At 44.7% G+C, this 129,579-nt stretch overlaps 8 protein-coding genes across 8 annotated transcripts; 3 read left to right on the top strand and 5 right to left on the bottom strand.

The window, feature by feature from the left end:
- Window positions 1-3,743: 3,743 nt before the first annotated feature.
- On the bottom strand, window positions 3,744-6,665 carry LOC131294147 (dynein light chain Tctex-type protein 2B). The gene is made up of 2 exons (XM_058322192.1): window positions 6,202-6,665; window positions 3,744-3,912 (listed from the first exon to the last, which is right to left on the bottom strand). Exons 1-2 carry the CDS (start codon window positions 6,663-6,665, stop codon window positions 3,744-3,746), a joined length of 633 nt encoding a protein of 210 aa, XP_058178175.1.
- Window positions 6,666-20,364: 13,699 nt separating this feature from the next.
- LOC131286594 (PX domain-containing protein kinase-like protein) lies at window positions 20,365-24,680 on the bottom strand. The gene is made up of 6 exons (XM_058315575.1): window positions 24,432-24,680; window positions 23,963-24,104; window positions 22,413-22,556; window positions 21,466-22,326; window positions 21,073-21,386; window positions 20,365-20,925 (listed from the first exon to the last, which is right to left on the bottom strand). Exons 1-6 carry the CDS (start codon window positions 24,534-24,536, stop codon window positions 20,449-20,451), a joined length of 2,043 nt encoding a protein of 680 aa, XP_058171558.1. The 5' UTR covers window positions 24,537-24,680; the 3' UTR covers window positions 20,365-20,448.
- A 1,643-nt stretch (window positions 24,681-26,323) lies between these two features.
- Window positions 26,324-27,816, bottom strand: LOC131282572 (nucleoporin seh1). Its single transcript, XM_058312080.1, has 4 exons — window positions 27,636-27,816; window positions 26,874-27,526; window positions 26,661-26,806; window positions 26,324-26,591 (listed from the first exon to the last, which is right to left on the bottom strand). The coding sequence occupies exons 1-4, from the start codon at window positions 27,744-27,746 to the stop codon at window positions 26,422-26,424; spliced, it is 1,080 nt and encodes a 359-aa protein (XP_058168063.1). The 5' UTR covers window positions 27,747-27,816; the 3' UTR covers window positions 26,324-26,421.
- Window positions 27,817-29,218: 1,402 nt separating this feature from the next.
- LOC131282713 (acetyl-CoA carboxylase) lies at window positions 29,219-53,450 on the bottom strand. Its single transcript, XM_058312245.1, has 11 exons — window positions 53,180-53,450; window positions 45,658-46,213; window positions 38,999-39,116; window positions 34,469-37,668; window positions 34,138-34,391; window positions 33,578-33,740; window positions 31,389-33,508; window positions 31,047-31,321; window positions 30,636-30,977; window positions 30,418-30,552; window positions 29,219-30,337 (listed from the first exon to the last, which is right to left on the bottom strand). The coding sequence occupies exons 1-11, from the start codon at window positions 53,187-53,189 to the stop codon at window positions 30,206-30,208; spliced, it is 7,305 nt and encodes a 2,434-aa protein (XP_058168228.1). The 5' UTR covers window positions 53,190-53,450; the 3' UTR covers window positions 29,219-30,205.
- A 786-nt stretch (window positions 53,451-54,236) lies between these two features.
- LOC131282163 (cell division control protein 6 homolog) lies at window positions 54,237-55,879 on the top strand. Its single transcript, XM_058311567.1, has 2 exons — window positions 54,237-54,663; window positions 54,733-55,879. The coding sequence occupies exons 1-2, from the start codon at window positions 54,293-54,295 to the stop codon at window positions 55,778-55,780; spliced, it is 1,419 nt and encodes a 472-aa protein (XP_058167550.1). The 5' UTR covers window positions 54,237-54,292; the 3' UTR covers window positions 55,781-55,879.
- Window positions 55,880-56,046: 167 nt separating this feature from the next.
- On the top strand, window positions 56,047-57,317 carry LOC131294146 (intraflagellar transport protein 46 homolog). The gene is made up of 4 exons (XM_058322191.1): window positions 56,047-56,229; window positions 56,294-56,366; window positions 56,457-56,809; window positions 56,889-57,317. The coding sequence occupies exons 1-4, from the start codon at window positions 56,047-56,049 to the stop codon at window positions 57,315-57,317; spliced, it is 1,038 nt and encodes a 345-aa protein (XP_058178174.1).
- Window positions 57,318-57,861: 544 nt separating this feature from the next.
- Window positions 57,862-63,345, bottom strand: LOC131294145 (uncharacterized). The gene is made up of 7 exons (XM_058322190.1): window positions 63,240-63,345; window positions 62,593-63,018; window positions 59,219-59,330; window positions 58,912-59,118; window positions 58,706-58,831; window positions 58,438-58,548; window positions 57,862-58,362 (listed from the first exon to the last, which is right to left on the bottom strand). Exons 1-7 carry the CDS (start codon window positions 63,343-63,345, stop codon window positions 57,906-57,908), a joined length of 1,545 nt encoding a protein of 514 aa, XP_058178173.1. The 3' UTR covers window positions 57,862-57,905.
- A 5,422-nt stretch (window positions 63,346-68,767) lies between these two features.
- Window positions 68,768-72,882, top strand: LOC131294143 (nose resistant to fluoxetine protein 6-like). The gene is made up of 11 exons (XM_058322188.1): window positions 68,768-68,903; window positions 68,977-69,119; window positions 69,200-69,349; window positions 70,464-70,629; window positions 70,774-70,908; window positions 70,994-71,190; window positions 71,248-71,417; window positions 71,481-71,843; window positions 71,993-72,143; window positions 72,208-72,540; window positions 72,604-72,882. The coding sequence occupies exons 1-11, from the start codon at window positions 68,768-68,770 to the stop codon at window positions 72,880-72,882; spliced, it is 2,223 nt and encodes a 740-aa protein (XP_058178171.1).
- Window positions 72,883-129,579: the final 56,697 nt, after the last annotated feature.

Here is a 129,579-nt window from a genome sequence, read left to right as displayed (position 1 = left end):
AAATGGAAAAATGGCACGAAAAACCGTTTGCTTCCAGGTCCAATTGCACACGTGCTCCAGTTTATTGTCGTTCACGAGTTTGTTTGTGTTTTCGTTCCCCGCGAAACGCTGTTCTATCCACGTTGAGCACGCGCGATTAGGAGCGGATAAAAATAAACTTTTGCTATTGGACGCGTTGTGCACGTTGTTCTTAACCACGGCCCAAGCGACGCACAGTCGGCTCCCGGGACGTCAACAATGTGCTTAGTTTGAATGTTTTCCTTACGGTGGCCTAGAAAAACACAAACGAAAAATATTGTATCCCTGCCTGTAGCGCATACTTCTGTTGCCATTAGATCTTTCGATACGAAACACCGAAACGAGCAGTCAATTAAGGTCACCGGTTTGTTCTAGTAGGGTTTTCATACAGGTTCTTTCGTCCTTGTGTTAGTCCTGGATTGACCATTTGATTTCGGGTACATTTCTAATCGGAATGGCCTCTGGACACGCAACAAGCTGAGGACCTTCGAAAACTATTTGACACACATTTTATCAAGAAGAATGCTTTACTTTTATTAGTATTTTTTGCACTCATAATTTGCATTAGATTTAGTAAAAGTATTTGTTCGATTTGCGACACGTGGATGAAAGCAAAAAGATTAAAACCATCCCTCGAACGAAAATGATTCGAATATTTGCCCGACTTTCAAACGTATCATGTGTTGGTTCAACATCATGAGAGGAATTGGTTTTATTGTAAAATTTCGCTAAATCACTGGCTAAATAAAATTGCCTCCACTATCACACTGTATTAACACATACGCAAACACACTAATAATAATTTGCAAAAACGGAAGCTGGGACATTATAGCGGCCAAACGGGATGGAGCCGCTTTCTTCATGACGCGGTGTCACGTTCGATCGGTCACACTCGATCGCGCACACACATCTCTCGAAACCGACGGCGTCAGGTGTGTGCCACATCTGCATCTCCATTTTGCAGCGTAAGCAAAAAAACGTTGCAGCCACTTTGTTTCTTTTTTTATTTCTGCAGTGCGAAGAACACTGCCGGGACGTCGAGATTTTGACTGTCTACGGTCGACACAACTTCCATGAATTCCTCCGCCACGAGAAATGAAGCACACACGTCAGCATTCCAACAACATCCCCGATTGGGATGGTTTTGGAAGTTTTCTAAGTTTGCAACGTATACAATCTCAGTTGGACAACGATCGAGTACGAAACTATTTTATTTGATTCGAAGAAGATGGATCAATGTGGCGAAATGAACTTACACGGCACAATAACAGAAGTAAACGAAAAAAGTCACACAGCGATAGCAAAAGGAAAACGATACCGCGGCGATCACTTGGGCCACGGATTTCCCTCTCGATCGGAACGGAATCACACTCAAAGTCGCGAGCTTTCTTCAGCGACAGAGACCTCCCCAGGTGCGATAGGATTGACGTACACGGACACACGTACGGTCTCCAGAGCTCCACCGTTCAGACTGAGCGCATGAAGTCCGATCGCAAGTGAACCAACCGGTCGAAGCGCGTCGGATGGGTCTCGCGGGCGCGGCATGTGGCGCTTGAGGGATGGCGTGCGGGCCGCAGCGAGATCATCCGCCGACGGCGTGGGCACCAATACACCGTTAAGTGCGCACGCAACCACGAAGGGCCCTAGCGACGGCGGGTACACCGTTATCGAGTTATTGGACGGATGGTGGGCAAAACCCATTCCCATACCTCAGACGAGCGCACAGTCGCACACACTTGCTCATCTACGTGTGCGACCGTTGCCCCGGGAGATATCGAAACAGGTTTCCCCTTTCTGCGGAGTGCGCTGCAGTGAAGTGAAGGAGACTCGCAAGACAGCCGACCGTCAAGCGCGAGCCCGCGAAAGAATGTCCGGAATGGACCCCTCGAGTAATGCATGGAACCAAACAAACACTTGTTTGAGCGCAGGGCATGAAAAACCTGTTTGGGCATCAGGTTTGCTATGGCAACGCGGGCGCGCGTAAGTGTGGTTATCCCACTCCACCGAGTGAACCGCGATCGCGTGTTCATTCCACGAAACCGCGAGAGCAGGCGTTTTTGTTTAGTTTCCATGGCGCCCCCATTGTTCATCGCAGATCTCCCCGCGATACGAGCGCTCTCTGGAGGCAAGTGACCGAACGAATTTCCTACCAGAGGTGTTTTCAAAATATCAGTTAAACATCCTTTTTCAGGAAACCTCGTCACGATACCGCAACAGGGCCAAGCAATGTTATCCTACCGAACTCAAACGATCAGAGCTGGTGACGTTGGCTGTAATTCGTTATTAATTAATTTTAGTATTCTTCATTAATCGATTACCTTTGTGATGGGGAGTGGAAATTTTGCGCTTATCAAATGATGTCATAATTACTTCATTCCAGTTTGAAACTCTATTTGATTGATTCGTTGTCGCGTCCTACCGACGCAGTTCGGACAGACACTTTGCTCGATACAACCAAACAAAATGTGTCTTGGTAATGAATGGAATAGTACCTGACAATGGCGTAGAGAAACGATGCAAAAAGTGGCAGCCGGCACTAATTTCGCTATCATGATCAGGGAGAGATAAGCAAGCGTCATGACCGGAACAGCACATCAGTGATAACATTAAACAGACGTCGAGACTTTAAATGCCTCGTTAAGCCATCACAGCGTAGAAACAGCCTATTACGCATTCAGATGATATTATATTTTATTCAATCGCATTCTACCATTGTTCATTCATATGTAAGATCGAAAGGATTACTTCCTATTTATTATCTTATGGTTGGAATCTCTCTTTCAAACTATTTATTTTATTTATACAAAACTTAACAAGCTGAAACAGGTTTTTTAAATACTTTCTAAACTTTAACTACACTTTCTGCCGCACTAATGCTATTCAACATCTTATTTTTAAAGTTAACCACATCAAACTCCTTTATTATAAATTTCTTGTTTCTTAAGAGGTTCTACTAAATAGAAACTGACCGCATGCTGGAAAGCAGAATAAATTTAAAATGACAGTTTAAATTACACATCTCCCTGAACGAGATCGCACATTCGTTGAACATTGTGCGTCAACAAATGACTCATCAATGGCAGACAATTATTGTCAGCCCATCAACAGCTGATGCTAAGCTTTATCCGTTGTCAGTTACATCATGTCGGACACTTGAAAATGTTTTGATCTGAGCGTGATAACGGAACCTACCCACCAGGAACACGACTAGGTCAATGAAATCCCTTTTTCGAGAGCAAAATGATTCACTTCAAAATAGATCACCGCGGGAATACTTTAATCACAAAAAGCCCATATGGTGTTGTCATCGTAAATTAAGCCCCGAATCATTGCCAATCAGTGAGCCGGAAGGAACACAAACCAAACGCCGTTACAATGACAGATCGTCGGAGGGTTGTCGTGAATGGGGTGTGCACCCGTTGGTGCAATTATTTAACGTACCACTGCACCGAGCCGTTCTGCTGGCTAATCGATGCCAGTTGCAATTATGTCTCCACACTCCGCACAGGATGACACAGGATGATTATTAGGTGGCGATGGTGGCCAGGTGGTACGCGATGGATCCTTCTCACTCACCGTTCATTGCACACCGTCGGTAATGTCGGTGTGTTCGGTATCCGTGGGGGACCGTCCCTGTCACTGTCTCGCTGGTTGGTGCCACCTGTCCGCTTGCGGTGCATTCACCTGTGCATGTCCTTCCGGCCGGTGCCGACTCCCGGGGCTAGCTAATCGAAATAGATGGCGTAAATGGTTCCGACAGCAACGAGACTCGGCGAGGCATCGTAGACGTGCGTGGCGTAGCTGTCCTTCTCCGGGTCCCACAGGAACTGGGAGATTGCTTTCAGTCCCTGCATGTACCGCTCGCCGATGGTGACAGTGACGATTATTTTGTACCTACGAAGGGGAAACGGACGATGGAGCAAAGCATAAGAGCAGAAAGGAGAGAACATCCACACGGAGTGGAGAGAAGATGGCCCATACTGGATGATGTTATCAATCACACCAACCAGGTTTGTTCCTGCACCATTCCCCGGGGTCTTATTTGTACGCAAAATGAATATTACTTTTCCGTCGTCGGTGCCGTAACGCCGGGGAGGTTAGAGAGAAACATCCTGGCGGAGTTTACCTTTATTACCCAGCCCGTTAGCACATGATAGGGGACGGTCTGGCGGAATTATTTAGCATACCACAGGGAACGTCACCGGGCGAGATCTTTACAATCGTACGCCGGAGAACACTTCTCCATTCAACGGGAATCGTCTGCCGGTTCTCATCCACACAAGCGACTGCAGCGATCTCAAAGAGGGAGGGGGCAGGAGAGTGTTTCTGTGTTTTCATTTGCGTTCATATTGCCAATGTTTTACAGTGTGCCTGACTCACCCACTCGCTTCATCGGGACGTGGAGAAGTGATTTACATTAGATTTTCCCCCTAATTTGATTTATCGGAAACGCTTAACCGAATTGCGAAGAGAGTTTAAATGATTAAATGTCATTTCCATCCGTCCAGTTGGAGATGATTCGACTCCCTGAGACAAGACTCGATCTACAAAAAGCAGTATTTGTAAATCGAATTAAAAATATTGAAAAACCCATGCAACTTTTTAAACTTTGAAACGCTCTGTTTCAAAGTTGCCGTTATATGTTTTATGCGTTTAAAGATCAACAAACATTTACGTAAAATATTAAAGTAAATAGAATACGTATACAGCTTACGAAAATAAAGGAAATCATTTTTTCAGAAGGTTTACATCGAATCCTACACAGATTCTCCCTTCAAACCTAGTGTCAAAACAAAAGAATTTTGTAACAAAAAGTGCCTTGAAAAAGTTGTATAAATTTACTAAAAATAACTGGTAATATTACTCGTTCATTTAAATAATTAATTATGGTTTCAAGGAGTAACATTACTCGTTCATTTAAAAAATCCATAAATAGTAACCTTTATTTTTGGTCACAAGTTCAACTGTTCTTTGAATGGCCCTTTATCTTACAGCTCTCATTGCCTTTAAATATTCATATTGATTTCAACAGAACCTTATCTGTAAACTAAATTGTAGCACAAATCTTCTCTGGCAATGTCACATAGAACATGTTTTCGTAAAATCTATGACCAACGTACCAAAGATGTCAACTTGTTTCACCATTTCTATTGGCCGTGTTTTTTGCTGAGGAATGAAATTAATCTCGTCACAACACATAGGCCCACTCGAGCATCTTAGTGACACCCAACGGAACCGCAAAGGACCTGTAGGAGAAAAACAGGGAATACAAAGCTTGACTCACGCACAGCAAGGCCCAATGGAATGGTTTTGTATTTATCGAAACATAAAAGGGTACTCCAGAAATTTCTGGACCATAGAGTCGCATTGCTGTCTCGCACGGGAAGTAATCAACACATCCCTAGGACCAGGGAAAACCTACCCCATATAGACTCAATTCACATTGGGTACGTTGGGGGAAAACAAAAAAGCATTATGTGACTATAAATTACGGAGCCCGCTATGAGTGGGATCGGGAATGTGTAAGCAAATTTTAATTAAAAATCTCCCAACATTCACGTGTCCATCCACACCTCTCCCTACCCTGGAAATACCTGCTGAAAGCTTCGTCACGGAATGGAGATGCCAAAGTTGCCTCTTTTTCCGTACATTGCTTTTCCTTCACCGTTGTGGCCGGGAAATTCTAACCACGCTTGCAACGCGAAACGCCGTGGTTGTCAATGAAAACGAATGATGAACAGGAAGTGTCACTCATGTTGCTTTAGTTTATGAGTCCCGGCGTTGCAACAAGCACACCGTGGTAGATTGTTTCTGTTTACTGTCTCTTCGAAACAAAAATTGCCGCGTACTGTCGCGTTGGTGGTGGAAAAACCACTTCACAACTACACGGAAAATCCTAACGCGCACCAAATTAGCGAATATTTTCCACTTTGTTTCAATACTAGTGCAACTTTTTAAAGCATGTCAACAACGTGCCCACTTTAAATTTCCTTTCCATAGGATGCGATTGCGTTTGTTCAACCCATAAATGAGGTTTCCGGTGGATAGATGATTTCAATGGTTTCTCATTTTTGCTGAATCCAGTAATGTAGAGAGTGGTACAATGTGTTTTCCCCCTTTCACTGAAACTAAACAAGGTGATCAAAAGAACATTCCAACCCGGTCACCCGACCCCCTACACACCTGTCAAACTTGAGCTCCTTGACGCGCGCTTTTATGTCCTCGCAGATCTGCTGGCAGATCGAGGGCGCAAAGTACGAGCTGTACTCGACGCCGTGCAGCGACTTGTCCATGGCTTCACGCAAAATCGCCTCGCAGGCCTCGCGATTGAATGGATTGCGCGAGCAGAGCCGATACGACGGTAGGAACTTGCAGACCGGCGGCACGTCCGAGGCCAGCATCGCACTGATCGGCGGCGGTAGCGGTACGTTCTGGATCACCTTCAGGTTCGTTATGGCGAGGCTCACCTTGCTCAGGCTGCTGCTGTTCGCCCGATAGCGGTTGGTAATGTTGAGCGCCGAGCCGAGAAATTTCCCCGCCTTTTTGCGACTCGATGGTGGCGCGGACGGGGCCGGGCCCGGAGTGGTGGAGGCCGCCGGGGGCCCTCCCGCGGGTGCAGGTCCACCCGGCGGACCAGCGGCTGACATCTGTGCGGACTGTTGCTGCTTCTTCGGGGGGCAGGGAATGAGTTAATTAAGTCGCCAGCGTCAGAAAACGCAAACACGAAGGGAAAACAGTAGGAAAAAAAACAGGGAAAAAGTCGACGCAAAAGGATACGGGGCGAAGATGACGTGACGTGAAAGTTTGGCCGCGGCGATGTCGTGCAAGTCACCATCAATGGGCCCGCAACTCGAACAATGGGGACGCCAAACCATGAAAGGAGAAAAGTTTTAATCAGTGTCAGTTAAAGCACACGGAAGCAATCGGTTGGATTAGAGCAAGAGAGACATTAAGCATGAGGCAACGAAGGAAGCGAGTCCTCCGCGGAAGGTACCGAAATAATAACCTTCGGCAAGCTGCAGTCAAACACAAACACACAAACGCACACACACACACAATTGCCGGAAAACGGACGCGAAATGAGTCACCTCCGCCGAGACATTTCGTGGTCGTGTCCTATCAAGCAACTATCACCAGAACGAATTACCTCCATTATCAAACCGGGAGTGGCTGCCCCCTCGGCTGGAGCGGCTCGAGCAGATCCGGCAGCCAACGAAGCGAACGACACCACGGCACCGAATGGCCGCTGCCGTTCTGCCCCAAAACTGCGGGCGCTGGTTCGGTCCGATGTTACACGACCATAGCACCGGTTCGCCCTCCCCGCTCGAGGAAGCTATTACGCCCGGGTGGGAGGGGGGCAGGGCAGCACCCGGGAGCACAAGGAGCTCGATCCGACCCCAGCGGAGAATCCGTGCTTGGCTGCACGCTTTTAGAACGCTCGTTAGTTCCGACTGAAGGACGCGATTTACTTTTGATGGAAGAGAGTTTGTTTTGTCCCTCGCGCTCCTTCCGCCCCGGTTCCACTGTTTACCGATCCGATGGATGGGTATCGTTTTTAGTTCGACTTACCCGCCATCTCCGGGGGTCGAGGGACCGGAGGACTGGGGGTAGAAAGCTTTCTGTCCTGGCTGGAATCCATGCTTGCTTCTCCTTCAGCCGTCTTCCTTTAGTTTACTGGATGGAGGAGTTCGAGGCCGTGGGGTGGAAGGAAGCAGAAAAGTTACCGGGAAAACTAGTGCACGACAAATGTATGTCAGGCGGAGTTTGAATTGGCATTATTGGCAAAGTTAAACCCGGCCAAATGTCGATCGGTCGCACTGTTGGGAAGAGATGCAATTTTTCGTGGTAAAAATTCGTACTACTTTAAATAAAAAAATATTTTATTATTTGCTTTTAGCCAAAATAAATGTTAAATTGAATTATATTTCTTTTCTATTCAGCTTCAGTCGTTGCTGGACAAACTAACATTAAAAGAATGAACTAATTTATTGTGGTGAATAATAATTCATTAGAATAAAGTGATAATTCGTAGTTTTCCATCACTTCTTATTATGATTTTCTTGACAAACAACCAGTGAAGAGTCGCTGGGATTTATTTAAAAACAAGGCTTTGTTATAAAAACGTCTCTTAAAATGTTTCCATAGGAAATCCTAAATGATATAAATCCATTTTATGTCAATATGACTATGAAAAACATTTGTTCGATACACAATTAAAATCACTAACACGCATTATGTTATTATGAATTACTCTTTCATTTTGTTCTATGCAGGTCACATTTTTTTGTTGTTTCAATCTGTTGAGAGTTTAATTTTAATAGTTCCGATTGCCGCAATTCTAAGCTAATTTAATCGCACAGCATTTTCTTACCAACTGCTATGCGCTTGTTTGAATTGTCTCCCCCGAGTTAATTATCCTTTAAAACCATTTCAAACAGCGTGTCTACTCCCCTCGTATTAAAGGCTTCGGTTCAATAGGCTGCCAAAACGGCACTCATTTTACAATGCACAAAAGGCTGCAAAAGAACTGTCAAATAATGGGCCACTTTTTCCTCCCCTGTAAGCAATTTAACTGCACGGTTTAACCATAGCGTCGTACTCTTTCCATTAAAACCTTCCGCTGGTAAGCGTAAAGTTATGACATTCAGCGCACCACACGGCGACACACTGTCACCGGCGACCTTGAAGTGCGATGGCGAGGATGATGGGGGAACAAAAATCTCCCCCAAACCATATCCACCCTCACCCCAATTTTTCGGCTCAGAAAATGTTTTTCGCCTTCCCCCTTGTCCCTTTTTTCCCCGGGAAGACCGTATCCTTCCCTGGCTAAACAAACGAAAACTCATTTACGTTAAAGACGCACAGATAAAAGTACGACATTTCGAACAAGTCATGTACATAACGCAAAACATGCAGAGGAGTGCTCTGAAATTGGTGGAAATCTCCTTTACTGTGCCACCCACACAGGTACACCTTCCCCCCTCCACCCTCCTTATGAATACGGCCAGAAGGGCAGACATCGAAATTATGGGTACAACTTACTTAATCGTTCCTACTGCCACGTTCTCGTACGTTCTCCAGTGCCGAAGCGGAGAAAGTTCCACCGTTGGATGTTCCAATTAATCGAGCGATCGTGGTTGTTCCATCCCCCCCCCCCCCTCCACCCATCCTTTTCCATCGCAACGCTAGCGTAAGCCAGGAGGAACGGTAGGACACGAAGAAGACCTCATTTACTGTCATTCTCAATCTCCCTTCCTGGCGGCGCGGGAATGTTTTTCCAACGCGGGTGGCATTTCCCGTCGCGCATAAGTGGTCCCGGAGGCGGCGGAGAGTGGAGACCGACCGAGCATACCGCCAAAAGAAAACTCATTTGCAAGCTGCTTTTCCCGGGCGTCGTCGCAGTTCGTTCGAGCGGCCTGGATGGCGCATCCGAAAATAAACAACACATGTTTGGTCAATAAACGGAGCTGGCAGGAGTCTCTTACGTTTATGTTTATCTGCCCTGTGTGTGTGTGGGTAGCCATGTGTGAGTGTGCATGGGGCCGCACGCCATCGTGGAAGCTTAAAGCCGAAACGATAGTTACACCCCAGGTTCAGTTTGCGAACAGTTTTTAGGACAACAAGAGCCGTATCAAGAGCAGTAGCACCTTCACAGGTGGCGTGCGTGTCTTCAGTAAATGAAGTGAACTCTTTTGTAGAATAAGCTGTTATTTCTTGCGAGAGCTGCCAACTGTTTCGCTACTCAAAAAACAAAAGTTAATCATTTTAGCAGCAGAACGTTTTATTTATGGCGAGAACGTTTTTGTTACATCCAAATTGGATGAAAAGTCAAAACAAGATTTTTTAAATTTCATTCTACAAGAAAAAAGTTAAACTCCACTACACGCTGATATAGTGCGATGGTTTTTTATCATATCTTTAATTTTGTGCTTGTTTTATCAATCATATAATGTTGATGAATTGTGGCCTTACTTTTGAAACCTAGAAATTACATTGAAGCCGTTTTGCCACTGAGCCACAATAATTAATTTTCAGATAAATCATCAAACCTCATAATTGCATTCATAAGATCTCTTTTGACTATTTTATCTGTTCGCTGTACATACATTGTAATCGGTATGAATCATTTTCCCAGGTTGAACAAAAAGTGTCCGTCGAATGTTGCACAGTTTAATGGAGACGCCCAGTACTTTTCAGTTTCATTATGGCTGTCAACAGCCATTGGGTTTCAACCCATTTAATATTTGCCATATTACATAAAATAGTATTACCAAAAAAGCAAAACACCACTTTGAAATAATGTGCTTCCGAAGCGTTCAAACTAAAGTCCATTTTAAATTGCCATCCTTTCAACAAAGAGGAACTTCAATAATTGAACTAAAATATTTTTCTTTCATATCAAGCACATCCGGTTAAAAAGCAGTCCAATCCGATTACCGTTCAAATAAGAATGCATTCCACCGAAGGTTCACGACAATTTTCCCTCGCCATTAATGGCAAAATGAGTGGCACAGGCACACACATTCTTCGGATGCTTTCATTTCTCATTACATCTTTTCTCTTTCCAGTAAGGATAAAGCATTTTATTTAACAAAAAAAAACAAAACTCCGGAGACTGCTGTCACTCACGGTTATGAATATTACCAAGGGCTTTGTTCTCGGTTCCCTTCCCATTGCACTGTGGTCGGTAAAGGGAAAAGGGGAGAGAGAAAATAAAAGTTACACGAACCAAACGAGGATCATTTTCCACCGACGAATTGCCGACGGGTTCGTCGCACAAACCCCGTGTCGGGAGCGTGGGAACACTGGTGGAAGAAAAACAAAACCATTGTTCAACTTTCCATCGACTCTCGAAGCGCCCGAACCGATGCGGTGGCATTAAAACAAAATTAAATCCCCTCTTACCGTACCGTGCCGTGTCATTTGGTGTTTGATCAAAAATGAATTTTTTCTCCTCTATCCCCTCCCCACCATACTCCCTACCTTTTCCCGCTCCGGTAGTGATCACTTACCGCTCACCCTAATCTGTTCGTCCCTTAAATGATGCGGTTTTCCGAAAAAGGACGAACAGCCGTCGCCGGCAGACTCCATTAGATATTCATCGCTGCGAAATAACGGAGTAGTGGTCCCGTCCGGTCGTAGATGAACCGAAAGCCGACCGGACGGACGGACGGATAATTTACTGCTCCATACAGAAGAACTTTCGACGCTTTCGGCAGTGTTGTCGGTCGAGGATGGCACCGGACGGCAACAGACGGTCGTACGTTTCCGAGGAAGCTTCAAAGGATAGCTACAGTTTGTGGAAGGGGGGGTAAAAAAGGACCTCCACCAAAAAACCATTGTGCCGTCCATTCATGAATGGTCCTCCATCGAGTACTGCCTCGACAAAAACAAATAGGCAGCATAATAACCGCTCTAAACTCTAATGAGCGCCACGCGGAATCCTGTGCAACGAGGGGACGGAGTAAAACGTGAATCTCGGACGACCCGTCACTCAGTGTCGTCGGGCAAATTCGTCAAATAAACCCAACCCATGCAGTGAAAATTCTGCCCCGTTTGCGACAGCTACGAAAGAGGAGTTCACAGAGTTGCTAAATAGCTCGGAAACGAAGGAGGGTTTTTTCTTGCAAAAACGATACGTTTGACAACGGATGAAAATAAAATGGAAATCCAAGTTATTAGTGTGGCTTCGTACGTGTCCTCAACGGAACAGTTTTTAAAATTCCCCTTCTGTTATTTACTATAGGTATCTTTTGCCTACTCGGTGCGAAGGGTTTTATATGAGCCGTTTATTGGATGCACCAGTTAAGCAAGGCTTAACGAAGAAATGAACGCTAGCATTGTAGTAAATTACATCAAAAACATCCCAAATAATCAGTTTGCAGGGAGGTGTTTTCTTCACGGTATTATTAAACCCATGAATATTGGAAACTTTAATAATTGTATCATCTTGATCAGTATACTCAATAGATTACAGAGCAGATAAAAGATTGCAAGACAGCTTATCATTACAAATTGAAATAATTTAAGCGTATTATAATCTTCATTGAGATGCTTTCAATGGAGGTTTGAAAATTAAAAAGAAAAATTAAATTAAATCATTTAATTTTAAAACAAAATCTTGATCAGGAAAAACATAAGAAGTGGAAGAATTAAGTTGTTTGAAACATCAATTATTTTCATAAAAACTGATAAAATTTGTTACTTTCTGTAAACTGTAACTGTGCGATAAGATGAAATTTAACGAATAAGAGGAATAGTAAAGCCGAAAAAGCTTGTATTTGATACAGAATCTATATACAAATTGTTATAATACAAAATTCTATAAGTTTATCAGTACAGTGACACTATCAACTTAACAAAAAATTAAGCAAACCAAATTTTCCATGCACGAGATACTCTCAACGTTATACTTAAGCACCGGTATACAGTATTTAACCTCGCTTGAGATATAACCAGGTTAATGCGGAGCACGACAAATATTATGGTTTCAGATTACAGGGCGTCTCGTCCCGACTGAACCCAGTTAAGCGCGAGGTCCATCCGAGGATCAACTCATTAGCCATCGTGTAATGCGTCCTATTATAGCTTTCCCAAGTACCAGCTCCAAGTGCATGGAAAACGAAAGCATATATTACGGGCGAACGCCAAAATTCTCACCATTCCGCTGTTGATCCTTTCATAAATAACTAGCAGACCACACCAAAAACGAAACTCATTATCCATTTCCCTTTTTCCGCTTTCACCGAAGGGTGGATATTTTGTTCGCTCCTTCTGTACATACACGTGTATGTACTGGGTGGGATGGGGGGGAGGTGTTTTTTTAAATCTTCTTTTGCTTGTCTATGCTACGGTCATCGTGCCACAGGGTTTGCTTTAACCCATTCGCCGTTCGACAGTTCGGTGCAAAATTTTCCCTGATCCGCTAGTAACAAGTTCCGTTTGTTTTTACCTCCTCGAATTCCCAATTCAATTTAACGACCCCGAGCGATACGGGAGCACGTGTTTGCCGGATGAAAAAAAAGCCGCTTCCGGGCAGCGGATGATGATGTTGCGTCCAACGGCGTGTTTTTAACCAGCGTTACGCGGTACAGGGAAAATAATGAAATATTTAAAAATTGGTCATTTAGACCCCTTCCCGTGGAGTGTTTCTTTTCATCTCATTTTCAACCCGCTCGTCGGGCGTCTCATAACAGCAACAACACGGCGGCTTCCATACCATGAAAAACGGGTGGCCCTGGAACGGAAGCATCCACCGTCGAGCCATCATCTTTATGCTATCAGGCTTTATGAGCATGCAAACATTCGTGGTCGGTGGTTTTTCCGGTGTTTCACTTTCCGTTCCGCTTTTCGCATGCTCGTATGCATGCAAATGGGCACAAGGACACGCTGCCCTTGATGTCGTCGAAAAGGGGTGGAAGGAAAAATTATCCAAAGCCACCGAAGGGTCAAACGAAGGGATGTGGCCAACGAGCGTTACCCATCGGCGTTCAGCCCAAAAGCGCTGTAATAAGTAATCACGACGGGGTTAATGAATTTGTTTATTGTTTGTCCAGATGCAGATGTCGTTGAAAAGTCGACCGCCGGCTCGCGGCGATGTTGAACGACGGTCGGCAAATTTTAGCGCTCCGGCCCCTTTTGTCGAGTGGCGACAAGCATTACAACGACAAAGGGTTCCACCCGGCTCGGACAGCACGGAAAGCGACCGTCCAGTGGCGCCCACCGGCCACGAACCCTTTTTGTCCGTCGTTTGTTTCAAGTGCGTTAGGCGTTCGGAAGCAACCGACCGACAACCGAGAATATCACAAAAACCAACGCCTCGACGTGACGAACTCCGGTTGGTTGGGCTATTGAAATGAATAAAGACATTAATGGGCCATGGTCAGAGGTGGAGAGGGTCTGGGTGTGGGGGGAGGGGGGGTTTGGGGGGTGTTTGTGTTTGTCCAGGGTGCGACAATGACGACGATGATGATGGCGATGATGAAGGGAAAGTTTATCTTAAATTGATTTCCATCCACCAACGATAATGATATTGTACTGGAGGACGGTTGGGTCAGCGGACAATGGCGGGAAGTTAGGATTCTCGCAGCCTTTGACATAATTGTTATGCTAGAACAACCGGACCCAGACTGCCGACCGTCATCAAGAGCTTTATGGTACGCTTGAGCAAATACAAATAGCTGACCGAAATATGATCAATAATTGGAAAACTTTTTGCTGGGAAAAGCGACATGCAGGAATATATTGCAACAGATCTGATAAATCAACCTACAGTATACTCCCGATTATGCACGGCTAAAGGCTTTCAAAATGTTCAAAACACCAACAAAAAAATTCGAAGCACCACTTCAAGTAATAATATAAAGTTACAAAGTTGCTTTTCGAGCCTTTAGTTTTGATGTGTTGTTGTTGAATTGTTTTCTCAAACAAAAGGTGATTGATCATGGTTAAGAGGAAATGCAAATTGAAATTTGTTACTTCTTCTTCTTCTTGGCGTAACGACCTCTTGGTCATGCCTGCCCGTTAAGGGCTTACGAGACTTGTTTCCCTGTTGTACGTGGATAGTCAGTCCTCTCGTACAGGGGAGGGTCCGGTCTCAGTTGGGATTCGAACCCACGCCGTCGAGGTGGTGAGCCCCGGCGCTCATGGGCCGATTTTCTAACCGGCGCTACCGCTCGGCTGTCGCGGACCCCCAAATTTTGTTAAGACGCCGAAATTTGTTAAGACGCCGTATTATTTTTAAACAATCACCGAAATCTTTAAACAAAGTGTAGCAAACATCAGTGTGTAAGAATCTCTATACAGTATGTCCCATAAAAAAATGCGAAAATCAATACCTAAGATTCTAATTTTTTTTTTCATACAAAATGAAAAAAATATAATTTTAGTTAGGCAATTATTTTTTAAGTCTTTTATGATTACATTTCTCAATAAATCTACCATTTTTCTCGATCGCCTTCTCCAAACGGGGACAGAATCGAGAGGATATCTTCTCAATGTGTGAGTCAGTCTTGGCAATTGAAGCTGTCTAAGATCCAAAAAGGGGGCTAGAACTTTCTCAGACCTTAACCTGAACATATGCTCAAATATCCTTTTTGAGGTCCGTCATGATGCTTTGTACTGCTAGAAAATGACGTGGTTTTGTGCTTCAAAGTTGGATTTTCTCCATGGTACACCGTGGTCCTTCAAAATTTTAATATTAACTTCGGTATTAAATTTTAATTCAGCTTTCATAAATGCTGGCTATTGAGAACAATGTTTGGTTGAAAACTTGATTTTCAGGTTCTCTGGAACATCCTCAATCTTCTTCGGCGATATAAACTTGTCTATACGTGTGTTAGACGCGCGATCGACGATAAACATTTTTTCATCGGGGAATACGATGACGGTATTCTTTTATTTCAATGTTTACACCAAACGTTTCGAGAACTCCAGCCGTAGTTGCTTGAGTCGGTCTGGTGCAAGATGACGGTTTACTCGGACTCTGGACGAACATTTCAAGTCATGTTTGATCAACCGATCCATGGTAGGTTTTGAAACATCGAATTCCTTACGATTAATACGATTACGAGGGGGTCCGCGACAGCCGAGCGGTAGCGCCGGTTAGAAAATCGGCCCATGAGCGCCGGGGCTCACCACCTTGACGGCGTGGGTTCGAATCCCAACCGAGACCGGACCCTCCCCTGTACGAGAGGACTGACTATCCACGTACACATAGGGTAAAAGTCTCGTGAGCCCTTAACGGGCCGGCATGACCAACAAGGTCGTTACGCCAAGAAGAAGTAATACGATTTTGCCGCACTTAACCTTTCAGTGATCTGATGACCTTCGGCGTGCGATTACACCTTGGATAACCACTTGCTGGCTTTCGGAGACGTGGTCCACTCGAAAACCACTGTTTTCTGTTTCGATGACTTCATATCAAAGTTTACTACCAGATGATTGCACACACATACACATGACCACGGTAAAAATAATGTTTAAAGGTACCCAAAAATAAGCATTGAAAAGTCTCGCATTTTTTTTTGGAACATACTGTAAATTATTTTAAGGAAACATACTGTGTCCATTTTATTTTCATACTAAATCAAACAAAAATTATTTCATAACACTAAGTCTAACTTACGTCAGGTCAAGACAGCTCAGCGGTTGTAAGTAAGTAGGCCGAATAGTCTTAGTCTTTTATAATTGAAAGCTATATTTTTGTAGTCCAAATACTGTATATATTTTAGAATAATACCGCCACTTGGTAAGTTAACTAAAGCATAAAAGGATGCGAAAGAAGCATGTCCACATCCACATCGATTACGCCAATTAAGACAGGTTCTTTATTATACTGTTTTGATTTTTGTATTACAAAGTTGTTAATGAGACGTTGAAGAACTCTCTTCCTTAGCTGTGGTTGCAACGCATAGAGTGAACTTACAGTAGGTAGAAATAGGTCGCATTGGTACACCCCAGTTACTTTTCCTCTGTACCTGTTGGACCCAATTTATGGGCATCACACATAAGTTTGTTTTTACTTCTTTTGATCTGCCACGTTAGGAAGGAAGTTTGGTTACTACGACAATGTATAACTATTAGGAAGAGTGCAGAAATTTCCATTATGACCGGGTGTTTGTGTATTCGTATGATTTATGTCCTTCTTGATTGATTGCTGTTATTATTTCTTTTTATCTCCTATTTACCGTTGTTTAACTTTAGTGTTGTGGATCGTACAATGTTCTACCTCGCCAGTTTGGGCTGCTCTGAATACGGCCTGATAGGGCTGATAAATGTTTGATTGTGGGCCGGTAGCGAAAATGGCAAACGCCCTGACACGGGAGAAAAAAAGTTAAAACATTCGTAAAACCCGCTAGCCCGGTGAGTCGACTTCTTGTAAGAAAAGATTGTAAGTTTCCGTGCACATTCACGGTAGGGATATCAATGACAAGAAACCACCTATGGAACTGAAAATATCGCTCTGATTACACTTCAAACAGGAATGTTTTTAAGCGCAATAAAAGGATACTATCGGATGCCATTGTTTGTTTTGTAAACCGATTTTAATGTGTGTATAATTTTCTATAAAAAAAAATAATGTAGTCAAAAACTAAAACCAAACACATTTGATAATTTGAACAACATACATTTTATACTCGCTTGGACAATAATTACATGAACATGTAATAATTACAAAAAAAATAACAAAAAGGTAAGATGAACCTTGTTTTTTAAATATTGAAATAAACTAGGAGCATGTATCGCACCGTGGTTAAAAGTTTTTCGAAGACAGTTTGCACAATACGGATTAACGTATTAAATATGGAAATAATAAAACCCAACTTCAAGTCACATTTCTCATACTCTCAACATTCCCGTTTCGCTATCACGCATCTAGGATTTGATAACTTTTTTTTATAGTTTGGTTTAAAGAGTGTTTACACATTCATTTTATGATTCTTCTTTTAGATAAGCATAATTTGTTTACTTATGACACAGTTAATATGAATACTTTTGTTCTTTACAGTTATCTGTTTTTGGTACTAAATTTATTAAATATCTGCTACTTTCTGCCCCGGGTCAAACTGGCCATAGCCAGTGTCGGAGCACGGCGGTCATTATATACCTCGGGCCATCATATTAATGCGTGTATAATGTCATTATATAAAAGGGAGATATATCAGGATACTTTGTTATTCCACATAAATCACAATGATAATAAGAAATAGCTTGGTTTATCGTACGTTATCTGCTATTCGGTTAATTTTCTTGCTAATCCCCTTCAGCTACACTGTTGATAAATATGTATATAATAACGTGTAGAAGAATCCCTCCTCTTTCTCCCATTATTCCTCCAATGTCTGAATAGTAAAATACTTCCACAGCGACCGTATGGATTGATATCAGTTTCTAGATTTTTATTCATCATGCCCGGTTATATTAACCATTGCACTGTGACTTCCCAACGTGCCTCTAGCGAATCTACAATAATATATTCTTATATTATCGAACTGTTGCTCCCACGGTCGGATTCCATGTTTATGTTGTTCTGCATTTGCGTAATATCTTTGATCTTTGTTATAGCTTTGATATTAGCATAAATAGTATGGCACTAAAAATATGCTTCCGGTTCCCCCCGGGTAGCTTAGAGTAAACCGAGCTAAACTCATCGTTCAAACGAGCTTTAGTAGTGTGTGCTTTGTATAAATGCTCTAGATAGTTTGATTTAATTAAAGTTGCACCGTTTAACCTTGCTTCATCATCCGTTACATGCACAATATTTTTTCAACGTTCTTTAATAGTACTATTCATCAGAAAACCAAAGACGCAAAGCTGTTGCAAGATGCCTGTCAAGGACCTTCAGTTCCCGAGCTCGATTCCAGCGGCAAAATGTATCTAGGACTTGTGTGAACCACTAAAGTTCACTATCGATCACATCTGAATGGGCAGATTATTATGCAAATTGGTTACCACACCTCAATGGTGACCGGCATAATTGGATCATTTTTAAAACATATCTTTAGTAATAGTTTTGGTTATGATTTTTTCCCCTTTTTCATAATGTAATGTTAGTTATCTTTTCCTTTGCGCTCATAAGATCATTTTCTTCAGAGAATGAATTTTGCTGGCCCACCCGAACGGGTGATAATAAAACATCTGTTGCATATATTTTTTTCTTCTCGCGCGATTACGTTAACTGACAGGAGACGCTCGCAAACACGCAATCATATCCAATTGTTATAGTTTACCGTGCTTCAATCGTCCGTCAAACCTAACACCTACCACGACCATCGGTCAATGCACATTAAACGAATTATACCTCAGACAATGAAATCAGATCACAAGCAAGCGATAGATACACGACATTTGAACGTACACCACGTGGCATTAAACCCGGTTCATCTTTCAGCGACGTACGCTACATTTATCACAAACATATATATTCAATACCAAACAATCAATTATCTTAAGGAGACGAAGGATCACGCAGAAAGATCGGAAATCAATTGTATATCTATAACTTCACTGATTGTTACTTACGCCATGTTGAGCGCAGGACTACTAAACTCCTGCCTCGCTACATCGGTCTATACCGTCTGCAACGCCCAAAGAAAAGCACCTAATATTGATATTGTACATCTAATGATTCTAATCCGAACTGATTCGAACCTCACCCGGCCACAACCAGACACCTATATTTTAAAATATCATTTTCAAGACTTTAGACACTCATATAAACTAGTATTAATACGCCCCTTCTTCTCAAGCCCTCAAGGGTTCGCTAACCAACCCATTTCCATGTCGGCGAATCGTACTTGAATCCTGTCTGTTAGGGTTTATTCTTAAAGCCGTTATGTTTCTTCATTTTACGGCAATCTTTGTTGACTTGATGTTGCATTTCAATCTTTCTTATAAGTTTTGACTTGTCTATTGTGCAATGGTACTATAAATGATAAATAACAACTAAAACCAGTTCATAAAACCAAAATGTACCAACAAAACCAACAGAAAAAATCAACAGTTTATACATCGATTAGGATCGCTTTCATTTAACTAAAAAATGTTTAAGCTTAATTAAGCCCATTACTAAATCCATCCCTTCACTTTTCACTTTCATAAAACATCAATTTTTTTAATCCCTTTTCGTTATCTTGGAATCGTTGCTTTAAAAATACTTACGTTGGGTAAATGTTATGGACAAACTTTGAGAATAAACTTTGAAAACATCAACAGTAAAATAAAAAACTTTTCTCTACTGAAAAAAACATCAATCATTAAATCAAATATTCTGAAGTTGTAAAATAATCGTTTGTTTCACTTAACACTAGAACTACTTGCTATCGAACGGCGTGTCAATTGTATTCACTTGTCTTTTATAACCTTTTTTGCCTAACCATGTGCTAGCTTTTGGACGTGTTAATTTAGTCCATTTAGGATTTATATGCACTCTATTTTCTAACTTTCGTTTCATTTCTAGAGGCTTAAAAATGTTTTCAATCCCTTCAATTTGATTGGAACACTCATTGATTTAGTGTCTTGCGTGCCCATTTAGATTTGTTTAGTTTAACATTGTATTTGATTTTGCTATTTATTATGAGAAATTGGTCCAAAAATCGATCCCCCCCTGATGATGTGTATGCGTTCTTCACTAATATGAGTACTCTTTGTGTGAGTGTATTTCCCTTTTAACAGATCATCTTTCCCTTCAGTCGATAGTAACACTTTCGTGTTCCATGTTTCTGTGCCCATTTTTTCAGAACAACAGAAATGTACGCTGAGATAAATATCTGTTTCAATTCATACACTACCTTCGTACACTGGTGGTTTGCTTTGTTTGTAGTATTTTTTTTGTTTTTGGTTTGTTTTTAGCCTCCTCGGATCCCTTCCTTCATGTTGAAATGTTTGGCCTTTTATTGAATTTGATGGGACACATGCAACCGACCTCCTCTACTTCCCTGATCCAGAGTTGATTTTTTTGAGACCACTCTTATTAAAGTTACAGATCGAATCAAGCAACGCGCTACGATTCCCCTCATTGCCGCCCGTATCGTCACCAGAAATGGATCTCGCCAGCTTACCTGTTGTTGCCGAGGATGATGTGGCGTTGGCTGGAAACGACAGCGGCAACGATGCCGGTGGTGCCGGAACTGGTGGTGCCGATGGCGGTGGCTGTGGAGACGTACTCCCACCACTGTCCGTCGCGTGCGGAGGCGGTGACATCAGCGCTTCCTGGGGTGAGGTAATACTGTTCGCACTGTTCGATTTCACGATACCACCAGTTGAGCTGGACAGGTGTACCGTAGATGCCATTCCACCGCCATTGCCTCCACTACTACCACTACCCGACGGTCCGGTCAACGGTGGTCCGTTATTCAGCTGGAGCGAATTTTGTGCGCGCAACTTGGCCTGCTTCTGTTCATGTTTCTATCGTCAGCGGGAGGAAGCAGGGGGAGGAGACGTCAATTAAGACAAAAAAAGGAGAAACAGGACAAGAGAAATCCCACAGGACACAGTACATGATTAAAACAGTTTCATCGACAGCGCAATGCGCACACCGCAAGCGTTACTTACAGCTTTCTGTTTGATTTTTTTCTTCTCCTCCTCGGACGTCATCATTTCCTGCACCCGGACGAGCCGCTTTTGATTCTTCACCGAACGCTGCTCGTCCCGGACGCGATTCTCAGTCTTTTGGACCGCCAGCTTTAGCTGCTCCTTGGCGCTGGTCGAGAACTTTAGGTGCGGTTTCTGGACGGCGATTGCCGTCGCGTACTGCTCGTTAAACTGGCCGGCATACTCGCCGAAGAATGGATGCGTCGTCAGTTGATCCAGCGTAGGCAGGGCCGACTTGCAGGCCTCCTTCGAGAGGATCGATTCCAGCAGAGATTCTTAAAAACGAGAAACCGGAATGAGGTGTGCTATTTTTGTAATGCTTAAGGCAGGTAGCAATATTTACTAGATACTTACTCAAACTATCGGGACAGTCGGTGATCTGCCGTGCATACGAGTCCTGCAGTGGATATCCCATGCACATCTCATACAGCAGATGGCCGAATCCGTACACGTCGATTGCTTCGCACGTGTTAATTTTGCTGTGCTGAACGAAGAACGGCCGATAGAACGATGGCACGCCGAACATGAAGTTCTCCACGTCCATCAGCTTGGCCACACCGTCCACCACAATCACGTTGCCACAGTGCACGTGGCCACAGGCGACGCCCTTCGAGTGAAGGAACCGTATCGCTTCCAGGATCTGCCGCGCGTACAAAGCTAGCTCTTTGAGGGGCAGCGGTGCACGACCCTTCGGGCTGCCGTACTTCGATAGGAACGGATTGCAAGGGCTAGCCGAGCAGAGCACATCCTTCAAGCTGCCCTGCTTGTAGAACTTTCGTATCACTAGCGCTCCGCAGTCGTTCGACGCAATGTGCTCGATCGGTACAATGTACGGATGCTGCACGCCACCAAAGTTCTTCAACACCGTATGGATCTCCTTCTCGTCGATGTACCGGTCCGGGCCGAACTCGGTCCAGCTGAGGATGAGATCATCCCGGCCACTCGAGCCATCTTTGCTCGAGTTGTTGTAGTCTTTCTCCGTCGACGTGGTCACGCATACCTGCGTAGTGTGTGCCTTGCCGTGCGACTGTGAGCTCGACTTGATCAGATGGTGCTTGGTGGTCGAGTGGCCTGGCGAGTGTTTGTTGCCCTGCGGTCTGTGAACCACCTTAAAGTAGTGCTTCCGCAGCCGCCACCCGATCGGACCGAGCGATTGCCCCAGCGTGTAAAGGCCATCCGTACGCAAGCTCATCGACGCATACTGGAGGGCTAGATCTGTATAGATAAAACGAAAAAAGAGCTGCATGAAGAACGGAACCCAGAAGTGCTAAACGGTAACGCGTGACTCGCGGCACACTTACCATGGAACGGCGTCGAGTAACTATCCGGATCGATGAATTTTTTGGTCGGTAACGATGATGCCAAAATGGGATTCATTAGTACTTGATTGATATACTCCTGTAATGCGTTCAACCGTTCAGCTATAAAATCTGGGCGCATATTACCTAGTTGGGGCGGAAGTGTAAAGAAAGTACATGGGTTAAGGAAACCGTCGGGCAACAAGGAACGTGGTAACACGCAAGAGAAACGCAGGAAACACAAGAAGGAAAGATAGAAAATAAAAAGGATAGAGAAAATTTGATCCGATTAAAACCGTATCTCTAATGGAAGCAGATACGCTACCAGAGGCTTATGCTGTGCCTTTATGTGTGTGTATGTGAGTGTCTATGCGCCAGGATGATGTTTCTCGATACATTCAACGTTAATGGGTACTAATGGAGGGAGACGCACGATTGAACGCACGCGGGAAAGTAGGGGACCGTAGTGGGGGGATAGTGTGAAAATAGTGTCAACGTTCAACGTATCCTTGCTAGATCTGACTCGCCTTACATAGTCCCTCCTTCTGGTTTCCCGAAAGGCGGTGAAGCATACATACAGTCACACCTTCCTGCAAGCACACAGAAGCATGGCTATAGTAAGCATCAGCCATCGTTAACCGTAGCCAATATAGTGTGCCATGGTAAAGCACAACCTTTCGGAGAAGAAACTTAGAAGCCGATGCACAGTAGTTCGAAGAGTAGGCTTTTGGCTTTGGCGTATCGATCGATTCTTCGGTCGGAAAACCTCCAAAAACTAATGCCAAGATATCATGGACTGAATTAGCTTTCATTTCCATTAGACATGTTCTCGACCACACACTGTTAGTCTTTTCATGAAATACAAAAAATTGCAAACAGGACATTACTCCCTTGTGTTTCACAACCAACGATTGTACACCGAAATATGATTTAAAAAAAAAAGATACCCATGTTTTTGAGGTTTACCCTCTTTAAGTTGTGTCTCAGAAGATTAATACGTTTTCGGTTGGTTATTACGCACAACAAGTCCCCACAAAATGAAGAAAACATTACATACGTCCAGCAAATGGTTAACATTAAGCCACTGTGCGATGCGTGTGCCCGTCCAATACGGGTATTCTTTCAGCATGAAACAAAAGGGAGTGTAAAACTAAACAACAAAAAATAGTATCGATCGCACTGGACCGCATCACTACTCGCCGTCTTACCGGATCACCCATTTGCCTTCCTTCTAATATATCTTACTCCTTATTACAGACAACACGGATGGCGCCATGCCTTTTTAGTAGGACTACGCTGTTTTTTGGTGGGGTGGGATAAAACCGGTTAGAGGGTGTTAGACAACGGGTGGTGGTCGTTCTCGCTGTCGTTTTTCCTCTCGCCGGATGATTATTTCTAATGTAGTGGAAACTATGGCTAGTCGCTAGGTCGGGGGGGAAAAATTAAAGCTGACGTCCGCCCCCCGCGTTAGGCGTCACGCACGAAGCATGAATCGACACCAGAGCGCACCGGAAGGGGCTCTGTCGCGTGCGGGGTCCCTTCAGTACACTTACCGATAAGCTTCTTTCCGGGGAATGACAAATCAATCCCTGAAATTTGCAAACACTTGTTGAGCGAGGCGAAATCATTGTAGCGCCGCAGAATGCGCCAGCTGTTTTCCGGGTACGGTCCTCGCTGCACTCTCAGCACATACTCCTTTTGTGTAACGTGGCGGTGGCGAAAGGGAAGGTTTTTTGTATTTTACCACACATACGAGACGAAAACACGGGGGTGGTGGAGCGAACCGAAAAATAAAAACAAATTAAAAAATAGGTAAGGAAACGTAAAAACAATAGGAACACGAAGTTTTGAAATGAAATGAAAATGACGAAATCCAAACATGGTTTGGACGGATGTTTGTAGATGCTGTGCAATTGTTTTCATTGAAATTGCCAATCATTCGGGTACATGAAGGACGACACAACCCTGACCAGGAAAGGCATCACACCACAATCTCAACAAACCTGCTTACAAAATACCTACCGTATGTCCGTCAATGGTTTGTGCTGTTTCGATTGTACAGCAGCAGGCTTCGGTATCGTCAAGGTTCACTTTCTGCGTGGTTCCGGTTTGCTCAAACAGTGCCATTTGTTGGTTTCCGTATACCAATCGGACATTTTCGCCGATCCCGCAGGTGTTAAAAGAAATAGGAATGAATATGCCACGGCAGCGTCACTAAACACACTAAACGAATGACGAGCTGAAGAAGGATGTGTTTTGCACAACCATTGGTGCTTTAGTTTTTGCTTAGCTTTTCTACGCTTTCACTTTCACCGGACGGACCGAAACCGATTTGATAATACGATACGCAAACTTCTACGAAATTTCCACTTTTCTTGACATCATAGTGATCTGCTTTTAGAGATGCTTTGGATCAATTATCCGAACACTTTGCAAACTCATGCAATTTTAGACGCCTCAGGATGGACTGCGTAAGGCTGCACCACCCATCCTCTATTCCAGCAAACACACTCCGCCTTACCTTTACGTGCTAACAGCCTTAGCGAGAGGCAAAAAAACAAGTAAATATTTTATTCTTTGGCACTATTTTTACCCAATCCTACCACCAGCTGATTCATGGAACATCAGGTACTAGTTCAGAAGGACCACTCGCAGGCGGATGAAAACAAATCCAACTCGCACTGAACTTTCGGCTGGCAGCAAAGGAAAACACTTCGGAAAATTAATGCTTGCACTGCGGCACGGACCGCGACGTCGCCCTGGACATTTCTGGACGGGCACCGGAACTAAACGACGGCTGCTTTCGATTGATTTTCTGCTACGTTTTTCTTCCCTGGTACTAGTGTTGGCAGAATCAGGATTCCGAAGATTCGAAGATTCAATCACTAGACAGATTCTAAAGATTCGAATCTTATTAGACGGACCCCAAAGGTTTGATTCGATTGGGGTTCGATTCAGATTTGATTTCTTTGGAACTTGATTTGAATCGATTCTGACTTGACCCTAAACTATTTGAATCGACTCAACAAAATGTGAGTTCAATAGAACGAGTCGATCTAGAGACAATGTGATTGATTTCAGATTACTCAAATACTCAGACCGGACCATTTTTACCGGATTCTGAATAAAACTATCACTCTAAATTGATAATCTTCTTAAGACAGCGTTGAGAGGTGAAAGAAGCCACCCGGCTCAAAGCCTCTATAAACCCTACATACTACTACTTCTTAAGACAGTGTTATATACAAAAATAACTGTGCCCGATTTTCAATGCTTGCGAAGAACATCGTTTCCTTACGTGAATAGATTTTCATGATCAACAGAACTACTTACAGCGGTGAACCTCATTTTCAATGAAAGTGTGTGGCACGTTTTTATTAGGGAAAAGCGAGTTATGATTTGATGAGGACTCAAATTAGGATAAACGATTTCCAGACCGACATTTTCATTGGTTTACATCGAGACGATGTCGCGACTGTTTCTTGGATTGGGGTTCGGATTTGGGAATTAGGTTTACCCACCACTAGAATAAAGCTGCACGCCAAACTGGCATCAACAAACTTCAAAGACCTTGGTCACAACTGGAAATAATGGCTAAAATAGCTAATTTGTTAATAACTTTTTTAGCATCTCAGTCAATTTCGGTAAATGAAAGGTCTTTTGAAGATATTTACTATAACTCTGATATAACAAATGCTTGTTTAAAACTTTATGATCCTTAAACCAATTTGAGATTGTTGCCAGTTGCAAAAATTGCCTAGTGGTAGTTGATCCAACAGGAGAAACGAGTTTTGCGCAACCATCCGCCAGTCTAAAGCTGTTGTAACTTTTTTTTAATTTTTTTCAAACATTCAGAGAAACTCAACGGTGTACGAAAGGAATGTGAAAAATGACAAAAACCTAATGGGTTGAAGTTCATGCAGTATATTTTTAAATGGAACACAGTAAAGTTTAGAAAAAAGAAATGGCGCAAAAGCAACTTCATCGACCAACAGCTGAACCGAACCTTCCTTCAATGTCGTGGCACTTGCCCCGGGTGACTGATGGTGCCTCTTTTATAGTATTTAGCCGTTGCATTTACAATGCTGGATTTCAGGGACGGTGTCACCGAAACATCCGGAGCTGATTCGGAGTTTTCCGCCTTAAGAACGGCAGCACAACGCCAATTTTTTAGATAATTCACTGGAAAAGAAAAATTAAAGATTTAATTAGTTTTCAACGCACATGTTGGTCGGAAGCCTTCACACTTACTTTTCCACATTCGTACACATCCATCATCTCCCGTTGAGGCTAGCATCGTACCCGTAATGTTCCAAGTAACGCGCCATACGGTACAATAATGATCACCGAATTGAGCAGCAGTTTGAACGTCCAGTCTGGTGCCCGCCATGGGATCGCTAAAATTAGGGAAAGCAAATTTAAATAATAATCGTTCCAATTCACAGTATGCTCAGTATGACCTACAGAATGGGTTTGAGGTTAAAGATTTGAACATCCTTGCTAGCGACGGCCAAGATATGATAGCTTCTTCCAACGTTAGGCGCAAATGCGATGTCGTGGACAGGCTCGAGGATCGAGTTGATGGTTTCCGTTTTAGTCCAACGGCGGCAGTTTTCGCTGTACTCAAAAATGAACACCTTCCCTCCGGTACTCTGTGAAGAATCATCACTTCCGGCCGCTATCATCGGTGGATGCAATCGGAACATTGACGGATTCCAGGTCAGACAGCTGAGCGGAATCTTTACACTGATCTCATGAGACAGCGTCCACTGGGACAGGTTCATGATGTCCGGCGCTTCGTAGATACGTATAATTCCATCGGCGGAACAAGCCGCCAGCATCAGGCCTTGTGTTTTCGGTGCAAATTTAACATCCGTCACGCTAGTCCTCGAGTCAACCAAGTTCGTGCGTCGTACCCAACGTTTGAGCGGTGGCATGGCCGGATTTGTTTTTTCTCCCACCGTTTCTTCCCACACCGAAACGGTTCGGTCGAACGAGCTGGTAGCGAGCACTTGCCCAAACTCCGGATGGGCCCACGATAAGCGCCATACGGAACCGGAATGCGATTTCCAACTTGCAGTAACACTCCACACACCGGGTTCGTTTTGATCCCAAACCTATAAAAAGAAAAGTGGCAATTTAAACCAACAACTCTACGGTAAGCTCGGCACTTGATGCCGGTCCGGCTTGCGGATGTAAACAAATCGACCCGGCACGCGCACTTACCTTCACGTACTGATCGCTGGAGCATGTAGCCATTCGTTGGCCATAGTAATCGTAGGCTACGTCGTGTATCACATCCTTATGCTCCGTATGAATTACTGCTGAATCAAACATTTTACTGTTTCCCACAAAATATCCGTGAACACTGTAAAATGGGTTGTTTTGAGTGGATATCTCGCGGTTATGGAATGTTTGACGTTTGACAGATGTTCGGAATAATTAGTGATGTCCCATAAATCCGATCCGTCCCTTCAATTTCAGGCCGGAACAGGTGAACCCATGGGGTTCGTATTTAAGTTACATTTAAAAATGTGAATTAAAATACCCTTAAAAGATCCGTTGTCGCATAAGTTTCATTACTGTAGTCCGATATAAATATTACATTTGATAATTTGTGGTGGTTATAATCGATTATATTCACGATCATCTATTCCTAAAAAATCAAATGTAATCGATAACAACGACAATATGTTTGATCATTTAATGAATGAATGTGGTTTCATGGTTTGTCTGTTCTGATGAAATCTGATGAAATGCCCACGTATGCGAATCCGACCGGTATCACAGATCCTGGACCCTGTTGTGTGCCAGTATTTGGATCTGGTTTAAATCCGGTAGAATCCGGTTGTAATCCGGTTAAATCCAGTTGAATCCGGCTCAATCCGTTTGAATCCGGTTTATATCCGGTTTAAATCCGGTTAAATCCGGTTGAATCCAGTTTAAATCTGGTTGAATCCGGTTAAATCCGGTTCGATTCCGGTTTTAATCTGGATTAATACGGTAGAATCCGGTTGAATCCGGTAGAGTCCTGTTGAAACCAGTGGAAACCGTTTGAATCCATTTTAAATCCGGTTGAACCTAGTTAAATGCGGTAGAATCCGGTTTAAATCTGGATGAATCTAGTTGAATCTGGTAGAATCCGGTAGAATCCGGTTGAAACCAGTTGAATTCGGTTCAATCCGTTTGAATCCGGTTTAAATCTGGTTGAATCCGGTTTAAATGCGGTTGAATCCGGTTTGAAGTCGGTTGAACCCGGTTTAAAGCCGGTTGAACTCGGTTTAAATCTGGATCAATCCGGTTGAATCCGTTTGAATCTGATTTGAATCCGGTTGAATCCAGTTGAATCCGGTTGAATCCGGTTGAATCCTGTTGAATCTGGTTGAATCCGGGGTGCTTTTATCGATTATGGTGCCAATGAATGCTTCCGAGCAACACTGTTGAATGCACAACACGAACGATGCATCGAGCAAAACTAGTGAGGATAGTGATGAGGCAAAACGGAACTTGTCGAACTAATCGATTTTAGCTTGTGCATTTGCGTCCTTCTTATGAAGCGACGGGGATCTATACTAGTTGCGTACTTCGCTCAAGCTGCTGTACCAACATTAGTTTATCCTGCTACGATTCTTATTTCAACTGACAAAGTTATAATAAACATGATTGCGTTATAAAATCAACTGATACTGTTGGAATATCATGTGCAACAGTTAGAAATAATGCTGTTGCTGTTATGATATCATCTGAAAATCCCTGTAAATTCTTGATCCTTCCGCAGAAATAATATGACCCAATTTAAGTATTTAGGAGTTTTATTCAGAAGCCCTTTGATGGTTGCTGCCTGCTGAACGGAAATGCTGTACAAAACTCAACCGGTAGCTTAACAAAAAAAAACCCTTTCGTCTATTTAGTTCAATCTCCTTGTTCACCTGCGAAAAATTATCCAAAATCAACATTCGAGGCCAAAAATGTTACGAACACCTAGCGCTAGAAGAGATGAATTTCAAAGAAACTTATAAGTAACTACTCTAGCAACGATTTAAACTAACCTATCGTTCTTTATAACAACGAATGTATGGGTTAATAATATTTAGATAACTCAGTACAGTCTACAGTACAGTACGGATGCGTAGAGTCCGATTCAGACGGACTTTTAATTCATTTGTTTTTTGTTACTTTTATATGCTTTTTCAAAACCATTTTCTTTTAATTCGCGTCTTTGTCGTAACGAGTCCAAACGTGAACATTTGTGTGGGGTGTGTTTGTGTATGCTTTCATAGTGAAGAGTAACTTCGAATGCCCATCCGCCGTGGGTGTGGTATTTGATCTCTTTTTCCTGCTGTGCATCATATTCACAATTCCGAGTGTAAATCTTCGCTATGTGCGGGTGCTTATTTAAATTGAGAGCGAAAGGACGAAATGTATGAACTTGTTCGTTCGTTTCCAGGCAATAACGTTTAGATGATTTCCTAACCTTAACCACCGCCGCTGCAAACCAGCCTAAGAACTATTTAATATACCGAAGCAACGGGTCTTCCTCCTGTAGGACCAGGAGTAATGATCCCGAGGGGCTCTAGGGAAGATGAGAACTTCCCAATATTACGTTTTTGTACAGTCGTGGTTCGTGTTTTGGTAGCGAAATGCCTCGCGTTGTTTTCTTGCTGCACCTAGAATATCTCACCATACTGCAATTGTGTCTAAGGGTGCTTTGATTATGCCTAGCACCCCGCCTAAAACCCCTGAAAAGTTTATCGTTTACGCCTCGATCGCTTCCGTTATGCGCAGCCGAAACGTTGTCATCCAAGGCTGCTGTGCTCCTTGTCCGTGAACTCGAGCTGCGCTAGCGTTTTCACCACCTCACCGCGTTGCGCTGGCGAGAGGGCTTGACAGAGGCCAACCACCGCATCCAAAGCCACCTCCGGACAATCCTGTGTGAAAAAAGCATTGAAATGAGATGAGAACATTAACAACACATTCGCAGTGTTAAACATTGTCATGGCTATCTTACATTTAACGATTGCTGAATCTGTGAGATTATTGCGTCCTTCTTAACGGCGTAGATATTGCGCGAAACGGTTGAATCGACACGTTTCTGGTTCTCCAACCAATCGACCGCGGATTCGTTCGCTTCCCAAAGGTAAGCCTGGGAAAGAAAAAATAACAACACGTATGCGAGTGTGTGAAATAAGAGCATTTGCGAAGATAAAACGAAAAACAATCCCATACCTCCGTTGCACCCTTATCCTCGACAAACCATCTGCGCAACATCGACCTCGCCTGCCCAACGGAAACTCCTTCCTGCGCCTCGAGGATCTGTTTGATGAAGTGTTCCTCCAGCAGCAACCGCCTCAGCCGCCAGTAGATCCAGCGGCGCGAGTTGCGCCACGGTACGATCTCGCTAATGCAACTCTTCTCCAGCATTCGCTCGGGTGTGTCGTGCAGGTCGGCAAAGTGAACCGCCACCGGGTGGTAGATTTGCAGCAGTGCGTTCGTGCGTGCCTTGATCTTGGTTTCCACCTCAGCTACAACTGTCTTGTTGTCTCCCGCGGCTTCCAATTGATTTTTCAACTGTTGAAATGAAAAACATATTTAGATTAAATGTTTCAAAAACACACCAAATGCTTGTGGTTCACTTACATCCAGCACAACCGGGTCGATACGGTGGATCGTCTTGACGATATCCTTTTCCTTGTACTTCACCTCCACGATGCCCTCCGGCTCGAGGACACCGGCTCGCGACTCCGGATCGGCGTACGTTTCCATGTAGCGGGGGTTGATCGTGGGATCCAGTACGGCCCAAGCACCACCTCGAAGTTCCGCGTTCGGTGGCAAGTACACGATCACCGGCTGCTTATACTCCCGCAATCCGTCCACGATGTACGCACCAAACTTAACGATTTGTTCGTACATATCTGAATTAAGAAAAACAAAACAAAGTTAGATAATTCGTCGTAAAAAGGCTCGAATTAATCAACGTGCCTTTCTGACCACCGGAGAATCCACGCCAGTTGGCCAAAATGATGAGCGGTAGCTCCTCGCGCCCAAAGTCCTTTATCGCCTGGGCGGTCTTGAAGGATGAATCGGGGAACCACACCTGACCGGCCTGTTGGAATGTTTTCGCCTCCGAGTCGAGGTTGGCCGGATCGGCCGGTATGGTGACCTCGACGGTGCGCGTCTCCACGGCGATCACGCCGACCGGAATGCCACCGAGCTTCGCCCGGCCCGTCACAACCGTCTGGGCCCATGGTTCCATCACCTCACCGAACGTGCCCCGATCGAAGAAGCCCGTCTCCCAGTCGGACGGATTCGAGGGATTGTAGCGGCCCGCCAGCATCCAGCGCGGATCGTACGGTGCCTTTGTGGGCGTGAAGTCGATCACCCGCTCGATCGGATCGCTCGTCGACACGATCGGCAGGATGCCACCGCGTACGTTCGGAATGTAGGACAGCCAGTGCATCACCGTGTACACACCATCCAGGTCGAGCGCTTCCGTCTTGTGCGTGACGCCGTTGTTGTGCATAATCTGGATGCCACCGAGCTGGTTGTTCGAGGCGTACACCTTCCGCCCCAGCAGCTTGTTTAGGGCCGCGAATCCGGTCAGGATGATGTGGGAGTTTTCAATCTGAATCACACGCTGCCCCAGTCGCACCAGGTACGAACCGATGCCGATCGTACGGCACGTTACCATCGAGATGGTGACGACATCTTCGTACGCGCGAGACGTCTCTCCCGCGATCATTCCAGCGTACCGAAGGTTCTCCACACCCAACCCGTCCGTCTTGCCAATGATGTCGGTGATCTTGTAGCGCGGTTCTCCTTCATCTTCGATCAGAATCGCGCGTACCGAGTTTGTGTTTGCGATCTTACTATAATCCTCCGTCGTGAGGTAAAGATATTTAAAGCCTTTCTCCGGCTCTTCCGTATCCTCCCAGGCGACCTTAAACAGAGATTTCACCTCTTCGGCCAGCCCAATTCGGGCGCCACTGTTCACCGAAATGTAGATCCGGGGACACTTCCGTTGTCGGGACAGCTCTGAGGCCTTGTAAAACAGCATGTCCTCCTGTGGCCCGAACGACCCAATCAGATAAGTAAGATCGTTAGCGATGACGATGATTTCACGCCCCGACGGGAACTCGGGTGTCGCGAGCACAATCCGCCACGCCACCATGCCCACGTTGTTCTCGCCCGGCAACCGCTGGATCTCCTCCAATGTGTCCCCGTTCAGCACGAGCTCGTTGCACTCGAGCAGAATCTTCTCCGGGATGCGTATATCCTCGGTGGGGCGCGCCTTGGAGAACTCCTTCCACAGCCGCTCGGTCATCTGGCGGAACATGTCCGGGATGTCGTACACGTACGTTGTGCCGTTCGATTGCGCCTGGAAGCGCTTCTGCTGCAGGAAGTCTTTGGTCATGTACGCGGAAGAAATGGGCAGTCCGTGCAGCGGACCCTGCCGATTGCCGTACGCCTGGAACTTGATCACGTGCGTTTCCGGCTCGGTCACCTCGGTGTACATGGCGATGTCGAGGAAGTAGCCGGAATCGTTTGCGATGCAGAGCCGCACGGACGTTGTCGGTGACTGTGGCGTCTGGCGGATGACCATCTTCAGCTCGGCCTGTAGCACTCGCAACTTCCACAACCTTGGCCCATACCGCATCACCATCTTAGTGACCGACTCTTCGATCTTCGCCGGATCCATGATGACGGTCGGGACGAAGTTGAGGAAAATGTGATTACAATCCGTGCGCTTCGCCTGCGGATGTGAGAAGGCAACCTCCAGCTCGTCCATCGCCTCCAGCAGCACCCGTTCGCCCTCGTTCTGGAGGTACTCGAACGAAGCCTCCTTCGTGATCAGATCCGAGTGGCGGATGATCGAGCGAATGAAGAACCGGAAATCGGTTACCTCCTGACCCTTGGGGACCTTCGCACGGCCGAGATAGAGATGCATCTTTTGGTTGGCCGTCGGTAAAGCCTCGAGGTCGTACGTTTTCATACGATTAAGCTCCAGCTGGAAGGCACAGGCCGGCTCCAGATGGCGATAGATGCGATCCTCCTCAAACTGATCGCGCGCACGGTAGGTAAAGAACTTCGGGAATTGACGTCTAAGAAGGAAAGTAGAAGCGTTTAAAATGTAGATTCTACAAAAGATAAACTAACTTTCAAATACTTACTTTTTCAACGCGGCAAAAGTGATTCTTCTCACACGACGGCTTAACAGCTCCTCGCGATGTTGATTGCAGAACGAGCCAAACACTTGTTCCATCTGGTGATCATCCATATCTCCCATGTCGCGTACGGCTATGCTTAGGATGTGTATCGCTTCCGACGGTCGTGCTGCAAGAGGCAATACGAATTTAAAATAAATTATAATATGATATATTCCATATACGTATTCTTTTGGAAGCGGAGACACAACATGCAAATAAGTTAACGTTATTCAGACAAGGAATACCAATAAATTTGGAGTATGAACTAAATTGCACGAAGATCATAATTTTGCATGATCATTTAAATTTCGTGCCTTGCAAAATCTGAATGATTTTTGTTTTTTTCTGAACAGACTGAGGATTTCGAGACGAATTATTTTTTTTTTTTCGAACCGACAGAATACGAGACGACCAATAAATTAAATGGCCTCACCAATATATACGAGTTAGAATCTTTTATTGCACAAGGACTTGCGAAAAGTGTTACGAGCTGAATGAAATAGATAAATACTTACGAGCTGCACCTTCCGCCTCGACAACCCGATTCACCTGGTCGGAAATGGACACGTTGATCGAGGTGCTCATGCGCCGATCCGAGTCGCCACCGTCGACGGCTTCCAGCACCTTCGGGTTGACGAACACGGGCGACGCGTAGTCCTCCAGCAGGTCCAGTATTTCGTCCGAGTATTGATTGAAGTGTTCGAACGAATCGAACGCCGCCATGCATCCGGTGCGCATGAACGAGTCCGGGATGGCATCCGGATCGTTTCCTTCCGAGCTGTGAAAGAAAACAGTTATGTTAAAGCCGTACTTGGGATTGCTCTTCTTTCTTTCGGTTTCGGAGAAAGAACCTACTTGTATCTGTTCGGGTGTGCAGTTGGCAGGAGGAACTGGAAGTGTACCAGCGGTACCTCCCCGGACAGCTCCAGATGCTGCAGGCAGGTCAGCTCGTACGAAGTGTACGCACGGCGTACGTACACCTCCAGCGCGGCGTTACAAACGGCCCGGTTTGAGTGGTAGAAGAAATCGTGCAAAATATCGAAGATGGACGTTTCCGACTGGATCAACCGCTGCAGATTCTCCGGATGGAAATCGTGCCCGTACATATCGACCGCCGAGAGGAAGATCGATTCCATCTGATTGTGGCGCAGCTCGTAGGCCGGCTGATGGGCGGCAATGAGGACCTGGCGGGCACGCAAGGCTACCCGCGAATGTTCGGCCCGGTTGAGCGATGTCAGCTCGCTGAGCGTGGCCGCCAGCTCATCCGTAAGGCCCGGCTCGTTCGCCCACAGATGGTCGACCAGCAGCGTCACGAGCAGGTTCTTCTTCGCGACCTGACTGTGCGAAAAGATCGTACCGACCACCATGTCCATGTCGTCCTTGTATTTCTCGCGAATGGCCGCCACACACTTGTCGTAATGGCCGTGCTGGAACTGCGATTCGACGGCATAGTACTGCTTGAGTAGCTCGTGTACGGCCGCCTTCATGCGACCTCGGATGCCGTTCCGGTAGCGCTGCACCAGCTGCACGATGCCCTGCGTCGTGAGGAAGAACACATCCCTATCGGCACGCTTCTGAAGCGTTGCCGCGTGACTGTCGATCACACTCGCGATCATCTGCGAAGGGAACTGGGCCAACACGCTGGTAATATTTCGCTCATACAGTTGCATCATTTTGCGGATCTTCTTTTCCACCGAGAGCGGAATGCGGCCGGAAATGGACGCGATCACCTCCTGCAGTTCGAGCAACGGCAGCGATGGGTCACGGAGACTTTGCATGAACTTTTCAATGATTTCACGCAACCGTGGAGCATTGTATGGGTCGGGCAGGCAGTATCCGGCCAGTGTGTTCTCCAGGATGATCTTGTAGCTCGAGTGCACACGGTTGAGTTTCTCGGGGATCTGCACATTCTCAATGATCGGCCAGGGGTTCTTGTACGGTTGTGCCTTCGTCACTAACGATGGATCGTCCAGCTCGAGGTGACCGATGAGTGTACCGGCGTCCAGCACTGCTCCGGGCCGTCGCACGAACGTCACCGTACCGGCTTCGTTCGCCTTCAGTGTCATAACCATCTTCATCACTTCGATTTCAACGTACGCCTGTCCCTTGGACACGTGTGCCCCATCGTCCACCAGCAGACTGATCACCTTACCGGCCGACGGTGAGCGCAACAGTGAAGGATCGTTCTCCTTCTCGAACACGCACGTTTGATTGCCGATCACGATCCGATATCGGTCGACCTCCTCCTTCATGTACGTCGTGTAGCTGGAACCCTCGAGCGAGAGCAGCATTCCACCGTCCGAGAGCCGATGCACTTCCACCTCCTTGAACGACCCATTCATCACCAAGAAGTACGTGTTGGGGCCGCTCTTGGCCGCCTGCACCTTGTACCGTACACCTTCCGCGATCAGCTCCACGTCGATCACGTTCGTGAGCGTATTTGCCGCCTGGATCTGACCCTTCTCCATCGAACTCTTAAAGCTTGCGAACGCATCCGTTACCTTGCGGTCGGCAATGTGCAGCGCACCGCACACCACCCCCAGGATGATGTCCGGTTTGTCCGACTGCACGCGCTCGGCGATCAGTGCGTCGAGCCATGCCGTGTCGATCGTGTTGTCCAGGAAACTGTTCGTTTCGAGTAGCGTGATCAGGTACTCGACCGTCGTACGGAAATCACCGCGGATCGAAAGTTCCTTCAGCGCGATCACAAGGTTCTCGCGGGCCTGCTGTCGATTTTCACCCCACGAGAAGCAATGCCCAAACTGTGAGTCGGCGAACTCGTGCAGCCCACCCGAGGCGGCCACACTGAAGTACCCCCAGACGTTCTTGCTCGAGCGGAAGTTCAACTCCTGTACCGTGCCCGAGCTTGGCTTGAAACCCTCGTCCGGGTTCTCCGAGGTGATACGAGCCGCGATGACGTGACCCCATGGGCGGGGCTTTTGCGGTGGATTGTCAAAGTCGATCACCGTGCTGCCCCACGGGTTCTCACCGTACAGCAGCCGAATGTCCTTGATGCGGTACAGCGGGATACCCATACCGATCTGCAGCTGGCACGCCGGCAGGTTCACATCGGCCACCATCTCTGTGCACGGATGCTCCACCTGCAGACGGGGGTTGAGCTCGAGGAAGAAGTATTTGCCCTCCGCATCGTACAGATATTCCACCGTACCGGCACTCACGTACCCCACCATCTTGGCGAGCCGTACCGCCGCCTTCTCCATGTCCTCGAACACGGCCGGATCGGCGATGACGGCGGGTGCCTCTTCGATGATCTTCTGATGACGCCGCTGAATCGAACAATCGCGCCCAAACAAACTGATTGCATTGCCGTACTGATCGGCCAACAGCTGCACCTCGAGATGGCGCGCACCGCGGGCCAACTTCATCACGAAGATCGGCGAACCGGGCACTTCCGCCTGCACCTGCCGGAACAGTGCCGGAAACTCGTCCGGGCTGTCCACCCGGCGGATACCCTTACCACCACCACCCTCCGACGCTTTTATCATCACCGGGAACCCGATCTTGCCGGCCGCAATCAATCCCTGCTCGGACGTGGTCACACAACCCCGCGCGAACAGCTCACTGGAAATCTTAATCTTCTTCCCACTGTACTGAGCCTTCAGCTCCGAGCCGGACCACGGGAGGGTCGGGATTTCGGCCGTCTGCGCCACGATCGAGGAGGCGACCTTGTCACCGAGCGCCCACATGGCCCGCTCGGGTGGCCCGAGAAACACCAGCCCCTTGCGGTGCAGCAGATCGGGCAGCTTTGGATTTTCCGACGCGTGGCCCCAACCGGCCCACACCGCTTGGACCTGCGTGCGCAGCGCGATGTCCACGATCAGCTCCACGTTGGCGTAGTTGTTGTTGTTCGAACCGCCCGGAACCGGCACGTAGTGGTCGGCCATCTTGATGTACTCGGCGTTCGCTTTCAGGTCTTCCGGCGTGACCATGACCACGAAGCGTACCGCACGCTCGTTCTTAAACATTTCGTACGACCATCGGCGAATCGACCGCATACACTTGACCGCTGCGATACCATTGTTCGCGATGAGAACCTGCAAAGCGGAGCCAGAAGAGAACAAACAGGGAGCGTTAAATCATTACATTTTGTACATTACCGTCGGGGACACGCACTTAGAGTTGCGGTGGTTGCGTAACATCGCAAGATCGTTTGTCGTAACAGGCGATCATCATGACATTGCATTTAACAATCTCCGTTTGCGCAAATCGAATAACTCACGTACGGGTTTATGTATGACGGCACATCATGGGTAAATAATTCACTTGTTTGCGCCATTTGTTGATCCCGTCCGATATCGTAAGATGCGAGCGAGAAACAACTCGCGCGTTCCAGTTTTTTTTTTCTAATGACATCTTTACGCGTCGCAACAAATCAAATGAAAGGCAAACGATCAAACTCTCTATAAAACCAACCCGAGGCGAACAAATCTTCGAAGGGAAGTGGCCGTCAAAGTGACCTTCAACAAAGGATAGTAGAATGAATCAAATTAGCCATTCAATGCTCTTAGGCAACAAACTAATTTAATAAAAAATGGAAACGTAAGACCAAACGTCGATCAAATTGTTTTTGCCAAATCAGTCATTATTTTAAAATGTGTTGCTTGTTGACTTTTTTAGTATTTTCGTAAATATAACTTCGCTGTTATATAAAATCATCCTACTTTTTTCATTCTGTTTGAAAACGATGTTTATACTATCAAAATATTTTTTTCAGTTTCCACAAGCCTTCGATGCGACACTTTTCGATATTTTAACAATTCTTTGAAACAGTTTCATATTTTTAAGTGCTAAACAAAGTTCAATTTCAAATTGATGACAATTTAGATATAAGTATCAACATTTAAAACTAAATCTAATTTATTTATATATTTCCTTGTGCCTCTTTTAAAAGTAAAAAAAAATAAATGAAAAAGTTGATGCTATATGTGTGAAAAAAGGTGATTTCCTTTCATTAAGCATTGCAGGGTTCAATGAAAAATGTGCTATAAAAAAAAGAATACGTTTAATTTCTTTCTTCGGCAGTTCAGAGCCACTCCACGCACAAATTGTACCTTATTGAATAATATGGATACGATGTTGAAGGAAAAAACCAACCAGAAACCTGCTTCGGGTCTTGGGCAGTAGTAAAAAGAACTATCTACGGTTGCTAGCAGCTCAAAAGCTGGTAAACAAGTTCCGGTAGCAATTACACTCTGACATTGACCATCCTGATCGAAGCGGTCGCAATTGCGCAAAGGTAGATCGTTCCGCAGTCATGCAGACGTAGAGCAAAAGTGCATGCAACGTTCGTTGAAAGATGGCCAAGGGCAGCCTTTGCCTTCTTTTTTTGTGCGACAGCGAGAGAGGTTGAGTTTCGCTTATTACCTTATTGATCACCCGTGTGCCGTTGAACTTCTTCACAAACTCTTCCGTTGTCGAGAGGACAAAGTCACGTTCCTGGCCACGCTGAAGTCCCAGTCCCGTGCCATGGGACATACTAGGCCTGAAATGGAAGAAGAAATGCAAACAAAACTGTGAGCACCAGGTGTTACGATATCACTCGAAAAGGAATTTGTAAAAACATAACAGTTAGAGTAAATGGATGCTGAAAAACTGACCACAACCATGCTGGCTCGGTTTGTGTTTCCGAGCTTTGGGCGTTCGACGACGGGGACGACGGTGGAGGAGCATCGTGAAAGTGGAACGGAATTTGAGTTTCGTTCAGACGACCTCGGCACAGCAAAGTGTCCAACACGTTTAGCACCTTGCTGCTCGCTTTCGAATGCTTATCTTTCATGGAGGTCGTACGGAAAACAGTTGCCACAGGAAGCTAGCGCACACGACCCGCCGAAATTGGGGCCACCGGACAAACAAACCGAAACCGTTCCAACTAATTCCCTTCTATGCAAGCAGTCTTTGCAAGCATTGCAGCAAACAGCACCGTTCAACCAATGCACATCCTTATCGGGCCACCACGGGACCAAGGGCAATAAGCTGCAGTAAATCGAGGCACCACCGAAACGAACAGCACGAAGATCTGCCGAACACTGCTGACCGTTGCCAAATCGGATGGTCCGCCAACCGTCGACTTTTTCGTTTCACATACGATTGCGCTTGTAAAACGTTTTACTGCGGCCTGGTCTGGCCCGGCCCAGCCCAGCCACCTCCTTCGTCCTTCCGTTCCAAACGCGGCAGCGACGCACGTCGTGTGTGGCTCGCAAACGTAACTGAGGCCGAAAAAAGCGCTGTTACGCTAACCGCGATCGCGATTGCACAAAAGGCTGGCTCAAAAATGGCTGGCCTGGTGGAGGGAGGAGGAGGGATGCCGCCCGGAGGGGAGTCTCCGTTTGTCTCCGAAGGTCTACTCTCTTCGGATTCGGTGCAACTTTCGAGAGCCTCCCGCGCGTCGGAGCGGAGTTGAGGTCAACAAATCCGAGCTGAACCGAACACCGCGCGTACTGAGGATTTGGCTTTCCGAAAACGCTGTGAACGAACGAACATTCCGGCAATCGGGTTGCGCAAGTTTATGTCATAGGTTGAAATAAGGTAATAAAATCTGGAAAACATATTGCAAGAAGTGGCTTAAGAAGCCACCGAAGCTTCTTCTGACGAATGAGATATTGCGATTTTAAAACAAAGAAAATGTTTCAGGTGTTTGGTCAATACAGTGAAAGATACAGTTACTCAATAACGTATCGGTACATGACCAATTTTTATCATAGAATTTTTCCATTAACAGCATTTTTCAACACAAAAAATCAATCCTATAATTCGTTTACTTATTGACAAACATGGTTTTTGAAAACTGTTATAGAGAATTTTTTTTCATTTCAGCCAATAAAAATGCTCCTCCAAACAAATTTACTATCGTAACATTCCAATGAAGTTTCTGTCTGTTTACTTTCCAAATGCAAATTTTACACCGTGAAATCCTTCCGTGTACATTTGTTTCCTGAAGCTGCAGCCTTGAAGCTTCCTCGCACTTTCAATGCCAACAAAATCATTGATTAATCAGTTCTTTTAAAGTGTTAATCTTAGTTCTGATCTACACATAAAGCAGCTTAAATGTCCTTATCATAAGGTTTACTAACAAAACAATTCAACTACACGCACACAGACTTCTTTTCACAACATTTTGAAATAATTAGTCTTCTTATATGTTTCCAAACTGGCCACATCACACAAATGTTGCTGTTGGCATAAATTACACCTGTGACGTTGGGTGTCATATGCCAGCCACGACCAAGACGGTCGTTACGCCAAGAAGATGAAGACAGATTGGGTGTATAGATACTTTTTTTTGTATAAAATTTAAATTATGCTCGGATCCAAAAATATTACCAACCAACAAGTTTGTCAAAATGTGAACAATTGATTGAATAGAATAAGTTTATCATGAACATATTGTTTTAACTTTCGCCCTCGGTCATGTTTTCTCGACAACGACAAGGTTTCAAAATTACTTAAAAATAAAAGTTAAAATTGGCAACTGTACGAATACTCTCTTGAACAACTGTACACTGCGTAACATCTGAGCTTTAGACATCTTACTGAACTTTTGCCGTTGCGATCTTAAACTAAGCTTCATTAGACCCCTACCAACAGTGAAACTGAACGATACTAACTTCAGACCCCCGGACACGGACAGATGCAGATGGTTGCTGATCGGCACCTTCAACCCCTCGCCGCCACCAGCAACACCACCGGACAACACGCCATTGTTGTCCTCGCTGAAGCTACTGCTGGCGCTGGTGCTCCCGCTCGGGACAGCCGTCTCCAGGTTGATCACCGGCGGTCCCTGGTGCTGCTGCTGTTGTGCTGCCATGCTGCCGTTGCTGCTATCGACTGCCCCGGTCAGCTTGTCATTATCTTCGGTCGTATTCCAGGAGCTTTCTTCACCGGTTTCTGCCAGGACGAATCGTTTGCTCGCTCTTCTCTTCAACATTATTTCCCTCGCGAGGGCCAGCACCAGCAGGGCGAACGTGAGCACGGTTTCCGCAGGGAAGGAGTACGCCGGAAGCTCCACTAACACTACCACCACCACTAGCAGAGATATGATGTAAATTTTCACAACGGTACGCTTTCACGAAACGCTACGATTTTCCCCCTGGAGTGCGGACACAATCACAACACGGTGCGGTTCCGACGATCGTCTGAACGGATTGGTCAGTAGTACTCAGTGTAATTTAATAAAACCAAAACACTTTTCAACATCAATCAATATCTCCGGCTGCACTTTCACTTGGTTTCGTGGCACCAACAACGATACCTATTCCGTGAGACTTTTCCCGGTGACCTTGCTCCGGCCACTGGTACTACCACACAACTACAACGACTCTAGTGAAACGGAAAACACATGATAAATAACAACACGTGGACGAGTTTTTTTCTTCTCCGCTGCCCGGATGCCTCCCACCCCGTTCCGTGTAGCCCTGTTGTTGGATTGCATAAATCGATACTATCGGTTTTTGCCAGCTGGCGCAACAATTTCCACCCGTCCCAAGACCTAGTTGTTATGTTGGTGTCTACCCTTTTTTCCTTTTTTCATGATTGCTTTATTTTTTTTAAATTTTTGCAAGTTTTCATTAATCGAAAAAGATTGCTTTTTTGCATAAAATGTAGAACAACTGAAAAAAAAACCAACACCGTCTCTCATGACATTACACAAGAGCGGTAAAAAAATGGATAAAAATGATGATGATATCATTAATTCAACGTGGCACCGACATTTTCCTTTCCATCTTTCCCTCCAGCCTTTCACAGGTTTAACGCACGCGGAACGGGACCAATTAAGACGCGGAACGTTTCTCGTCTACCGTCTCGTTGAAGTCACCAGTGCGGTTTCGCGTGAAAGCGACGCGAGGACAAACGGGGAAATTAGCCCGAGAAAGTTGTTTTATCCATAACCGACCTGTAGCTGCGAAGCCTTGAATGATACTTTAAAGATTGCTCGCTGGAACTATCTTGACACGTACGTCCAGAATTTTGCCCTGTATGCGTTCGGTCGATCTTCGATTAACGACGTGATCGCATGATGCAAACCCAAGGAAAACCAGTTAGCGGGCCGAGACCCGAGACGGTGCTTGCATAATTTGTGGACGAGTTGTGGGCTTTTCTCTCATCATCTTCCCACCGATGGGCATTTTCGGCATGGAACACTATTTGTCTAAAGTCGAGCAAACAGGTAGCGTAGATGAGCGTCAAACAGTATACACACATTCACACAGGCCCTCGATATCACTTTCTTTTCCGTTCCAAATATCAACAGGAATCGTAAAACGAGACCAGGAGGGCAGACTAATACCTTTCCACATGTCTCTAGTTCATGGCCTTCCGATAGACACTTCCGTCTATGCCATGCGCCAAATAGGTCGATGACGCCATACTTGTAGAATCCACGGGTACTCGGGGTAGTCTAAAAGCACCCCCGAAAAAGGGTGTTTGCGACAAAATGAGGGCTTTCGGAATTTTTCGGAAATTTCTTTCCGTCGAGTTGCCACCTGTGCAGCAACTTTCTCCTCCGTTTTCCAACCGCGCGCGTGTATGGTTCGAATACCGTTTTGGTGCCTCCGGGCCCGTTTACCCTTCAAAGCGGCATAAGAGATGAGACCGAGACATAGCGGGTCGGATCGGGTGGCCCAAAACTGGTGTTCATTTGAAATCGATTAGTGTGGGACTTGCGGTGTCTACCCAATAAACGGTTTCACTTGGTGTTTGCCGGCGTTATCTCTTCGCCTGTCGCCTAATAAACACCCACTGTATAGCTGGCCACCAATGATGGACCATCGTATCGATTTATGCAACCCCACTGGCAGGCAACAACTCGTGGGAACGTACCCCAGGAAAGAACGTACGATATGATGACGAATATCGGGTGGAAAAGTAACACAACGCACGGAATGTCCGGGAAGCGACACACTTGCCACTTTGGCGGGAATGTCAACAAAGCACATACACACACGCTCGAGGGGTTTCGCGGGAGGAAGGGTTCGCGGAAGTGTGTGTGTGTGAGTGTGATGGTGCGCGAAGCAACACACGGGTTCACACACCAGTCCGGCGGTGGCGGCAACGGATGGCTGGCACTTCCGAGTTTGGCCACGTTTGACTCACAACTGACCGCCTGGCGGAGTGTCCGGTACAAGTGAACCCCGGACGAGCTACCCCAGACGCCCCGGGTAAGATGGTAGTGGTACTTAATGTGCTGATGTGTGCTGCGGCCAACACCGTGGAGCGCGAATTTATCCGCGATTCAAGAGAAATCAAGAGAGAACAGACGTGGTGTGGTGGGGGGAATGAATAAGCTGGAAAGGGCGCCCGCGAGAGAGAAAACGGTTCCCCGCGAAGGAACGCGCAAAACAAAGCCCCCGAGAAAAAAAAATCGGCCACAACCACGGATTGGGCCGCGACGCATCGTACGATACGAAAGATCGGATGGATGAAACAAAAAGAGCAAAGCAAACGGATCATCTCGGGAGAGGAAAATGCAGCAGCGTCTGGGAGAGGCCACTAGCAACAGGTTGCCACAACAAACAACCGTACACACGTGCAGTTGATGCGTCAGGTGCATGCCATGCACGTTGGCATCCTTCGGAACGCTACTGGCGTGCAAGTGACCATCGGACCTTTCCGGCCAATTTTCGAGGTTGTCCGAGGGTAAGTTCTGATCATGGAATGCGTGCTTCCATTGCAATCGAGGGTCAATTTGATTCAATTTCCAATAAACGTAACAAACTTAATTCAGCATTTCAATGAAGTTTATGCATAAAAGAATATGCACCGAGGCAGTTGATACACGAAACAAACAATAAAACCCATCTAAAACATTGAAGGAATTGTATAAATGTTCCATAATAATTTTATAAAATTATCCCAATGGTACAATGTCATTTTGGTTAAGTGATTAACTTGCTTAAAAAGAAATCTAAAGCCTAGTTAAAATGAGAGCAACGATCGGATAAATGATTCCAAAGATTGGTAACTTCATTCTGGGCACGTAACTCAATTCAATAATCCACTTCGATTCAACTCTGTTCAGGAATCTGTTCAGATATTTCAGTAATCTATTAAAAATAAAACAGTTAAACAATTGATTTGAACGAAATCTGCAAACTCACGTTATCGCACGGGTTGCTTTGTGTAGCTGTTAAACCCAAATTAACCAACATTCATAGTTTTGCGTTTACAATAAATAGCTGGTTCTAGTATCAAAAAGCATTAGCGGATGAATGCTATAGAAATTTGAGCTATCTTTCGATCGAATCGATCCTAGGTTGATATGATAAGGTAACATAAATGTGACAGGGGTTTAATTAATTGAACCATTACGGACGGACAAAGGTGGTGACCTTTAGACGGGATACGTACAGGAATTGAACAGAAAAAACCAAGAAATACGAGTTAAAAAAAACAACCAAAACCAATCGAACAGCACGATCATTATTAAAATAAAAATTTACAAACCACAGCAAACATTGATTTCAGAACCTTTCCGACAAAACCTTTCCAAGATGGAAAAACTACGGTAAAAAGAAAAAAATAGTATCATTCGAGTAAAAAAAAGCACCACTTTGTGTGCCAGTAGTATCCACGATTTGCGTCATTTTGAAGCCTTCAAGGTGCTGAATTTTCAGACTCACAAAAAGTGTATTTGAAAAAGACAAAAAACGATTGCCAAGGAACGGAGTCTCCTCCGGTAATACAAACAGTCAACAGACTCAGGTCGCGTCAGCGCACATTAATAGACTTGAGTTAAGAATGAGAGGGAAAAAAGGGTACGAACACACTTGCGGTTCACCCAGCGTTAACTTGTAGGCAAAGGGGCAATTGAGCCTCGCGTATCCAATTACCCAAATACTGGACACACATGAACGAAAATGGCGACGGTGACGATGACGATGGTGAAGCGAGTTAGGATAACAAATAGAAGAAAAAACAATACTCCACAGGGGTAATTTGTTAACTACGCAAACGATCGTGGACGCGATGGAGATCCGCTGCTTGAACGGTAAGGTGCCAATTCATCATGCCCTTAAAAAACGGCTTACCTCAGACGGCGCCTCTTCTCGGTCAGATTGATCTCGTACGACGAGCTGCTCCGGAGGGCACCATTTTCCATCGTTTGCGGAAACGCATCGTTCGCCTCCAGCTCGTCATCTATCGTGCTGTCCTCGCCGACGATGAAGCTGGCGCGCTCGGACTGCTGGACGGGTGGGTTGTTTTGGTCCACTGCCGGAGTAGTCCCACCGCCCACCACCGCATCGACGGACGCGATGCTGTCTGCCATTTTGATATGGTTGTCGTTCGTATCAACGGGAGCGCAAACGGACGGCTGCTGTTGCTGGTAGGCTTCCTCCCGCCGGCCGTTTATGAAGACGGTCCGCTCGGGACCGGTACGCTGTTTTTGCGGACGAGGAGTTGGTTGGCCGAGGAAGTTTGCATTGGACAGGGACACCTGCTTCAGCTGATGGCTGACCTGTGCTGTGACTGCGTCAAGGGAATCTGCTGAAGTAGATTCGGTGACGTCTGTTGTGGCGTTTCCGTTCGTCAGGACCGTGGGTACCCCGTTGTTGGGTGGCTCCGTGTCACCAGGGTTTGTATCACCTAAAAGAGAAATTTGAAAATGCGTCAATATTATGTTTCCCCCAGCAAATGAACGAAAATCAAAATGACATTTATTCAGGAATAACATCGAAAACTACCGAAATTAAGATCAAACAAGGAACAGAACTTAAACTCCACGGAAAGAAAGCAGGGAAGAAACGTAAAATATACCTTCGAAAAACAAAATCTACGTACTAGGCCTAGCGTCAGCGGGCGATCGAAGCGTTCGGTCGGATTCGCCGACTGTCGCCTCCGATGGTGCATCGCCGCCGGAAGGCTCGTTCAAGGTCACCGATCGTCTGTAGCCGGAATGGGTCCACCAGTCGTACAGGAAAATGTACGCGAACAGGATCGCCCCGGCTAGCACTAGGTGGATCATTGCATCCGGGCGGTCTCTACCGACCGTCAATCGAACAATAAATTTCCAAAACCGTTGGCCAGTGGCGCACACACACGCCACCGAACTATGCCGTCGAACAGTTTAACAGTTCACGGTGACGGGTCGGAAATCTGTAAAAATTGGAGAGAATGACGTCAAAATAAGTCACCTCTTCGCGGGTGGAGTTTGGCGTTTTTTTTGTTAACTTTTCCTACGTACTCGCACCATTGGTACATATTGCTGGTGGTTGACGCAAGACCTTATAATTCTATATGGAAACAAAGTTGTGGTTTCGCGTGTATAACCTTTTCAATTTACCCAATTCGTTTGATCAATTTATTCCCAATAAAAGAGATGATCGGAGTAAAAATACCTAACTTGTGTAAAACCAATATAACCACTGAACCGATAGTAAAATACTGGGCTAAAGTTATAAGAAAATAATATTCTTCTTGGCAAAATAGGACATACGTGAAGGAAAATGAAACATAGTAAAAATCGTTTTTTTGTTTATATTGAAAATGAACGAAAAAAGCAGATACATTTGGAGTATCTGCAATAGTTAACATTTCAATATGCACTATTGTAGGAAATTTACTTATTTATGGTAGCAGCAGGAAATAGGTATTCAAAAACCTGCTTCCGGGTCAATTCAGAATACTTCATGCTTCATATTTTTGATGACGAAATCATTAAATAGCATTACATCACGAAACAAAAATAATAAGGAAATAGAAATACTCAAAAATTTTCAAAATATTTATGCAAATCACAAAACATGCTGAACTACACCATTGCCAATCGCAAAGAAAAAAAGATCCCCTGTGATCATCTGTTGCCACTCAAAAAAGAGGCGATAAAGGTACTCATTCACCTCGGCTGCCAACGTCATACACACCAATCAGTAGCACGAGGTGATCATGATCAAGTCACTCTTCTTCAGGAACGTCAAGATCAAACGGCGATGAAAAAAAATACACATACACTGCTCCAAGAAGCAATCCTAATGATTAGACGAGGTGGCGCGGCGTATTATGTAACAATCAGTGGTGCCACCGAGATAGAGAGACGCAGAGAATTAGTTGGACAGGAAATTCTATTAACACTTATCAGCCGGACAACACACGGCAGGCACGAATCGGCACGAAGCATTTCGGCTTGATTGCGAATCAAGGGAACGCAGATAAAGATTTCGGGTCACGAAGGGTGTTATTGCACAGAAATTGTGTTGTCGAAGAATTACGTATACCTTGATGATCACTTCGTGAACGTGCTAATATATTCCTTAGCTTCGTCGTTGTCCACTGAAAGAACATCTTTTAAAAGATATCCAATCAACAAGCGATTAATTGAATGGACGTCTACGGCATACATAAGATGAATATTTACACACTCTACTCTGGGTGTATTAATCCCAACTTGATCGGTGCCCCGAGCAACGGCAACGATTCGCTGCGGCACTTACGTTTCCGTTAGACCAACCTTTGGTTTCCGCCCGGACACAACGGTAAACCACGGTTCGCTTCCACTTTCTTCACCAACCACGTTGTGCGCGACTTGTCGGTTCGGTCTGTGACCTTCCGTTCCGTTCACTTCCACGAGGAACGCTAACGATCAAAACGGACCAACGATCGACCAACCAGCCGCGCCGGAGGGTCGAGCGAAAATGATCTAGTTTAGCGAAAGTTCGAAAAGCCAACCTGACCCAAGCAGGGACACACTACAACAAATGATGACACGCAGCGAGGGACGGAGGGATGGAGGGAGAGTGAGCGAAAAAGAAATGCTTTACATCTGATACGCCTTACACACCTTGACAAAACACTGCGGATAGCGCCGACGAACGGTTGGGTGGCGTTCAATCCATGCACCAACGGCTACGATCGACGTGCCGGTTGACCTCTCCCGGGGCGCGATCGGACGGCGATTGGAAAAAGGAAAAATACTCTTTCGAAAACAAATGCACGCAGAGGTTCTCAAAGAAGAGTATCTAAAGCATTTTTTGCTGTAGTATTACAAATTGTTTCAGACAGGACAAGGTGGATGTTTGGGAAGTTATGTTAAAAATTATTCATAAACTCGCTTTAAGAACCACTGACCTAATCTAAACAAGAATAGGAAAAAGTAGCCACAAAACCATCCATCTAATCACTTGTGTTTTTACAGGGAAACCGTCCGCCTAAAGGAAGCGACCTTAATCCAGCTGAACATCATCAGCTTACGTGGTTTGTGGTGTGGCATGGAAAAAAATCCATCCCCTTGTTGATAAGACCGTCGGCATTCGATCGGTGACCGCCGTTGTAATCAATTGCTACGGACAGCGAAACACGAGCCCATACAGCCATTATGCACCCAGGCGTAGGTTTTGTGCCATGCTTTCGATCATCAGCTGCTCTGGGTCGTCCCGGACGAATCAAGGTCGCATGCGGCGGAGGGAGGGGTCCGGATCACTGAGGTAAGTTCAGTTGCATTGCCCGTAAGCTGCTCGTTCCTTGTTGACCTCCACCGGGAAGCAAACGAATCGAACGCAATCTCGTTGCGAACTGAGTTGACGAGGATCGCTTCTGGTAGATCGATTATGTAACCAGGTTCCCGATGGGTCACATTTGAATTTCTTTTTTCTCCCTACAATGTGCGTTCCCTTCGTCGTGGAAAGTGTCAAACCGGATTGATACCTCGAGGTAATAAAATGCATAATGAATTCCTGGTGCATTCCTTCGGTGGGAGTGGCCAATTAGGCAACCGAGTTTTAGGGCTTGTTCGTCTGTCTTGCTTCCACAACTCTCCCGGTGAGTATTACTTTTTCTAAAAGGAGGACAAATTTCATTCAAAGAACGCCATTTGCAGGTCAAGATTCCAACAAGTAGCGATCACACGTCACGATCAAGCATCGATCGATCGATTGTCGATTTGTTTACTGATAGGTTCGGGTGATCGATTTGCAACCGTTTTGCGCCAAATCACAACAATCTTCCACTGGTTCCCGGTAGGATGGATGGTTCGAAACACATGTTCCTTTCTGCTGTGGAGAAAAGGAGAGAGAGTGAGTTTCGAAATTGAAATACCAGCTAGAAATAACCCCGGCCGAAGGAAAAGCTCGGTCGGACCTCGAAAGGTCGTCCGGTTATGGAAATATTCAGTGACGCGCACGGTACAGTTGGTTGGCCAAGTCCCCGTTTGGATGAAGCCACAAACCGTGTACGGCTTTAAACCCTCGTAATGTTGTTGTTCCTGTTTTTCAACTTCCAACGCTCGAGCGAAGCACTTTGTGAGCCGCGTGGTCCATTTCATATTCACTGACCTCGCCGTTTATTTCGCCCTTTAACCTCCTAGCAGACACGTTTGACCGAGTAATGGAAGGAAGGGGAACCATACTGGGTGTCCACTCAAGGGAGCCACGGGGCCAGAAAAAGTTGTCAGTAAAGTGGAGTACACATTCCATCCTATGCGTGTGCGTACTTTTTGGAGAACTTGCCCAATTTGGATACTTAACAGAATAATTTCCATATGTCACTGCACTCCCGGTGCTAATGAGATGATAACTAATGCCAATCGTATCTGTCCACCAGAGGGAACTGTGGCGTGTTTTCAAGCTCATTCCTTTTTTTTCTGCTGGTGCGTATTGCGTTGTAGTACCGAAAACAAAAAATCTTCCCATCACACTTGCTTACAAAGTCTTCTTGAAAAATCCTCACGAAATTTTAATTTAGTCGAGATGTTTCGCCTTTCTTCAGTTCGGTTTCTATGTGCCGAAATAATCCGCCACAACAGGCCATCCCGCTCGGTATCTAGGAACAATCCACCCATCCTGCCCACGCCCTCCTGTTGTCTACCGATTTCGGTGCCTGCAGTCAAGTGGCCATCAGCTGATTTCGATTCCCATTCGATGATCACCTTTCACCACATTCTTCCCCCTTCACGCAGCAACGGAAAACAACCTTAACCTCCACCGCTCCTTATCAACGCTGTGGCAACAAACCGAGCCAGTTTAAGCTGGCGAAACACACACACACACACACACATGGGGCGGAACCGGAGACTGCAGACGAACGCTGTTACCGGTGGTGGCGTGATTCGTACTATCGAGATAACAGGCACCATCCGTTATCTCCTTTTCACGCGCTTCAGGCCACTTCCCAGACACACGCGTACAGACGCAACAGAGGGCACTAGACAAACCCACCGTGGATATGCTTAATCCATGGGACGTTGGGTTACAATTTTTCGACATCAAAATAGTTGAAATTATCCTTCCCTGCGGAAGCAGGATAAATGTCTTAATACAAAGGACTCCCGATATGCCACTTACACACCGTTGTCGTGACCGATCGGATGCTCACTACCAGAGCTGGTACCACGATTGGAGGTGCAGTTTTCGGTACTAAAACCGGGGCTAGAGCCGCTCCCGTTATATGCTACCTATCCGTTACTTTCCCGGACCGCAACTGAACCGGGAGTCGGTGCCGAAGTCTTGATAGTGGCCCCCGGGTTGGGTTGATTTGAAAGCTCGAAACGGCGAAAATATGTTAGAAAGAAGAGGAATAAAACGAGGTAAGCATTTCTCTATCGGATGTTTTGGAACGAGAGGCCCCTTGGGGTACAAACGTACACACAGACCATCCCAGCTTGGCACGTGTTGGTTGCAGTCGAATTCGGTTTAGTATTCGAGATCGGTTGGCTAATCTAAAGCGAGCCAGTGGTTCAGTGTGTTCTTGAAGGGATAGGGAAGCGAGGGGTAATACCCATCATCCCCGGGGCATTATGATACTATTCACTTAAATGGAGCATATTTAAAATAGTAGTATCATAATTAGTAAGCAAGGCAAGTCATTCCACCAGTAGGAATAATTAATGTTATGAACGAAAGAGAAAAACTAATGAGTGAAAATCGTTCTATGTTTCGTTAACAAATATATAAAAAGAGTTTTTATATTTAAAAACTAAAACGTTTAAAATTTTAAGGATTAAATTATACACGCACATACACGCACAAACTTCCACTTGAAGTTTCAATCTTCTAGAAGCAAAATAGACAGGAGACCCCATTATACAAGCAGTGAAGCTACAAAGTTTACCCTAAAGTTATATCCTTCCCAGTTAAAACGTATCATGGTAGGCTGTTTGTATTTCAACTAAATTGAGCTTAGCATAGAATAATGTTCCTTACCAATTGCTTAATGCGCTGCTTTACCCTACCTTTCTTAACAAAAATATTTTTAAAAAAGCCACGCGAAATGTCATTTGAAGCAAACATGAGTAATGTAAAATTATTGTTTATTTTTGGTTTGGTAGTGGGGAATGTAAAATATTGACCTACAATCTTTTCATTGATTTTGATAAGAATAATTTAAATGCCAAACAAATCATACGAACTCAAAGTGAGCTTGGCAATCGGATTCTCTAAAAATTATCGGACACTAGCGTTTTGGGGAGTGGTTAAAGCAGCATTCTGCGGCTACTACACATCGGCGCAGTGTCAACCACGTGGAAAGTCCAACGAACCAACAGCAAAGCAAGCGCGGACAGGAGCCTCCATCGTCCTGTTGCACTAACATGCACTTAGTGTCACCGGCCAGGGTGGCCGAGGGGCTGGGATGGGGGAGGATGGTAAGGTGTTTATTTTGGTTTGGTTTTTACTATTCGCAGCAAAACCGGTACTATACTCGGTGCGCCGCGTCGGTGGTGGTGGTTACGTGACCTTGAAATATACGATCCCGGGGGTGAGGCTGTGTTCGTGAACTTGAAAACTGTGTACGATGAATCGTTCGCGGGCATCGACGATCGACGACGTCATGATCGCGACTGTGTTCATTTTGGCAGGGGAAAGAAAGAAAGGGGCATCGATTGAAATAAATTTAGAATGTTTTATGTTGATACTCCCAGCGTCATAATTTAGGAGCACACGACACACTTGCAAACGCCGTGTAACCAGAAGTGAGTTGTGTCTGATGGCAAGGATTTTCTTGTCGAGTGATTTCGTTACTCGGAACAGTCGTAATCTAGGGCAAATGAGACCCGTAATGCATTAGAAAGTTAACGAATATAAACTTCTAGATGGGTAGTAATTTTGATAAATTATGCGCACAAATCAAGTAAATAATCAAGGTTAATAAAAGTGCAATCAGTCGAGAGACGAGCCCATTTTTATCCAATGAACTCCACCGTGAGGGGAAAAGTACCCGACGGCGGCAGTGGCCAGTATTTGCGGCGAAATTCCACGTTCGGCGTCAGAGAACAGAGGTGGCACTTTTGTGCGCACAAGCGCAGATGGACAAGTTCATCTGATGACGCGCTGCCAAGCATCACACCATCGTCTCTGATTGGTCGGCAAGGCTGAGCCCATATTAATTGGACAACAATGCCGTCACAAGAAGTGCGAAAGCACGCGAGATTCGGAGGCCCGCGTTTCCTGCCGCTGACCCAGGGGTTGGACTGCTGGACGCATGAAAGAGACACCAACAACGCTATCATATGGCGGCAGACGTTTTCAGGGGGGATCCATCGACAGATTTTGCAATAAAGTATCACCGCGTTATCTCTGGGTTGCGAAAATGATTAGATTTACGATGCTCTATTATAGTACGTACACTTTTCCATAGTTTTCCACTACCGGTGTTGGAGTCGCGTGCGATAATATCCTTCCGCACCGGGGGGAAAGGCTCCGCTTCCGTAATCGATTTTCCCTTCCGGCGGAACCAAACGACACACACCGCGTTGACGGGGTTTTCCTCCTGGGGTTTTCCTTTTAGCAACACTTTGGATCACACACTCAATACTGCGGGTTTGCGAACGATACCGATAATACTGTAGGCAGTGCGGTGCGCTCAACGCAACGGTATGTTCAGTGGAGCCAGAAAAGCCACATTTCCACTCGAAATCCCGTTGGAGCGCTGTGCAGCGCAACGGTGCTGACGGTAGGATATGCCGAGGAGAAATTTTATTTGTTTTCCTTTTCTTTGACGTTTTACTGGCGGTGGTAATGGTAGTGTTGTGCATAGCGCAATGGACGAATCAATCCGCGGATTTTGACGATCAATTTACTTTTTATCCTCGATTGCTCTTTTACTGACTGAGCGAATTGCTGTTTCGTGATGTAATATATACCGACACAAGCCATACAATCCATAGGACTGCATCATAATTCATACCATTCTTTGCTGACGAAGAAACATAGAGCAATGTTTGTAAACGGTTTTTGACATTTATGTACCCCAAATTAACATGCCGGACATTCAATCGTTGTTGACACAACCAGAACCATACATGCAATTTTGACCCAATCTCTGCTTAGTGGGCCAAAACTGGCACTTTAACCCTACATTTTGTGTGTGGAGTCGGATTGTTGGAATCAGATTGGACTCATCGACTAGGTTGGAGAAGTAAGTGCACTGATTATAATGAACGATTTAATAACTCTGAATATATATTCAGGCAATCAGAAAATTTGGTTCATTTTACTTATTCGACTGCTACTATGAAATATGTATTAGCGGCTTTTGGAACAAATTCGTAATTCAAATTAGAAGAAAAGTGTTGCCAGATAAAGTTCCGACAAGTCAGCAGTGTTGTCAGATAATGTTCCGACAAATCCGTTGTGTTGCCAGACGTTATGTCAAACTGTTGTTTTCAAAAAGAAGCGCGCAAAAGTTCCTGTCTCGTCGTCGTTGTCAGGAAAATTACAAAACATCAGCATCAGCATCATGCACCGAAGAACTCGCCTCAGTTTGCGGTCATCCATTGTGCACGATAAAGAAAACGAACATGAGGAACAGACTACTCCCAGGAAGCGCCGGTCAAAGCTTCCAGTCAACGTCAGCGAGCACGAAAGGGATGACGAGTTTGTTCCTTCTCCAAAGAAATCGGCTCGCAAGAGCCGTGGACGCCCATCATTGCAGCTTCCAAAGCCAGTCGTTGAGAGTGAGGATGCGGAAGAAACGGACACAAGCTGGCAAGAAGGTGGTGCATCGGAACTCGTAGGCAAATTGCCGGAACGGGAGAAGGAATACGACCAGCTGGTGACGTACGTGGAGAATGTTTTGGACAAGGGCGGTTCGGGTAGTTTGTACATCAGGTAAGTCCCGGGGGATTCGATTTATTCCTCTACCGTCCTACGTTTATTCCTCGACCGTTTTCTTCACAGTGGTCCACCGGGAACGGGAAAAACCGCAACACTGCAGCGGATCCTGAACCATGGTCCTTTCGTTGGCAAGTTGCGGCCAGTCTACATCAACTGCACCTCGATCAAAAGTGTCGGCAGTATCTACAAGAAGATCTCCGAAGCGCTAGGGTTGAAGGTGTCCGGAGGGACGGAGAAGGTCTACCAGGGCGCCATCGAGGCGTACCTCCAGCGAAAGCACAAAACCGTCATGCTCGTGCTGGACGAAATCGATCAGCTATCCAACAGTAAGCAAACGATTCTCTACTCGATCTTCGAATGGCCCTCGCGTGCCACCGCTCGCCTCATCCTCATCGGTATTGCCAACGCGCTCGATCTCACCGACCGTCTCCTGACCAGATTGAAGGCTCGATGTGATCTGAAACCGCACGTTATTCAGTTCCTGCCCTACACCAAGCAACAGATTGTGACGATCCTCAAGTCCTGCCTCGAAGCTACCGATTCCCTCGCACGTTTCCCCGAGCCCGCGCTGGCTCTGCTTGCGGCAAAGGTGGCGTCCACCTCGGGGGACATTCGGCGAGCGCTGTTCATTGCGCGTCGGCTAACCGAGGGCGTTAAGAAAGAAGATAGGAAAAATGGAACCGCAACTACCACGGCGGTCACGACGGTCAGCATGCGGCAGGTGATGGCTGTCCTGAACCAGGTGTACGGTGGAGCTCAGACGCTTAGCCAGGACCTGGACGAGGGTTTCCCGTTGCAGCAGAAAATCCTCATCTGCTCGCTGATGCTTGTGCTGAAGCACGGCAAGAACAAGGACATTACGGTGGGAAAGCTGCACGATGTGTACCGTTCGATCTGCGTCAAGCGCAACATTCACGCCGTCGATCAAACGGAATTCATAAACCTTTGCTCGCTGGTGGAAACACGGGGCATCATGCGGCTGCAAGGCAAAAAGGAGCCCCGTTTGCACCGGGTGTATCTGCAGTGGGATGAGGAGGAAGTGAGTGCGGCACTGAACGATAAGCAGCTCATCAATAGTATCATGGACGATGTGTCTTGTTTGGGAAAGTAGCACTTTTTTAACGGTTATTTATTATCTTAGGAGTCAATTTATAAAAGTGTGAAAATATTTTTTATAACGATTTATGAATAAAAATAACGATTTTGATTGTGAAACATTACCAATGGTTTAATACGTTCCAAAGCGGCAAAACACCGAGTGGTATACGCGTCAAACTTTCGGTTCCCATGGTAACGAAACCGATTCCAAACAACCTCCTTGCGGTGTTTTTAATTCTTCAGTTGGCTTTCGTCCTTTCTGCCACAAGTACACTCAACATGGCGGCATCACGGCGTAGTTTGGATATGTACGATGAAATGTACGAAATAAAAAATGGTCGAGAGATTGACGATAGTCCTCCACCGGACTTGGATGTTTCCGGGTCGCTACGGTTCATCAACCAGGAGGAGGAGGACGAGGAGGATGATGAGGATCACCCGGAAGAACGGGAACAGCGAAAGGTAGGTGACTAGTTCAAACATACAGCCACAAGGGATGTGAAAATGAGTTTTACGGACTCCGCAGGAAAGCTTTAACGAAAGCCACCCATTGGCACTGGTCGATGAGGGAGGGAAAAAGGCAGCCCGAGGTACAGCAGGTATGACCACGTGGAGGCTCTCAGTTCTGGTGTGTTGCTTTGTTGGATGATGAGTTGTGTCCTTTCTTGTCCCCGTTGTCCGCGTGCTAGACTTGAGCCAGAAGCGCGAGACACTTCGCAAGAACGATTCCCTTACAGACAGCAGTGGCAGTGTGTCGGACGACGAGAAGGAACCGGCCAAGAAGCTGGTCGAGGAGAAGGAGTTCAATCCGAAGCTGTACGAAAACATTGACGCACCGGGCGAGGTGAAGGACCTGTTCCAGTACATTTCACGCTACACGCCGCAGCGCGTTGCGATCGATTACAAGCTAAAAATTTTCATCCCCGAGTTTATACCGGCCGTGGGCGATATCGATGCGTTCCTGAAGGTGGTTCCACCGGGGCCGGTGAGCGAGAACAAGAGCAAGAAGCTAACCGGTCACATACAGAATCTTGGTTTGATGGTAAGGGGGTTGGTAAAACATATTTCGCCGGATGATCGGGTTTGTTATCCAACATTTATTCTTTTGAATATTGTCACAGATCCTGGACGAACCTTGTGGTGATCAGAGCGACAGTGTGCTGCTACAGATGAAGCTACGGTCGATTTTTACCAAACCGATCGAAACACCGTCGGCGATAGTGAAGAGTGCGCGTGACATCGACCGATGGATAACGGAAATACAATCGCTTCGAGCGAACCAGTCCATCCAGAGTGCGAACGCACAGAAACAACCGAACGTGAACATCGACAGCTTGATGTCCGAGTGGCCGGAAGAGGTCGAGCGGACGCTCGATGCGGTCGGTTTCCCTTCGGCCAAGCTGGACTGCAGTTTGGCGAACTACATTAAAATTGTCTGTAACATTTTTGACATTCCGCTGCCACCCGGCGAAAGCCAGGCGGATTATATCTACGCATTGTACAATCTTTTCAACCTTTTCCTGGCAATCAAGCAGCAGAACAGTTTGTAGATGCGGGTTACGTAGACAAACTGAATAATATTTAACAATTGTATTTTATGCAAACGCAAGTAATATCAATATGAACGGTCAGTTAATAAAATAAATAAAATGAGCAAAAAAAAACAGGGTCCACAATTTTGATAATACGTATCTCCGTTTTTGATTGACGAGTAGCGTTCGAGTTTCAATTGATAAGCGTTGGTGTTGTTACGCGGACACCTTATCTCGATTAATGTCTTCGTTATCAACGGTGCATCGATGCATTTGAATTATTAAAAAAAGATTTAGTGGTGTCTAATCAGTGGTTCTTATATTTTAATTTATATCGTTTCTTGCAGAGGAGATATGATACGCACATGAGAACGTGTAATACTGAAAATAATATTGCTTTAGCGAATTGCTTCTTTTTACCACAAAACAACGTAATTGCCATTCATTTTATTTGAAAAACTTTTTCCCTCACGAAAGCTTAGCTTTGTTTGATTGCTGAAATCGTAGTAAAATACTGAAATAGATCGTTCGATTGTTAAGAAACTGCTAGTCAATGCACAGGTCAGACTACCAAATTTGTACTTACGAGGGTAGACACAATTTTGGTCACTTTAAAATACGCACGTACGCATCCTCAATGCCATACTGGTGAATCGCCAGAAAGGGAAAGTGCGTGATGAGGAATCGTGACATAATCATTTGCCTGTTGAAATACCACCGGAAAATGGCCAAATTCATCAACACCGATAGAATGTACGATATAGCGAAGAGCACGAAACGGGCGTATCGGGTAAGCTGCTCGTAGTGGCTTTTGTGATGCGCCTTGGCGGGCGCTTCCTCGTCCCAGTAGTGATAACCGGGAATGTTGTTTAGACGCATCGTGAGAAACAGGAAGCTATCGTAATAAACGAACGGATTGAAACACCAGAGGCCCTCGATGAGTGCTCGGCCCATTTTTTCGAACTCGGACGTGCGGTTGAGTAGAGCCGGTTGAAGAATTTCGCTTGCTATCAGTGACATGCGTTTCTCGGTGGTTTCGAAGCTATCGGAACAAGCGTTGAATCTTTGAAGAGAAACAACAAAAAGATCTATGATAGCGAAGATCAAGAGTAAACGTTGGTTCAGGGCCGAAACGAACCTATCTTCTATTCCCATCATGTACCCGATGACGCGCCAGAAATGTACGAAAGCATCCCAATCGCCCGGTCCATACTGTATGCCAAGTTTACGATGGCTAATGATAATGTAGCTGCAAAGAAACGAAAAAAAAAAATCCTTGAACAAAATTCAGGGCAGAGTAATTATCTTTTTTTTTGCATAAGGTGTAATTATGTGTGATGCCGAATTATGGTACTTTTTTGCCAGTGACGCTAATGGCTGTCTCGTGCCATTTTCTTGTTTCTTACCCAATGAAACCAAATTGTGTAATTGCCATATCCTTCTGGGATATGATCATGCCGGGATGGACACTGTTCGCCTGCTTGCTTACGCCGGCATGTGTTTTTCGCACGAAAGTGATCGATTTCCACGATCTACAAAGAAAAGAATGTATAGATTTTGCATCACAAAAAGAAGCCATCATAGAACAGCTGAACAAACAACATTAACATACTTAGACGAGGGAACCAACGCTTCGTAGTACCATTCGAGCGTATGCATAATCGTAGCCACGTAGCGCCGGTAAGCGGTCCGTGGTTCGGACGATTGGTTCGTATGTATCAGCACCCGCAAGATCGACGGTACCGCAATGATCGCGAGCAAACCGCACAGTTTGCCCACGAACATGGCGTAAAAGTTACGCTTGAAAAATTCCTGCGCCCTGTTCCACCGACAACCGGTCCCGGGGGGATGATAAAAAAAAGAACGGAAAAGATCGTTAACCAATTGACATCATAGCTTCTCTGTCTCCAAACACAAACCTTTTGTATTTTACGTCATCATACCACTCCGGGAGCTCGATCGGTCCAAGATCCACCGAAATGTTTGCGCCTTCCTCGAGTCTTTCGATGTATGATGCAGTTTTCAAATGGACTATCGGGGAAACGTGCGGAAAACACAATTAGAAAGTGTGCATGAAGACGATCTACGTTGGATGCGATTTTTAGCTAACCTGGTTTTGTGCTACCGTTTGTTTCCATGCTGATCACACTGGCCTAGGAGTTTCATCGACGAGTTATCACTTATTTCTTCTAACGGTCATCGACGGTGCAATATCTCAACCACTTTTCTGTATCAAACAGGATGTTACGCACTGACCATCTCGTTTCACTTCTGTTTACGCTTTAAGCAAACTGTTTATTTCTACGATACTTTCGAAGCGCCGCAGGTAGGCACAAGAAAGAGATGGCAAGTAAATGAATACCTATTTGCTGAGAGGAACAACTGAGATGGCAATAACAACAACGCGGATGAATGCTATTTAACCCTTAAAGGTCCAGATAGCCAACCCTGGATCAGGGGTTGGCACACGTTTTTCAAAAAGGGCCAGATGATTAACCTTTAGATCTACAACCGCCTACCTGGGTAAGTTTTGCCCTTTTATTTTGCAATTACTTCGAATTGTTATATGTCGAAACAGTTATATCAACTCGAAATTCCTGGAATGCTTCAAACAACATGTTCTCTATAATTCTGCCGAAAACCGACTTTTTATTTTTATTCTAAGTATTTTTTTACACCATTTTTCTATTTATACCCCTCAAATCTACAACCGCCTACCCGGGTAAGTCATACGTTTTGTACGAGAGTTTATATTTGTCTGTACCAAGACAAACCACCAGTAGGTGAAAGGAGGTGGCCCTCGGGTTTTTCTTTTTATATTTATATTGAAAACAATCCAAATTTATCTAAGACACACTATGAAAGACTGTTTTACTCCTCGAACTCCTCGAACAATTAGTAATGAAATAAACTCGAAGACGATGTACAAATATGCAAATTATGCTACATTTTGGACCACACAGCGGCAACGAAAGCATTCTAGGTGAACTTTCATAATTTGCTACACAAAATAATAATTTATTAATTGCAAGAAAATCATGATGCAACGGGTTGAATTTAATACAAAAGAAACTGTTATCGTTTGAAACAAAACGATCGAATTTATGTATATGAGCTAAGTTTTAAAATGTTAAGGCTTAAATATCAGTTGTAACAATGAATAATGAAGAATTTCCTCCAGATATGCCACTGAATTTACTGAGGAACATGAACATTTCCAAAACGTAAAATTTAATAGAAAAATATTTCTACATCTTTGAAATTTCAATTTATAAGCAAAACTGTTGAAGGCATCAAGAAGTTACTTCACCAGAAACTTAAGAAGTATAAACAAACACAATAACTTATTGAAAATGTATGGTTTACAGAGTTGGCGATTGTAGATCTATGGGATAAAATATATTTGAATGAAAAAATTACTTACTTATCGAATTTTTAATATTATTATTTGAATGGGATGTGTTAGAAAACATTCTTAAGTATCATTACTGAAAATTTCAACTCACTACGGCATCTAGAACAAAAGATATTAGCTTTGAAGCACAGCAAAATGCAAACCCCCATACAAAACGTATGGCCTACCCGGGTAGGCGGTCGTATGTTAACGTAGGTATTTTTGGTCGTAGACCTGAAGGTTAAACAATTAGCATCTTCATTTTTAGGAAGAAAATAAACCAGACATCGTGGACAAATCCGATAAAAATTGGAATGGGTTTTTAGTATGAAGCACCTAAATATTCTTACGGACCGGATACAATCATTTAGCGGGCCGGAATTGACCCGCGGGCCGCACTTTGCCGACCCCTGCCCTGGATGGTAGAAGTAGTAATTTTTTTCCAAAGCAATAAAATCCTCAAGAAATCATCGATTATTTAGTTAAGTGGGCTCTGACTTTCTAGCTGCACTATTTTGAAGAATTTCCTTATTTCAATAGGTAGTTATTTTCTGATAAAGGTAGTTTATTTCTGATCAGCAACATGAGTACAAAAGAGAAACGGTCGAAAAAAATTGGATTTGTTGAGTCTGAAGATGGAACCAAGGAAGATACAAGGAAAAGTAATGATAAAACTTATGTAAGTGAAATCTAATTACAAATCAGTTATTATCGTTGATCGCAGCTCAATTTGAAATTGTATTTTCCTCAGAGAAAGTCAACGTATCCTCGTGAAAGTATGGCAGCCATTGCGGTAAGATCGGCTACATCAAATCGAATAAACAAGGATCATTATCATGGTTTCCATTTTTCAGCGAAAATCGTCCGTACTTATACTCTCCAGGTTGATGGGTCCTCCGATGACTTCCTCCCGTGGAAATAGAAGTCTCTACGATCGCACCAGCATGGTAAACTACCTTAGCTTACAGCGCTTGACCACATTATAATATTTTTTTTTTCAAGTATGTTGCACCACGTTTTCAAAATTCCTACCGTTTGGACTCGAAACGACCATTCCATCGTGAAGCGATGCATACGATGATGGGTCACTTCCTAAAGTCCTACTTAGACGACTACAAGTATGTGGGGAAGCGAGCGAAACGTTTGGCGGAGAATTTAAGCGAAGAATTGAAGAATCAGTTTAAGCTTTGCCAGTTCGATCGTTACCGCTTTGTGGCTCTCGTGACTGTGGGGGACAAGTTGGCCCAGGACTTCCGTTGCGTTTCCCGCTCGCTGTGGGACCCGGAGAAGGACAATAGCCTCAGTGTCACTTACGAGGCACCGACGTTTTTCGTGGTAGCAAGCGTTTGGGCGATTTACTTCGAGTAGAAGGACACGGAGACACGGTGTTGGATGAAAATAAATATCTTTTATTTTAAAGCGAATATTTGCGCATTTAGATGGCAGAAATGATGCTGATCACTAGTTATTCAATATAATTCATGAGTTTGACTAGACTGCCGCGGACCTCTTTGTCTTGAGATGATTTATATAGCACACTAAAATGATACAATTTACTCAGCTTGAACATCGACAATCCAACACCATCGTCCTGCCAAGGGTTTGAGTATTTTTAATGTTATTTTCAAAAGCATTATAATCTAACAGCTTCCTTTAGCTATTCGCTTCATCGTATGTACGCTTCACGGCGCCTGATCTTGATTTAGATGTAAAAATGGACGAATTCAGTGGTGGATTAGTTGTGAAAATCTCTTCGGCCATTTCTTGCATCTCATTTTGCCAGCTCATGTTTATAGAATGTTCAGTCACAGTTAAGTGCCCTAGAAGGTGATTACAGATGTGTTTAAACATATTTGCATAAGGTGAGTCTTAGCGTTTTACCTTTTCGCAGCAAGTTACCTTGAGTTAAAGATTCTCCGTGGACATCGATATCGTCTGGTTGGTCTGTCTGACCAACATGTTTTGGCCGTAAGCCTTCAACGAAATCATTCCAATCACTGTTCGATTCCGTACCATCATCTCGGCTGGAACAGGACGAATCGTAGCGCGTCGACAACCCTTGGCCAGAGTCGAACGAGTATTGGCAATCCATCATGGAACCGGATCTTTGGTATGTCGTCACGGATGGCTTCAGTTCCTGGTCACTTTCCGAGCAGGAGCGATCGGATGTATCATCGTAAAAACTGCTGGTTTTCAGCAATACCTTTTTCCTTGGTTGAGTGCTATTTGCGTTTGGTTGCTGGCCGTAGGCATCTTCATCGGATAATTCATAATTTACCAGTAACGCTTCCATGCTCTGTTCGAACTGGCGTGTGTACGGAGTTTCTGGAGGACACCGGGGAGAATTGAGACCCACCGTGGCCAATTCATTTACGAAGCTTGCGTATTCCATTTTTCTTCTATAAAACTAATCCACTACCTTTCACAGGTTACTGCGTTGTAAGAAATAACTTGCTTCTCACTTTGGGCAACCTTGCTCGTTGCTACCCAATAGTTCTAACGCGCTTGTGTGACATTTTGTTGCCACAAACTGAAAGTGTTTATACCATATTGATGGGATTGATAAGGAAAATATTCGCAAGACGCGGAAGCAAAGAAAGCTTTTCTGTTTGAGGCGGACGATTTTGTTTGTTTACGTTTGCTTTTTGACATTTTGAATTCATCGCGCGATTGTCAGTCTTGGCAAGCCATAACAGCTTCGTTTTACCTATCTTGTGTTTTATATTCCTACAAAATATATATCTTGGCATTAAATTTAAAAAATCCAACGACAATCACATTTTGTCGAACATTTTGCTTCGAAATAAATATTTAAAATCTGCGAAATAGTCCCAAAACTACTACTTGTACTTTTGGGTACTTTCCGCAGTTCTACTTATTGCTAAAAACCATTGATCAATATAAATTTGGATATGCATGTTGTGTAAATAAAAAAACCTAAAATGCTGCTATGAGTCCAAGTACTTCACTTTGCTGAAAGCCTTTTTAGTATATACCCAAGGAGAACCGTGCTGCACTATCCTACCAAAAGTGTACGCGTTTGCCTGAAAAACACCTTGCCAAGTGTATTTTTGGTACGCTTTTTTGACATGTACGCCTCATAACCAACCAAAGGTGTATTTTTGGTAGGCATGTATACCTTCTAACCTACCAAAAGGTGTATTTTGGTAGGCTTTGGTGACATTTACACCTCGTATCCTACCAAAGGTGTATTTTTGGTGGGCACTGGTGTTTTCAGATGAATTAGCTGTCAAAACCCACTACTGCGAATGGGTATACGTTTTTGCCACGTGTAGTCAGAAATAGGTGTTATAAACGCACAGTCACGTTGTCAAATGAGTTCTTTTTTGAGGCGTACCGCAAGTGTAAAAAGAATTGTTTTATACTCCTTTTCAGAATTCTGTTTACACCTAGAATGCATAGGAAATGTGCTGCAAAAGAAGTGTAAAAAGAATTCTGAAAAGAAGAGCGGGCAGTTTTTAAGAGAATTCTTTTACACCTGAATAACACCAAAATTTCACGTTGGGTAGAACAGCAACGGGGGTAGTTAATTCTGATAATTTTCAAATTTTAAAATTTCTATTACTACAAATTTGTAATATTGTGTGATATTCTTGTTTTCCTTTGTTTTGATCAGTCCATTTTATTTTGATATCAAACAATAGATGTTTAAAAAAATGGAATTTAAACATTTACAATGCAGTAAAAATGCGTACAACGAGCGTAGAAGAATTAAAGATGAATTCAGCAAACATTAGAAAAAAAGCTTGGGCGAAGGTATTAAAGTCAAGCCTTATGTACAGTTCTATTGTGAGAAGGATTATGATTATAAATCGTACTGGCAATATGAACACCTTTTTCCTTCACTCTCTTTGAATGTAAATTTACTTCCAATCAGATTTTTAACCAGTCTAGTCCAACGGCTTTCTCGAGTATGAAACCGTTCCCCACATAATCGTGCTAAACGGAGAATGGGGCGACCGAATGCGAATGCCACGGTAGTAGCGATACATTTTACCGTCGATCCGTCGCCCGAGCTTCGTGGCACTGCAGTTCATTCAGGTATAATGCCTCGTAAGTGCATCTCCACATGCACGCACGCACGAATGATTCACCCTTTCGTACGCATCGTTTGCAAGCACTCGAGGGCTCTTAGGCTACCGGTGGAGATCAAAATGCAATCAATTTCATCATGCATGATTCTCCCCGTGGCGTTGCATATTCCTCGCATTGCGCCCTGCCCGGTAGCGAAACTCCCACCTGCCTCCTTACGCCAAAACACCCATTTCTCGCCCGAAGGGGGTTTTCGCATGGGGTGCCCATTTTCCCCGTGGTACGCATGTAATGGATTATTAAGTACACACAGCACAATCCGGCCATGCCGTCCACCAGCGGTAATCAAACAAGTCCTAGCATTGCACTCATATACCGTCACCCGAAGCGCAATCCCGGCGAACCTGTGCTTGTGTGCCGGGCAACGCGCTTCGAAATACACCCGACCCAAACATCGTCCGAGAATTCGACCATTTTGAAGCCGACGAAATGGGTTTCCATTTCCACCAGGGAAAGGGTTTTCTCCATCACGAGGAAATCAATAATGACCGGTTCTATTTTCCCGTCCACGTGGAATATTTTCGGGATGGGGTTTCGCCGTGCGTCGTCCGGAACTTGATTGATGCGGGTTGATGTGTACATCGATTGGAATAAACTGTTTCGAGTGGAATATAGCAAAAAAAAAAAAAATGAAACCTCCAAAAAGAACGAAAGCCATCCTGCACGTTTGCTACTGTTAATATTGAATCTAGTGTCATTAAACCGGATGCTTCGTTTCGAACCCATCGCCTCGAGGGCCTGTTACTTTGTAGCAATTCAATTCTAAATTTGACCGTGTTTTTATGTAGCTTTCTTTTGTGAACTTTTTTGATATAAGTGAAACTGATGCTGATGTTTTAACCACAAATTTAATTTTTTTTGAAAAATCTTATTTTGAATCCTTCATAGTACAAATGATGATACTAGAAAGACATATTTAGGAATGGTATTTTGGTTGTTCTTGCATTATTAGAAAGTTTCGTAATTAGCTAATTATATTTTAGGTGTTGATTTTTTCAATTGGGTGTAATATTTTTTTAAGAAACTTTTCTCAAGCTATGCTAAAGTTTATTCCAGAAAAAAATGAATATATAACTTAGAAATATAGGTCACTTCCTTAAAACACAGAATTTAAAATAGGATTGATTAATGCGGGAGATTAACTTGTTGTTCTTCGATAGAACTTATTTATTGGACCATAAAATGAAAAGGAAAATTTGTATTACGCTCTACTTGAATTTGAATAGTTTAAAATGTTCGATATCAGTACTTCCAGTGAATGTATAAATCACACATGTATAATTGCACAAAATACAACTCTTGCGAAAAATGTCTTGCAAAACCGAACACTGGGCGTAGTATGACATGTTTGCTAACCACCGACGTCAACGTCATTCACTGCACTTGATCGTATGATGCATTGCATTGTAAGCCTAATGAACAACAAACTTACATTTGTCACATTGTGCTCGAAACGATGATATCCTTGACGCCTTGGGCGAGCAGAGGAGCTTCGTCGCAATGGCTGGTGTCGGAACCCTCGAACCCCAGCACGGTGGAAAGCCTTCCATTTTCCCTCGTGGAGGCTTGTTTACCGCGCTTTCCTTCCTCGCTGTGGATGGACAGCTCTGTAGCTTCGGGAAGAATGTTACATTGTGCCGAATGCACAGGGATCTCTCGGAAATAATCGGCCCACAGAGGCCGTTAAGACCCGCCCGTCCGCTCGACGGGGACCAATGTCAAAGCAATCCGATTAGCAATCCGCCTGTCTACGGCGATTTCGGATGGTGACCGCGGTGGCTCCGAGTGGTCAGAAATGCAATTAGGCCCGCAAAATGGCCGTCGTTTGCGTGTCGTCGGGAACGTGCGGGAACATCAAATGAGCGCTGTAAACCGGAGGGTACCGCTATCGGTTCCACGGTTCGAAACATCCATCCGCTGAGTCTCTGTCTTGTGAAAAGCGAACACCCGAGTGGGGGGAAGATTGCCGGCGGGGAGGAGCGAGAGGCAAAAAAAAGGATGCTTGTTGCGAGTAGAGATTGATGCCGGAGCTATTACCGGTGGGCCATTTCATCAGTTGTTTGGGCTTGGCCGGCGAATATCGGTAGCAACCATCAGCGCGCGCCGTGATGTCGATTTCAGACCGCTCGCCTCACAATGGGCGGCCCGAGATCCCTTTTGTATTGGTGTTGGTTGTCTTTCGCTTTCCCGAGCCGGTTAGGTTTTTCCCTGTCCGACGGTGAACAATGGACCTTTTTTTTCCATGCATTATGGGAGCCGAAGGGATTGGTCTCCGGTTTGAATGGAATGATGAGCTGCCAGCCTCCAATCGTCGGAGATGGAAAGTACAAGCACGGATTTTGGTCGGGGGGTGGGACGGAGCAAGTACGGGAGAACTGGAATGATTAAAAGGCGTGCGTACGTCGGCATTTAACGGACGATAGGCTTGTTGCGGCGTGAAAACGACAAAAACGGCACTCGTAACGAATATCGGGCAAGAGGTTATCCACCGTTTCCACCAGGACTGGGTTGGGCTTTGGGCAGGGATTGTTCTTTTTTTACCTCGCGCCTCCCACCCGCCATGTACTTGAAGACCGGAAGCGAAACGATCCAAATGCCCTTATCTGGACCGGGTGTATTGTTGACCGCCGCCATCGCCGCGAACGATATCTCACCGAATTCGATGGGTCTGGAGTAATAAATTTGATGTCCGTCGTAAAACTCCGTCGTGGGTTTTCTCGTGCAAGGGGAAAAGCCGTGTAGTGTCCGTCCGGTTTTTATGTTCGCTCTCGCGCGGGGGTGAAACGGAAAAAAAATCCGATGCGGAAATAACGGCGTTGAGCTGCCGGGAAAAGAATCATGATTCCACTTTAGTTTGCTTCTCTTGCCGTTTTCGAGAAACTGTTACCCGTCTGATTTTGGGAGATGTCACTGTATAGGAAGGAACCAAAGATTGAAGAAAGAGGAAACATCTACCAAGGAAAACTGTAAGGCCTTTCGAGTTCTTGACTTTGATTTCCTGTAACGGATGAATATTGTTTGGCGTGAGATGTTGAAAATGAATGTGTGGCTTGCAACGGAAAATTCGTTCAGAACTACGAACTATCTCCATCGTTAGTTAAAAATGCATCGTTGAATCTTGAATACAAAAATAAAGAAAAGTTCCACGAAAACAAAACAACCAGTTTGACTGGTCCGGTTGCAACTCTGATGATCCGACCAGAACAATATTTTTTTTATCCCAAAGTCGACCAGAATATCAGCTTATATTTTACGTTCAAGGCCATCTTTTGCAGTGTATCCTCAAAACGACGCCAATGAAAAGAATATGTTTACGATTTGGGTAAAAAAACACGTATGAGTGTTCCCAGCTCACGCACTAGAAAATTAAAAGGTAAGTTTATAATAAACCATGGCGGGGAGATTTAACACATTCTTCTCATCGCGAGATCCAATGTTGGTCGGATTAAACGCACCGGCGCCGGAACGAACAGGAAGGCAGCATGAAAGCATGATGAACTTGAATTTGAAAATCAAAAAACCGTTAGCGGGGAGGTTAGGACTTGTAAAACGTGTTCAACATCACAAAAATATATCGTCACTTTGTCTAGCTGTTGTAGAAAAATATGTTACAGTTGTCGTTTTTGAATCCTTGGCAGTTGTTTGGAAATGCTATTGACCGTGACATTTCTACCGGATCATTTTTGGATGGTTTTGGAAGTCTGGAAGCAATTTACAGATGCTGTGGGAGACAGAGACATATCTTACCACCTGTGCAGCATCAGCGGTTACTGGAATGGCGAAAAGGCCCACTAAACCGGCATGACTGGCGGCGTCCTTCTACTCCGTCCTTCGTCCGCCGGTTACGTTCGTGAGCTTGATTGTGACACCCGCGGTTTCGCAGGAGGCAGATGTCGAATGGGCCCTCAGTAGTCTTTCAGCATCCGTCCCGAATGGCGAGTCGCGTGCGATCGCCGTCGTGATGGAGCGATCGAAGTGCATCATGAATTTTCCACGGTTCGCGCTATGGAGGCCTGCTGGTGGAGTGATCACCCTGTGCACGGTATTGATGCTTGCTCCCGGTGCCGGAGGGTTCGATGTCCTTTTCGGTTACAACAGTGAGTGAAGGTGTCAGTGGCTAGTACATGCGTGTGCCTACCTTAACCGTGTGATGCTCGTTTTCCTTTGCAGCCAGTGAATATTGGCTAATGCCGCCACTGCATGTGTATGATAGCTTCGAGAGTTGCCTCAACAACCGTCCGGATGGAGTGTTCTGCGTAACGAAGGTGGTGATCAAGCCGGATAGCCGGTCGGAAATATGGCGGCTGATTGAAGTAAAGGAATATGGAAGTGAAAAGCGTTTGTTTGTGATCTACGTGACAAAGTTTTTCACTTTTTGGTTGACAATTTTCAGAAATACTCCCGATATACCTTCCAATACAATCACGACGTGCTTACGAGAGGAGTTTGTCTGGAGAAATGTTTCAGTTTATTGAAGCGGTTAGAAAATTCCGGCGTATTGACCGAAAGATACTACGTGCCAAAGTTCAATGTGTCGAAAAGAGTAAGTGAAGCGTTGGATTGGTTTGTTGAATTTGTTTATTTATTTCCGCTTTTCTTATGTTCTTCATAAAGTGGAACTAGATTAAAAATAAGGAGTAAACATATCTTGAAAATTAATTAACGCTTGCGAACATGTAGTTTTTGTTAATTCGAACCAATCTTTATGAACTTTCCTACATTTAATAATTTCTGCCTAGACCTTTATCATAAAATCTTTTAAAAAACACACGAACTCAGAAACCATACTAAGTCTTCATGAGATTGTTATGCACAGAAGCGGATCAATCCATTCCGGGGCCCCAAGCGGTTGGATAATCGGGGCCCTCCAGACATTTCCATTGCTCAAAATGTGTCTATACCAATGGCCAAAATTGGACTTATATTTTACAACAGCTTGCAATCCTTTATACATATTTTCAGCATATAGTCTCCATGATTTTTTATAGGCAAAAATTCTTCACATCTTTTCGTTACTACCCATAACTTCGTCACATATCTTATAGTAAATATTAATTCAAAGAATCTAAAATAAATAAATTTTCACATTTCTTTTCGCACAATTGGCTTATTTTAAGAAATCAGACGTCAAATCTTCATTATCTGGAATTTAAAATCGACCTCAAATTATTAAATCTTTTCAAGTTCAAGTTAAAATCAATTTTAACAGCGATGAGGAAACCATTTTAAAAGGATAACAGTGCATTTTGCTGGTGGACCGTAAATTGAGAGCATTTTAAGTCAAAGGGACATTATTAGAAAGAAGATTCATGAAAACATATTCTGCCAAGGCTTTAGGTGAAAATTAACAATGGTTAAGCAATATCGAAGTGCATCTGTAATAACTTTTATCAAAGTATGTATAGCACTGCGAGAATAAATAAAATCGGTAGTTACTAATGCGATTTGAGGATTTCATCACGGGGCCCCCTTAAGCTCGGGGCCCCCCGCGGCCGCTCAGTCCGCTCATAGGTAGATCCGCCTCTGGTTATGCAAATTCAATTCTTTAAATAGGCTCGCGTAACCGGTTGTCATTATGTAGTTAAAATAAAAATTCTTCTCCGGATGTGTGCTGGGAAGCAGGGTAATAATGAATTGTGTTTGTGTAATTGTCTCAGTATGCCATCGCTGAATGGATTCTATCGAATGCAACAGAATATCGCCAGAAATACGATCGATTGGTCAACATTTGCCAGAACTATGACCTACGATCCAATTACAATATGAGTGGATTCACATGGATAGAAGAGTGTAAAACAAACGAAACTCTTACCAGACCATTAGGTAAGTAGTCGAGGATGATCATAGAAATTGGCTTTTCTGGCGTATGTGTTTAGTTAAAAACCATGGATCTCGATCAAGACATTTCTTGAGAGGCTAAACCAGAGAAAGGTGAAAGAATCAAATTCTGTTGTGTTTCTTGCACAGATGCCTTGGATGTGTTGTTCATCATGCTCCTTGTAACGCTCTTCATACTCACCATCTGCTCCCAGTGCTACGACAGTTGGCTTGCGCGGGTTTCCAACAGTGAAGACCACTTTCGGAAACCTTTGAAAGGACGAGGTACGCTATGCTCGTTCTTCCAGACATTCAAGAGGAGTTGCCGAATACTGATCGATCTCTAGTCTACTGCTTTTCCTCACCGTAGTTTCCACTCTGGCCACTGCCTTCGCGATCAGGCGAAACTGGGCCAAGCTCACGTACAACTCGATGCGCTGGCGGTACCAACGGGATCTCGACTTTCTCGATCTGATACGGGTGTTGTTGATGAGCCTAATCCTGTTGGAACATGTGCTTATTGGATTGTATATGTTCACTTCTCAGAATCCACTGGCGATGGAACAGGTTCGTATTGAGTTGGAGCAACATTCGAGGGAACTATATCACATGTATTTCTTACAGTATGCGGCACTCCTTCCAAATCAAATGCTCTTCTCCATAGTGCCGTTCCAGGTGGATCAGTTTTTCGCTATCAGTGGGCTTCTGATGGCGGTACAGTTCCTTCAGTACACGGAAAAACGACCGTTCCATATGAGCATTATTTGGAAGGGACTTGTCAGTCGCTACCTAAGGTAACGCACATTCGTCCGCATTGAATAAACCTCTTTGCAACGTGCCATCTTTACTTTCTTTAGATCACTCCCGGTGTATGCGGTGCTGATGCTGTTCACCGTGTCCCTCTATGACACGCTCCAGACGACACCGTCAGCGTACAAAATCCTACCAACCGTTCGGCGGATATGCCGGAGGAAGTGGTGGAGCAATTTTCTCTTCATCAATAACTACTACCAGCAGGAGGAGCAATGCCTCATACACACCTGGTACCTAGCGGCTGACTTCCAGCTGTACGTCGTGGGTCTGTTGGTGATGACGCTCCTATGGCGATTTCCGAAAGCTACCTTTTGGACAGCCATTTCACTTGGCTTGCTAGGGTTTCTGTTACCGATGGTGAACACATACGTTTACGCCGTCGATGCTATGATGCCATTAAACGCAAAGTAAGTCTGTTCGGAATAAATTTCCTACAGAGAAAAGCTATACCTGAATGTAATGGTGTCTGGTATAAACTATTTCCGATTATTATAAGCTCCAACAGGAGGAAAATGTTAAATACCCTAGTTTCCTGTAATTTCTCATTACTTCACAGAGGCAATGAATATCAGCTGTGGTACGATGAGTATTTCACCCGAGCGTTCCAGGCCACGGAGTTACATTGCACCAGCTATTTTGCAGGGATGATCGCCGGTTTGCTCTACCATAAGATCGCGCTCAAAGAACTAACGCTTAGGCCTAGGACGGTATGGCTTTCATGGTAATAATTAGCCCAAAATGGCAACTCCTAGCTGTTATTTTTCTTTCCAGGTACGAAGGGTGTTCAATGTGACAAGCGTCCTGACTGCCGTATTCGCACTCCAAGCTCCTCTGTACAACATGATGAACTTCAGCAAACCCTCCGTCTGGATGGCAATCCTATGCGGAGCGCACAAGGTGACCTTCGCCGTACTGTATGCATCTACCTTTCTGCTGCTAGCGTTTCACGATCGCCAATCGGCCCTCCGTCGATGGTTTGCCGGAAATGGGCTGAGTCGGACGATGGCCAAGCTCGGCTTTGGCTTCTACATCGTGCAGATGTCGGTGCTATGGGTAGTCTTTGGCAATTATCCAGAGGATACGCGCGTCAATCTGCAGCTGGCCGTAAGTGAGTTTGCATTATTGACGGATTATCGAATAAAACGAAGATTTCCCTTTTTGCTGCAGGTCTCCACATACTGCTCGACGTTTGTACTGTCGTACGCCATTGCACTGATATTGTACATCGTGGTGGAGAAACCGTTCGACGTCATCTTTAAACTTTTGCTTGGCGGCGGAAACCGTAACGATCAGCGATTGCCAGAAGCGGTTATCAGGCCAGGCAACATGAAACCAGAATTATACTCCATGACGCTGGAGAACGGAAATGTGACAGAGCACGAAGTTGGAGCAGCTGCGGGAACAATAAACCCTCTGGAGGGAAGGGTAACAAGTTCTAGTGCATAAGTGTCATTTGTCAGTTGTTTTAATCTAAGAACAATTGGTGTCACATTCCATTTGAGGTTTAACTTAATTAAGCACTATGCATAGAAAATGAAATCAAAATCAATAAAATTACTTTGTACGACAACCTTCTTATTATTGCATTTTTGGAGGTGAAGAACTAAACTTGGCAGGTTGCAAAACTCTTGCCTATCCATTTTCAATGAGCAATTGATTATGTTTGTAATTTTCGGAACGCTTTGCACTTTCCGTAAGAGTGCATGGATAAAATATTCGGATTGATACAAATAAATTGATTTGAATAAAGATTTATGCAGAACTCATATTTATTTGTGTGGTTATTAAATGCATATTTAAAAATTGAAGCTTCTATCCAAGACATCTCTTGAATCCTAAGCTTCTTTTTCATGCATTTTCAAAAGTCCAAGGCTCGGTTTATAACTTTTCTGAATTTTAAGGCAATTTTTAATTAAGCCAGTTTTTTGTCTTTTTCCTCGCCTACGGTTTGTTGTTTTGTTCCTGTAAAAACATACCATAAATATACTGTTTTGAAACATGCAGCAATTAGATTAGATAGAGTTCTTACCAAATATTCTTTTGAAAGCAGTTGCGAAGGGCAATTCCACGAACAAGGCAAGGAACAGTGCGGCAACATAACAACCGACCCAGACGTACGCAATTGTAACAAGCTGTTGATGAAAGCATGTGCATCATGAGTAATGCGTTGTGATAATTTGGTCCTTAGATTACTTACGCAAATCTTACAGCTGAAGTCAATTCCTTCGCCAGACGCATTGCGGCCTAGGCTTCGCAGTATACTGAACTGCGCCATAAACACCCCGAACGAGAGTCGGCTTAGTACCAGCAGCACCGGGTGGAAATGGATCCGGGCATGTCGAGCACGCCATACAGTAGCACCGTGCAGGATACCGATGGCGCACATTGCACCCCAGCAGCATCGATGCAGCGCCCCGAAGATGGCGTTCCACAGCAGGTGCTCACTGTTGTCGAGGTGGTAGAACAGTGGTGAAGCTGCAGCCTGTAGAACCACCATTGCCAGCGGAAACCACCGAAGGATGCGTAAGATTTTACCACCAGAGAGAGCCTCCGTGCAGCCACCATTCCGGTAGCGATGGTACGCCATCCCGGCGAATATGCCAGAGAAATAGCTGCACGTGTGTGGATGAGAGAGCACGTAGTCGTGTTCCATACCGGGATGGGCGTAAAATATGAAACGAATATGCCTACCAAAAAGAAGGACGGATGATGGAAAAATTTTTGAAACAACACTGTTCTTAAATTTCTTTAAAGTGTTCCTACTTGAAGCTGACCAGAAGCAAACCGGGAAGTTCCCAACGGTAGAGATTCACGATGGGTGCGCCGATTGAAAACGCTACTGCTCCAAACATAAGAGGCTTCGTAAGCCTCGGATGGCGATGGATGAGCAGCAGAAAGGGGACGCCGATGAGGAAGAATTGAAAATCCGCTGCCAAATACCATGACTGTTGTATGCACTGTATTGGAGAGAAGGAGCAACACTACAGAAGCAGTTCGAAAGTAGCACTGCTTAGTTCGTAGTTGTTAGAGACGTTGAATAGCTCAGCCCTAATGTCTGGGACCAAAACGCTACATGAATGTAAACAACCACCATAACTAGGTTTGCTTGTTTAAACATTACATTTGATTCTTCAATTATTTTCCTCAAGCAAACGATACTTAGGCCACTTAGGTTAGGGTGTTGAACCGTTGAATAATCCACAAGTTACAGAGCTATATACAATCATCCCACTTTAAGCATTTTGAATATTCCTGCTTTATCTTCAATTATCACCAATAGATCAAAGTTCAAAAGTATACATCGTTGAGCCTGAAAGGACCAACCATTTCGACCCCTGAACCCATAAAATGAATTTGTTAGCACTTTGAGTATAGCATTCGAGTGTCGAACTGTTGTATGAACGCAGAATTCTGGTTCCTTGGAAGAGATAAATATCACCCCAGAACCGATGTAGGGACCAATAGCGACTAATAGTGTACATAAAACCCCATTCATAAAAAAGCTAAAAAATATAATAGATCCTGATGATTGTTCTGATCTCATTTAAACTCACCATATTGCTATACCGGAAGTAGTTGTTCAGAAACAAAAAGTTTAACCACCCATTTATCCGACAGTTGTCCTTTTCCAGCTCGACAAACCTGTAATCACCCGGTCCTACCGACAAGCGATCCATCCAAGACGCCTGGAACAACCATACGACGAAGAGTGCGGGAAAAACTCGAACATACCGCATCACGATCGCCTTTCCATAGAACGACCATCCGACGCGTGCCTTGGATGAAGACGCCTGATCAAGAAAGTACGCCGCCAGCATTACGCCACTGATGGTAAAGAAGGTGTGCACCTGAAATGGGATGATAGTTGACGCGATGCGCATCAACGGTTGGTCGAAAAACTCCTCCATGGGTCGTATGTTTGCCGTTGGTGCCGCCGTAAACATCTCCATCGTGTGGACCACAATAATCTGGAACACCGACAAAAGGCGGAACAATTCCACGAATGCGAAATCTCGCTGTAGGGTGGTGCGGGGTTTGGCGACCAGCTGGGACCAGCTCCGGGGAAGGGAAAACTCCAGCCAGACGCTACCGGTTCGTTTTACATTGTCGGGTTTTTGTGAAGAGTTCGATGAGTTCCGCCAATCGGTGAAGGTTGCGCAGATCACCACGGTGATCTGAACCAACATGATCAGTAGAAACGCGACGTGGTATCCATCCAGAGCTGGGCGATAAGTTTCTGCAGTGACGCAACGTTCCAGTTCGGAATAACCGGTCAGGTTGTACCGTTCGCGGAGACGATAGTTTACGCAGATGTTGAGAACTTTTCCGTGCCGTTGTTGATACTGCGCGAGGCTTGTTTTTTCGGAAGGAATTGATAAAAGGTGCTGAAATTTGGAGCTGTTGTATATCATTCGAACCATCCATCATTCGTCATATTGTTTGAAAGCACTCACATAAGGATTGACCCTTATCGGGTCAGTGGCTAAGAGGGACGCTGTTTCTGGATCTAAACCGTTCACCAACCGGATACATGAATGCACACATAATCCTCGATCTAGTAGAGAGTGCTCGTGGTAGGACGGGAGCTTTGACACTTTCTAAAAATGGAGGTAATTTTGATATGTCAAAATATGCGGAAGAATGTCCCAGTCGTAAACACTTTCGCTATCACTATCACCTCAATCGTACGCCATATTTTCGATGATTCGTTCGGTTGAACAACCGTCTTCACAACACAATACAAACTGTTGTTGAACCGCTCGAAACAGTCGGACACACTTTCGTAATGGAACAATGGTGGCATTTGATGGTACTCATCTGCAGAACAGGTGCGTAACTAAATCCATTTCTTCGAAAAATTAATCGAACTTTTGGCAAGATCACCTTTCACGTCGATGTGGGCTAGGCATGGTTGAAAATGGAACGGACACAAACTCACTATGAAAACTATGGCGAAAACAGTCCACAACGCCATCGTCGGATGCATCAACCGTGCGATGCAAGTGCCAAGGAATATCTGAGACGTCGATCCCACTGCCAAGACATGCAGACCGTTTGTATACCACATGAACGTTCCATTGACCTTCAACAATAGCTCGTGTTGGCTTAGAATTTATTAGCGTTGAAACAACTTTTATGCTACTATAAATAAAAGTTCTACGAAGAAAAAAAAACAATACAGCCAGTTATTTGACTGGTCCGGTTGCAACTCTGATGATCCGATCGCAACCATTTTATTTTATCACAAAGTTGACCAGAATGCCAGCTTATATTTCCAGTTCAAGGCCATCTTTTGCCGTGCATCCTCAAAACGACGGCAACGGTAAGAATATGTTAACGATTTTGGTAAAAAACAACCGAATATTGGCTAAGAAAAGTTTGACGAAGAAAAAAAACAAACAAAACAACCAGTTATTTGACTGGTCCAGTAACAACGCTGATGATCCGATCGGAAGATTTTTTTATCCCAAAGTTGAGCAGAATGTCAGCTTATATTTTCAGTTCAAGGCCATCTTTTGCCGTGCATCAAACGACGCCAAAGAAAAGAATATATTTACGATTTGGGAAAAAAAACCCCGTATTGGTTAAAATGGTTTAATTTGAATAGAGAATGGGCGTATTGACCACAGTTTTGAAATATGTATATTTTTTTTTGGTTATTATAATTGTTTTTATAATACGCACAGAGCAGACAAAAACTGCTTATGTTTCTGTTAAAAATAAAAGTATAAAAGTAGATTCCAATGAGTTACCTCCATCAACACAGAAAAAGCAATCGTGGAAGCAGGAAATGTAAAAATTGGTGGTCAGAATAAATACACAACTGTAAATGTAACTTGTACAGGACAAAGACTCATGTCACTGTTTTGAAGTGAAAATCAAATCACACGCCGTACCAACCTTTGCACGAAAAATACTATGAAAAAACGTGTCATTGAAAACAGTTTCCTATTCCTGTCCTGGACGTACCCGGGCAAACAGGGTTTTTTGTTACTGCTTTGCACCAACTACGGTTTCGTTTATGGGCGAGATCCACAGTTCGCATAATGCTGCCTCGCCGAGTGGATGAGTTCTTTTGTGGTACGCTAGTGTTGGAGTTGGAGCTGGAGTTTGGAGCGGCACGTTTATTGGCACGCATGTTGGATACGCCTAGCAATTAAGTCCGAACGGCCCGCGGCCAGGCACGGAGTGGATCAGTGACACGGAACATCCTTTCACCATCGTACCCAGCACCGAGGACCCGGTGAAATAAAATTAATAAATAAAAAACAGAATGAGAACATGAAACCAGTATTGTACCGGAACAGAATGGAACCCCCGAGCAGAGGCAAAACAAAAAAAAAGAATAGAAGGGAAAATATACTTCCATCCATTTGATGAAACGCAAAGAAAAGCCTAAAGAGCCGATGGTGATGAGGACGGACACCTTTATTGAACGATGAAAGCCCAACCGCTGATCAATGGGAAAATGGATGGCGCGTTTCGGAGTGACCTCTTCATGGGTGAATAGAGTTTATTGGCACTCTCTCTTCGTCCCTCTTTTGTCCCTCCCCCCTGCTGTGCATACGCATTTGAAAAGGACCAGGCTGCTCCATCACCAAGGAGGATGGAGCACAGATTGGAAAGTGGTCGCACAAATTGATTAAACCGCCATTGTACGCTTCCGGGTGGGCTGGGTTTATGTGTTCCATTTTTTTTGTGTGAGTTATTTCTCGTTTCTCGATGTTATCCACTCCCTTGAATGCCAACACATCGGCAGTACACTTCTGGTTGCATCCTGGAGGCAGCTATTTTCCACCATGTTTTGGTCGAATAAGCGAGTCGCTCGGAGGGACCGAGATAGGAGATGAAAAGATGAAACGAGTTACGGGGCCCGAGAAATGGAACAAAAAGCAAATGAATCAGTAGACTGTTCATTAATTAATGTAGTGCGTAATGTATCCTTCGGAGTGGCCTCCGGGCCGTGCTGTGCCGGTGGATGCGTATTGCGTATTCCAATATTGGAACGAATCGTTTCGACCATGGTTACATTTTGGGTTCGCTTTTTTACGAGCTTGGCGTGCCAAACACCAGTAACGGACAGGGCGGTGCGAATACCTTTTGTAATAGCTCCTGGAATAGCATTAAACTAAAGGTTGAAAAACAGAAATATTCCACCATGTCCACCATTTGCTTTTAATAACATTTTTACGAGCAGTTTTATGTTTGCATGCATTCCTTTACATTTGTTTCGGATAATATATTTGCTTGTACAATAGACTTTCATTTTTCCTGATGGTGGTCCACCACGAACATAATGCTCGAGTTTTTCATTTTAATTAAAATCTATTTTCTAACAATTATTTGATACAAAAGCTCGGACATAATTTACTGAATATTATGAAGGAACTAATAAATAATGATGGAGTAGTTTATTCCGATCAAATTACAATCAATGCAATAATACTAATATCACTGCTAGTAACACGATGTCTCTAAAATAAACAAAATATGGTTACCAACTAATTGAGGAATGGAACATAACCCTCCCCTATTAAGTCACACTTAAACGAGAAACAATAATTCTATTTATTCAATTGTTCGCTTATGCTTTCCACTGGCGAACGGGTTGTGTAATGGCACAATACTCACCATTTCCCGGGAAAAATGTCTGGTTCCGGTCCGGGTTATGACTCTTGTTTCGTTGCACATAGCAACCCTATTCTGAAGCCAGTTTTCTTCACTCCAACGTTCCGTGGTCAGTTGGAGCGTACTTTACAACCTGAGGGCTAAACTAAGCGGACCCACTTTTCCGCTCGCTTCCGTGCGCCCACGCTCGCTCGAGACAGGATATCCGGTGTTTTCGGTTGTTTGCCCCCGCGCTCGGTCGAGTAATTTGCTGACTAAGTTGCGCGAAAACCATTCCGAAATCCCGGTGGCCATATTCCATACGTACCCCGGTGCACTTAGTTGCACTTATTAAATAAAGTGCTTAATTGCAAATAATTTATTCAAATTTTCAATTCAATTAGCGGTTAAGGGGTGCGTGAAAATTTGTGCAACGGACGGCGTGAAAGAACCCGACCACCAGTCCAGTTATGCAACCAGTAATGTCCGCGAGTGACATAATTTTCCGCTTCCCTACATACACACACACACACACACACACACACACACACACACACAGACGATAATATGTAATTTCAAATATTAAAACACACACTTTCCACCAGTTGCGTCGGGTGTGTGTGGTTCATTAAACCGGGCCGGGGTCGGGCCCGTCTCGTTTCGGTTCTGTACAAAGTTGTGTTTCCGCTGAAGCTCGTAAAATAATATGCGAATCATACCGCTTGTGCCACATTTTGGTAGCTCATTGTGCATACGGAGGCATACGGCTGCATCGCATTTGGAAAGTGATCGCATCGTTTGCTAAACAGCTGCGCTTTTCCCGCCCCGGTTGTTAGGAGGTGCCGTAATTTTGAGTATCCCTGAGACGATCCTTTGCCAAAGGGGTTTTTATTTACGTCCTACAAATTAGCTCTTGGAAATTAGCTATCGCATTTTCCAGCGTAGTGAAATATTGTTTGGACAAACAACTGACTTACACGGAATGTTGTTGTGTTCAACATCTAGTTCCATTTTTTTTCATCTTAAAACATTGTTGGAATCGTCTTCCCGATGGTCCATAAATCACGTCCCTCAAACATGCAATGCATGTTCATGCTTCCGCCTAAGGCACGCCGGAGGAGTAAATTAAAATGGCTTACATATTCATCCCCTTCCGAGTGCTTGTAACTGCCAACTACACAAAAAAAAAGGAGAAATGTTTAATGGAACTGAAAAGCTTGAAAGACAATGCATGGATGCAAGCATTTGGAGTTCATTATTTACTGCAGGTGTAACGGAAGGTTACACACACACATACACACTCACACACATACACGATCCACGGCGTCTCCAATTGCCGGTTCCCGTGGTAATGTTTTCATGTCGGATGGGATTTCGCAATATTTTCGTATTTAATTGTAAGCCACCCTCCCCGCTCCGTTACATTGCCCCAGATCCCCGCCCCATCGGTGCGCCCACTAGGGTAGCAGGTATTTTAAATTTTTCACACTGCCCCACCCCATCCCACCTCCCCTTCATTCACCCAAAGGTTTTTTTCTCTCAACCTGGCTCCTCCCGGCAAGGGCGTGACAATCCATGCGCACCAGAAACAATTAAACAAATTTGCATAAAACATGAAGCCCCCGGTTCGGGCTCGGGGAAATATATTTTTGTATAATTTGCATTCTATTATTTCAATTCGGAGTAATTGTAGTTAATTGACATTTTGAAACATTGAAGAAGCAGTGCCATACTTTACCCAATCGGTGAAACGGTGTGGGGGGAAGGTGGGTGGTTTGGGCGGGAAAATTGTGTACTGTTGGGGTTTGGGCCGCGGTGCGGTTGATGAAGTTTTTCGCATCGTTAAGAGCAAACCAGTACCAGCGGTGGATGAGCGAAAGTTCAGCGTCAATTAGTGTCGTTTTGATTTTCCACCACTGTTTTAATTACACTCCAGCCCGGAACCGTATCATCGTACCGTGTTGTGTTTGGTAATGATTGTTTTCAGGATGGTTGGTGTTTTTTTTTTCATACATTCATATTATAATTTTTGTCGCCGAACAGGGCGTGTGCAACTGGGATGTTTAACTCGGGGAAGTTGGGTGGATAAAAGAAAGAAAATAAACAACAATTATTACTGAACGAGAACGTTGTTTAACAAAATCAACGGTTACACGGTTTGTAAATGTAACTTTCAACCATTTTTCTCCACTCGATTCATAAAGTGGAGGTTTTCCTCCTTGAATTGAGTGGCTTAGGAAGAGGATCCTTAGGTCAACATACTGACGAAAGGCCCGATACAATAAAATATACTGCGATGTAACGAGACGAATAAAGGACGCAAGAATCGTCTTACTTAATTCGCCTATTTCCGCTCCTAAGCTGCCATGACACAAGCAGCGGTTCACTGTATTGGCCGGAAGTGAGGAAAATCCCACCCCCCTCCCGCCGCGGGTGGTGGTGATGATGCAGAATTCAGTTGCTTTGTTGTTCGGCCGCACCTTTCTCACCCTATTTCTCCCTTCGCTTGCCCCTGTGCTCCCTGGCAAATGTGAACGAGAAACTCCGACGTTCCGTAAACGTAGTACGTGGTTCGATGGGCCGGCTTGTTTGCAGGTCGAAGAGATTATAACTATTGTACGTGCATTCTCGATTCGTTGCCCCACCGCTTTCGACTAGCTTCAAGCCAGCCCTCACCCCTTCAGCTCTCTCTACTTCGGAAAACCTCACCCTGTTTATCTGTCCGAGGACACTCCACAGGAGGTTTCGACCGGGTTGGTGTGTATCGCACTATCTGTTTCCATTCCGGTTAACTTACTTTTTAAAAGTCAAGTAAGCATAAAAAGGTACGTCGCAGGAAAGTGGAAGCGATAACCGGGAGTCCGCACAGTGGGCCAAAGAAAAGTCCATAGAAAGCCCGTGATGTTCTGGCCCTTATAAGAACTGGAAAAACAATTTAGTTTGGCATTTTGTTTTGGTTTGTGGGATTTATATATGTTAGTAATTTTCCTGATTTTGATCACACAAGCATAATGATTAAATTCAACCTCCAACCAAAAATAACTTAACATGGTTGTCTTTGAAATACTTTATTTCATTATTGTTATGTCCCTTTTATTGTTCTGTAGCAGAACTCATTGCTGAAACTCTTTTGTAAACATTTTTTCGCTTCATTATTTATTAATTTAAACATGGGATAACACTACATTTCAAATAAATCATTGCTCTAGCTCAAGTTCAGTTATAATTTCATTCATTTTGCACATTTCTTTACAATTATTTACTTTTGTCCACCAACCGTAATCCACAATGCCCTGATGGTTGCATCGTTTGATGATAACGCTACTCGTCGGTGTGTTTGTGGAAGCCCACCCGGCAACACGGGTTTGTTACCCTCACCTACCCCCGCCTACTGTCCTCTGGGCGCTGGGATAAAATCAGGAAACGGATCCGGAAATGGAACCTCGGACCCCCCGCTGGGAAGCATGTGTGTATGTGTGGTTGGAAAAACGTAAATTGGCAGAAGGAAAACTTCTTTAATCCTGCATAAATCCGGCACCGGAAAATGGTTCCTATCTCCCCGTAAGCAAACCGTCGGTAAGACACTAGGTAACGCTGGTTGGCATGCCCGGAGTGGCCCATATTTTCTTTATTAAATTTCTGATACCTCTATCGGAGATCGTCGATTTTCAAACACTCTACCGCGTGGGTATGTGTGTGTGAATCAGTACACTTTGACTATGTCGGGAAGAAGATAGTTGACAGGAAAAAGGAGAAGAAACAAGTCTCAGTTTAGATGCAAAAATGCTCATGCCAGGAAGATCGACACGGTTGCATTCAGCTTCCGCAGTGGAAAGCAGCGGTTCAAGATGCGTTCCAAAGTCCACCTGGAACTCGCTTTCCCTGGAGTTTTCCCACGAGAAAACGGTCGGAGAAAATGAAGCCAGCAAGCTTAGTGCCGGGGTTTCGGTTGGCTTCGGCAGCAAATCGACAAACTTGGATAAAGGCTTTGGGATTTGGAAAATATGACACTCTGACACGATTATCGTAAGCTTCGCTTGTTTATTGGCTTGTCAAAAAATAAAGAACCTGGCACCGTTGGAGGGGATGAAGCAGAAAGAGAGAGTGAGGTAGTGCAATGTGACACAACGGCAAGCCTCTGATTCCGTGCCTGGAAACCGATAATGGAAAAAAGGAACACGGAAGCAACACACAAACAGCGTATCCTTGCAAAACGCCGGCTCGGGTTGTAGAGCAAGGATTGTGAAAATGCAAAATAGAAGACGAGCTCAGCCTCGGGGAGCCTGTCTTGCGCCCGCTCGGAGCCGGAAAACGCAGCGAATGGTGCAGGTGGTAGCGATAATCTGATTCCATCGCTAGGCACCGGTACGCCGGGCAAGTAAATTGGCATTTTTGCTTCACCCTGCTTGCGAAGCGATTTGGGTTCGGTACTGTTTTGGCGGAAGGTGGAAGCGAACGGAATTTCAATCGATTAAAATCGTTCCGAGCAGATCAGAGATTAGGTTGGTGCGTTTTGGGATTGTTAGCAGGTGCCGTAGGGAAATCCCGACGAGCAAAAAGATGGTCGACCAGCGCACGATTGGATTGGCTGACAGGAGAAGGCACGCGAATGTCGTCGGAATATTAAATTAAAATTACTCGTGCACCGGTGAGATCAAAAGGAGAGAAAACGTTCTTTCCATCGAGGAAGGAACGCTGCATTGGGATTTTATCATGCAGCGCACGGTGCAACGTGGCAACATGTGTGTTAAGTTTCAATTGATTTTTCTTCAAGGGGATTTTCGAAAATCGGATAACTAAAATGTAGGTGAAGGCAATGTCGGATTTAACGGTGCGCGGACTGACTGAATTTTCAAGAGGCTAGTTCTCAAAATTTATACTTAAACAAGTATTCTATAGAATTACAGGTCAGAATAGGGTCAATATTGCAATAAAGGGTAATTTTACTGTATCCTTTAAAATTTTTGCTAAGAACCGTTATATAACCAGTATTGAAGAGTAACAGAAGATAAATGTTTTATAGTTTATCAATTGGAAACAAGCACTTATTTGCATCAAAACAACAAGATTTTTTTTATATATCAAGCATAGGGTTAAAATAATGCGAGGAAATACTAAAACAGCTTCAATGCAAGCAATGTGTTTTGGACATATCCTGTTAGACGTTGTCATGCATTTGCCAATGCTGGATACTATAGGGATTGAGCCGAGCTGGATGAATATTTAGAAAAATAGTAATGACGAACGAATTGATCGAAATTATAAACGAATGACAAATTAAAAATAAAATCATTCACTAAATAGTAGGCAACGAAAATTGGAAGAGCGATGGCCTACTATTGAACAAAGAAGGATCTGCATATTGAAAAAGATGGAACAAAGCAGACATTGGAAAACGAAATGGATTGAACCATCAGTTTTGTGATTGAATTTGACGAGAGTGGATAGTGTAAATGAAACAAGTAGTTGAATTGGGAAGTTGAAATATATTGAAATAGAGAAATAATCCGTGAGATCACGACAGATACTATTTTAACGAGGTACGTGTTTAAATGAATATACTGATATTTATACGGATTTTAATGGAAGAAGTAAAATTACATAATTTTCCTACTCTAACTATTGAACAAGAATTTTTAAACAAGATTGATAATATCAAACTTCTAGAAGTCAGCCAGTAAACTTATTGATTGTTGGATAAAAGTAATATCTAACATTGATTTTGTTGAAATGCATAGAAACAAGATGAAAATTTATCATTTTTATGGCATGGCGTAGTTGCCCCGTTTATTTTACCGCTTAGGGCCTCTATGAGTGTAAATGAGCTACTGGGTGAAGGTAGCTAGGGTAAGTGCACCCATAGTGGAGCTAGTACCAATGCTGGTTGTAGTGGAATAAAATCCTAGCTCTACGCTGATATATATACAATGGAGTTATTTGTTCTTCTATGAAATGTTCTTTGATCTTCTGCGAAGTGTCCAAAAGATGAACCATCTTATTCCGTAATATATAAGCTCCAAAATTAATATGTTCTAAACAGGTTGTCCCAACATGCTGCATTCCTTAAGAACCTATAACGAATATCATGATTTCCTTAAGGCTATAAATAACTACAAAATCATAAAAACCATATGATTTCGCTTCTTACATACTCCAATATAATTGATTTATACGAACTTAGTGCATTTTAGCACAATTTTATTATATTTTTATAGTTTTTACTATAGTGCCACTATAGGCACAAAAACCCAAGTTGTTCCTATAGTAGCCATAGATTTTTTCACAAGTATATTTTAGTTTTATTCCGGTTTTTGACCAATATAATCAGGTAAATTTAGTGATTTTATTCTGTTTCTACAAAATAAACAAAGCAGAACTGGAGAGAAGGCTCAGCAGAAGAAGCAGAGGAAAGAAAAAAGAAAGCGGGCGAAGGATACGCTATAAAGCATATACTATAGTTTTAGCTGTAATATGCAGAGCATTTTTTATGAATTAAAATTGGACATATTTTGGTAAATACAGTCTTTTCAATGACAACGCATTGGTCAAGGAGTATTTTACCATTCTTTTCGAAATATGCTTCAAAAATAGGTTATAGTCAAAATATATTCAAGTTTTTCGTACTACCACCACTATAGAAACACGATAGCACAACCACGAACCATACCACCATAATAGGAGCAACCGACTAGGAAGAAAAATACGCTTTTTTCGTGTATTTTGTACGGTTTACGGCGAAAATAGATGTTTTTCAGAAGAAAAGTTATGTTTCGATCATAATTGATTCAAATATGTAGAATATTGTGTTCTTAACACTCATAAATTACACCTATTTGGTATTTACAGTACTAAGTGCTCCACTATTGGTACAGTTACGCTACTCAACTTTTTAAGGTAAAAGTAACAAAGTATTTTGATTCATACATTTTTTTTATACACAAACATAAACGTCACAAATGTCTGAAGCAATTGTATTATTGATTGGATATGCTTATTTATCTCACAAGCAAAATAATTGATTTAATGTGATGAAACCATTGAATGTGGATAATGTAAATAAACGAATGAGAATGGAAGGTCTGTTTTCCATTTTTCTTGAGTCATGCTTGAAAAAAGAGCATTGTGTAAAGGTTTTATCCTTTGAGTTGATTATTTTTATTGACTGTTTACATTGGTATAACGAAAAACTATTCAGTTCTGCATACATAAGAAACGTTTTCAGTTGACGGTAACATAAAACCCCTTTATGGGAACGGAAGTCTTACCTTTATGTTACCGTCAACAGGCTTTAAATGTTCTGCTTTAAGGAGCTCTTTAAAAAAGTCATGAACAAAAAAAAAAAACACTCCTTAGTGAACACTCGTTGGGCTTTATTAAGATCCTAATTGGAAAATAATTACTGTTTGAAAGGACTTTCCTTCGGTGGAAAATACACGGCTGCGCGCAAATGGATTAGGGTTTCCGGGTTTTCGTGTGGATAAGCGGACAAACCGAAACATTCGCTCCCTCTCTCTCTCTCTCTCGCTCTATCCAGCTCACACAAACAGACACACACACACACGAATTGGGTGCTGTACGGCAAAATCGTCAACGCAAAGGAAAGGGTTTTTCTGAATTATGCAAATCTGTTTTCCAATTTGCGGCTGCCGGTGGTTGCGACACCGGGAACGCGGATAGAACTTTGACAGATCGAGCCCTCGGAACGGAGCGGACAAAGTTTAGCGACGTACGTACCGCTGTGTGACCGTGTGGTTCGCTTCTGCAATTGGCCAATGTAACGATGTGTGTACCCTTCCCGCACTCCGTTCCCGTTGGCTCGTTATTGCTGCAGATTGAGAAAACGGGAACGACGGGCAACTTTGTCCGTTGCAAGCATAAATCTAATGACCATTTAAATGCTACATATAGACGGTGCGTTTGCACTTACATCGACGTGACGGGAGGGACAGCCAGTTGGGACAGCAAATTGTCCCGCCTTTCAATTTTACTCGGCAGCGGGCCAAAGTTTTCCCAGGCTAAGCAATAACGCCAGGTTGTGGCAAAACCGGAAGAATGGAATGTAAATTAAATCAAACACGTGGCACCAAAGTTTAGGTACGATTTAATTCGGCTCACCTTGATCGCTCACCGTCTCCGCTCCGTCCACCCGCCGTTGGTAGTCAAAATGTCAATCTGGTGGATCCGTGGGAAAACCCTAAACATCGCTACCGGCAGATTTACAGCTGCTCCAGCAAACGAGCGGAAACGAAGCGTGAAAGCGTGCTTACCTTCATCCTTGCAGCTCAACTCCACATGGTGTGTGGAGCGTGTCAATTTTGAGTGTTCCAATAAGGTGCCCCCCCGGCGTCTCGTGTCATATTGCCCCGCGCCGGTCCAACTCGCTCGCCATCGATGGCTTACGACACACGTGCCAGATCGCGCAGTCAATCTCGGCGTTCGGCGGGAAAACGCCAAGGATGTGTGTCGCGACGGTGGCGAAGGCAGATCTGTCAATTTGAAAGATGGGAAAATCACTAGCAAACTTTTTCCGTTTTCGCCCTCTAACGCCGGGCGGAGAGGGAAAGGCTCTTGTCGATTCGAAGCTCGATGTCGATTCTGTATTGAGCTGCGTGTTTTGTGTGTGAGTGTGCGGTGGGTAAAAGTGTTTGGACACAATGTTCGTGCCGTTTTTTCGACAGTGTTTCCCCCCAGTGCTTCTCTGTGTTTGAAAAGATCGATGGTGGTAGTGCATGTCGATCGATGTGGCATTTTCCTGTAGGTAAGGAGTACGGAAGGGGTGCCCGGGAGCCGGGCGAATGATGGAAAGAAAAGAAGCTTTCCCCACGGAACCGTAAGCAGATGGAGGGTGAATAGCAAATGATTTATTTCAGCTCATTAGGTGAATGACAGTTTGATTGATTTTTTTTCCACGCCTGCAGGAGAATCTGTGGAGCCTGCGGGTGCTGTATCGATGTGGCCGGGAAAACCGGTGAAGGATACCCACATCCAGCAGCGTTGCGTGCGTTACGTTTTGTCTTTGAGGAAATTTATTTACTCGCAAAACTACCGGCTAACACAGCTGACGAGCAGAGTTTGGCTGTGGCAGCGAATTTTCCGGCTTCTCCGCTGCTGGTCGTTTTTCTTTCTGGTCCCACCCGAATGGTACGGAAAAGGGAACGCAAGGAGTCTCGAGGCAGTGGGATCTGTAACACACTGCGGAACAAACCATGATGGAAAAGCCATGAAATCGTTTTCCCGGTTCGGACATTCGACCGGTGGTAAGCACCTTCTTGTCGTGTCGATGAACGGATGATGATGAAGCTTCCCCAGAGTTTCACTAGCAAAAGCGGGATGCGTGTGTTTATGCGAGGGAAACAAGTTCGGAACAGAAGGAGGATTCCTAGGAAAGGATATAAAGTGAAATACTCAGTTCAGGCTGTTCATTCTAGAGAGAGTATTTGCGTTGTTCCGTTAGTATTGCTGTATTGATCTTTAATTCTTGGAATATGATATAGGTTATATGTTGAATGTTTGTATTTCATTCAACAAAACTGTCGTTTATTTGGTGACGACATTTTTATTAGTTTATGCATTTTTTTCCAAATCTCTGTTAAATTAGACCTAATGTAAATGGTACGAATTGTTGTAAAAAAAACACCTTTGAAAGAAAGAAAGTTGACAGCAAAGAGTGATTGAGATATTGATTCTGACTTTTCAATCTATTAGGCCAAAAATAGACGACTGGCGCGTCCGTGTCCCGAATATGATCTACAATCTGTCAAATTGACATCTTTCACATCACTTTCGACACGCGCTTGGAGATCCTTCTGCATGATGTGATACTCGAGCACTTGCAGTTCATTGGTTGAACGCTGGACAAGCGCAGTTTCGAAACAAGCCAACAAAACCAATAAAAACACTGAGTTTTAACATCATGCTGTCCATTAGGGTGACGATTTCAATATGTACTAGCATTGAGAACGTTTATATAACGTTGTGCGATTACTATCACAAGGATTAACTTCAATACCAAATCAATTAAGTCTGGCTTTGTATACTACTTATAGGGAAATTTCTAAATGATATGTGTTTGTTTCAATAAAAACCTCTTATGGCAGCCAGTGTACCACCACGCTCCAGTGTACTCAACCGCGCAGTTCTTTCCCCATGTGTCGTTATCTGCATTGAGGGTGGTGAATTTCATTCCATTGAGGTCTGAGAACGAATCTCCAGCCGTTCCTGAATAAGTGCCCAAACCCTTCAAGACATACTTCTGACCTTCGTCTCCAATCTCAAAGCGATCGTACTTTGCATATGTTTTATTTCCATCGTAGTCTTCCAGCAGCACTAATAATTCATGTGGCTTCGACGCGGTCAGCTGGTGGATACGATCTAAGCCCAACCAGAACTCGCCTTCTAAGCTACCGAAGCCATTTTTATATTCCTTCCATCCTCGGAGGAAGTTCACCGAACCGTCATAGCGATGCTGAATCACTGTCCATCCTCCGGACTCGTACTCTTGATCGCATAGTACGCTCATCAGTTTCTTGAATGGTTTTTCCGTTTGAATTTGGTATATTCCTGATAAGTGGAATGGCACGTCTCTACAGGATGTGTATCTGCCCTCCTCTTTTAGCTGTGGCATGTTTAAAAAGCTGTGACTCGTTTGAAAACCGCCTTGGATTAAATATTCCCCAAACTGTTGGGTGCTTAGGAGCAGCCTTTGTTCCGCTATAACATCTCTGAGATCATGTTGGATGAGACTCAGATTATGAGCAACTTGTTTGCCATTGAATCCAAGCTGGTTGACGGTTTCTCCAGTCTGTTGAGCCACCCAAGACAACTGGTCGACGGAATTAACCAAATTGGCCACATTCGTTGACAGTACGGTAATTCGTTCGTCAACTTGGAGTTCCTTCTGCATGATGTGATACTCGAGCACCTGCAGCTTTGTCATGATCATCTCAAACGAGAAGCCATTCGAAATTGTTTCACACTTTATTGGTGCAATCCCAACGCAAAACACTGCTACAACAAGAAGCGACCTTCTAAGTTGAGAGATGTTGATCTCTTGTTGTTAATCGCAAAACTAACTTTAGTCAGTTCGGTTGGAGATCTTTTATATATCAAGTCATGCTGGCGGTGGCGGATCTACCAATGAGTGGGGCTTAAAAGCTAACACCGGAAAAAACACAAACGTTATTTATTACTCATATTTATCATTTACTACTGTATGCATAGTACGCATTATCACTTACATACGACGACTACAGGTTAAATAGGTTTTTTCTACTTGGATTTTTGGCATTCTTTGGTTTATCATTTTATATTCTCATCTGTTAAATCTTAAAAAAATGTGTTTTCGTTTGTTTTGTTTCGTTTATAACTCACTGCGTCGGCAAATCAAGAGCGAAATGGAAGGTACGATACGACCAGCGTGCTTATCATGTGCGCATGTCAAGCTTGGTTAATTTAGAAAGGGGGTACTTTGCATTGCGTGTATCTTTTATGCCATTAATCTAATTGAAAAATTTTACTTGAATGAATCATAGGTTTTGATATAATATATTTGAAAAATTAAAAAATTGCGCTTTGGTTTTACGAAAAAATTGTCCAACTTTTCTATTGATACCGCCCATCAACCGGCGCACAGCAGCTTCAGTCACTGTTCTTACCAGTAAATTAAAATTTTTATAATGTTCTTAGTTACTGCTCCCTTCTTCTTTAATTTTTGTTTCATTATTGCCGAATCCGGGGAAAATACAGTGGATTCAGCGTTGTTTATTTATGCATTTCCCAAAATTATCGTTGTACCATTGTAGCACGTCCTTGCTATAAAGGCAGCTTGCTAGATCAGGCCAAAACATGTCTGGACCATCATGAGACCTAAGAAATGGCAACATTCGTTTTATAAGGCACTCCTTCTTACACAAGTTCGAAAGCAGATTCCTTGCCAAATCATAATTTTTTAGCGAATTTATCGGCGAAAAGAAATTTGAATCTCTTGGGGACTTTGCCACGAGCATAAGCCGTATAGGTAAAAACCTAGTATGATGTCTCCCCCGTCTCTCTCTCAGGAAACATCTGATTTGATGTGAGCACTGATCGATTCTGCTCGCTCTTGTACGCAAAGGCACTGGGGGCTAAAATAGCCGTCATATTGTGCACAACATGAATCAGTTATTTATTTTAAGCGGCCATTACACATTTCGTAATTCGTTTGGCCCAACAGATGGCACTGAGCGCAAGCGCGTGGCTAAGATGCTTGCAAAAGAGCTTTGTTCGATAGGCGGAGCAAAGTTTATTCATAATTTTTAGCCACATTCGTTTAAACCAAGCTAGAGTTGACGCACGGCTGCTAGGGTTTGGGTTTTAAAAAACTTAACTTTTCTGATATCCAACTATAATGTTCGGATGCTGAATACCAACTGCCGATCGGTTCACGGTCTGGATCGTTGCGCATTGTGGGTGGTCCTCGTCGCGATGAACGACTAATGCTGACTTGCAAAATGCTGACCCACGAGGGATGCGCTGGCGTTGTCTTGACTCTAGTTTTCAATATAATCAGAACATCAATTGTATCTTGTGTTGGGTCGTGTGTTATTGTGCTACCCAACACAACCAGCACAGTAAAATGTGGCACCACACACGACACAGAAAAATTGGTGGTGCTACAGTAAAGTTTCATCCCGTTAAACCAATAAATTGTATGAACCGTTCTTTGGTTCCTTGATATACCAATTTCATAGCTACCAAAGTATAGGAATGAAGGGTATAAACCAGTCTTTGGAATTTTAACATCATTATTATATAATATTTTTATTTGTATAAAAAAAACTGCGAACTGCGAAACTACGATTGAAGCGCAATAGGAACCAATCTAAGAAGAAAAGCAATTTCCCTACTCTTTTCAAACATAACGTATATACTTGAAACAAAAACGCCACCAACCAAAACAGTTTTTGTATCGATTATTTATGATTTCTTACAAGGAACACATTTTAAACACTGGCTCTAATTGCTTATGGATTATATATAAAAATGATCAATGGAAGTGTAAATGACTAAAGCCCTTATCGAACAAGCATAATATCAAACAAAATGCATATACTGCAGATACTTTAGCATCCTTTTGTGATTTGTTTAGCGCGCAAAGTTACAACACTCAGCACACTCTTGTTAAATTGAACATTTTGCACGTACTGATCATTTTGAATCGAGAAGATGTTGCTGAATAAATAGACAAGTTGTAGAACTGTAAGACACTTTACTGTACTACCACAATTCACAGCACAGCAAATTGTATGTGGTACCACAGTACGGCACATCAAAAAGTGTTACTTGACCGAACACTAACTGTATCCTTCTGAACTATGCCGTACGGGAACAGATACTATAATAAATATGCTTTCTTTTCCAACAGTGCGAAGGAAACGTTTTCCTGGGAAATTTGCTTGAATTGTTTATCGATACGTTACACGCTTTGTTTGTAGGGAACCTTTTCTACGAACGTTTTGTTTGTGTACATTGTTTATGTACATTATTGATTTTGAAACTGCAAACCAACCTCCTTTTGAATGATTCTCTTGAATTATTTCCCGCGTATGAGAGTTTTTAACGGTATATTCCTTACCGAAATGATGGTGGTTTATTTTTGAAACATTGTCATCCAACCGAAACCGCAACAAACGATACTGTTTATCAATGTTTTACGGTTTCGCTTTTCTGTGAAAGGGTAGTCCTCGTTATATCCTTTTTTAGAATAATTGCATTCTCCATGAGTGCAGAAAGAGTATTCCCAGAAAGTTACAACTTTTGTGTTCCATTTGTCTCCTGATTTTCACCCCCTCATCGATACTACTGCTCGCCTGCTCCCTAATTACATCCCAAAGGGAGGAAAGCGGTCCCCAGAGTGCGCAAACATCCGGTGCAAAGCATCACGACCGGAATGGCAGAACGTGCAGCGAGCGTGTATTCATTGCACGTTTATTTGCATTATCGAAATCGCATATGTTGTTCCAGGTCGGTGATCTCGCACGTACCGCTTTGCTACTTTGCCTGATTTGTTTTTCCCGGGCAACTTTTGGCTCACACCCGAACGCTGCCCTTTTGCCTTAACGGACCCCGGGCACCCTCGGAGTAGCAATCAAGCATTCGACAAGCGTGCACATGTTCAACTTCAAACTCAATTTCGAGTGACAAAAAACCCTCCATCTCTGCTGTTGTTGCGTTCCGCCGGTCCCCTTGGTCGGGGCGAAAGCACGTGAGCAGGACGAAATCGTAACGCGATTCGGGAGATCAGTCACCGGAATGGCGGAGGAAAGCAGATAGAAGTGAAGCGCGGGGTTCGTCGCTCGGGACACGGCGGGGGCACGGAGATGTCGCGCAAAAGAAATGATCCCCAAATATCCGGGGAATAGATTTAGTTTGTTTCCAATATTTTCTCCCACCCCCTGTTCGCTACCTGCTTCCCGCGCACGTCCCCTTGGGAGTCGGGAAGCCGGATCCTGTCACGGATGCCACGACCTTCGCTGGATGCTTAGCGATGCCACATCCTGGCTGCGCACCGTTCGGGACTGTCGTTTGCTAGCCCGAAGGAATTTACATAGATTAAGGCAACAACAGGCCGGCTGACGTCTCGTACATGAGCGTCGTCCGGGCCGCTGTATCCCCATCATGACCTCGGGGCGCTGTAATGGGATGGTACCGGTGTCGATTGATTGACAGCGGATATCAAAAGAAAATTGGCTTCCTTTGGAGCACTTGGGGGGAAGGGAGGCGTTGGACTTTTCCCCGTGTGTTGTCATGGTACACTTCTCGTTACACACGTGAGATGAGGAGACAAATAGGACGGGGAACCGATGGGTCGCAAATGGGCACAAACTTCGACGGCAATCAAAGACATTCCCAGTGCTTCCGAAAAAGGGCGTGATCCAGACGGATTCTTCACTGTTCATCGCGGTCTGCGACGTGTCTGTGAATTCAAGCACCTAAACAAATCCTTCTTTTGTCGGGGACGGCAAGTAAAAACTACACGGCACCCGATCGGGGGAGCTGTATCCATCAAATTGTCGACGAATTGTCTGCTGATGACAAGTGTTTGTGAAGCGCATCCAACGGTTCGCATCGGCGTGCGTGACCCGACCGCTTGCGACGGATGCAGATGGTTGAGCAAACCATTTCACTGAACGAGCACGTGCTTTAAGAAGGTACCCATCTCGTTAGGAGTCGCTGGCAACAATTGTTCCACTGCATAAATGTCATCCTGCTCGTCATATGGTGATTTACCTTCCTGTAAGATTCATTCCAGGCGATGGGGAAAAATTGGCTTTTATCAGCACGTTTCGGAAACATTTGTCCTTGTCACAGGGCTATCACGGGTACAACATTTGGTTGAATATATTTTAAACCTTTTTTGAATAGAAAATTATTCTCAAGTAATGATCTAACCGTATTGTTTCTCGCTTCGCTCCCATTGCAAAATATACAAAAACAATGAGTTGCACTAACAATTAAGCCTTAAACCTTTATTTTTGTATGACCTTTCATAGATATAAGACGTTTTTTTCATACCGTTGAATATAGTTAGAAATTTATTCAATTGCCGTCCTTGTCATTATAAAGTTCAAGCAATATGACGGATATAAAAAAAATCCAATACAGTTTTCCCTTTCAAAGCCTCCCACACAGAAAATAACATTAAATAAATAGCTTCAACAATTTAATTAATTAACATTTAATGTATGGAAAATTGAAATATGATGTTTGTATATTTTTCGTTATGGTTAGTAGATGAATTTGAAATGAAAAAACCATACAAAAGAAGCGTTAATTTGTTGCAACTTCACTTTATGAGTTAATGATTAAAGTTTTATTTTTGTGCGGGCATGTAACGCGTGAAATCAGAACTATCTCAGGTACGACGCCATAGACTACAACATTCATGAACGGAATCTAAAAATTTCAGCTTTGAGTGTGAGTTATTAATTGATTGCTTTCTTTTTAAAATCACACTGATGATTTGTTGAAAACAGTTCATATTTCTCCACATTCAACGTAGGCTAAATATCAACGTAAGCTAAATTCGTATGTAATGCTGCGGTGCTACATTCAAACTCGTCGCTCATCTATAAATTCCCTGCATTACACGCTGTTTACCATTCCTTCATCACCCCGGAAGAACCCGGCGCAACTGGTACGTCTGTTTGCATAGCTCCAGCAACTGGGCTTTGAAGTGGCCTTTGAGCCAAGGTACGGTGCCTCACGATGGCGAAGTTTCCCGGGGAGAAATTTGTCAAAAAGTCACTTGACGTGAGTGGATCTTGCACCTCCCTGCGTGTTACCAGTCCGTCAAGGAAAGATGGTGTTTTTTTTCCGTGGCAGTATGGCAAATGGTAGGATAAAATGGTGCCGTCGCGGGCCAACATTGAGCCGTCGCGGGCTCCCGACGGGACTTGGTGCGAGGCACAAACACTGAAGCCCAGCTTCTGTGGGTATTGATATCATATGTTTTTGCCGCCACCTTCCCTCCCTCTCCCGCTCTCTCACCCTCTTTTGGGCCACCCGATGACGAATGGTGGGCATTAGGTAATGGAGTAAAAATGGAATTGAAAATTGGAGCGATCGTTGAGACCGGGTTTTTAGCTGCCACGCGCGGCCCCCTTTTCCGGGCGCGAAGGCAAATGGGTGGAGGTGAAGAAATGTCCTTGCACCGTACGGTGGTCGTGGCGCCGGAGTTTCACTTCGAAGCAAAACCGACACGCCAAAGAATCGAGAACAGCCTAGAGCTCCGGAACGAATCGTTGCGCGCGTTCTAGAAAAAAGGGAATATTTCAATTTCGCGTTCATTAGATATGCAATTTATTTTCACTCGATTCCTGTCCCCGAAGGTTGTGGTTGCCTCGGTAAGTGTATGTGTGTATGTGTGTGCAACCACCGGAAGGGTCCGCGAGTACCGGGAAAGCCTGTTGGCTTTGGCCATTTCGCTTTCCGGCTAAAACTTGCCAGCGTTTCGCCGCGCGAAGTCATAGGAAGATTGAAATGTTTCGGCTTTTTACCTACGATCCTGCCGTCCTAGCCAAATGGACGGTCCCCTCACTCACGCTCGTCTTTTCAGCCTTCCACCCTTCGCACAATCGCTTTCACCTCTCTCCCATGGCGGTCGAGTGGATGGGAAAATTGTTTGGTAAATTGTGAGGAATAATTCATTTTTATAGCCATCAATTTTTCAGCCCGCTAATTTATGCATTCGCGTACGAAACGCGAGTCGCCAATGGCACTGGCCCTCCACCAGTATCTAGGGATATCGCTACGGCACTGCTGAGTGCTTGCAGTTTGTTGTTGGCTAAACCGAATGCCGTTTGGGATCCGGCCCGCACCCTGGTTGCAACCGTTATCGTGTCGCGGGACTTTCTTTATTTATTTGTTCCGGAAAACATAAAATTGCCAAACGGATCGGACGACCGCGCGGGTGCACGTTAAGGATCGAGAGGTGGATAAAAATAGATAAGAATGAAAGAAAAAAAAAACAATACTAATCAAAAGGCCTACGTGAGATAAAACATAAGATTTAGGGAAAATTAATAAAACCCGCTGATTGAGTGTGAGTCCCGACGAAGCGGCATCCGTAGGGAGGAGTGTGAAAAAGTACAATTTATTTCTCTAATGTATCCAGTTCCTTACGAACGCTAATAGATACTTTGGGAGCTTTCACCATCTGTTGTAGGCTTTACAGCGAATGGGAACATTTTTTACCGCACTTCTAATGAGAGATTTACTAGAGATGGCTCGCAGCAGTTAAGGGCAATTGTGGACATATTTTAGATAAAAAAAACCAATAAAAGAGTCTCAACATGTAGTATGAAGCTCTAAATATTCGAAAACTCTGTTCCACACTAGACATTTTTCGACTTTCGACTAAAAATTTTTAATTGTATTTTTTCTTGTTGAAAATCTTGGCAACGCGTTTAAATCTAATGCTAAGGTTCAGGTCAATTACTTTACCAACATAAGAATACCCAAAATGAGTGAATAAAAACATATTAAAAAACGTAAAATCCCCCCGGGAAATTGGAATACAGTTTGCGTGAAATTTGCGGCCGTCTGTTGAACGGACACGGGAAACTTTGTTGGCATTCAAATTTCCTGTCCATCGATCGGAGGTAAGTTTCGGAAAATTTCCACGCGATTGGATCATAACCGCGATTCCGGCCGAGTGAACTGTTATCCCTGCCGGCTTTGTAGATGAGACGGCTCGAATTTCCCACCGGCCATAACTCGACTCCGACACGCCTAAACGAAGCCATAAATAATTGCAGGTATTAAAGACTTTATTGAAATTTTATTTCAATTTAATTTATGTATTTCCAAGGAATACTCCGTGTATTTTTTTTACCATCCTCTGCGGACTAAGCGCCCTCGTTCGTTCTACATCACGGCTCAGTTGCGGGGCGCTCCGAACAGTGTTGTGGGTTGTTTGCCGACGCCTGCCATGCCACTTCGGATGAACGATGCTCAATTTAGCACGTTTGTGCTTTCACTTCCACCGTTTGCCTCCGGGTTGGGAGTTTATTTCAAAGACAACCAATTCCGACGGCCCGGCGGTGGCGTTGGGATTTGCGTAGCTCGTTCTACTTCCGGCGAATTAAATTTTAACCGACCGACACTTGCGACCAACGGTCCCTTGTCGGGACTTTCAGTGGGGTTTTACTCTCTCATTAAAGAAAAACGGTAGGCCACCGTGGGGTGTGTCGTGTTGGTTCCGAGGAACTTTTTCCATCACCATTCTTCGGGAACTGGATTGTGGTTTTTCCTTGGCCCCAAAAAACCCTCGGTTGCCTATGGTTTCGAATGTACTGTACGGGGTTTTATGCTCTCCCAAACCAGCTGGTGGCCGGGTCGTCGACGCCAGGCTACAGCTTCCCATAATGGCTCGTGGTGGTGGAATTACATGCAATTAAAGTGTTCGACAATCGAGAAAAAAGGGGTTTCTGGATGTGATGTACTACGCTCAACCCGTCGTGTTCCCTGGTGGAGGTTTAAAATTTGTAAATCACTTGAACCACTCGGGGCAGCCCTCGAAGGGTGTGACGAAGTGGCACACGTGGATACCGGGCTCCGGCTCACGGTGACGATGATTACAAGTTTTCCTTAGGCTCAATTATCCTGAGCCGGGTTCGTTGCTAGGCACATGCCTTTGGGGTTAAGTGGTGCTGAAAAGGGATAGGAGATGAGCGGGAATCTGAGCAAAAGAATAAGATGCCATTCTTGGGAGGATTCTTATGGCGCACTTCCGAACACCCAACTCGTGCGCCCAGTTCGCTTTTCGTAGAAACTTTCGCATGGATATCAAACGATCTGGCACATTTTAAATTTTAATGAGCTGGAAATATTTCACCTAACGAACCTCCTGCGGGACACACACACACACAAACACTTTAACTCCCCAGTTTGCTCGCTGAAGTCGTCTTAGGCGTTCGGGGTTCTGGTAGCACGGCAGTGGTTTTGCGCGGCAGACAGTTTAGGGGATTTTCTCCGACACTTTCAACTCTTTATCACAAAATTAAATACATAATCCACGGGAGTGCGAATGAAGTGATTAGAGGCCACCGCTTCGGGTGGGAATGTGCGTGCCACGTGTGCGTGTTTGTGTTCGTTTGGACTAAAAGGAAACTCTGTTTGGCATCCATGTTTCCCCCGGTTTGATGTACACCCGGCGCGTGTGTGCGTCGGTTGTAAAAAAATGTCTGCAGGGCATCCGTCTTGGCCAGTGACGCTCCGTTTTTCGTTGCGGTTTTATCTTTACCTTCAGGTGTATAATCTTTACGTGTCACGTACATCTTACGAACGTCTTGCCAGACCATTTCTGAGGGTTGGCAAAGGGTGTTACGCATCGATTCGTGGAGATTTTGTAATAAGATCTATACTTTGAATGTTGCCGATAAAACTTTGGTCTTCCATATGTCGTTGCATAAACGGTATAAAAAGGGAGTACTTTCTTCAACTTATTTATGTGAAATAGTATATATGCACCAAGAAACAATTTTTCTCGATTGAAAATCTTTTTCTGTTTAATTTTAATTGTTTCAGTTGTTCTAGGAAGTAACGATGTGTGTAAGATAATATGTAGTGGATGAACACAAAATTTAGACAACCATCCTAGGGGCTGACGGAATCTAGTTCCTTAAATGTGATTACCCTTCACTCAACTACCGCAGCAATCGGAGATTACGATTTTACCGCGTTCGTATGCCGGGATTTCTCCCACGAGAGTTTCCCGGGGGTAGATAAACTACAGCAACAGCTTCGCAATCTTGCGTCCTAGCGAGCCTACACCCAACCAGGCCTTTATCCTCCGCTCCGTTCCCGGTCTCATTAATCATCGGGGCAATTTAGCACTCATCAGCCGTGGGCCCCTTGAATTCGGGCATGCACACACAACACACCGACTGTCTCTAGCAAAAAGGAGCAGGCAGGAAGTTTTGTTTACTTGCCTGGTAATCGTAGGTACGCCACACTGGCAGCTTTCTTTACCGCTTTGCTCCACCGTAGCACAGCTTTGGAGGTGCCTACAAAAATGTCGATTCTCATCTATCTTACGCCACCTCTAGGACGAACCTTCCCTACCAGCAATGCTCCCGAATGGCGTTATTCGGGACGCTTCTTCTTCTTCTTCTGCTGCGTAAGCGAAAGCGGGCGGGCGGCCGGCTGATTGAAGATATTGTGCGCAAAGCCGAGGGAAATTGTCTTAATTTTCACGGCTTCTCCGTAATGCTGATGAATAAATGAGGCAAGATTTGTTCGCAGCGGGCTATGGAATCCCCCCTCCCTCCCCACCCATCTTCTTGGACGGATAACCCGGGGCCGATGATGGCGGGTGGCTGACTTTTCTGCAAAAATAAATCAGTGCCGGAGCCCAACGGGGATAGGCCACGACGGCTTGACGAGGGCTTGAAATTGATGGATAGACTGCGGCACCTTTCGCCCGGCCTGGGGGCTCGGTTGCTGATGGGCGTGGGAATTCGGTAGTAGTTTGTAACGGGCTGAGGATTAGTGGGGCATTTTATTTTGCAAGCCCCTTTGCAGGGTGGCTTTGGCTTCGTAGCAAATGTGTTCAATTTGGATATTTGTTTACTTTCCTCGGTTTCACCGAGTGTCTTTTGTTAAAAACCCCTTTTGGATTTGTTTTATTTCTAATCTAATTTACTGTATAAGGATGGTATTAAAATACGAATATAAAGCTTTTAATCAGCAACAAACTGGAAAACATATTTTCTTTTCCGAATTTGCATTTGCATCAAACAAAACTGCACTTCTTATGAAAGCCATTTTGTTTCTCGTACACCGATAAACCTCTCCGTCGTCTGGGGGCATTTATTCATGGATCGCAAAAGGCAACGTACGTTCCCATCTCTAATGAACCCTCGCTGGTGCCTTTAACGATCCGCCGGGCAGCCGCTTTTACTTCCCGCCGAACCAGCAACAGACGGCCGGAGCATTGCCGAGAGAGAAATTAAATAGAAGATGATGTAAGATGAAAATAATCAATTTTGCCATCGTTTTCCGTTTGCTGCCGTTCCATTGCTGTAAAGCGTTGCTCATGTTCTGCCCCGAGGGTGGGTCCCGTTCGGAATCGGTTACACTGCAACGATGTCGGTGTGGTTTTTTGTGTGTGTGTGGAACTGTTCGAGCGACGGGCGAGATTGGCGCAGTAAGTGAGGAATTGCCATTTCATAGCTCAGCATGAGTTTCAAATTAAAGAAACAACCATCTGCAGGGGATGTGCAGTGGAACCACGATGTGCCACAGTTTCCCGACGCCGGGGAAAATGGGATGCGGTACGGGAAATTCAAAGTATCCGCTCTGCCCGGTGTGTATGTGTTGTCGTCCTTCGTTCGTGTCCGACCAATGACTTTGTCTTGTTTGTGTCCCCGCCGAGCAGCAGCGGGGCTGGAAACGTTTCCGTTGGATGAATGCTGTTTCGCCCGTTCTGAAAAGAGAACTTTGGAATCATTTTTACTTCCCTGAAATGTTTTCCTGAGCTTCGTTCGGGTTGGAGCCGATGAGGTGGATGAAGGGGTTATTGTACATTGGCTTGTATCAGCACACAGCCCTCATCAGCATCGTCGGTATCATCATCTGCGATCATTTTTGTTAGTGGCATTTTCCTGACTGTGAAAGCTGAATGTGGATGGTGGGAATATCGAGAAATTCCGGAAAAGAATTGGAAAAGCGTAAGTACGAGGAATGCTACAGAGCGGCGAGGGATGGCAATACCTCATACTAGTCAGTGGAATACCGGTGGAAGAGGGTTAACATGAATAAACCGAAGAATACTTACATATAATGATTTCTTGATACTTTTTTCCGCCACTTTTCCGTCCTCCGGTGATGTCCTTTTCCTTGCCGATGGGTGCGGTCCGTTTGTAGCTCAATGAAACCTACACCCTATAAACATGGATCCCGAGATCCAACTCCCGATTTACTCACCGATTTACACACACACACACACACACACACGCAGATGTATAAAGCCCGTTTGAGTTGAAGGAGAAATGTTCAGATAATCAGTCATGCATATACTCTTTGCTTTGGGTAAGAAAATATGAACATGTTGCGTGGACATATATTTCCGCCGGCTACGATCTTTCGGAAAAGTTGAATAAGAAATTCTGTGATGGATTTCGATGTTCATGTACCCTTCCAGTCGGCATTCAAATGCCTCATGGAAGGTAAATCTCTTTTAACCAACGGGATCGGGATGGAAAAGTCACTTGATGAACGTGAACCGTGGTAAAGGTAGATACGGTTCCGGCGGCGAGAAGGGTCAGGAATGGAAAACGGAACCCACCCACCTTACCTTCCACCTACCGCCCATTGTGCTATTTTTCTTTCGACTTGCCTTTTGCGAAAGGAAAGGACGAGTTGTAGGTATTTTCTTGCAAAATTTATCATTGCAAAATCGAATAGAAAATTTATCAACCGAAGCCTCAACAAAATGGTTTGCGAGCGGCTCGATTGAGGATGGTAGGGAAACGAGGAAGGGAAACGCTGGGGATGGGGAGGGGAAGCTTCTTTCCAGCAAGGATTCGCATTTTTGCATCCGATTTGTACTTCGATGGTGCGTATCCAGCGAACCTTACCTGCTACCGCCCTTCCAGAAGACAACAGAAGCAAAGACACCAGCTCCAAGACGGATCAGTTTCGGGAAGGGAAAACTGCCGGGAAGGTGGTAAATGTAATTTCCCATATTTCCGTCGGTTTCCTAGCCTGTTTGTGCTCGCGGGCTGTGCACGGGGTACGGTTTTGATTTGATGGCTCCGTTGGGCGTTTTTATGGCCTGGATGGTTTTATTTCGTTCGCCAACCGGCTTCGTTTCAACGCCGGTTGTGTTTTCTTTTTGTGTTTTGTTGCTTCACTTTTTTTAACTGATTGAAGTACTGGTTTTCATCGAACGGTCCGCTCTTATCGGTGCTGTTCTCGATAGCTCATCCCGCAACGACTACACGAAGGTTGGTATCCCAGAGCCCGCCAGAGGGCGTAGAAATGGGAAATCTAGACGGATTTTTCTTTCTGGCGCTACCGCTCGCTGGTTTTGCTCCGTGCTGGGAATGAAGTGCATATACCTATTTCTATTGACGTAAGTTTGATATTAAAAAAGAATTACAAGCAATGAATAGTGTTCATAATGATATGGGGAATGTTTTTTAAGCCTTTGAAAATAAATTGCTACAGCTGCGATTTTTCAATTAAGCTTCAGAACTTATCCTTAATCATTTGTCGACTCGACGTTCCCTAGTGGTAAAACATCATAATTAAGGCGTTAGAAAATGACATCACAGCCGCTCGATAACATCAAATACATCGTGCACTGAAATGGGACATATTTTATCCCAGCGCAAACGACGATGGCGGAATACGAAAACAAAAAGAAAAAATCCAAAGTGAAAACTATAGCACAACACAACGCGCATTACGACCATTTGGCATGCACGACGCTGGTGGGTGTTTGAGGCACCGGCCGTCACTGTACGGATCACTGCTGCCGTCGGATATGATTTTCTTTTGATGCGGTATGCATTACATGCGAAGTCAACATAATGAGTCCACCCGTCGATTGGATGGGAATGGGGCGAAGGGGGATGGGAAAAAGGACACAAACTACCGATGGAAATCCGTTTCGAGTCCCATGTCCGCTGGCCTAATGATGGCGATATGCGATATGTTGCCACGTTTGGCCAAGCATGTTCCCTGTTGGCTTTCCCGAATGGAACGAGCGCATCAACGCAGCACGGTTCAGTAAATGTTTGCGCTGATGGTTGATTTATTTTACCGGTTGTTTGACATTTTTTCAGTGTATGTGTGTGAGTTTTATATGTTTCGTTTGTGCTACGCGGAATAATTATAAACGGTTTAGTGAACGGTTCGCTGCGCGCTATCAATTTATCCGTTGATAATGATGTGCTTTGACAGTCAAAAAACACACATAGAGCTGTGAAACTTGCGATAAAACATCCACGTAATGTGATGATGGCAGAAAAAAAACCTTACATGTTTCATGTGATGTCGTGGACGAGAACATTTACCGTTCGCAGCAAATCCATTTGGGCCAGTGGGGGTTTTGTTTTGTTCTGCCTAAATTGTGGCCTCAGTGCTTCGACAGTGCCGTGAATAGAGAACGTGGAAGTTGTTGTAACCGTGTCACGGGGCGTCCCACGGTAGCTAATATCCCGCTGATTTATTTAATTCTGACATTTCAGCTTCGATGGCAGCGTTATGCTCCCCCGTGGTGTCGATTGGTGATGTTTTTGATATCCTTTCGAGCCATTGTTTGCACCGTTGTGTTTTGGAGCTCCATTTGGATTCCAAACCGATCTATTACGCTTTAACTCGTCCCGTTTTTCTTGGGGTTGGCTCTACATAAATCGTACCAGCACACCATTCGTCCAAACGTTAGAGGATAATGCCGGTTTTGTGAACTGTTTGTTTGGCTTTTTTATGCTCCCGATGCGAACAATTCTCCTCCACCTAAATGTCCTCCCACTATGCGCGCCCTCGAATCCACTTTTTTCCAGGCGTGGGGGCACCTTAGGAGGTTTGAAGTTGGATATCAGAAACCGAATAGCGGGTTTCCCACAGGCGTCATCAAGTTGGACAGCGGCGGCACTGGCGGTTGTTGGAAATTTACACAAAACCTGGACGGTCGTTTTCCCGCGAGCGTGTCGTGCTGCGGGAACACTATGATATTTTATCGATATCAATTATGCTGTGCCGCAGACCGGCCTGACAGCCGGTAGATTGGATTTCCAAGTTTCCGCACCACAATGGAACTCGGCGGGAGGGCCACGCACTATGTCAGATAAGGAGTGTGTTTGTGTGTGTGTCTATTTGAATAGTTTCGAATGAAACGGGACGATCAAGCGGCGTTCAAAGAACGCATCAGGACAACTTTTGATGTTTTCTTCAGCTGCACGATAGCAGTTTTGCCAAATTGAATCATGATTATGATGGGAAAATTGCTGATGGAGGCGCCCAGTCAAATGTGGAAACAGGAGGGCAAATAATGGTGGAATTCGGATTTTGCCGATGAATAACACTTAATGGACTGGATCACACTGAGTTAATTAAAGGCAATGAGTGAATAATGGATTTCTATGCGAAACAAAATATGTTTACCTGTAAAGAAAAGTTATTTCAATTTATAGAAACGAACAGTTTCTGCTTTATGTAGCGCACTCAAATTCAAGTTTATATGTTAATTATGGAGTTTTCACTTTTGCAATGTTTGTTGTTAGCCTGCAATGTTTGTTGTTGTTAGACTTTTACGTTTTCAAGCATTGTTCAAAATTGTTCAATTAATGTTAAAGACAGCTCGCGCGGTAAGAGAAAATAACTTTCCTCTCGGAGGATTTTTGTTTTCCTTACCTAAAATTCGCAGAAAAGCACCTTTCCTATTCCCTCGGTGGTCAACGGTTTTGTTGAAGGTGGCGTTTTTCAATTAATGCTCGCACTGGAAAACTTTTGAACAGGTTTTCCTCTCTTTCTTGTCAGCCTCCAGTCCTCCTTTAACGTTCCCCAACCGTCTCCCGCTCCGTGAACACGCTGGGCCGCAATGAACTGTGGCCGTTGTGGTTCGTCCGTTTCCTAGCAGATGTTACGCAAAACTGTGGCAAGTAAAATAATTTATGGATGTACAACCAACCACTCGTGGCTGACGTGAGCCCTCGGGTTCAGGCGTTGGTTGTTTTCACCCGGGCGTTTTTTTTGCATTGATTGTTTTTTTTAATTCTTGTTACATCGTCCCATCTTTTACCTCATTATGAATTTACGTTTGGTTGACGCGGATTTTTTCACCTTTTTTCACTTTTCACCTCGGTTTTGCAACACCGGAACTCTGTACCATTTTTCGCACAAAGATCTGCCTCTAATGAGCACCGCCGGATAATCCGTGGTTGGAGCTTTCCTCCATGGAAACACATTCATCACCCTCAGCTGCTGGGGTCAGCCCAAGGTGGGGTGAAAGCTTTCATCATTTTGGTACTTATATTTCCTATTACATTTGTTAAGATCTGTGTAGTAGAGTTGTAGAATTTTCTACGGTTCTCTGAGTTTTTTTCCGAGCTTCCATGGTGTTGTCACATGGTAAAGGCGTTAGTAAGAAGAATGATTCCCTGTTAGTGATTTTCCAGTGGAAGAATGGAATTAAGTGAACACTCCGTCCTATGGTTGGAGTTTGCTTACTAAATGCAAAACCTTTTAGTATCTCCACAAAAAATATGAGCGCTTCATGCTGGAGTTCGAGTTCGTTTTTTTGCTTTTAATGCTTTTAATTTATCTACCTTAAGATGCGTGTCAGACTTTATTGCAGCTTTTTTTTAACTAGTGAAATATGAAAATACTTTGAACGAAGGAAAATCCTTTCGTTAAACAAATCCATTGCACCATTTAATCTCCTTTTGACGCCCCCTGTCAGTCAGTCCCTGGGTTTTCAGATCGTCTGATGGGAACACTTTCATTTCCTGGGTTCACATTTTCCTGATGTTTTAATATACTGTCCTTCCGCCTGGCCGGGAGCACCGCTTCTGGGTTCGAATTATCATGAAAGTTTGCCCTGTCACTGGAAGGAGAATTTTCTCAACCGAATCGTTTACGTTTCCACCGCCCGCTCACACCTCACCTCGGCCGATTTATGAACGCACCGAAGCTTTCCGACGTAAGCTTTATCGTCTGCGTCCGGGATGAACAATTAAGACAACTCACCGGTTGTCCACCTACCAGCCTCCAATCTACTGTTCAACCGATTTTGAAAGTAAATGACTGGAGTTGAGTGTGCTTCCTTTCCTTCCACTACGGACGGGTTGCCCAGAACCTGCCCATTTGAGGACAGGGATAATAATGAAGATGACGATGAAAGTACAACTCAGCTTGGTTTTCTGTTCATCTTCTGGCTGTCTTTTACCGCATCAGAGTAAATGCACCGGGTAATGAGACGGAGGAAGTAAGGAAAGGTCGGTGAGGAACGAAATCCACGCTTGGATTAAAAGCTTGAGGGAAGATGTAGCAGTCGGTGCCCGGACCGGTTGGACACGGGAACCACATACTTGTCCAGGTGTAAGCTCGATTGAAATGTAAATGGAAACGAAAAGTGGTCGCAAGCGAATGCATCGAGGCAAAACGTGGATGGGATTAGAGGGTGGGATGAAAGTTTTCCTAAGTAATCGTTATATGTGCTGCCCGAAACAGAAGCTATGGTAAACAAATGGTTGAATAAGCGCCTGGTTCGGTTGAAGGTTGAACAAAGTTTTGTATAACCGTTCTTTTAACCGTTAAAAATGCCACAGCGTTAATTTACTCGTTCTGTTTAAGGAATTGGACCCTCTTAGTGATGAACCATTTCTCAACAACTATTATTTTTCGAAACAACTCTGATGATGTAAACCAGGCTCTTTAAATTCAATAATTTAGTTGCAGGTGTTGGTAACTAGAAGGAAACTCATTCTTCCGAAGCCTGCAACATCAAAGGCGCCATTGTACCCAATCGAACGTACAATTACGATTATGCAAAGTAGTGGAAACTTTCGTTTATCAAAGAGATTAACCAAACAATCTACAATACCAGTACCAGACACACATATTAGAAGGTGGGACTACACAGCTCAAAATCACACCTCAAGTATGGGCGTCTAGCACGATAAGAGTACTTTCATGGCAAGTAACCTAGAATCTTTCATTCTAACCGATCCCAAGAACTGCTTCTGATGTGGGTAACTTTTTCGAACACCGGAACCTACAGAAAGGTGCCCAATGAACTGAAACTGTCCGTCTGGCTTCGGTTGGTTCCTGCGCCCGAGTAATGGATGGCTCCGAAAGTCGACCGGAAGAAGCAACAACGGTTCGAAAGTGCCAATGCCTTCCACTTTCTGCATGATGAAAAATAATAAAGCTGAGTGATTTGCATGCACCAGCACCTTGCTAATTAGATTTGATGCCTCTCGGTGGCGCCAAACTGATGCTATGACCGGTTTTGGTGCCAGCTGTCTGGGAAAGTTGGCAAACCACAATGGATGCCGGAGACGAGGAGCAAATGGCTTCCAATCACGTTGATTCGTCGGGGACTTGTGATGTAATTTGTTGATTCAATTTATCTGACCAAAATGTAAAGTAATGATGGTTGTGTATGAAAACGAGGCATTTTTGTTTTGCACTAGACCTTTGTGCTATGATTAGAATTTCGAAACTGAAGGATAAGTGGTCATCTATAAGGCGGTTGGTCTTGCAACGATTGACCTGCTTTCATGAATCATTTTGTACTTTATATCCAGCAGGCTCTAAAATGATTCATATTGTAAGTAAATGAAATAAAATTGGACTGCATTTTTGCTATACTTTAAAGCTCCGTCAGCGAAATTGAAGCCGGGTAGATAATTAAAAGAATGATGGTCGTCACGAGCTGTCAGCGTCAATTTATTTCAAAACATGTTCAAAGTCCCATTTCCGCCCGAAAGCCAAGCGTAGGATTTTCCGCCCCATCCCACACATCCGTTTCGGGGGTGGAAATCATTCCGGCGAAGTGGTTTCTCAATTTCCTGTCAATTTTACGGGCAACGTTTTTGGGTGCTGGATGTCGGGAGGTCCCAGTTTTTTTTATCTTTTCATTTTCTTACAACCCCCGCCGACGCGGGTTCTCCTCACGGACTCGCGCCATTACGATCGCCATTTGAAGAAACTGATGAGTCGATTGAATTCGTTACTGTCATCAACGCGATTGATTGGAACATTTATTGTCCCGTAGCGTTGCGCGTTTGACGTGGATTGCAAGTTGAGCTAAAGCAAAACCGAGGGAAAAAATATTTACGTGGAAAACCACACCGGGAAGGACATTATCCAACACAATCACAATATTGCCACCGTTATCCGATGAGGCGACGATTGCTTACGCACCGAGAGCATTGGACGCTTTAAGGTGAACTTTAAGTTTCCTGCCCTCCGGCTTCGGTGGCAACAAAGAAATAAAAGGACCAATTCCAACACGAAACACACACACAAACACACAAAAGCGAGCGTATGCGAGGGCCGGAATCAGTTGGAGGAGTAGTACGTTGACACTTTAATAGACCAGCGGGCAGATGAAATCCGTTCGGGTCATAAATTTTCGCTCACATTCGCAGATCGTAAATTTTCCCATTAAACGATGCATGGAAAACTGTCCACATGGAAAACTAAAGTTTCCGCCGCTTTCGTTTTGTGCACCACGTTTTATTTTTTGGTTCTTACTCCTTCGCTTCCCTGCACGGATTTGTGGTAACCGAGCGAGGAACAGCATACGGCATGGTGGCCGTTGTGGTTGCGGATGTTCGGTTGAATAGAACGGATTACCGGGACGCAGTTCGCATCCGAAGAGGTCGTGTAACATCCGTGACGCGCTAGGAGAGTGAGGATTTTCCCGGCCCCTGGATGCAGTTCGTGCTTATTGGTCAAGATGTCACTGTCGTATTGTTCTGCCCGCTACATGCAGTTGTCCAATGGAAGGGAAATGAGTATAGAGGATCCTTGTTAAAGATAAAGCATTATAATAGCTGGATTTACCTTACAGGAATGTTATCAGCAGGACTTATAGGAGTTTTTTCAAAAAAACATCTGAAACCATCATTACAATTAGAAAAATAAACCTTTCTGACTGTATTTCTTGTTGTGTTAGACATAAATGACATGAACTTATAAACAATAAAGTCTCAATAATATGCGAGCCATTCTAACCACATATAAGCATTTCCATTGATAATTCCCAAAATGTTTTAAAAAATAACGAAGTAGTTGGAAGCAACATTTAGCGAATAGTTGTATGAAATAAGCATAAAAGACATACTGTTCATAACAGTATTGTTCAAGTTTTTCATAAAAATGGCTGGTAAACTGTAGCAATTGCCATACTGAAAGTTGTGATCCACACAGCCTTCAAAGAGATACTTCAACGGAACAATTTGCTCGTTCATCTTCTGGGAAATATTTCATAGCCGATTAATTAGATACAACATTAGATTTTTTTGTATTATTTTTTCTGAAACAGAGCCATAAAATAAGTCTGCAACTATAAAGCAAATTGGCATATTTTCGGATAATCTGTAAACCCGATAATGTGAGCGTTTAGAGATTGGAAGTGTACTATTTTTGTAATGACTTGATATCGTGTTCGGGTTTAAGTTTAATTTTAAATGGTTCTGTATAAATCATGTAGGTTTTACATAATGGAACACTATTTATGATACATTTTCAAAAAAAAAAAAAGGTGGTCAATGATCTTCTGCTGGTCGCCAACATGCACAATTGAACCATTTGCATATACAACTTTTTTCGTAACATAACTCAACTCTTCCCTTCCCGAGCATACAGAGTCAAATGGCTAGAATGACGTCGAGTGACGGGTGTTGGGATTTTTTAACACTTCGCCAAACATGAATCTTTTCCATTTGTAATTCACCATGCGGGCGAGCTAGACGGACTGCGTATAGACACAGGGTAGTGTTGCGGTTAACGAACACATCGCTGGCAATCGGAATGAAGGACGTAAAAATATTCATCAAGAAATAAGGAAACAAAAAAGTTTAAAAATAACATAATGGCCATGGAAAAAAACGTGGCTAAAAACAAATACAGGCAAAGCCACTGGACGGACAACTACCGTGCACTTGCCAGCGAAACATGGTACTCCACTCCGGGAGCGTCCGGAGATGCGAGTCGACCGAAACGTGCAACAAACTCCCAGCGCCAGACGAACGGCTAGCAAATATCCTGACAGCTCGCCTGTGCCCGAAAGGTTCCGGAATGTTACGCTAGGGGTAAGGGGATGGGAAGTTGAAGCGTTCATAAACAAAAATTTTTGCTCCACTGGGAAATGATTTTATTTTCCATTTTCCAGTGTAACCCCTTTGGCGCATCGAGCCTGTGGAAGGGAACGAAGGACGTTGAAACTGGGAAGGTTCTTACCACACTTTAACTGTGGAGTTTACTGAGCGCTTCCATGACGGGGGAAACGGTTTCGATGTCTGGTGAAAATTGGTGTTTTTTTTTTTTTTTTGTAACTCTATTTGACTTTTTCCGTGTCTGCCACTCTAGCCGCTTTCAGCTCGACGGATGAACTGGACACGTAATAGCTGCGGTTGAGAGCGGCTACCAAGCAGCGACTAGCACCACGAGAGCGCATATCTTTTCCATCATATTACGGCGTCCTAGCCTCATCTTCGTCCGGAAGTTGTGTGTCAGGCTGGCGGTACGAGCAAATGGGTACGCGAGCTTGGACGTAGACAAAAAAAAAAAAACCAAGACCACTTTTCCGTTTTCCGCGAAACCGTAAGTATGCGCTGATCGTTCGCTTCAACCCGTGTGGACCGTAACGGGCACCCCTGTGTGGACACAGGCGACTTGGAAGCGTAATTAAGCGTGGAAAAATATTTGGAAAATAATCACGTAACTCTAATTAGAAATAGAATGTTTGTTAATGATAGCTTCGACCCCGAGGGGCAATCCCGGAGTGCAATTCCGGACTTAAGAAGGTAGAACACAAAATTGTGTACCGATACCGGGAACGCTCAGACCGAGGACGCGAGGGAGCATGACTTTGGAGGCTGGAAACATGTCCGTCGCCTCCCGTTGATTTCTATCGCATCATGAGGGGTCTTTTCAACGTTAGAGCTTGATGTTTCGTTCGTACCGAAGGCGAAGCGAAAAGGATTATCAGTGCAAAATTATGCACCTCAGAAAGATAAAGTTTTGGAATTATGATAGTTGTAATATTTTCTACACTCTACGCTAGAGAATATTGAAGAAAAGTTGTTTTTTTTATAGATTTTATCGATAATTTTTGTCATATGGTTTTAACTTATTTGCTTTAGTGAATACAAAATAAATAATCTTTAAGGAGTTTGAGTATTCGTAGTTTTAAAAGTTATCTTTGTTTTTATTATATTTTTTGTACTTTTTGTGCTTTTTGAAATTGAATTGAGATTGTATGAGATTCTTCCATTGTTCTTTTTTTCTCCTTTTCCTTACGAAAAATGTTTGTTAGGAGGAGCTTTTCGTTTCACACACTAACGGCGGCTAAGTAATTGTTTGAGCTGGTAAGCGAAGAATGGAAACGGAAAATATGCTCAAGTTAAGCCACCAGTGACAGGCATTCGGTGAGCTTGCTCTGCCATAGTCCACGGCGTTCTGATGTGGCGTGTTACTAAGCTTCGGTGCGGTGTTACGATGGCTCAACCCGTGGAGAGCGGGAGAGAAAAGGGATATATCTTCCCAAAGCCCGGCAGATATTAACCACCACCCGGACGGGGTGTACGACTACGAGCAAACAGTTCGCATAGTACCGCTGAGCCGAGGTGATGGCGGTGATTAGGATCGGGATGTGAACCCACCTCACACACCCACACTGTACACGGCCGACGGAGGTAGCAAGCCAACCATCTTCCGACCTCCCGCACGTAGTTGGACGTTACTTAGCGTCGCGCTGGATCGAGCATTTTATCGTTCCGGGAACGTTGCGTTTGCATGGGAATTCTTTCCCGGTTTAATCCTTGCCGGTGTTGTACTTCGGATGCCTTAGGTTGAGTGTGCATGAGGAGGTACTATGGTTTGACGCATAGTATTTTACAACTTATCTGCTTTTCGTAAACATTACTAACGAATAGCTAAGGCCAAATAAAAGGATGAAATATTGGGCCGTTGAGTTTAATTAAACTGCGTACCGTCTGGAGTTGTAACTTCCTCGAGAAATATATATATATTTATTGATTTAAATAGTTCAATAACTTCTCCTTATGTGTTCGGTAAGGGAAACATATCAACAGGGACAAATTTCCATTTCCTACAATCAAATCATTTGAACTACACTGTAACTCCTGGGAACGGAACACACATTGAACCCACAGCGTTCGTACGGTGGAGCAGGGCATGGCAGGAGTACAGAATGATCCCTTACCTTGGGCCCTTGGCTAGCGAAACCGTGTAGCGCCCGTCCGCGCCGGAATGGGAGGAAAACTTTAATTATTTCACGAAGCGTGATAAACGGGAGGAAAATATGAACAAACAGCGTATGGTAACGGCGTGGTCGTTGGATGATGTTCTCCGAGCTCCTGCAGCCCACAGGGTGAACACATTCCGGCGCGTACGTGCAGGAATATATGAAAAAGAGTACTTCCAGCGCGTGTGTATGTGTGGGGCGAACTGGTCGAGGAAACGCGGGGAACGGTGTTTAGTTTTTTTTTCCTCCTCCATCTAACCGGAAAATGTGTTTCGATGAGTTTCTGGATTTAATTTGCGCTAATTATTGGCGCTCGGGTCTGGAGGATGGGATCAGCTACCACTAAGCTGCCAACGGATTTCCCAGCCCGTGTTGGCTCTGGTTGCTCGATTTTCCTCCCCGCAACCAGCTCGCCACCACCAAGGGGAGTGGGCTTTTGTTTCAAAGATGATTAGCTCCGGTAGAAAGTGGTTATAACTTAATCGTCGATATCCTCGTGGCCCGTAGCTTGTGTTTCGTGCGCTGGAAGCATAAGTTGTTGAATGCTCGAGCATGCTGGCTTACGTTCGGTCAAGTAGTGCCGGGAACCCGGGACTGTGGGGAAAACCGGCGAACAGAGAAACACTTTGCGTCTAGCCCTCCAAAGACCACCGTTTATACCCTGGCCACTCGCCCGCTCCGCTTTCCATTCACGAGGTTTGCGGTCCGTTTGGTTGCTTATTTATGAATATGATTCGCTTCCGTAAGTCGTTCCGGTTAGGCCCGTGCGCTGGATTGGCCGTAAACTTTAGCTCGAAACGGCCCCGGGACTTAGGTGTACGGTATCGTTCTGCATTCTGTCAGCATTTTAGGGGTGTTTAGCCTTGCCACCCCATCCGAAGAGTGCGCCAAATTGAAACGAAAACCTATGCTGCTGGCACGAACTCCGGGTTTTGCTGTCCCGTGTCTACTTAAACCCCTCGCCCATCGGGTAACCCTGGTAAGCTACCACCCACCATCCTTGTTTTGGGGGTACGGGAAAGGTTAAAATAGGGAGGGATTGAAATTTTCTTTTCAATTACAGTACTTTAGGGGCGACCGGACCGAAGGGCGTACCGTACCGTTCGGTGCGGCTCGAAATTCGGCTTTTTCGGTAAGAACCAACCCTTCCTTCAAGTGTTCCGGTTCCTTGGCAGGCAGCACGAAAAAAAGGTGTGCTCGAGTTGATCGCCTGCACTTGGGTGTTCGTGTTGTGCGGCTGCACCCGCTATCGATGGTGCCGGCAATTTTCAACATTCTCCTGGTTACTGGAGGTTTTTCTGTGTTTGAGCCTTTAGCCGTGCAATTGATCGGACAGCTCTGATAGGAGGATAGTTATTTCGATAGCTACATATTAGTGCAAACGCCATTAGGTTTGGCGGGAAAAGACCACTCAGCTTTCGTGCAACGCTTAGGACGAGTGGCCATAATACCGGTGGTGCTCTTTTATGGTTGTTAATTGATCGTAATTTCCTTGAGGTATGAAAAGTTTGCTCGGTTTAATAGTGCATCATAACTGATAAGAGATAATCATAAGAAAATTTTAATAAATTGAAGAACATTTAATTCTTTAGACTTTAATAGCTTACCTGAATACAACCAAAAAAGTTGTAAAAAAAAACAACTTTAGTACGGATTAACACAACAGTCAACCATTTTAAAATTTTTGAAAATTGCAACTTCTACTTTGCTTGGGTAATTAGCAAAAATTAATGGTATTATCTTGGTGCTAAATACTCTGGCCCAATATAAACATTTCGCTTCAAGCATTAAAATGTACGATGGTTTGACACGATACGATACAGTTGTGGTGCATTTCCTTACCGGAGATTTATTTCGGCTTGTAAAACCATGCTAATAAACAACTTGTTCTGTGTGTAAATGTAGTTTTTATTGCTTCGACCCACATGAGCCAAGGTGGTTTCGTAAAATTTCCTGGCTTCCGGGAGTAGTTGCATCGTCTTTTCTATTTTGTTTGGTTTCGGTTGCTCACTTTACCCTGCATATTTACCCTGGGGGTTGGTGGAAAAAGTTTTCATCCATTCCGCCGATCTCCGGTCGATGTCTTTGGTGGTACAAAATTAATTAAAAGTTCGGCTTGTGCTAACTACTTCCCGTTTCTCCTATCCGGGTGCATATCGTTTGGGTTTAAATTTCGCGGTGTTTTTTTGGAAAGAACGCGCCCGGCATTCGTTTGCGTCGTCCTTTCGTTCACAATTTCGTTGGCATTTCGTTTTATCCTGTTTTTTCCTTGATTTCATTTTCTCCACATTCATACTGTACACTATTTTTCATATTATTGTTGTTCCCAAATAGACAACGAGAAGATGGTTTTTGTGTTAATTTGAATTTTTATTGCCCGCCATCACCCACCCGGCTGGAACGGGACCAGTCGACCACAGGATATATGCTGCGGGCCAAACCCACGATAGTGCAATGCCACCACCCTGCACCGTGTGGTGGCCGAAGGCAAATGGAATATAAAACTGGCCATGGTTTTATGAGATTTTTTCTTCCTTCTGGTTTTGAAAGCACCTTTTGCACACAGCTCAGCTTACGCCCTTTGGCTTCCTTTGGCGTCCGAAGGCGGAGACAGATTAATTAGTGCCTTAACGAGCCGAGGGAGCTGTTAGCTTCCGGGCCTTATGCAGCAGCGCGCGCTGGCTGATGGTTTCTTGTGTTTTGTATGAGTTTTTCTTGCAGTACTTGTGGGGCCAAAATCGGCAAACCGTGGTGGGTAATAGTGAGGTTTACATGTCTGCATGGTAAGGATTTTAAACAAACAACGGACTGTTGGCGTGATCAACATTCGGCTTGAGTATAGCATCGCTATTGCGGCAAAAGAAATAGATGGCATTATTAATTGTAAACCCGATATAAATAAGCTTTTCATGATAGTTTAAAGGGATAACATCCTCACCTGATGAAAATTTGTAATTTGTAATTTGTAATTTGTAATTTTTATTGAAATTCAACGGACCATATTTGGCCCCCTTGAAGCGATTAAGTTTAGTACAATACATAGCTTAATACTTGTTCCCAAATAAGGTTTTTAATGTTCTTGCACTCTTCGAAATAATTAGATTTGGACAGGTTTTGATCTCGAGCATAGGTTATTTTATTCACTCAACTGATTTTATTCCTTGATCGTACCGATAAAACTTTTGTCCTTTTACGTCCGCTTCTGACTTGCTACTGGCTTGCTTATTTCCACTCCTTCCAGCTACTCCGTTGTCAATTCCGCTCCTGGGTTCGAACCTAGCCAGCTATTATGGTAACTATTTTGTATGGTCCGAACGGCTCGAGCAGTTCGAGTACTTTTAAAGTGGACGTTCGTAACACTCCCCCCCAGTACGACAATCCTAATTGTCTTACTCTGTATTCGGGAGAACGTCCAATACTGCAAGCTTAGTAGCCGGGCGCTCGTATAAGGCGCCGGAACCTCGTCCGTGAGGCTTGTAAGTACCTCGTCCGTGAGGCTTTTGAAGGAACAAACTGCCGATAAATTCGTCTTCACGGTTCTTACTAGTCGCTCCCATGACCCGCCCATGTGAGGCGTAAGTGGAGGATTAAATACCCAGTCCGTCTCTGAGTCGATGAATTCGGTGGCTAGTCCATTCAGGTCGATGTGTTCTGCGAGTCTAATCAGTTCACGTTGCGCTCCTATAAAATTGGTTCCTCGGTCGCTGTAGAACTTGCGGGGACGACCTCGTCTGGTGATGAAATTTCTAATCGCCATGATGCAGGAACTGGTTGTCAATGAATTCACCTTTTCCATGTGGATCGCCCGTGTAGTGAGACACGTTGCTAGCATTATCCAACGCCTTTGGTTGCTTCGGCCTACAACTACCTCGATTGGTCCAAAATAATCGACGCCGGTGTGCGTAAATGGCGGGGAAAATGCAGCTAGTCGACCGGGTGGTAAATCGCTCATCATCGGTGGCTTTGGCACTGCTCTCTCATTTTTACATTGTTGACATTTGCTCCGGATCGTAGAAAGACGTGAACGCAAGTGACTGATTTGATATTTTTGACGAATTTCGTTGATGACCGTCTCGATGTTCTGATGATGGTAGCTCTGATGGAAGTACGCTACGAGCAAATCTGTGACGTGATGTTTGCTGGGTAGGATAATCGGGTTTTTAGCTTCTTCGGTGGCATAGCTACACGCTGTGATTCTGGTTCTCATACGCATAACGCCATTCCGATCGATCCACGGAAGAAGTTTGTACAATGCGCTCGTTTTAGGTAGTCTAGATGAGTTATCTTTCAGATTTTCTCCATGTTCTTTCAGTGAGTGGTATTCCATCGGATAAGATTCTCGTTGTACCTCCCGAAAGATATTTGCTTCTGCTCTAGCTAGCTCATCACTGTTCATTGGGCCTTTTATCTTCGTATCAATCTTCCGAACATTATGTATGAAACGAAGTGCCCATCCTGTGACTCTTACTAATTTAGTCCATCCAGAAAATTTTGTCGCATCGATCATTGGCGTTCTGGGCATTTGATGGACTAATACCCTAGCTGATCGCTCGTTTTCTGTAGCGACCTGTCCGCTAGGTTGGGCCGGCCAGCGTTCCTCCGCCTCGTACAGGAAGCCGGGACCTTTGAACCAACGACTTTCGGAGGAGAGGTCCGGGGAGTTCTTCCATTTTGTCGCGTCGTCGGCAACATTTAGCTTACTGGGCACATACCTCCACTCCTTTGCATCAGTTGCTTCTAGCATTTCGGCGACTCTAAAGCCCACGAATTGACTGTATTTGCGGTGGTCCGAGTTAATCCAACATAAGACATCTTTAGAATCCGACCAAAATACTCGCGATCTTATGTTTTTCCCGAAAGCTTCGTCGATCGTACGGGTGAGGCGTGTCCCAATACGAGCCGCTTCCAACTCAAGTCTAGGCACGGAAGTTAATTTCATAGGGGCCACCTTGGTTTTCGCAGCCAATATACATACATTTACTTTTCCCGCGTCTACAGTCCGTAGGTAAACTACCGCAGCCATTCCATTTTTCCCAGCGTCAGCGAACGTATGCAGCTGTACATCATCAGCATCCTCGAAAGATCTATTCATCGTATAACAACGGCTTATTTGAACTTGTTCCACTTGCGGCAAAACTTCCACCCATTTAATCCACTCGTTGTATTCTGCTGAGTTCACCTCTTCATCCCAGTCGACGCCAGATCGCCAAACATCCTGAATCACTACCTTCAAAAAGCACAGATAGTGTGCAATTAGGCCTAGTGGGTCGAAGATCGTCATGAGAACTTTAAGCATCTCTCGCTTGGTTGGGTGACGTTTACCGGTCAATAACTCCTCGTCAAAACGTTGCCAGCCGATTTTATAGGTGAGCATGTCGCTCTGGATGTCCCACCACATTCCCAATACTTTTTCCATCGATGGTTCTGAGGAAAGATCTAGATATTTGTTGACGGGACTGCTCTTTTGAACCGCTGACATGACCTCTGTGGAGTTTGAGATCCAATTCCTGATCTCAAAACCCCCCGCTGCATGTACCAGGCCTACGTCGTTGATCAGCTTCGCCGCCTCTGCCTCCGTTTTAACACTTATCAGCAAGTCATCCACGTAATGAGACTTTACGATAGCACTCCAGGCCTCTGGATGACTAGCTTGATACTGATCTGCGTTGAGGTTCTTGATGTATTGTGCCGTACATGGCGAGCAGCAAGCTCCAAAGGTCATGACTTTCATTGCGTACACTGCTGGTTTCCCATCGTCCTTTGTCCACAAAAAACACTGGTACCGTTGGTCCTCGTCGATGATGCCTATTTGATGGAACATCTCGCGGATATCTCCGGCTCTGCCAATGCGATGAACCCGGAAACGAAGTAGGATGTCGAACAATGGAGTGACGAGATCAGGTCCTTTCAATAACATAGAATTCAGGGATAGCCCTTGGTGAGTTTTGGCAACTGCATCCCACACTATTCTGACTTTCCCAGGTTTGTTAGGGTTAACGACGGGAAAAATGGGAAGGTACCACTTGACGTCTGCTTGTTCGATTGTGGAAAGTTCACGTATGTAGTCCTTCCGACAATAATCCGCTATGGTTTGCTTGAGCACACGAGCAAGCTCTGGGTCCTTTTCCATACGTCTCTCTAGGTTTTGATGTCTGCGCAGCGCCATATCTTTGTTTGGTGGCAAGTTAACGTTATCAAAACGCCAGAGTAGTTCTGTCTCATACCGCGTTCCGTTGAAACTGGTGCGGGTTTGAAGAATGTTCATCGCGCGCTCATCATCGGCGGCCATCAGCGGTTTTGCAGGTTTTGTCACGCCCATATTGTCTAGCGAGAAATACTCCAACAGGGCACGGTGCATATCTGCGTCTACGTTGTCCTCATAGCGATGAATGTATAACGATGGTGGACTCGATGATTCACCCGCGTTACCTCCTACTGGACCGTATACTGTCCAGCCTAGGCTCGTTTTTGCTGCTAGTGGCTCCCCGTAGCGTCCTTCTTTTATTTTCCGTGCTGCTGCTATTTGGGGATGACTCGCACCAATGAGTATCCGCGGTGTAGCATTCTCGTAAGACACTAACGGCAAGCCTTTAAGATGTTGGTATCGATCAGCCAGATGAGTCATATTTGCGGTCTGAGGTGTGAGCTTGAGATGAGCTACTGTTCTAGCCTTCTTCAAAGTGAACTTTCGCCCTGCAGCAACAATCTGAATGTTTACCATTTCCGACTTTGGTTCCGTCCTGATCGTGCCATCAGACCACTTGACGCTGAGCGGGTTGAGCTTTCCACTCAGTTCCATCTCGTCGACTAACGCTTGATCGATGAGCGTTAATTCCGATCCTTCGTCCAGGAGTGCAAACGTATCGATCTGCTTCCCCGCACCTACAACCGTTATTGGTACGTATTTCAACAACACCGACCCGGATACCGATAGGTGGGTGTTGTGGGACACGTTTAGATTTGGATCGATGCGAGGCTGTTGCAACGACGGGTTGGTTCCTTGATGCTCGTTGTGCAGCAGCTGATGATGTTTCCGCACGCATCCGTGTTTTCCACACAGTTGAAAACTGCAGCACGCTTCGGGTGGGCCTTTGTATTGCTGCAGGCAACTCCTACAAAGCGCGTTCCGGTTCACCACCTCCCAACGCTCCTGACGTGTCATTTGCTGAAAAGTTTTGCATTCAGTTAATAACTTGCAGTTCTTATTGCAAACGACACAACATTGTCCTGTTTCGGTAGTCCGTCGTCTAGGTATGTCTACAGTGTGCGAGTTTACTCGCCTGCCTCGTCTGTCAGACATCTGGGGGACGCTCGGCTTCTTCTGATCCATCTCCGTTGTCGACGGTATTATAACGCCACTAACCGCTTCGGCTAAAGTGAACAACCAGTCACTAAAAGACGAGAGGTTAGCTTCGAGTAAAGTGGCTTTATGTTGTGCCCACTGGAGCTTTACTGTGGGGGGAAGCTTTCCGACTAACTGGTGCAGTAGTGTAACATTGTATAGGTAGTCCGGAATGTCGCACGCCTCCACAGTTGCACAGTAATTTTGCACTGCCACCGCAAAATCCACTAGTGTTTCCAGTCTGTCTTCTTTGGGGGTGGGAAGAGCGCCTATCTTCAAAGTCAGTTGATGGATTATACGCTCGGGTTGTCCGTATAACACCCTCAATGTATTTATTATCCGGGCATTGTTGCTTGGGTACATCAACAGACTGCGCACAGCTTCCAGCGCTTTCCCGATGAGGCCGTTTTGCAACCGTATCAAATTCTCCTCCTCGGTAAAGCCACACATTTCAGTGGTGCGGTTGTAGGTTGCAATGAATAGAGGCCAATTTTCAGCGTTCCCATCGAATTTTGGAAGTTCTCGGGAAATCGCCTTACGTGCTGCTACTTTCTCCTTATTCAGCCCAGAGTGTGTTTTAGATTCGGCGATCGTATGCGACCCCGACGGAGCATGGCTTTGCTTAATTGGACCCTCTGCACTAGTTTGGCGGCTACTAGTCTTACTGGATCGGCTGTAGAGGGAGCAGGCATCCTGGTCTTGTTCTGCTGCTAGGGACAATAACGCATACTTTTTTGCAATATATGCCTGCTCGATGTTTCTTTCTTCTTCCAATTTCCTCAACGAAAGCTCCAGCTCACGAACACGCACTGATGACGCTTGCGAACTATGGGAGGAAAGCGCAGACATGGCCCGCTCCGACTTGTTGGCCTTTGCGAGAACAATATTTCCAGATCGCTCACCTATCAACATATCTTTTTGTTCCGTGGCACACACTGACGTACCAGGAACTTTCGGCTCACGCACGTGCTTTGCCATAACCTCTTCTGTGATTGCCGCTGTGGTTATGTTTCCCGAACTTTCTATGGCTACTATACCACACAATGGCTCACTTGTTGGCTTTTCTCCTTTATCCATGGTGCACACTGACGCTCCAGGAGAATCGATAATCGGCGTACGCACGTGCTTCGCCGAAACCTTGTCTGCACCCACGATCATACTGCTTCCTGAAGCTTCTGGATTTGTCGGGTTCTCCGCATGCTCGGGTTTCGATGTGGGTTTCGGTGTTCGCGTTACTCTTGGCATGTTCGGTCCTCAATTTCACCAAAGGCACGTTTTTGTTTACTTTTACTATGAGTAGCAAGTCCAAGATACACGCTAGTGCGAAAAAAGTTTTATAATGTTCCCAAATAAGGTTTTTAATGTTCTTGCACTCTTCGAAATAATTAGATTTGGACAGGTTTTGATCTCGAGCATAGGTTATTTTATTCACTCAACTGATTTTATTCCTTGATCGTACCGATAAAACTTTTGTCCTTTTACGTCCGCTTCTGACTTGCTACTGGCTTGCTTATTTCCACTCCTTCCAGCTACTCCGTTGTCAATTCCGCTCCTGGGTTCGAACCTAGCCAGCTATTATGGTAACTATTTTGTATGGTCCGAACGGCTCGAGCAGTTCGAGTACTTTTAAAGTGGACGTTCGTAACAATACTATTTACATCTAACGGGTGACCGGTTGCACCCCACGAATAGAAAACAAAAACGCGGATCTAGACATGTCAGGTTCAAAACGATCACAGACTGCATTAAATTCGCGGCACATAACAAGAAACGGGTCTGAGGATCCAAAACAGGTACGACGAACCTCAACGTCAAGTAGCGTTCTAGCACGGAGTGTTCTCGCAGGGACGTATAAACAGAGCCCCGAGAGAAGTTCCGGCGCGTCAATGTGATGGTCAAGTAGGCCCGCAACAAACAATCTCTGCGCGGTACAGTGACGTTGGCTGAGCGAGTCGAGGCCAAGTAACGCGCATCGTCCATTGTAGTCGACCGGGACACTCCAGGAGCGTAAGGCCAGCCGCGTAGCCTTTCGCTGGATCGACTCGAGGCGCGCCTGTGGACGTGAGCCCGACGGCCACCATACCACAGAAGCGTACTCCACGACAGACCGTACTAACGAGCAGTACAGCATCTTTATGGAGGCGGGATCGTCGAGCTCGCGCGTAAGTTGCCTCAGCAGACCAATCAGCTGGTTGCCCTTCGCGACGACGTGTTCCAGGTGGTCGTGGAAGCTCAACTTTTCGTCAAGGAGCACTCCTAAGTCCCGAACACAGCTTTTCCGCTCCAGGACAGCGCCGTTCAGCGAGTACCCATGAACTAATGGTCTACGGCTTCTAGCAAACGAAATAACGGAGCATTTGTTGGCGCAAAGCTCGAGACCATTCAGGGTACACCACGACTGGAAGGTCAGCAAGACGGCCTGGAGTTGGACCTGGTCGGCTTGGCTTCGGATCGGGAGGAACAGCTTCGCGTCGTCAGCATAGAGGAGGTGGCTGCCAGGGGGTAGAACAAGCGTGACGTCATTGATATACAATACAAAAAGAAGCGGCCCCAGGTTGCTTCCTTGCGGCACCCCCGAGGTGGCACTGATGCTGCGCGACGTGTGCGATGCACATCTGACGCAATATGAACGGTCGCTGAGGTAGGACCGCATCCAGGCCAACAGGCAGTTGGGCAGTCCCAGGACACGAAGCTTGGCGAGCAGCAGGGAGTGCGGAACGCTATCAAAAGCAGCTTTGATGTCCGTGTAGATAGCATCGACCTGGGAGCCGGCATCAATCGCTTTATGGCAGCTGCTGACAAACTCGACAAGGTTGGTAATTGTTGAGCGTTTTGGGGTGAACCCATGCTGAGCCGAGCTGACGTAGTTCGAAGCGGCGACAAGAAGCGGCTCATAGACGAGAAGCTCGAACACTTTGGCGCAGGCGCTTAGCGATGTGATGCCACGATAATTCGCGGCGTTGCTTTTGTCCCCTTTTTTGTGCACTGGGACCAGCCACGAAGCTTTCCAGGTCGCAGGGTAGATTCCCGACCGAAACGACTCGCGGAAAATTGCGACCAAGATTGGGGCCACGGCAGCAGCGCAGCGTTTCAGGATAAGCGACGGAATCCCATCAGGTCCAGGCGAAGTGGATGGCTTCAATCGCTTGATCCCTTTAGTCACGGACTCTACGTCTACCGATGGCAGGTTCGGGGCCATGGCGTCCTGTGGTACGTTAACGAGCGCATCAACTATCCGACTATGGTCGTCAATGTCCGGAAGGAACGTGTCAGCGAAGCGCTCTGCGAAAATGTCACAAACAGCAGACGGGGTGTTGCCACTCCGTCCGTTGTAGCTGACACATCCAGGAAAACCGGTGGATTTCCGTCTGGCATTCACGAAATTCCAGAGAGCACGAGGGTTTTGGCGTGAACGCGTGCCTAGGCGCCGTACGTAACCTTGATAGCGGAATTTATTGTATCGCCGATGTAGAGTGTGAGCAACGTTGAAATTACCTCGCGACGTTTGGCAACCTCGGGATCGATATATGCGATAGGCGGCAGCCCTGGCCGTCTTCAACCTTTGCAGAGTCCGGTCACTCCAGGGAGGACCACGTTTCGGGCGCTTTAACGGCGTGCAAACATTAAGCGCGGACACCATAAATGAGGCAAATCCATCGACAGCGAGGTCAAGCGAAGGATAGTTCGAGCACTCGAAGTTGGCCGCAAACGAAGAGATGAGCGCAGAGAGCTTGCCCACGTCAGTCCGCGCGTAATTGAGGCAAGGTGTTGGCGCAGGAACAGCCAAGTCCGCACGAGGAACCGAGAACACCACCTCAAGCGGAGGATGATAGTCATCCACTGGAAGGAGAGGGGTACTGCAGGTGGTTACCGGCGAGCAGGCTGAGGCGACGACACTATTAGCAAAAATCAAATCAAGCACTCGCCCAGAAGTGTTGAAGCAGCAATTTAGTTGGAATAGTCCGCTACGGTGCATTCCATCGGCAAACTGAGCAGAAAGTGCGGAACGCGTACGCGGCTCATAAAATACAAACGGCACATCCGGATCCGGCTGAGCAATAATCCAAGAAATCGCTGGCTGGTTAAAATCCCCAAGGAGAATGATCCCGTCTCCAGGGTGAAGAGTCGCACATAGCGCGCTGATGCAGTCCTCGTATGCAAGGAGCGTGGTAGCGTTAGCGGAGAGCCTAGGCGGGAGGTATCCCGCAACAATGAGCAGGCGAGTGTTTCCCAGGTGAATGATAGCACATGTGAGCTCTAACGACGGCTGCCTCGAAGGGAATTCCCGTGACGTCAGCAAGCGGGAGCACGCAATTAAAACTCCACCGCCGCGAGAGCAAGTACTGTTGACTGAGTCACGATCGCAACGGTACACCCGAAAGCTATCGTCAAAAAATAGCGAAGAAGGCAGACTGGGATCAAGCCAGGTTTCGGTCAGCACCACCACATCGAAGTCAGACTCGGACACAGCTAAACGGAGCTCATCAGCCTTCGTGCGCAGACCGCGCACGTTTTGGTAATAGATCGATAAACGGGTATTCGATGCGCGGCGGGGTGTAGTAGTCCGAGTAGTCGAGTCACTGTGGTTGATGTAACGGGAAGCCCGGCGCGTAGTGTCAAGCGGTGCAGGACGGGAGCTCTGACGGGACGATCGCTCCGAAAGTAGTGCGCTACTACAGAAAAAAGTTGTCCAGAGAAGTCTGATGCAACTTTCTCATCGCATCATTACGCATCACGGTGTTTCTGATCTGCGATGGGCCTTCAACAAGCGTCACATTTGGAGCCTCGGATGTATCGTTCATGGTGCCGTTGCTGAATTGAACAGAAGTGTGTGTTGGAGTGTTCGTGATGGATGGTGGCTCAAGTGATGAACGGCGACGTTCAGTGGTAAACGGTGACGACGAGTGGCGGGGTTCATGATCATGCGATCGAGCCCGTGGGCTATCGCGATAGCGGGATCTCATCGACTGGATGAACTCCCGGACACCAACGTCGGCGGGCCAGGTCGAGGGAGTGAGAGCCTTGTCCCGGAGGCTCGCAGGGACTCTCACTTTGAAGGACAGCCAGCTCATACTGTCCACTCTGGCCCCTTTTTTCAGCAGGCAAAAGGCCACGACATCTTCGGTGGCCAGACGACGCTTCACCGAGGCAACGACATCATCGGTGGTAACGGCCGTGGAAATGTTCGAGAGCCGTATCCAGATCCGATCAGTTCGAGACTCGGGAACAGCGGCGCGCAGCGGAGAGAGAATAGTGTCAGTGCCTGTAATCTCATCCTTTAGCGGTGGTGGTGCCGGGCCGCTGGATGAGTTAGTGATATCGTTCGTGATTTGTTTGACAACATCAACAAAAGTTGTTGTTAATCGTTGTTTTTAACCTTTTTAACAGCCTTATAGTAATGGGAATTATTTTTCAAATTTGATACTTTTGATTAAACTGTAACGACTCAATGGAAAGCGGTAAAACCTAGTTGGTAGGATCAGGGAAAATATCAATTAAATACCTTATTTATGCTTACTTAAATTATTTTCCCAAGGGTGACTTAAAAGTGGGTCTGTTATGTATTGGCAGATATAAAATGCTTCATGTAACGTCAAGTGGTTTATTCTTCCAACGCAATATTTTCGCGTTGCAAACAATGATGTTGCATATAAATAGTTTCTTTGTACCTTTTTTAATTGCATTTATTCACTTTATCTCGCTACCCTGTAAGTATTCTCTAGTGTCTCTTGTATGCTTCGTATCTTTTTTCATTGTGAACACTACCTTCCATTATTACATTTTCGTTCGTTCATTTTCCCTCAAATGAAGATATCAGTACCAATTTAAGGGTTCCTCGAGAAAGCGTACAGAAAACTCTCTTCCTTCGTTTATGTCCCTACTGCGGTAGTGGTTGTTGTCCTTTCACGTTTAGGTACGCCAAGCCTCGCAATTGTTGTACACTGTACATTTGTTCTATTCTCGTGCTTTCTATTCCTATCCCGAATAAATGCGCCCGGTAACGCGCTTCCACGCTCAACAATCACGAAAGAAGAATTTCGGATTCCTATTCACCTCCTTCCTGTTCGCCAAAAACCGAGGCCGGTTACCATCGGTTATGGTTCGCACGATGTTGCAGCATAATTTATGGGTCCCCCGGCATGGGCGGACGTGATGGTGGATCGGTTGGTGTGAAGCATTTTACCCAGGCCGCCCTATAGAGCGAAGACCTACTGATGGAGGCATTATAGACACTTGTAAATATTTGAATAACACGGAGAGCCGCCCGATGAAGGTTGTGTTTGGCTGTTGTGCAAATGTTTCGCCCGCTAGGACCCGGGAATCAAGCCTCGGTCGGTTGTCGAAGCGCTCGGTACTACTCGGAAGGCATTTAAAGGCGGCAAACACACCGGTGACAGAAAGCCACGCGGTGGAACTTGCAGGAGTTTGAATACATTTTCGTCTACCACCCGTCAAGAAGCGAAATAAATTTCAGCAAATAATAGCACCACTTGTACGGTCTCCGTGCTTACGATTGCGAAAAGGGAGGAAAAAACCCTTCGGCGAGCAAAAAACAGGGAAACCACTTTTTTTTTGTCCCGTTCTAGTCCACTCTTCGTTCACTTGGGTGGGGGTTTTATTCTTCCTCCAAACACGCCGGTGGAGTCGCACAAGTGGTTCGCGGGGTTGACAACAGTGATGTACGCAAATAATTGAAGAGTCTAATTTATTGGATTTAATTTGATCAAGTTGTCAACATGCCGTACAACAAGTGGCGCACTTGGGCACCACGCGGCTCGTCGAATGGGACATTTGGTGTGAAGAATTTAATTTGCATCATAAATAGCACGATATTGACATTCCCGGCAGCAAACCGGCACAGAAAGCCGGTGTGCGGAAATGTTGGGATCAATTTGGAGCGTGGCTGTGAAACGCAAGATCGGATGTTCATCGGCGCGCGTGGTTAGGGGTTTGCTGTAAATTTACATTTATATGTAACTATGAATTTTATTTGCGCGTTGACTGTTCATTGCACGAACCGAAATTCACATAAACCGTAATTTTATGACCGTAACATGGCATTTATTTCGATCAATTCGAAAGAAATTAAAGCACACATACACACTCACATAACATATTACTTTAATATCTGTTTGAAATATAAAAAAGTATAATCGAATACGGAAATCACAATGCTCGCTCGCAATGGCTTAACTATAGTCCTGATGAAAAACCCGATTAGAAAAAGGAATTAGAAGTCTCTATTGGTTTACCTTTCGAAAAAGTAAAAGCGGTAAGTGACATTGCCCGGTACTAGCTGTCCCTGTGGGAACATTTTCTGGCATCATCCCTAATACAAAAGGCTTCGGTAAGCCTATTGTTAACTCGTGTTACCATGGGCGTTAGAAAACATCAGAGAAAAACGTAGAGGGCCTACATTAGCTTCCCGGATCCGTCATACATACGGCACATTTTGTTCAGAAATGCGCCATCGTGACCCCATTGGGTTGGGGTCGAAATGGGTACACTGCCTAGTTTTTCCCTCTGATCAAGCGACGCGTGCCGGGACGAGAAACAAACGGGCATCGGTCGAAAATGTGTATGTGTGTGGTGGAAATCCATCCCCATGTATGCTGGGTGATGTAAGGGAAATGATGAAAAAAGAACACAAAAAAGGATTTAAAGTGCTCCCCCGGTGCGTCGTTGTCAGCGCTGCTGGAATGGTAATTCCACCTCCCCGTTGGGACCAGGGTTCAAAGCGTAGTCGAAGCTTGCCGGAGGCGAAAAAACCCCGAGAAAATAGAATGGATGGGAGAACAAAAAGGAACCGACGGAAGCAAATATATCCCTTTTATTTGGCAACCTGGCAACCTCAATTCGCAACTGATGCTAACTGGCCGTACATCTCCGTTTTAAGGGTCGGCCTGACCCATCGTCGTCGTCGTCGTCGTCGTTGTCATCGTCTTGGGGTGGGGGCACGGATAGACTTTGTGGTTTATCCTTAATTTTATTGCCATCCTTATGTGTTCCTGCTGTTCCGTTCTCGGACCATTGAATGTGTGCATTTCTGGAGCTGATGTGTCTCAGGATTGCTGTTTTCTCATTCAAAATCCTTTACTTGGTGCTCTTTCGAAAGTTTGTTGTTTTGTAAGAAATTGTACCAATGACGACACAAAATTTGTGAAATTATTTACACTATACAATGGCTATTTTCAATCGGTTGGTGTTTAATGAATTGTATAGGCTGCATATTATTCTTTAAAAGAATTAAATTTTGTGATACTGAATTACAAGAAACTAAGGTGAGGGATTAAATTTTCTTAAAGAAAATAACCAAAAACTATCTAAGAAAAGATTCAAAAATATTTTGAATTGCTTTCTATATGAAAACACTAGCTCACGACCATAATCCATACATCGTTTTCAACAAGTAAGATTATAATACAAACCGTTTACCAGCAATTGTTCAAAACTCTTAAATTATTTAAGAAAATGGTATGCAGCTCTATTATTTTCCTCATCGACGTTGACGTCGATAACAACAGGAACACCCCAACTTGCCTGGAGGTTTCTCTTCTCTTGTGCTATCCCCTTGGGGAAAATTTTAAGTCCGGCTATCCGACGCACCCCCGCAGCGCCAACCACCGGCGTTGACGGGATTTTCCCCTAATGCGATTATTAAGGGGGATGATTTTTATTTCATTTTCGCTGATCTGTTCACTTTCGGCGAATGGCGCACGTAATTGTATTTGAACGCATTTTAAGTTACTTCCTCCCATTTGGCGCGTCGACGAGTTCACGTGCTTTCGAGCCGTTCGGAGGCAGTTTGGCTGATTTTCTTGATGTTTCTTTCCTTTTAAGCGGTTCTTGTCGCAGCCGAGCCGACGTTGGAAAGCCAATTTTTGCTTCGATTTGTTTTTACCAGGGCGAATAAAGAAAAGTGCAGAACGGGTCGATGATTGTTCGAGGTTCTTTTTCGGGCGCTGGTTCGTCGATTAGCCTCACCATCCTTACCCGAACGAACTGCAGGATTTTTCATCACCCCAGCTAAGGACTCGCCCCGGTAAGGCCCGTCCGTGTCGTGGGTGTTTATTGTTTTGCGTTGTTTTCCCTGCTTCCGAATTTTTTCGTTCCCCTACCGATATGTACCGTGCCTATGTTGGAGAATTTATGCTGCTCCGTTTAAGGTAATTGGGTTTGCCTTCGATGCAATTACAAGGATTATTGAAACGTTTGCAGATTGTTTGTCACAGAGTGGTAAAGGATAGACTCGTTGTTTAACGGTAACCTTGGAAACATTCCGAGCGTTGAGCTACATGTGTGTGTTTTTTGGGAGGACCATAGCTTGCAGAATTTGTTTGAACAAGGAAGTGTGGGTTTTTAGCATTGGTGTGGGAGAGGTAACTTTATTTTTCGCTTGTTATTGAAATCGATCTGTCTGTAGAACATCCTGAAAATCGGAAAGCGAGTATCAGGTCTGGTTTAATGACGACTTGAGTTCGTTTGTTTGAGACAAAAAGAAGTAAAACGACGTGCTTAACATGGAAGCCACTGATAGGAATAGAAAACATTTTACATCATTTACATATCGTTCAAAAGAATGATTCTTTGTCATGGTAAAAAAACAAAATCTGAACATTCGGTTTTGTGGGTTCCAAAAGTTATGCATAGTTATGTAAATATATCATTCTATAATTTATGTTAACATAATCTGGGAATCCTA

The sequence above is a fragment of the Anopheles ziemanni genome, chromosome 2 (genome assembly GCF_943734765.1).
Source record: "Anopheles ziemanni chromosome 2, idAnoZiCoDA_A2_x.2, whole genome shotgun sequence".
In the NCBI taxonomy this organism is placed as follows: Eukaryota; Metazoa; Arthropoda; class Insecta; order Diptera; family Culicidae; genus Anopheles; species Anopheles ziemanni.
Note: the sequence above shows the minus strand (reverse complement) of the source record. Positions and strands in the feature narration are given on the sequence as shown.

Excerpts from the sequence above, each read along its gene's own strand:
- LOC131294147 (XM_058322192.1), bottom strand. The coding sequence starts at position 6,665 with ATGTCAGCCGCTGGTCCGCCGGGTGGACCTGCACCCGCGGGAGGGCCC. Across the intron at positions 3,913-6,201 it reads AAGGAGCTCAAGTTTGACAG|GTACAAAATAATCGTCACTG; the intron begins GTGTGTAGGGGG and ends TCCCCTTCGTAG.
- LOC131286594 (XM_058315575.1), bottom strand. The coding sequence starts at position 24,536 with ATGGCACTGTTTGAGCAAACCGGAACCACGCAGAAAGTGAACCTTGAC. Across the intron at positions 21,387-21,465 it reads CGACTGTCCCGATAGTTTGA|AATCTCTGCTGGAATCGATC; the intron begins GTAAGTATCTAG and ends CTCGTTTTTAAG. Across the intron at positions 20,926-21,072 it reads AAAAAATCAAACAGAAAGCT|AAACATGAACAGAAGCAGGC; the intron begins GTAAGTAACGCT and ends CGCTGACGATAG.
- LOC131282572 (XM_058312080.1), bottom strand. The coding sequence starts at position 27,746 with ATGTTTGATTCAGCAGTAATTCATACGGAGCATAAGGATGTGATACAC. Across the intron at positions 26,807-26,873 it reads TTTAACCTCAAACCCATTCT|CGATCCCATGGCGGGCACCA; the intron begins GTAGGTCATACT and ends CCCTAATTTTAG. Across the intron at positions 26,592-26,660 it reads ATGTGTACGAATGTGGAAAA|TGAATTATCTAAAAAATTGG; the intron begins GTAAGTGTGAAG and ends TTTCTTTTCCAG.
- LOC131282713 (XM_058312245.1), bottom strand. Across the intron at positions 39,117-45,657 it reads GAGAAGAGGCGCCGTCTGAG|GCCTAGTATGTCCCATGGCA; the intron begins GTAAGCCGTTTT and ends CTTCCATTTCAG. Across the intron at positions 30,553-30,635 it reads AGGATAAGGGTGCAACGGAG|GCTTACCTTTGGGAAGCGAA; the intron begins GTATGGGATTGT and ends TTTCTTTCCCAG.
- LOC131282163 (XM_058311567.1), top strand. The coding sequence starts at position 54,293 with ATGCACCGAAGAACTCGCCTCAGTTTGCGGTCATCCATTGTGCACGAT. Across the intron at positions 54,664-54,732 it reads TCGGGTAGTTTGTACATCAG|TGGTCCACCGGGAACGGGAA; the intron begins GTAAGTCCCGGG and ends TTTTCTTCACAG.
- LOC131294146 (XM_058322191.1), top strand. The coding sequence starts at position 56,047 with ATGGCGGCATCACGGCGTAGTTTGGATATGTACGATGAAATGTACGAA. Across the intron at positions 56,367-56,456 it reads GGCAGCCCGAGGTACAGCAG|ACTTGAGCCAGAAGCGCGAG; the intron begins GTATGACCACGT and ends TCCGCGTGCTAG. Across the intron at positions 56,810-56,888 it reads TACAGAATCTTGGTTTGATG|ATCCTGGACGAACCTTGTGG; the intron begins GTAAGGGGGTTG and ends ATATTGTCACAG.
- LOC131294145 (XM_058322190.1), bottom strand. The coding sequence starts at position 63,345 with ATGTCAAAAAGCAAACGTAAACAAACAAAATCGTCCGCCTCAAACAGA. Across the intron at positions 58,832-58,911 it reads GCGTTGGTTCCCTCGTCTAA|ATCGTGGAAATCGATCACTT; the intron begins GTATGTTAATGT and ends TTTTCTTTGTAG. Across the intron at positions 58,363-58,437 it reads ATGATGGGAATAGAAGATAG|ATTCAACGCTTGTTCCGATA; the intron begins GTTCGTTTCGGC and ends TTCTCTTCAAAG.
- LOC131294143 (XM_058322188.1), top strand. The coding sequence starts at position 68,768 with ATGGAGCGATCGAAGTGCATCATGAATTTTCCACGGTTCGCGCTATGG. Across the intron at positions 69,350-70,463 it reads AGTTCAATGTGTCGAAAAGA|TATGCCATCGCTGAATGGAT; the intron begins GTAAGTGAAGCG and ends TAATTGTCTCAG. Across the intron at positions 71,191-71,247 it reads ATCCACTGGCGATGGAACAG|TATGCGGCACTCCTTCCAAA; the intron begins GTTCGTATTGAG and ends TATTTCTTACAG.